Source organism: Agelaius tricolor, unplaced genomic scaffold, assembly GCF_023055355.1.
Source record: "Agelaius tricolor isolate 1412-34295 unplaced genomic scaffold, bAgeTri1.0.p SCAF_6, whole genome shotgun sequence".
In the NCBI taxonomy this organism is placed as follows: Eukaryota; Metazoa; Chordata; class Aves; order Passeriformes; family Icteridae; genus Agelaius; species Agelaius tricolor.
This window is the reverse complement of record NW_027269266.1, coordinates 26,312,796-26,456,974: the sequence shown is the minus strand read 5'-3', so window position 1 is coordinate 26,456,974 and position 144,179 is coordinate 26,312,796. Positions and strand designations below refer to the sequence as shown.

The window sequence follows — 144,179 nt, the reverse complement described above, 5'->3', positions numbered from 1 at the left end:
AACTGGGTTAGGTAGGCTTGGAATCTCATGCTTTGGCCACTCATGTATTTCCCTAGACATTGAGTTCAGTCATTCTGTGGAAGTTGCTCCATGGACCAGAGAAAAGTACTCCCACCTTAGGCCTCTTCCTGTCCTATTGTCCTGTAGAAAAAAATTGTATTACTTTAAGGGAGTAGACATATATATTTTTTTTTTAAAAGCTGAAATTGCCTTGTAAAGTAGCCATGAATAGGAAGGGGGGGAAAAGAGAGAGTTACAATAAATAAGTGAATTTTTATATCTCATAGGATATTTAATTTTTAATTGCTGTTTTTATAATTCCTATATTCCTCTTTTTGGTGATTGGCTACACAAATAGCGCATAGCAGTAGATAACTTTTGTAAGGATTTTTGACATGGTTTTGTATATTATTTAGGCAAGACATCGTAATTTATTTCATTACTGGAGAACAGTTGTAAAACTGAGTGATAAATACACTGAGAAAATAGTTGTCAGATTTTGTGAAGGTATGTAAAGATTTGGTTCCTCAAAGGTCTGTTTTAGTTACGAATGCATTCAGTGTTTTCATTAATAGCCTGGATAAAGGACCAGAGCATACAGTTGGCCTTTGTTCATGGCACCATGATATGTAGCAGTGAGTTTACTGGGGTACAGGGTTACAAACCAAAGCAACCTTGACAAATGGAGAAGCAGCTTGGAAAAGCAAAACATAAGAAATTAATTAAAACCAACTGCAAAATATTGCCCTTAGGCAAAAATAATCAACTGTGCAAACAGAAGATGAGGAACTTGTTCAGTAACATTTCTGAAAAATATCTGGGAACAACATACTCAGCACTGGTCAACAATATCCTTCTTTTGAAGAAGGAAAAGCACACACCAGGCTGTATGTTGAGTTGTCCCTGGTATGCAGACCATGTGAAGTGAGTTGTCCACCAATTGGAACTGGAACTGACAGAACTTTAGCTTTACCCATGTGCAGTAGGATTCAAATTGATAGGGGGTCCAAGCAAGTCCAAACCAGCTGGTTAGAAGATGAAAAATAAAGGGATGAAAAAATGGAGTTCTTTGGTCTAGGAAAGTCTGAGAAGGAGACCGTGGCAAAAATTTTCACACCGATTCAGGGAAGAAAGGAGTTCATCCTTAGGGAAGAAAATAATTTATCCTTAGGGAGGATTGGACAAGAAGTAAGTTTAAACTTCAACAAGAAATACTTAGTTTAATCAGGTTTTCCAAGTGTCCCGTAAGGATGATAAATCCACACATGTTTCCTGGGGATGTGGTGGTAGTGGGTTAATTGCCACCCTTTGTGAATGTTGAAGGTATGAGTGTTTTCTGTCCAAGGGAGTGAGATGCAGGCTATGATCTCCTGAGATTCACTCAGACCCTGCTTACTGCTGAGTTGTGATTGCTGTCTTGACTCAGCTTGAACATACTAAAATATAACTGAATGTTGCAAAATTTTGTTGAAAGGACTATCTGTATAACAGATATTCAAGTTTGCTCATTTTCATGTTATCTAATTTCAAAGAAAAGCATTGATTAAACAAATTCTCAGGCTTACAGTATATCAGCTGCTCTTTCTGAGAGCTTATTTCCTTGAAGCTATCAAGTTTGTACAAAATTGAAATAAAATATAAATAAATGGTTCTCCATGAAGATGGTGCCATTCTTTATTGAACTGCATCAGTGATAGGTTAAATTTATATTGCTCTGCTGCATGATTTTAATATCATTCTGGTCTGGTTTAGGCATAATCAAGTCTTCTGTTGAAAGAGCTCTTGTAAGGAGCAATTAAACATTAGTACTTTAGCTAAACCCATATTAAATTATGCCTTGGAATTTAAGTATCTGGGAATCATCTTAAATCTCAGCTTGAATTTTAGGTTGTATTGTACCTGCAATTTATATTGAGGTATAAGACAATCTGTTTCCATCTTGATTTAGTATTTATAGCTTAAAATGTTATTTCATTATTAAGTGTTCTATGCAACTGTTAGTAAGACCACTAATAGATTAAGGTACTATTATTTATGATTACAGCTTCTGTTTTTCAACAAGGAAAGAAGCTGAACATCCAGCAAGCAAATTTTAGCATGCTTTTTGAAAGCCTTGTAGTAAATCAAAGCTAGCTGGGTACCCTTCAGCAGCCATGTGTGGCCATTCCAGCCCTTCCAGTGAATACTTATAACACAGTGGAGGCAAAGGACTTTGAAGTGAACTGAAGGGCTCAACAGAACACCTCTGCAGGGCAGGAGCAGGAGAATAGATTTCATTTCACTTATCTCACCTTCCCTTCTCCCTGACAGGACTAGCCCTGAGCATTCTCATGGACAAGATGATATGAGATGCTGAGCCCTTTGGACCAGATTGTGACAGTATGAACCATAACTGGGAGTTCCAGGCACTCCAAAAGAATCCTTGCCATAGCAAGTCAGCAAGGATATACAATTTAGATTGACACTGGAATGGATGAAAAGGTAACAAATGGTACCTTGTGTCTTGATCAAGGTAGATCACCATTAAACATTACATTTGAAATCTTTGGAGCTTAGGAATAGCTTTATGTATGTGACAGTAGGTTTGCTTTTAGGTATATTTTAACATTAAATATTTCCATTTTTTATGTTTTAAATATATGTTCAGTTTATGTCAGTATTTTTATCTGTGATGGTATCTTCCAGTTTAGTTCCCCTGTCAGCACAGAGATGTCTTGAAGCATTAGAGAAATAAATACTTCAAATCCAAAGGACTAAAGAAAAATAATTTTGTTTGCATCAAAGGAAAGATAGGTTCTCTGCATAAATCTCATATTGAATATGTTATCTTTGGGCCAGACTGGATGAGTATGAACTGCACAGTTTCTTTTTCACTTGCCATGTATGACGTAGTGTAATGGCTTGACAAAGGAAAAGCAGAGTTACACTTGCTGTACCATACTTCTGATTTTTTAACATAATCAATGAAGAGAGATTATATATTGGTGGTATTGCCTAAAGATCAGTTCTCTGTTTTTAAGAGCTAATTTCTTTATATTGCCAGTCTGTTCTGAAAACTCTTTTGTGTTTCAAGATGGGAGATTTCCCCTTCTCCCAGTTTTGAGGAAGAACCAGAAATAGGGAAAATAAACTTTTCTCTGTGTTTCTACATTATACAAGCACTGATTTCATAATATCTAGTTACATTTTTGACAATTTTGCAACTAGGCTGCAAGTAAAAACTATTCAGTTCTGCTTTAGCAAGCTGTGTGAGGACTATTGATGGCTTGAAGACTTGCCTAAAGACTGACATATTTCAGCCTATGAAATCTGTCTGACATACCTAAAGTTAGTTTTTAGGAGACTAGATGGAAACCATGGTCTTCATTTTTCTAAGTGCCATATGCTTATTTATAAAGCTCCTTTTTTTTATAATCAATTGACCTAAAGAGCAAGCACAATAGTTATCAGATGACATCCTAATCATATGTATTAAGACTCTCTGATTTGACAGTATTTAATATCATCTTCCCAGTAATTTGAAAGTTTATGCTAGCATCTAATAAAACTTTGGCAGAAGACAGTGTTAACTACCTAATTTTGAGAAGTGCTGCCACCAAGGCTGTGACTAGTACACCAGTCAAGGACAATGCTCAGAAGTCAATTCAACAGAGGCATCAGTATTCAAGTTTGGAGTAGGAAAGACTCTGTTGGTTACAGAGACTGTGTCTTGCCTTAATACAGTCAGTATGTTTTCTAGTATTGGAACTATGTTAAGTCACCAAAGTAACAATTCTTCTAGAGGTTATTCTAATTCTCTTGTTTGTAATTATTCTTCTCCCATCCTATATATACTGCTTTAACTTTTCTTTCTGAGTGTCATCCTAATTCTCTTAAATCTATAAATTCTAACCTTTTATATTTTCAGTTAAGATACCCCAGCATTGTATCTACCTAGGGACATGGGTTTGAGAACAGAGGGGAAGAAAGTAAATCTTCCTGGTGAATTTGCTATTAGAAGAGCAGGACAGAAACATAATTACTACAGTCCCATCCAAGCTTAGCATTGCCACAAAACACCAAGGTTGGCATTTAGCTGAAATGCTCCTCTGTAGAGTTTCTTTGCTTTACTTTAATTCATAGCTGAGAGCTTAGCCTATAGCAACCTGAGCCATAGTAAATGAAAATTGAAAAGCTACATTATATGCTGTCCTTCAGGGTAAAAAAATTAAAACATCAACTTTATCTACAAAGACGGTTTCATTACAGCTGCTGCATTTAGGGAGAGAAATGAACACAAGGCATATACATTATCCAAGTGTCTCTGTCCCCAAAGGATGGATGAAAGAATATTTTCTGGGCATGAATCTCTAGGATTTTTAGAAGTGTTATGATAATTTTTTGTTTATAGTAGACTACACCATGAGGAAGGTTTTACATGCAGTGTACAGACTGAGTGATGATGTCATGCAAAAATCCTACTAGAAAGGCATAGATGGATGGAGTCTATTATTGAAGCATGAACAAAATAGAAAAAGATGTGTAACAGCAAACAATTTCACTCTCTGTGGGAGCCATCCCTGTCTTTTTTCAATAAATAAGTTCCCATGAGTCTGGTTCCTCACTACATCTGATGTAGCAGATGCAGCAGTAAACAGTGGTCCGGGAGTGAACTGCAGTTTTCTGAAACATTTCTGTTTACTGAACAATCCAGCATGGTTGGTCACTGATCAGCTACTCTCTATGCCATAAAGATAAATTCCTACATACTAATGGGGGACAATGTACAGCTGAGCTACTCCATTGTGAGTTTTTCCCTTCTTCCTTTGCTCTTAATGAAAACATTCTGTCCACAGTTTTGTGAATAGAAAGTGGCAGCAGCAGCATTTGTTAGGTACCTCTTGCTTAAGATGTGTGCAAAAGACCCATTATAGTCTGTGTGCAGCTCCTGGGAGTTCTTATACACCAAAGCTCCCCAGTGTCCCACCCATAATTCCTACCAGAAAATCTCAGGCTTAAGTGCACAGTCTCTGGTACACATATGAAGCAATGAGAGGGAGTTAAATGACTTGGAAAATAAAGTACATGAAGTATTTTTATTATTTCTAGTATTATTGTATATCAAAGATAATTTTTTCTTTGCTGTGTGAAATGTAGCATTTATGCCAGGGTTCCAAGGGTTGCTTTGCTGGCACCTCAGCTTAGCAGGAGTGACTGGCCCGTACAGTATAGTAGATTTCCTAAGCCAGATGCTTGCAATATAATATCTATATTACAGTAGCTGTTTTTTAGTCTTTTTTTTTTTTTCTCCAATACACCTTCAAAGAGTAGCAAGCAATTCCCTGGGAACAACCTCTGCTGTGTTTCATGCTCTCCTGGATATCTTGATCAAAGTGCAATTTACCTTGAATAGCAAGTAAACCTGTCTTTATAAATCTGTAAGTCTTTTAGCATGAGCTTCAGAAAACACAGCATTATAAGAAAACAAATATTAAAATGCTCATAGATCAAACCTATATGCATCCCTAAGAATCCCTAAGGCATAAGCTGACCTCAAGATGGGGAGATTTGATGTTCACTTCAGTGGTCTATCTTTTTTTCATTTATTTTGGTGGTACAGCATATCTCCTTCTTCACCTTTCCCTGGGTGCCTTATCCCATATCAGTTATACTTTTGTGAGTTTTATAAATGAGTTTTAGGCTATGTTTACAGATTGCTGTACACTAAGTGAAAATGTAGATTAATTAATATTGAGCCAGGTGTTTGTAGAAGAGATATCCCATTTTTGGTTCACATATACAAATAAGCTGTACATGTTGTATGAAACTGTTCTTGACTGTTTTTCTCTACGTCTTCCATTCTCAAAGACTGTTTTGCCTCTAGGAGAGCAACTCTAAAAAATGTTTCTGCTGGAAGTACAAAAAATAAACTGAATTCCAGATATGCACAGTGAATGCATTTCAAGAAATGGATGATACCTGCTGTATTGCCAGCTTCCTGTAGGAACCCACCATGACACAGTATTAACAAAGATAGGCCTGATTATGAATTATGCTGTATGAATTATGCTGCTGGGGTAAGAGCAATCTTTTCATCTTCTCATTTTTAGGGATTTGCGAGTCCTACCTTGTGTCTGCTATCTTTTCATACTTCAGCCAAGATATCTTCCCATAAAAAATAAGATGCATTTAGGATTTATGCCCTTGCATTCAGATTTCTAAAACAAAACAAAAATCGGCAAATGTGGAGACATAGGACATACTTAATTCCCATTAACATTTATCACATATAGTCAAGGTGGTCTTATGATTAAGGAAATGACCTAGTACTTGAGAGACCTAGATTTAAATTCTATCGATAATTTCCTATTTATTTCTGCTGCAGAAAAACACTTAAACATGTGCTACAAATTAAGGACAAGCTTAAGTGGTTTTTGAGTCCCAGACTACAGACCTTGGGCAAACCACTTTGTCTCTTGAAGTCAGAATGTGAAATCTTTTATTCAGCTTGGTGAGCAGTTTCATGCACAACTACTGTCATTGATTTTAATATGATTAGTCATGATAGTAACCACTTGCCAACCTGAGGTTACTACCTCAGCTCTTATTCTGTAGAAGGGGGTAATTAAATTTACATGTCTCCCAGAAGTATTAGTGTATTACACACTAGATCACTTATGTAAATTTATAAATCCCACTCTTTGGAACTTCTTTTCACCAAGTTTGTGCACATGCAACAAACTTTTGCACAGATACAACATTTCTTTGTCTTTTATTTTATTTTATTGAAAATTGTGTAAAATGTGCATATTAGCATTCTTAAGAAAATTTAATTGTTATGAGAAATTATTATATAAATAATTTCAGAGGAATTTGCTCATTCTGTTTAATATGGCATTTTCAGAGAAAATATTCCCTGCCTGTCATCTTTTAATTCTACCAAGACAATATACTTTATACATAATCTGTATCAGAGCAAAGCTTGGAAGAAGGTTTTTAAATGCAAAAGAAATATCCTGTATCACTATTATATTTGGGGGTTTGCCTTGTATCTCTTTTATGTATTATTATTTTTTAAAATAACTACCAGTAGTGCTGAACCCACTGTGGTTTGCAAGATAAGCTATTCTGAGATCCTTCATGTTCCATAAACCAGGGTATGTTCTTGATTAGGCAATTGCTGAAAGAGGAAACTCACAGGGCAATTGCACTTACACGTCAAAAGAATATTTATTAAGAAAAGAAAAGGAAATGTTGGAATCTGAATCAAAAGAATTTAACATTGTTTGGCCTAGCCTTTCATTTTCCAATAGAAATCATTAGAAAAAGATACTAATTAGCAAAGAGGCATGGATTATATAGAGAGATATAGACATACATACGTATACATACATACATACAGTCACGTACGTATATATCACATTTGAGTTTAATCTTCCACTATTTTAATCTCAAAACCAATGGGGAATGTTTGATTGCAGATTTGCCTTTCAAATCCACCACAAATTCCTTCAGTTCATTAAAAATAAAGGCTTTTTCTCCTCTACTATTTCTTGTGGCCCACAGAAGGCATTTTTTGAATGTTGAAACTGTAGGGATAGTCAGTCTAATAGTAGTCTATCTAATTAGATGCTTTGGTCAAACACAGTAAACACTTGAGTGAACCTGGGCAATTATGTCATAGCAGGGCTGGGACTTTAAAGGACAGAAATACTATGGTTACATATAAAGTGTCAATTGTCATGGATATGTTTTTGTAGTAACCAAATTATTCTTGTGAACTTGACCCATTCCACTAAGCTTTTAGTGGAGGCTTGTAATGAAATTTGTTCCACTGTGTGCAATCATGTGCAGTCCTTCAGGTCGAGTCAGCCAGGCCAGTGGGCTCCTTTGCCAGGCTGAGCTCCTCCTCTCTATTAACTTCCCAAACTAGCTCAACTTTACAGCTCTTAATTATATTTGTTCCATTTTGTGCAATTAGGCTCACTCCATGCACCCAGTCCACTGGCTCTCACATAGGACTCCAGAATGTTGCAAGTCATGGATATTTATTAGAAAGGTATGAAAATCATGGAATCCCAAACTGCCCTGACCAACATGAGACAATTCCAGACCTCAATAACACAGTACAGCATTCAGCAGTGAGCGATTTTGAGTGCAAAGAACAAAATGACCAAGGAGATGTGCGTGTGTAGAGAAGAGGCTGTGAGAGAAGGTAATAGGAGTCACAACTACCCCTGCGTGTCACTATTCGACTTTTGCATTGATTGTGTGGAGAAAGAACAATGTTAACACTTTTTTTTAATGCCAGGCATAAATACCAGCTTCATTAGACTCAGCTGACTTTCACAAACACTTATTATATGCCCTGCCTTCCCTTACTTGAGATAAATAAGAGAGTCTGTGTATTTAGTTCAGTTCAGATATTGCTTGTGGAGATCAAGAAAGAAGTTTATTTTTTAACCATGTTGATATGGGATCAAATCAATGTCCAAGGATATGGTGCTAAGGAAAGATGAGATATGCAGTCACCTTGACTCTGTGTATTGTGCCTGTGGTCTCCCGGTGTCTTTAAAATTAATTAAATTTTAGTACAGTAGTATAGATCTCAACCCTGGTCAAAGTCCTTTTTTCAGGAAAAGAGAGGAGACTAGACTGTAAGATTTGGCTAGGCAAAACCACAGCTGAACTGATCCTGAAAAAAAAAAAAAGAAATTTAAAAAAAAAAAGAAATTTAAAATTAGTCATTGACCTGGTGCTAATAGGAAGCCTCCAGGAAACTGCATTTCCACAGAAAATTTCTCTGCAAATGTAAATGTTATGTCATGAAAACTTTCCAGGCAAAACTCCTGCAGGCTCTCCAGTGTCTTCAGTCTAGTGGTATCTGCTTATACCATGGATGATTTTTCGATATTCTACTATGGAAATTTTGCCTAGTGAAGCACATAAAATATAAAATAGCATGTATTTATCTAAAACACAGGCAATACCTATAAAAATTGTAAGTAAGTTTAGGCACTCAGTATTGTCCTTTCTTCATAGCAGTGATTAAAACATCGATTAAAACTCAGATCCCCTTTCAATTAAAGGAGAATTTAGTTAATTCAGAGGGAATAAGGCACTACTTTTCTACATATAAGTCCTAACCTGCTTCTTTGAGCAACAGGTTGTGAAAGCCAGCATTCTTGTGCCAATAGTTTAAATGGCACAGCAACAGTCAAATCTCTGAGATGACACTCAGTGGTCATTTCTCCTTGTTCATTCTGACAGAAGAGTTTGGCTCTGTCATCTTTATGTCCATCCTTCATACCACCAAAAAAGTTACCACAAAATATCTGTTTTTAAATTGCTTCTGAAAAGTAAGCGTCAACTAGGGAAGAGTTTTTTCCTTAATCAGTGGGAAAACACATGAAGCTCAGACCTTACAAGTCATCATGAAATGCCACTGAACAAAGCATAAAGTATTTACCTCTTATGATCCCACTTTTGTTGTGACAATATTCCCTACAGCAACAAATTAGATTTCAGTACAGCAGCACTGGGAGAAGTAATGACCTGTCACCAAAGCATATACTTTTAGTATTAAAAATAATAATTCTTGTATGGGCTAACTCATAAGCTTCTCTGGTGTACCCTAGGGAATGAACCTCTGTGCATGCATCATCCTTCTGTTGCCAGACAATTTTCAGAGCCAATGACGTGACACCACTGAAGTCTGAGCCAGAAAGAAAGCTTGGAACACTTCTTTTTTTCAGTTTTATCAGGGCTCTCCAATACTTAATGGTGCAGGCTGCAACCACAAAAATCTATTTTCTAAACTAAACTAAACTAAACTAAACCAATAAATCATGAGCTGTGTTAAAAATGCAGAGAGAAATCACGAGCCCATGTTCATGGTAGGATAACAAGAGGAGACACATTACCATGCTTTGTAGATAAGATAATTCATAAACCATTATTTTCTTTGGGTAAAAATCTTGGTTCCATCTTTATCCCTTTAAAGAGCAATTTAAAAGGCAGTAGTTCTCAAAAACTTGTGATGACATTAATTTTTGCAATAAAATCATTTTCTGGATATATTTAAGTCTTTTAGGTAGGGCTAAAAGATAGGACGTATCCAGGAGGCTGAAATGTAAAGCTTCACAGTGACTCTACTGTACTTAGGGGCCTCAGATATATATCTTATCAACTGTAGGAATAATTTAAGTTTGAATCCCTCCCAGAGTCAGAAAATTTTGCTATTCCTGGATTGATTTCTGTGGTGCTAGTGCGATATCTGTGCCTAACTTTTTCTGAGTGTCGTGGGAATCTGTCCCACTCAGCTGAAAGGAAATGTGATGAGTGCAGCCCTTCAGACACCCACTCATGCCTATAGATGAAGCAGTTGGAAGTGGGGTAAATTTTTCCTAGATGAGAACAAAGAAATATAGTCTGAACTGTTGGGAAATAGTCATCATAGTAACAAGATTTTATAACTTCTCACCTGAAAGCCAGTAACTCCCCCTGCATCTGCTCATACTTTGCACTCACCATTGGCAACATGTATTAGGACAGAGGCACTGATGGATGGAAGTCTCTTCTTGATGACTTTTTTATTCTCTCTCAAACAGAGCCTTCCTTGTCATATTCCTTCTTAGTTTCTCTTGTGCGAACTTTAAATTGGGACACAAATTTCTAAATCCCCATTTTTAATGGCACTTCTTTGCCACTTTTGGTGCTTGTGCCCACATCTGTCTGCTGTGCTGTTGACAGCTTTCTTATCAATTTCATTGTTCTTACACCTTAAAACCAGTGTTCTTATCTTATATTCTCTGTGAATTCTCATCTCTATTTACTGCTGTCCTGTTTTTGTATTTGCACTATGTGCAGCCTTGCCTTAAGTATTTTAGGCACAATTTTACCAGATAATTTAGTCATCCAGTATGAAATACAAAATGAGCCAAATTAGATCATAAACATTCCTGTTCTAGTTATTTTAATGATTGCATATCAAGAAGGAGTGTTTGATGGACATGGTCTGGGAAGTAGTGACTTCATGAGAAGAGCTGGAGAACACTATTGCTTGCATTGGTGAATGAGCCTTTTGAAGTGCCTCTGGGGCAAACCATTTTTGGACAGAAAAATTTGGGTAAGAATAATAAAATGTCCCAGTGGCTGAGGATATCTTGCATTCCTTCCTGAAAGTGCCAGTATGAGTGGAAAGAGAAAGGAATGCTGGCAGGCAGAATTAGTGAAAGCTGTATATTGGATTTTTAAATTATTTTTTTTACAGCTGTTACCAGGTGATGCTGTTCATATGTTATTCCATAATGAATAAATAACACATATGCTATTTTCAAATGTGTATATAAATATAGTATAATATTTTGATGTTTAGGAATCAACTGTAATAATAAGTGCAAAGTCTTCAATATGTCTTTCATCTACCATGTTAATAATTTGTGTGGAGTAAACAATAATATTGATTCTCTCTCAAGATTTCAGTCTATGAGAAATTTTCCAGTATTTTAAGTGTCCTTTGGTTCTCTACAACCAATTTTAGCACTGTAGCCCTTAGGCATCAGTATAACCTTAGCTGTATTTGTATAAGTAGTAATGGAGGAAAACAAGCCCTTTCAGAAGCAAATTTCCCTAAATTATTTTAGGCTAAAATTTCAGAAAAAGATTGAAATCACCTAAATGTATCATTATGAGAGGCAGTCCTGCCTTATTTTAATTTTTTAACACCCTTTCTATCATGTTGCTTCACACAACTGTGGATTACATCAGGGAACTGATCCACATAGATATAAGAATATAAGAAATTTCATTCACCAATTCTAGCAAATCATACATTGTGGTAACTGATTATTTTCTGAGAGTTCCTGATACAGTAGTTCTTATCTTTTATTTAAAAATTAAGCATATTTCTAGACCTCATAATTGCACAGAAAAACCTGAAAAAGTGTTCTGAGTTCATTTGAACTTATCAGATTCCTGAAGTTCCTGAAAAGGAAGAAAGCAGACTTTAATTTAAGTTTTCTGCATTTGAAAAGGTTCTTTACAAGTTAAGATTTATTATATTGAAGTAAAATGAATATTACTTTTGGTTTTAACCTTTAGAATATCAGAATCTTAATGCAGTAGTAGCCAATGGCATTTTTTAAGGCTGAAGGAACACAGAAGGAGAATCATAGGATCATCTAAAAATTTAGGTTATAGGGAGATTTTGGAGGCCATCTGGTCCAGCCTTCTGCTTGGATCAGGGTTAATCTCAAACTGGATCATGTCACCCAGAGACCTGTCCAACCAAGTTTTGAAAAATCTCCAAGGACAGTTTCCCACAGTTTTTGAACAACCTGTTCCAGGATTTTTCAATTCCCTTTGTGCATTTTGTCCTTAATTCCTATTGTATTTTCTTTCTATAAATTGTGACTGCGACTACTTTCCTTTTAGTGAGCACCCATGTGAAGCATCTGTTTGCATTTTCTGTGACTCCCCTTGAGGCAAACAGATACCCTCTCAGCCTTCAGACCCTCAGTTTCCTCAGCTTTTACATGCATGTCAAGCACTCCAGCCCCCTCCAAATCATGGCTTCCCTCCTCTGGACTCTGCAGTGTCTCATTTGCATAACTCAGCCCAAAGCTGGACTATGGATAAACCTGCATGAGGACTGAGCAGGGGGATAATCACCTCCCTGGGGCTGCTGACCATGCTCTGGTTCCTGCAGCTGCCTGCCCTGAGCCTTCCTCTCTGCAGGGAGCTCACCTTCCTCGCAGGGTGTTGTCTGCCCCAGCCCACAGGGCTGCTAGGGTTAAACTCACAGACAGACCAGGTGAAACCCGGGAACAACAGGTGAACAGCACTTTTATCTATGCATGATTAAATTAATTTAACTCCAAAATCACTGGACTTTTTTTCTAGCTTTTTAGGACAAATATTACAATCTGATAAAAAGAGATCCCTATTTGTCTTGGCTAAGGTGGTAAAATGTTTCTGATATCAGACCAGCTATGTCAGGTCAGAATCTGACATGATATGCTGAATAATAAAGAGGCAAAAAAAAGATAATACATTATATATTAGAAAACACATACTGGAAACCATTATTCTATGCTTGGAAAGCTTTGGGCATTTTTTAAAACGATGGCTATCTCTGCTGTTTTCAAAGATGATTTAAACCAAAGTTTAGTTGCAAGCTGTAACTTGAGACTGTTGTGAGTTATATCACTGTTTTATTATTCTTAATAGCATCAAGTCCATCCAGAGATATTTCATCCTGCAATTTTCTTCTGATATGAAAATGCATAATGTTAATCTTTGTAATACTTTATAAACTGACCATAAACCAATGTTTATGGTCAGTTAATCATTGTATTACTTTGCTTTAGGTAATTTAGTACATTACCATAATGTAACAATCTACTTAATATAAATTTTAAAGTGAGCCCAGTGCAAGTTGCAGGGCATTAATATGCTTTCTAACCAGAAACTCAGAAACACAGCTAAAGTTTAGATGCAGATCAGATATTTTCTGCTTTGAGTGACTTAGTGTTTTGCCTAAGGAATATTGTGATTTTATGAAAGTCACTACATTATTTTTTTTTATAGTGTGCCTTACAGTTCATTTAGAAGTCCCAGCAGGATTTGCACAACCTCTGCAATAATCACAACACAAGAATATCATATCAGAAAGCCTTCCCGAGCATCAGTCTGCATACATTGTGGGGTGCTGTTTCCACCAACACTGAGGCATGTCAAATCCCACTGAATCCAGGGGAGATTTAAAAGCTGTCATTAGTGGGAGTTCAGATGAAAGGCATTAATGCTAACACATGATGACATTATTGATTATATGAAAAAATAAAACAGTGGGTGGAGAATACAGTGGGTGGAGGATGATGCAAAAGTACTAACAACCAATGGTTTTGGAATTTAATTAACTTAATTAATGATTTTTAAAACATTCTATATATTGTTAGATGGTACATTAAACATAAAGAAAATTGGTGAATCTCACCACTAGTAGTTTCTATACACTTGTAAGAGACAGCTATGGCCCTTAAAGGACAGCTGAAACAAAGGTAGAGACCAGCCAAATCCAAAGAAACCTTCCACAATCTTAAAATGAAAGTCCTCCTACCATCACTTAAGAACTTCAGTAATAGAGACAGTTATTTTTCCTTTGGGATGTCAGGATTAAGGCTCTGCTTACATACAGAGACTCTGTTTCCCTCCCTGAGAGAAGAAAAATATTGTCAGAAGAACACAGGGAACCTGGACATGAGAAAAAGTAAAGTAATAAGATTAAGAACTTTAAGATCTAAATGACCTGGGTCAGATTACTACTGAAAAATCACTTTATCACCATTTTTGACTCTGAGGCACCAAATTTTAGCTAAGTGCTCTGCTTTAAAGAAAGGACTGTATTACATATCTCAAGAATGCTCTTCTTCCTCTATGAAGTAGATTAAAGGTAGTATTTTTTGTTGTTGTTAATTGCTTCTATAATTTGTTGTATACATAATCTGATATATAGTGTGCTCACAACTCCGCACTTTAGCTTGTGGTATCTTCATCACATTTCACAGTGATGGAAGTAATTTGTTCCTCTGCAAAGATAAGACTGCTGAAGCTTGAACTGTTTGCAATAAAAGACATGGCAGGAAATGGATCCAATCTCTGACTGCTGCATGGAAGGGAATGAGATATATGTATTTGGCTTAATTGTTGAAGTCATGACACAACCAAAAGAATCATACTTAGTTATGAAGGATAACACAATCCTATTAACTTAGTTGTTCAAAGAAGCACCGATACTACACCGAAATCAACCACTTTTCACAGAAATAATTACTGCTGGGTCTTTACTCTTTTGCCCTGAACAAGCCAAGTATATTTTTACATTACCTTTAAGTAAACGAAGAGGCAAATTGTGGCTCAAAGAGACAATGAGTCTCCTGGCTTTCCCTTTCAGTGCCTGAGTTCTTACATGCTGGTGCAACTAGGTCATACAGTGCAAGATTCCCTATTGTGGTTATTCTTTTTATTCACCTCTTACAGCTCCCCTGGGTATTAGCAATAAAGGAGAGTTTTACTTCTTTATTCTCCCTCCTATCCTGCATAGCCATGCAAACTGGGTCACAATTTGGACCATAATTCGTAACACATCTGTGGATCCCTGCAACACTTTATAATCTACATATGTTCAACCTGCCCAGAACTTTGCCAGCATTTTTGGGAGTAGGGAGGGAGCAAAGTGAGTAGATAGTCCTTTTGGTTTTTTTCAATCCTGTAAGAGAACAAAAACCATAAATGGTTTTGTTATAATCATATTTACTACATTTGTGTCACTGCATAGCAACATCAACAGGGCTGAGATAATCAGTATGATTTCATATTTTATTGTAATGAGATTACATCAAAGTTTAACCTCTGCTCTGATTTCCCAGATTCATTATATTTTACCCTATGTTATTTACATTATTTTGTAATACATTTTGCTGTGAGTTACTATGTCTCCAGAATTTTGAGTGTAGTTTTTCTTCAAAAGTTTCCCTGATTTGATTTTATTAATATGAAATAATATAGTTTTCTTGACTGTTTACAATGACAGTTTTGTCAGACATTTAACTGTATGTATATCATAGTCTCTAAAACAGTTATTTAAATTAGATTAATGAAAAGAAAAAGTATGTTAAAAAAATTGAACACCTACATGGAAAATGTTTATTGTAGGCTAGGCACTATTTTACATTTCTTATTTTTTCTTTACAATGATCCATTTCTTCCCCCTCTGGCTCTGATTATACATATTACTAAATGACATAAAAAGAAAGGTTTTGTGAGACTTCTAAACAGAAGTGGAATTCCAAACAGAATTGGAATTACAGGAATTTAAAGACATAAGCTCTGTAATACAATTTTACATAGAGTCCAGTCATTTAAAGAGTGGTAGTAGAAATATTTCAAATATATCATATAATCCAAGTCAGAGAGGATGGCTTCAAAATCCTGGACAAAAAGACTATGCTAAATGCACTTTATCATTCTTTTACCTCTTCCTCTCACACATTCATATCAACATAACTGAAGACATTGTTAGTCTTTAGCTGACAGCAGTTCTACCAATAGGACTTTTTTTTTCAGGAGGATCTGATTCCCTTCCTAGATTAATTGACCCATTTTACTGCTGCTTCTGAGCTGCTGGGCTTCCCTGTAGTGCCTGCAAAGCCACTGCTTGCTTGTCTTTAACCCCTGCTGTGATGACTTGGGGTCTGCCCACAGCAGAACTTACTGAGAGATAGGAGAGGACTTACCTGATATACTCTGTGAAGACTGAAAATTTATCCCACAGGCTCATGGTAACTTTGCTATTGATCAGGGTCAGATAAAATCTCACATGCCTGTGAAATTACAGAGCATGGAAATGGAATTGGTTGAAAAATATTTTAAAATGAAACATATACTTTTTTTTTTGAAATAGTACAATTCCTCATGGGAGATGGAGATTTCATTTTTGGTTTAAAAAGAAATCCCCAAGTTTTCCAGCAAAAGAATGATTTAGACAGATTGGAGACTAAACACTACAGTGAACCAGGTTTAAGCCAATTCCCTGTGCAAGTATCTGTGGTAAACTACAAAATACTACAAAATATTTGCATTACTCTTGAGAAGGCTGTGAAAGGCATTCTTGCAGACTAAGCACCAGTCTCCATTCTGAGAAAGTAGCCTAATCCTGCCATCTCCAGAACTGAACAAAGGGCAAACGCTGCCCTACATCCTGCACTTGCTGCTGTGCTCTAGAAACAAAGCTTGCCTTAAAAAGTCTGAGTTCAAGACAGTCAGTTGGGACACACATTTTTACATAGAATTGCTGTCAATTAAAAGGAAACACTTCTACTACAAAAGGAAGCTCAAGACAGGTGAGGTGACCTGGTCTGTCTACTACAATGCAGCTCAATAACTGATTATGTACAAAATTTCTCGAGAATTTGGTAGAACGCTTTATATTTGCTTCAGTTACATTATTAAAAAAGAGATTAAATAATCTGGAATCTCTTAAAGTAGAATATACATTAAATAATCAATAAATACAGGTTCCTTTCTATGGAGCATACTGTATTTATGTGATAAGAATTTTTTCATCTCTTTTTGTATATATTTTTACTGACACAGGATTCTCCCCAGTATCCTGCTCCCACAAAAACTCTAGCTAGTTATCTAGCTATCATCTATCTATCTATCTATGTATTTCTGCTCCTTAAACATTTGGTAAAACAAATTGTATTCCTTGTCCAAAACCTACTGGTGGAGCAGCAGCTGATCCCTAGGAAAACCTGCTCAGTGAGAGCGTTGATTGTGGGGAAATTGTCTCTTTTCAGGTTTCTGCTACCTCTCCCACTTAGGCTGTTTTGTATAGCCTGATATTCAACAATGAGCCATGCCACAGGTGCTTTGTGCTTGGTGCTATATGTTTCTTCAGCATTTGTTCCAAGTGTTTCAATTGAGCTTTCTGGTCTTGGTATTCTGTTTGTGGGTAAAAATTTCAGCTGTAGTAGTAATGCCTTTTCCAAAATCAGGGTTTACAGAAACAAAGGTGAATTGTTCAAAACATTCAGATAAAAATGTAAAATCAACCCATCTTGGAAAAGGCACTTAAAATTTCTGAGGAGTTGCAAAGGGCTGAGTTTTTTGCGATCCATAGAGAAATTTTGTCACAACGCATTGAAGTGTGAAGCCAAAAAAAAGGTTTGTAGATGCTCAGTAGCAATTTGCTAGAGTTTGGCAGCAAAATTATCCTAATTTTCCAATCACACCGATCCTTCCAACATCTGTGTGGGATACAGCTTGCACACCATCACAAAGCTGAGGCATTTTGTTACCCTAAAATATATTACCTATTTTAAAACAATATCTCTAGAGACATGTGATATTTTACAAAATGAGGAAATGAGAAAAACAACAGCAGCAAAATTAAGATAATTCTTCTTTTTATCTCCTTTTTCTTCCATCATATCTCTTAATGAAAATGATCAAATCCATGGTACAATCCTACTGTGCTCAACTGTGTAAAGGAATTTGAATGTACAGAACTACATTTTTAGGTCCTGGGAATAGGATGAAGAGAATGAAACCTGCAATGGACTTCTAAATGAAAGCAGCAGCTCTATTGGAAGAATATTTCTCTACTTCACTTGGCAAGGTAAACCCTTCCCACTCTGTATTCAGTGAGGTCTAAGTCCACCTTCTATATAATGCAATGAAAATAGAAACAATTTAGTAAAAAGAGAATTTGTCTTACTGTATTTCATATCTGCTACATATGTGTCTGTGTGTTTGTAAATACAATTTCTCAGTGTCCAGGAATTAAATCCTTGCCTCATAATGCTAGTAATAATAATAATAATAATAGTGGTGTCTTTACATTCTATGGAAAATAAAGATGGTCTATTATTTTCATTAGGCACTGGTAAGGGAGTGTGCACAGGTCACAGTATGCAAGCTATTAAGATTGAAGGCATCTGCACAAACAGCCTTGACTGCTTTTTAAAGGCTAAGCTGCACAATTTGTCTTTCATTAAGAGCTGTTGTGCAGTTTTGTGATTTGTAGCCAGCTCAACTGAGCTTCCAGAGTGTGTACTTCTATTTTGAGATCTTGTCAATAAACAAATAAGACATATGCTTCAGTGAGTCATCTGAGCAGAGCAGACTATCACAAGAATCAGTTGACCTGTACTTCCTTCCTGCTACTGAATCGTTCTCTACCTTTTCTTGTTAGCACAAAGTGTGTCCCTGTACACAGCACAAAACAGAGAAGCCAGGGATGGGAAGACAAGGTCTCTTTCATCCATATGGGTTTATTTGTGTTCTGCTGGCACCGTTATAGTCATACAGTAACCAACATAAATTTTTAGTTTTATTATCACCTCTAAAAAGAGACAGAAATGTGAAAATTGAAGCCAGAAGGTTTGTATCACAGGATTAATTAGGCAGGGCCAAGTGGAGTCACACTCCTCCTGGCAGTGAGTGCCTCAAGAAGGTGCCTGCCTTCAATTATGGAGCACACAAAGCAATTAAAAACCCTGTTTCTTTTTCCTGGGGTGTTACTTGTTGAGAAATCTTTTTTCTTTCTATTTTCTTTTTTTTTTTTTTTTCTTTTTAATTCTCTGGAGATCTGAGCTGGTTTGAGGTGTAATCTGCAAGGGTAGATATTCATGAAAAATTGATTTAGCTGAAACCTAAGTGCAATAGGTTTAAAATAAACCTGAAAGGAATGAACAGTGTGTTTCTTGGCTGAAATTTTATTGGCCATTTTTTAAATACACACATACATGCACAGAGGACCAGATAATTAAGAACCCAGACATTATGGATCTCCAGGAAAGGATTTTGTCACTGGGACACATGAATCAAATCAGCCAGCCACTCTGTGCATTTCCTTAAGCCATACAGCACTCTTGATTAACCTTTTCCTGAGTACTTTACACAGATAGATGAAAGTTTCTGAATGGCAGGGTTGTGTGCACGTGTCAGTTTTAAACATATGTTTCAGGCAGCCATATTCCATGGTCAATTGGAAATTAGTACTCTGTTTCACCTGTACCTGGTTTACAGGATGTGATAGCCTTTCCCTGGATTTATGGCCCTCTTTGCTCTCCTGGTGTTACCAAGAGCTTTACCACCATCACTGACTCTGACTCTTTGTACCAGGACTCGACATCTGATTTTGTGCAGCTGGACCTGCACATTAATTCTTTTGCCACATTCCTTTCAAACACCCAGCTAACTCCTTCCTCTCCTGCTATTTCCCATGACAGATAAATAATTCAAAATATGATATAAAGTATGGTGTATATCTGGTTTGAATAGTGCTCTATCAAGATGTGCTTCAGCTACAGCAATGACCTCATACTTCCTGTTGAGTAGGGAGAAGCAAAAAGATTTAAATCAATAGAATAAGGGAGTCATAGCAGTGGATATTGCAGTGCATGTGAGTTTTCTTCACAGGTATTACGTGACAAAAAAATGTATGATTGGGCATGAAAAGGATGCAAATAATGACCATTGGTTTATTATTTTTTCTAAGATTGGAATGCCTATATTCCCAAGCTTCCTCATTAATGTTGCCTAAGAAGTAATTACAGTTTTGAACAAAAAAGTAGTGGGTAATGGAGATTTTTTTCCCATTGTGCACTTTAATTTTATTATTCCCTAGTTTAAATATAACTCACAGAAGAATGAGAAAAGTCTTTATAAAGGTCATTAAATAAATGCTGCTGGAACAAATCTTTAAACAGGATCATCACTGAAATGGGAAGTTATACATATGGAACACTTTAACTTGTAGTACAGATTAAACAGTTGGCAAAATAAAGCTTTAAATTGCCAGACATTATGTGTCACTAAAAATCAATTCTGACAGATTTTATTGAGGCTTTTACCCATATTATTGCTGCTATTTTTTTTTTCAGTCAAAAAAAAAGAGGAAGAGGATTGACTTTTTCATTGCAGGTCAGCCCATTTGGCAAAGGCTATCCTGTCACATGGCACACTTTGATACCCATTTTGATTTAGTGTGCATAGTGTGTTTATCAGTGGTGAATGTCAAGATGACAATAGCTTCACATTTCTGAGCCATTGCCAGAAGAACTCTGATACATTCTCCTATGATTATTTCAAGATATTTTTAAAAGTTTCAGCAATTCCACCATGCACATAAAACACACAAAGACGTTTTTCTTTCTTTTCCAAGGTTGTTTTATTTGGTTCATGAACCTTAAATAACTATTTCTTAGAATTAGCTGGCAACTAGGGGATAGCAGAGCAATATTCTTTCACTCTGTGTCATGTCTTGTCACAGGTATAAAACTGTAAATTTAGTGCCAATGGATTTTGAATTTAGGCCACCATACTATCGATATGTTGTTTTCTTCAAAAAGTCATATACATTTGTACATTCAAAGTCCAGTATTTTTGTAAAAAGCCTTCAATTTTCACATCATTTAGGGAGTTACTGATGCAATTTATTTAAAGAGATATTTATACATACATATATAAATACACACACAAGGACAGTCACAGGAGAATTATATAAAATAATACATTGTATTTGGATTGCAATTCTGATCCTGGTATTAACTGTCTTTCAAACTGCAAAGAGTTTCAGTTGCAACACTTTTAGAAATAATTAGGAAAGGTTGTTATATTCTTAGTGCAGCTACCTTGGACCCTGCTGCCACATGACGTGTCTGAGGCCAGAAGTTTTGAGGTCTACAGAAAGAGTGAGAGTCACACTGTTAGCAAAAAGACTTATAATAGTCTGAAAAAACACCAAAGAATCAACAGCTCTACAAGTGTTTTAGGATATTCACCAGCAAATAACAAGATGAAAAATAGGCTGTGGTTCCTCTCTCAGTAACTTTATTCACCAATGCAGGTGGATCAAGAGTGAGCTGAAATGGTGTGTTTCAACCACCAACACTGAAATTTGTCTTTATAAAGTATCTCTGTACTGGGAACTGAGGCTTCATTGTGTGTAAAAAATCAGTCCTGCTGGCTTTAAGAAATAAGAAACACAATTTTTAGGCATCCTGCTTACTTTTGATTATCTTTCATCCTCTCTTTAAGTTTTCTTGTCTTCAAGACAAGTTCAAAAGGTTCATTTGGTTAAGATAGCAACCAAGGATAAGGGTAAAATTGTTAAACTTCTGACTTTGCTTTGTGCCTCTGGGCAAAGGGCTGAAGTATCAAGTAAACAAACATATTGTCAAATTTCCTGTGAAGCCTCATACTAAAGAGAGTATAAGAAAAATAATTAGTGACAACAACTTAATAACATAAACCTAACAAAAAGTGAAACATTTTGGAACTTTGTTCCCATTTTGATTGACGGTTCAAGCTTATGCATTGTGATTTTTCCTGGGTATTTAGATTATACAGATGCTCTTCCTAGGCATTGCAGAGCCCACAGGAACCACCAGACTGCAGACTGACAGAGTGGGCCTTTCTGTGCTGGTGCAAAGCATTGACCTGAGCCCTGCTGTGAGCTGAATTCCCTGTGGAAACCTCTGAGAGGAGCAGGAGAGGCATTGCTTGAGCCCCCTTACTGCTCCCCTGAGAGGCCCATGCTCCTCCAATATTACATGTGTGTGTGTCTTTGTTTTATGCTTCATATTGCACTATGCAGCATTGTACATCTACAATATGTGCATTTATCTACCTGAAGGGAAAGGTATTTTTCTTTTGAATAACATTAACAAAATCAGGGTTCATATAGTGCTTTGATTCATTTGAACATAGATGAACTTAATTTAGGTCTGTTGTGGGACAAAATTTATTTTAGAAACTTTTTTGTAGGTAGTGACAACAATGGTATCAGATTTAGCAGCTGTTATGTTTCAAGCAGGAACTTTACATGTGGTTACTGAGGAAAAAGGGAAAGAGTAGAAGTTTGAAGTGTGAGACTGTTCAACAGGAGATTCTCCCATGTTCCTTTATTACAAATATTGATGAACACTAATTGAAATCCTTAATATCAAAAGAAAGATGCAATATTGAGAACAGAGACGTTGAACTGGAAATTTGTAGAGATGTAAGGCAGGCAAAACTGTAAGTCATTTCACCCAAAGCAATTTTTTAAAGAAGTAATCAATGTGCCCCTTGTCATTTGGAAGGGATATTTTAGAGTAAAAGTGATTGTACTTGTATTTTTCCTATTCTTTCTTAATTTCAGTTTATAATGTTTAACATATTTTTTGGGGATAAAACTCAGTCTTGACTTGGGGTATCTGTTACATGAATTAAAGGTCATTATGAACTAGGAATTCTTCTGTTTGCCTGTTAATAACATCCAAAGTTGTGATTGTTTCCAGAATTATTTTTCAGGACTTCACTTGCATAGTAACCTTTTTGTCTGCCCTTTTTTTTTAATCCAGAAAAGAAAAACAGCGCTGTGAGCACATAAAAAGCAGATTTTATAAGAGCATACACTGATATACACAGAGTCATCTAAGAAGGTATTTAATAAATAATAGATTAGAAAATTTATTTCTAAAATAAGAGCAATTTTAGTAAATACTATCCTATTTCAGAAATGTTTGTATTGAGAAAGTAAGATATGACATCTCTGCCCATCAGAGAAGTGGGGAGACTCATCCTTAGTCACTCAGTATCAGCAAAGGAAAATACAAGGATTATTCAATTCTTTGATGAGAAGGCAAGATATTTTTCAGTGTTTCTTGCTTTTGGTTTGTAAAATAGAGTAAAATCATATCATTTTTCAATCAACCACTTGTAGGACTGCCTTATTATTTTAAACTAAATGTAGAACGTTGCCATATCTTTGTATCTGTGGAGTCCAATCCGAGTATGTGTTTCTTCCATCACCTACTCCAAGGATCATTTAGCACTCAGAGGTGTTCACCTACTTCAGCCATAGCTCATGATGTCAAGTGGTGACTAACACCACATTTTAACTGTCCATTATCTGTTACCACCAATTTAAATTCTGGGAAAAGTCGCCTTATAAATGAACATCCTCCTTTGGCTTTTATATAAAATACTCCTACTCTAACAATAATGCAAGTCCATCATCTTTAATAAATTAAACAGGACTTTCATTCTCCTTTAATAGAAATACAGGAAGTCTAAAACTTGTTCTTAGGCCCTTAAATTTAGGGGAACACTAAAGTAGATGCAAATTCTCAAACATCATAGTATTTCTGGTCAGCTACATAGAAAATTTCACTAAATGGCCAAGGTAGGAGACCACAGTTTCTAACTAGATCCAAATAGGTCAACACTAGCTAATAAATTTTGATCGACTGGTTGTTCTTTGGTGAGGAATGAACAAAATGAAGGGCCATGAAAAAGAGATATACAATAAACTAAAACTGCAGCATTGATTTATTCTCATATAGTGTCTGTGTGATGGATTAAAAAATAATAACAATTTTTTCCAAGGTTCTCATCAGAAAAATCAATTTGACTGAGACACAAGGGTTTGTTATTACTATTTTTAAGCAAAAGCCTTATTGACAGGAATTTGTTTTATAAGAAAATATCCTATAAAATTATACTCCACAAATAAATATCACAAAGTGAAGATAAGTATTGTATTACATATACTTCTCAAAAGGCAATTGTGAAACCCAGTCATGACACACAGAAAATGTCCATATTTTCTGGTTTCCACCAATCAATTTTTAACAGAAAATTTTTAATTCATTTACTCAATGAATAAAAAATAATACAAACTCCCAAGAGACACAAACACTTACAACTCATCAGATACTTAGATTTCTATTTTTCTATTTCTATTTTTTAAAAAAGCAAAACACACCTACAAAAAAATCTCACCCCAAAGCACAAGTTTTTTATATCTAATAGGACAGAGCCACAATTTCCAGTGAGCAGAAAATGAGTTTTTTATTAAAGACAAATGCATAGTCTTTAATGACTATGAAACTTATATATTTTTTTGCAACTGTGAAAGTATAGTTATTATGAAACCACTCCTAAAATAATTAAAGGGGCAAGAGAAGCAATCTTAGAATTTATTTCCACCAGCTGATTTGGAGAAATGTAGAATGATTATATTTTTGATTGTAAAATAATTACTTTATTGAAATAAAGTATTAAATAAAAGTATTGATACTGATTTGAAAAGGACAGAACTTTGAAATATTTTTCTATGGATTAAAACACATGTACATTTTTAGATATCAAAGAAAATTGAGAGAGATATTGGAAATGTATTTAAATGCGTGAGTTTCATATGCAAATGAGTTTCAAATACAAAAAACACTTCAAAGGCACAGTAAGGGTTTCCATCACCTATGCATTGAGATTTATGATTTCTGAGGCTGATACCTTGGGAATCCATGTAAACAGAACATTTACAGCACATATTTACCTACAACCTAAATGTATAAGAAGAAACCTGTTTTCCCTTCTTGTTACATGGGTCACCTGCAATTGCAATAGTGTGCTATAAAGATTGTAAACTGTGTTCATGAAGCCTTGGATGTTGCTGTTTGATGCCATTGTTTTATAATGGTCAGTTTGTAAGTATTACAGATTTGTATCTCACTTGGTAGGATGCAGAGAGATTTTGTCAGGGAGTTTTGTTTCTTATTCTTCAGCTGACTCTTGACTGGGCTGAGCAATCTGCCTGGAGACGTGTCAGCTTCAACCAGGTTTTCCCCACAGTGGCAATATTTGCATTTTCCTTGGAGCACACTTAAAGCCTGGCTGCCCTTTCTATGCCACTGCCTGGAAAGGTACTGGTTGTGCTGCAGGAAAAGATCACAGGGCAGGGGACAGAAGCCAGCTCTAGCCCTTTCTCTTTTGACACTTACACCCTTACTTGCAGTGTGAATTGGGCGGTTCTGGAGGTTTCTGCTCTGCAAATTCCTCTCCCATCTTGTGGCAATTGTGCTGATTTGAGGCAGACAAAAGAGTCAGGATCCCTTTTACAAGGCTGCATAGTGGAGGAATTACAGGAATTACAGGGTAAGGAGCAACAGGTGTCCACACTGCTGCAATAGTGACATGCTTGACTTTAAGCACAGCCATAATGTCAGTTATTTATAAATAAGTGAATAATAGGAATGGACATTAGTGTTGTTTACGAGTTACAGAGGAGTTATTTTATTTGTGTTGTGTAATAGTTCTGCTTTATTTCAGAGGTTTGTTTTCTTTTCATGACATTTCATCACTTCTCATTTCCCCCAAATTAGATTATAAACCAAAGTGTTCATTCTTTATTCCAGTCTCACAGAACAAAAAAAGAACACCAAAACCCCTGTAAAATAAACATTGCTAGTATCTACATAATGCATAGATTTCAATATACATTTTATGCTTTTTAGTACATAGTTGTGATGGGTTAGTAGAAATAAGCTCAGTAATGTTGACAACAGAACAAGAATAGTTTTGTATATAAACAGTTAAAGCTGGATGTAATGTGTTTGAAAATAATTATAACTTGTTTCAAATAAATCTCAATCCCTTAATTTTTATTCACAATAGGGAAAACTAAGGAAATACAAAGTAGCAGAAGATGGAACGATCTTTTGAAGTGCTGGCATGTTTTCATCATTGGTTGTTAAGACTAACTCAGAACATGTTTCTAGTTTAGCTAAAGAGCCACTGTACACCTTAATCCATGTCACATAAGATTATTCTGCTGTGTGACACAGCTATCACTGAAGGCTTCCAGAATATGTGAGATTACTTTTGTTCTCTAGAAAATTAACAAGCTTTCTGTCTTACCCTATGCGACAGTTACATAAGTACTGAACTTATCAGAGACAGAATAACATAAACCTTCATTTTATGTGAGCATGTGTAATCATTTTATCATGATGCTCTCAAGCAGAAACATTTTTCCCTTCTTTTCAATTGAACAATTTCTCTTAGAATAGTATAATGTCAATGCTTACATCAAGCAGACCAGAATAAATACCAGCATTCAACAGTAAAACAGAGAAATAAAACAAATGAACAAATAAAAATAAAACAAACCTAAAAAAGTTAAAGTTGGCAATAAATGGAAACACATATTTCAGAATACTTCCTATTTTGAAGGCCACTGACACCTGGAATATAATTTAGATGCCTCAGTCTGCCATAATACAATTTAAAATTTCAGAAAAAAAACTTGGTGAAAGTGACAGCAAAGGCACAGGAATACTAAGGTACAAAATTATTAATATATATATAACTTTTATAAAAAAACCCCAATATAGTCCACATAAATTGTAGTCTGAACCACTTGTGGTATTCACTGAACTAATTAACACACTGTAAGTACAGTGATACTGTAGGAATGTTGGGTTCAAAGTTATAATTCAGGAACTTAAAACATGGATGTTTAAAGAGAAATAGTAACTACATTTAGCTGAGGAAACTCTCTTCTGAAGCACTCTGCTGATTAACAAAGCTGTCTGTGAAATTCATGATGCCACCAGAAGATCAGAAGAGTAGAGGATAAATTGTCCATTTGGAGATCAGAAAATTGATTTTTCTGGCTAAAAAAAGTCTTTTCTTCACTGAATAAATGTATTATGAAATTCATTAGAACGGAGTTATATTCTGCAAGCACAGTCTTTTTGATTTAAATAGCAATTAGTATTTCATTTTAATTCCACACAAGTATAACTCCTTAAGAATGTGTATAAGCAGGCTTATGGAAAGCTGAGAGAGACATTAAAGATCATAACTTCTCTAAGAGATAGTGCTGTTGTTATTCATGGGGTTTTCTGAGTTCTATACAAAGTCCTCAAAAACTTGGAGAATATTAGATGCATCTGTCCTCTATCCTCCTTTTAAACTACTGTGGCTGAGACAGTGATTAGAGATAGACAAAAATGATCTTTTGCTTGTAATATGAAGCGCTTGCTTTTTCCTTGGCTCATTTGTTCTCCATAATGGATTGGCATCTTGTCAGTAGGTGCTACAAGTATGTCTGTTGGAAAAGATCAAAAGGCTACTCAGTGATGAAATCCAGCAAAAGTATGGTATAATTTCTTTTCTTCCTTGCAAACCCTTTCTGTTGAAATCAACTCTTTAAGTTCTAGGTAAAGTTTAGGAGACATTCAAAGATAATTCTTAAAAATAAAAATAAAATACAGTAAAAGCAGAACAGCCTAATATCAGCAATATTGATAAGAATTGCACCTGAAATTATAACTTGTTTTCTTAGGCCCTAACTCATATACACCATTTTTGCTTGAGATCTGAATTACATTTTTTTATTTAGCAGACTTATGTCTTGTAACAGACCTTGAAGTAGTGCTGGAAAGTCTAGAAACACCACAGTGGAGACAACATTATGTGCACATGTGTGTTACTCATTCTGACACCATTTCCCATTATGCTTTCCAATCCAGCCTACCATGAGCAGGGCTCTGTATCCAGGAGGACCATCTGTATCCTGTTATACCAAGACATCCCTTGTCCCAGTCATCACATGGGTGGCACTTGTATTTTGCTCCTTCCCAATTAAACACCTGAGAAACAACTCACTGCTGACAGAAATCCAGTGGCAGGGCACTGATTTCCAATGCTGAGAGGAGCCTAGGCAGACCAACAGCTCTGAAAATTAATAGACCTGGGGTTTTTTTTGTAACAAATGTTATTTCAGAACTGCAGCCAAACTACAAAGTCCTCTAAGTCTACAACTCTCCTGGCACTGCACTGCCCTGTGTGCTTGTTTGTTTTTGGAGCCAATTGTTTGTCATGCTCTCCTAGTGACATCTACAAAATCTGGGTTTGCAGGTTTTTTTTCTGTGAGGTGGAAGTTATAGAAGGGTCTCAATCCTTAAATGTGTCCTCCTATAAACTAGGTATACTCTTGTTCCAATATAAGTCTAAAGAGAAGCTACTTTCAAACCATACAAAATAACTTCAATTTAAAGTACTACAGAACTTTAAGAGCTCTATGTATATGAAAATGGTGAAAGGACTTTGGCTGAATAACTTAATAAATGCAAACATTGCTGCATTTGCTGCTTTTAGTGCATAAAAACCCAGTTCAGAGACTAATTAAAATATCCTCACCAAGCTTAGGATAGGATAAATTATTCCACCTAGCAGGATCATAAGAAGGTCCAGGTGACCCAGAACCCCTAAAGTTTGTTTGGAGTCCTTTTTTTTCTGAGTTAGGGGTGCAACACCATGTAGTTTTTCAGAAAATGGGCGAAGAAATGAATGCAAGCTTGGCAATATTCTGTAAGGTTCAAGATGTGTCCTAAATGCAAAATAAAAATAAGGCATTGTTATTGTAAAAGAAATAAAGGTATTGATCTGTAGGGATCTTCAAGAACTTTGCATAATAAAATGGTAGTAAAATGAGCTAACTCTTGAGCACAATGGCTCATTCTTGGTTACAAACATGCTGAGTTTTATGTAAATAAATCTGCAAGAATTTTAATGACAGTGTCTGTTCTGGAGAGTAGGATTTTTTAATTTTATTTGATCAATGTCGGAGAGTATAAAACATCAGAGCTATTATTTTCTATTAACTGTATCTGGCATTGGCATAAGCAGTCTACTTTGCCAATGGGTTGAGTGGGTAAAGAAGTAAGAAGAGAAAAAAGTTAGTGAAACTTAGTAAAAACTTCATAATCTATGTATAAAAGGCCTCACTTACTTGTTCCCTTTTGTTTGAAAATATTTTATAAAACCAAAATTCTGTTGATATTTTTCAGTTTAAAAAAATAATAAAATCTCACACATGTAAGACTTTGAATGTCTGGCTCATCACGATTTTAATTGTAAATCCCAGGAAATGCAGAATATGAAAATTAAATTAGGAAGTGCTCAATGGATTGCAGAGTAGTAAATTTTATTAAATTTCTTTACAAAATAACATTTAGAAAATAATTTAATAAAAAGCTGTATGTGCCTTACTAAGAAACAATGAAAAAGGTTCAAGCAGTTTTTAGTATAACTAGAATATTTTTTTGCAATGCCTGTGGTCTTAGGCAAGCTGTGGCTCAAGCAAACGTGAACAGATCAAAACATATGTACCTTTAATCTAATACGTAATTTATGTATAGATTACTAAAATATCATTTATGGCAAACAACAGCATGATTCTTTAAAGCTATTTTATATGTACACCCTTTATGAAAATATAGAGAATTGTTAACTAGTCTTGGGGAGTTGCAATCTAATGTTTGTCCCAAACACATTTAATTTCAAGTTTAAAAAAAAATGTAGAATTCACAATCTGTATATACATGTGTAGTATTCTTAGCAGAAGTCATAACCTGCTGTCCATATTTTGCTGTAAAAATCCCCATTTTACAACACAAGTAAAACATTAAGTTTATATGTGCTTTTTTTCATATCCATGTACATGGCTCTCCACACCAAAACCATCTATTTTTCAGTAGGTTTGTTCTTGGAGAGACAAATCAGAAATCTTCTCATATTTTGGCTTCTGTAGCAGTATTATGAATGAGGTATGAAAAGAAAAAGACTAGAAAAACACATATTTCCCATGTACTTTGGAACAACTGTGCAATGTTAGATCTTATTGCTGAAATATAAAGAACTTGTGCTACTTGGACTGATAGGATGAAGATTTCTGGTTCGACATGAAGACAATATTAAACCTGAATTTAATCATGCTGGTCCAATCACTATTGCAGTGTCATTTTTCCTATTGCAGTTTAATGAAAGACAATGATACCTATATATCAATATTCCTCTCAGGACAGTTATCATTCTATAGGGCTGTTGCAATGTCCTCAGAGCAAAACCTCCAGATCCTCCTAACCCAAAATCTCCTCCACTACCAATCTGTGGCAGTGTTTTTCTGAGTCACCTTGTCATGCAAGCCTACTGAGTGAACAGCATAACTAATTCAGACAAGAGTTTTTCACCAGGTGAAAAGAAAATTCCAGTGTTAAGTAGCAAAATCACACTTTTTTCTACAGGACACTGCTCAGTACAAGCCATTCAGAGCCCTCCAGATTTGTTCATGAAACAGCTGGAACACTGCTCAGATTGATTCACTTGATTAACTTAATTAGTTTGACTAATAATATTAATAGCAGAAAGCTGCTCAACACTACATTATTCGTAACACTCTCAGTGGGTACAACCAGTTCATAAAATGTCTAAAAAAAAAGTGAATAATGTAAAATGTTGTTTTTAAGTCCCCTGACATTGCCAAGAACAAGAATAACATGTGAGACATCTTGCAGATCTCATAATCATGAACTTGGAGCAATAGTTCTGAGGACATTGATGTCATCAGCTGAAGCAAGTGTCTCACACAGGACTCACTCCTCACTGTCCTAGTGCCTTACTTAATAGCCTGGATGCTTCTCTTTAATACAGCAGGTTGCCTTACATTCCTGAGGATCAGCAGATAGTGCAGGAAGGCTTTTATTTCATGCCTCATTTCTTCCAATATCCTTGGAATGACTTACCTCACTCACATTCTCCTGGCAGTTGTGGAAAAAGAAGAGAGTTGCAAATGAATTGTTATTTCCTGTATGTGTGTACACAGGTGTAAACATCACAGCACAAGGGACAGAGAAAGAATTTTTAACAACAAATATTTCAGTGATGAAAATGTTTACCTGAGCAGCTCTTAGTCCATACAGGTGGGGTGGCCAATTGCCTGTTAATTAGCTGAGGGGGACTTTTAGTCAGTAATAATGTTATTCAAAGAAAAATATTGCTTTAATTAGGGTTAATTGGTGGCTCATCAAGGAAGAAGGTTGCCTGCCTTCTATGCCCCAGAAAGGTGAACATGCAGCTCCTGTCTGAGGCACAGCTGAATTGCCTACATGTCACTCAATCAAAATCTATATGGCATTTGACATCTAAGCACCAATTGTTTTGAATAAAAGGTCCTCTTGTTCAGATGGGGACATATGCACTAATCACATTTCTACTGTCAAGTCACAAAATTTTTGTGAAAACTACAGGAGTTTTACAAGGAAATCAGTTGCCTGCCAGTGAAATATGCTTTGCCTTACTAGAGTCGCGTGGTAAATTGTAAACGTTTGGAATTGAATTTTGTTCAGTTTTCACATTTTACTTCAAGAATATTACCTGGAAACCAGGTAGAAGATACAGCCAGCCAGTAAAAAAATTATTAAAGTAAATTAATCTATAAATTTCTGTAATATAAAATGTAATATTGATCAGTAAATAAATATAAATAACATCGGCACTGAAGAATTTCACAATTAATTTGAATTTAGAAGCTCACATCTCTTTGAAATAACTTTGAATCACATTCTGTTCTCCCCTCCAGCAGTTCTTCCCAGCTTTCCATTATGAACAGTGCAGCTGGTACCTGAAACCACATCTTTTGCACAGCAAATATTGCTTCATTGCCAAGACTCCTCTGCTGCTAAAGGGGCAGAGGTTCCTTGGAAGGTGGCACTCCAGACAAGAGTTTTTTGGTCAACTCAGCTCATTCAAAGAAGTGACAAGCATGATAAAAGGGCCAAAAGATGTTATGCCTACTGGATCTGACATCCCTAGAGCTGCTGAGAGCTTGGATATGGTAACTGACAGTTGCCTTTTTTTATCAGGCAGATGTAAGTTCACTAAATAGACACAAAGGAGAGCAGATGTGAGCCAGTTGTGTACATAAAACTGGAAAGCTGCAATTCATAGGAGGTTGCTTTTAATAATACATGTTAGACTTGAACAGTAATATTCCACTAATGTTTAATCCACAAGAATGGCAGGGCAATAGACAAAGGAGGTAGAGTAAAACTCATTTTCCTACAGCAGCATTGTGTGATACATCCGAAGTTAACTACAATGTGGATCTTCAGCCTTTTGGCTTTGACTACAAATTCATAACTACACTTAGAGAAAAACCTGTAAGAAAAGAAGTTTCAGAAGCAAGCAAGGGAAAAAAAAAGGCAGACAAAATGTAAAACAAAGCAAGCCCTGTTTTTTCTTTGTCTCTTCTTCAGTCTTCCACATCCTTTTGTATTCTGTGTTGAAGCCAGAATCAAATATGCAGTATTTATAGTGATGTTACTCTCCTGATAAAGTATTGCACAGGCTGTGGCAACAATCTAGGGCTCAGCAGGGAAGCTGTGAGACAGCTATTTTTGTAATGTTTAAAATTATACTAAATTAATAAAAATAAAATCTCCTGCTGGGCTTCCAGTTTTAAATAGCACATTGTGGTGTAAATTATCAGAGCATCAGGGTTCTGCTAATTTAGTACATATTATAACACTGAAGACATTAAAAGATCATAGCATTTTTCATTTTAAAAACAATACTGTGAACTGGCTGAAAAATTTCAATAGTTTATACTAAGAATGACTAATATATGCTCAATGGGATAGAGGGAAATGGGAAAACTGCACGTCATAACTTTTAAGGGTTTGAAGGTATAATTGTTTAGAACTCTGTCAGAGAGGATTCTGCCTGTTCCCTAGATTATGACAGTCTAACATACTAAATTATCACCTTCTAAAATTAGAATGGTACTTAAAAATAATAACTACACTTAATTTTATAGTAAAGCAAAATGAAATCTTTCCTAACTGTAAAAAAAAAGATTGCTTTGAAATAAGAGATCTTATATTGTCTCATACCTGTACAGAAAATTTCTGCAAAGTAGTGCTGAAAATCCTACCACAAGCATATATTAGGTTAGATAATCATCAAGCAAACATCTTTTGAAATCATCCAGAAAGTTCCCACTAACTTAACTTACAGAGGAGGCATGAGCTGAAAGCACTTAGTCAGATGTTGGGGAGTATGAAGTGCTAATGTGTGCAAGACCAAGACCTAAGCAGAGTGAAAGAGAAAGGTGATGACACATGTTTCCAGAGAAACTATGTTAAAAATACGAATGTCCACTTGACAGTAAGCTCACATATTGGCTCCTTAGATATTTTCTGCCTGCTCCTAGAAACCTCTTGTGGCCATTCATCCCTGGTAGAAAAAGATCAGAGTAATGGCAAGAAAAATGTGCCACTGCGAACCAAACTGTCTGATACACTTTGACAAGGTTAGGTAGGTTGATAACAGCATTAGTGCTTTGCAAGTACTTATTGCTGCCACCCGTGGGTGGAGCAATGCCCGGAATAATGGCAACAGGACATTTGTGGGGAAAGTTCAAGCAAGATGACGGGCTGAAACACCTCTTCCTCACACCATGTTTTTCTCAGTCTGCTTTTAAAATGCTAGAAGCTGTGTTTGAAAGCATGGAAGACTTATGACTACTGCTAGCATTTGTGTTTGCTCATGGTAGACTATTTATTTTGAAAAGTACTGCTTGTTAAGTAAATAAAAGACAATATAATTTTGGCAATTACTATGTTTACAGGGAGCTGGAACAAGGTGAAAGTCACTGGCATTCTTGTTGAGCTAGCTGATAAAATGTGACCTGAAATAATGTGTTCCTAGTGAAGTCATGCAAAAAATCCCTAGACCCAGTACAGTGAGACCATGTCCTCATTGTGAAGAGAGCAATATTCATACTGTGCTGTGGCAGTCTAATATGTGTGTATCATAAAAAACTGAACAAGCAAATAAAAACAAGATAACTGCAACTTCTTGGGATGACTTTTGGACAGCAGTTTATCAAAATTTACATGCAAAACAGCTCACTCCTTTTAGAAACCTTGAGTCTGAAAAAAACCCCCACTTTTCAAGCCCCATCAGGTACTACTTTGCTGGCTCACTTGGATTTTCATAAAGGGTGAGTTGATTTAGAACACCATTGAATTCAATAGAAAATCATAAAACTGAAATAAGTGTTGCTGTTATAACGCAGCAAAGAGAATGACCAAGATTAGAATAATTTTTTTTAAATCAGAAACTGATAATTTTTAATACAAATTGTATGATTGAATAAAAGCTTATATAATGGGGACTGATTGATTAGCAACATCTCCCTTACCACCAATCTTGTGGCATTTCAGAGGTCCACTTGGCACTTAGGAGAGCACTAATTGAATTTTCAGTTTTCAAAATTATTCTAAATTATTTGAATCTGGGTCTTCAACATTATATGTCAGTATAAAGATCATTGTCTACACTGGATTCAGAAGTATGAATTTTAATCATGAGTATATAAAAGTGCTAAGCCTGATTATCATTTCTTACTAGGCTTCCAAATCAAACTTTTCTTTGTGATGTGAAATTCTGATTTACTAGCCAACATCAATGACAGAGTCAGAAAATCATATGAATGTTCCCAGTGAAGTTTTGAAGCTTCACCACTGTGAAGAGATTTCTTTTGCTACCACTCAGGAGTTCTGTGCTTCCCTCCTCTCTGCTGGAGTGGGAATAACATGTTTTCCCCCTCCCCCAGAGGACTTCAGAGAGGGTGAAGAGTTTCAATCCATGAGATATGTCAGGAATGGAGGCTATAAAGGTTACCTCTGTAGCAGTATGAACACTGGCCATGACTGAGGCCAGCTTTCTTGCTCTCTGAAGCAGGGAGGTTGTGCTCAGCCTGTCTGCTGAGGGCAGACTCCTCAGGTGGGAACTCACTCTGCAAACCATACCATGCCAATATTGTGCCAGTGAGCATGCTAATTATTAATTCATATGATAAATGCAGGGCCCACGTTGAGCTATACCCTGCCTTTGTGTAATTTGTTAGTACAGTAAACTTAGAAAAGAGAAGCAGGCAAAAAAGCCACAGGGAAGAGGACACATAGATCCATAAAGCTCTAAAGTTAGAGATATATCCTTTTGACTCGTATGTTATTTTTCTTGGGTTTCTGTTGAGCCTCTGTGAAGCCATATTTTACTGATCCTCTTTCAGAAAAATCCATGTCTAAATAAGTGGCCATGCAAATTTAACTGGCTTTATTATTAAGAAAGTAGTGTTCAGTACTAACACATAAGTGATATTTAGACAGTGCTTGTTATATTTTGCCTACAGGTGAAATATAAATTTTGCCCCAATGAACACACTGTAGAACAAGTTTTTGTATTTTTTTTCAACCACAAATGTTCGAACACTCACAATCTTGGTGGGGAAAATGCACACATACATGGAGGAAGCATCTTGCACGTTACCTGACACACTGGAATAACCTGTGTGATGATGTATTTTTTATCTCTATGGAATCCAACATGGTTCTAAAAAGGCCTTTAGCTGAGATGTGTTCCACAAAGCTTAGTGTTGGAGGCTTCTCTTCACCCCACAGACTGGTTGTCTGAGTTTTCACCATTATTCTGAAGCACTTGTTATTCTCATTTCCAACCCCTTTTTTTCTCCCTGTTTCATTCCTTGTGCTAGTATTCATATGGATTTTTTAAAAACTGTTATTAATTACAGATGATGTTTCTTCTTCACACTTGACCGCAAAACCAGACTGAAAGGGACATTTATTGAATGGAGATGTAATGTAGTGTGCTACCAGTTCATGTGCTGCTCAGGCAGGTTTTGAGACCTTCCTTCCCCCTCTACTGATCCATAATTTATTAAGTTCAGGAGCTCTGTCAAAAAACTGAAACTATAGCTCAGCAGCACTAATTGCCATTTCCATCATCAAAACTGATTCATTTTCCCTTGATGCAAGAAATAACATAAGAAGAATGACCTCTCTAATCAAGACATAACATGACAAACAAAGAAATCTTACCCTCCATAAGACAGACAATTAATTACCACTCCTTACAAGAGAACTCTTTCAAAAACTAAGTAAATACAAAATTATGAACAACAGCAGAGAGTATTAGTATATCCCAGAGTTGTGAGTATGCCTGCTTATTTAAATGATGATGAAAATATTGAGAAGAATAAGAAGGTAGCCCAAATTTATCATATAGAGAATTTTTTCCAAGACACCAGCTTTGTTGCAAGGGGTTTGAGATCAGATGAATGGTGCTAAGAAAACACACAAGATTCTGGACAGCCCATTGTGCTGGAGAAAAGGAAGAATGAGGTTTCAAAATGCATTTCCAGATGCTATGTTGAATCACAATCTCCATGGAGATAGACTCACATGAGACATTTTTGTGTCTGAAATGAAGGACAGCAAAACACAGCTCATTTCTTTTGTCAAGTGAATGAGAGGCTGCTCATTTGTCAGGAATGAGCACAAGGCTCACAGGATTATTGCTACTGTGATGCTAGAGGCAAGAGCAAAACATTGAGATAGAGCACAGGTAGTAAAATGTTGTGGAAATTTGAGCCCATGCAAGTGCTCTAGAACCTGTCGGCAAAAGAGAGATATTTGTAAAGCTCTGGCCAAGCCTCAGATGAGCCAAAATTTTTGAGACATGGTGATAAAAATGAATACTTGCTTTCCATATAGGCATATACAGGAGGGAAAATGTCTACTTTTCACTGAACTTTCAAAAGTAGGGAAGAGATGAAACAAATTGTAAAAATTAAAAATTAAATCAGAATTCAGTGCAAATAACAAAACATGAGTGATGTGACATCATATTTTTGTCTTCTGTCCATGGGAGTTCAAACCCACTAAAACAAAAGTAGGAAGAACAAGTACTGCAGAAACAGAAATAATATTTGACTGGGTTATTAAATAATATTTTACAATACTCTGCTGATAGCATATATTAACAAAATAAATGCTTTTACCATTTGTTAGAGATGCATATACATGCACTCAAAGAAAAATCTGTCTGTCATACAGATAAGAAAGAACTCGTAGAATATCTTGATTATCACAGTCACAACCAATTCTATATTCAGCATAAAAGAAGGAACAATATTCCATGAGTAAAAAGGTCTTAGGTAAACTAATAAAGTTATCTTAAGAATAAATCTCAAGTTATATATATCGTAGTTTAAATCTCAAAATACTAGTGTGGAGATGTACACTTCTATTATGATTATCTTGCATGACTCCTAATATGACTACAATCTTCTTCGACGATTTCTTAGGCTTCTTCTCATTTTTTTTCTTAGCAGTTTAAAGAAATCTTGAAATAAAGTCAATAAATTTAAACATTTTTCTGTGTTTCTTTATATTACTGTCTTTGGCCAGAACACTGAAAGCCTTCATTGCTCCAACTGTTTACTCCTGTCCAATTTTCAGTCCTTCACGATCATTCCCATGAACAAGGGTATGTTTCTCTTCTTTCCTTAGGGTTCATATCCGTAGCCAGCACCTACTGTTTACCAATTACCCATCTCTACTTCCAACCTATTTTATTTGATAAAGCAAATTACTTTGAATAAATAATGTATTCAAGTTCAGCCTTCCTCTTGTTTATTATCCATAAGGAAGACAATTACAGCTTTGTCAAATTTATTTGGATTTGAAAGTATTTACTAATTTTGTATCAGAAATTTTCACCCTATGGCCCAGTCAGGAACTTTGTTGATATTTTGAATTAAGTCTAGTATTGATGGCCTAAAGCCAAATGTAGGAGAGCGAAACAAAAGTAAAGTAAAACACTGTTTCATTTAAGCTATTGAGAAGACCAGATTTTGGAGACCAAATTTGTATTTTTTGTCCTCTCCATAAAGAGTGAAGAATCCATATAACTTTGTTAGGGTATGTAAGTTGATCATAACAGCATGGTAATTAAATAAAGTGGAGCACCCATTTCAATTCTTCTATAACACTGAACAAAAAGAGAAAAAAGGCATATAAATTTTAAAAATTATTAAAAATAATTACTGGATTCAAATTTTATTTCCTTACCTCGTGTGGCCTCATTAAGAAATGGTATTAGCTCTGGAGTTAGGACTCTTTGAGTTGGAGTTTAGGACTTTTCTCTTATGGTGAGATACCTAGAGAAGAACAAAAAACATCAAATATCAACTTCAAATATCTATATTTTCTGTTAATGTAAAGGACAACTCTTTGGGGTTGTTTCTTTTTTTTTCCTGTCTTTCTCTTTTTTTTTCTTCTCTTTTTTAAGTAGTTGAATACTTGGGACTTCTAGGAAAGGCAGAAATAGCAAAAGCTTAATAAAGAAATCTCTGCCAAAATCTCTTCTTGATTACTTTGTCCCTGAATGAAAAGTCTTTTGTAGCTTTGTTTCCATCAACTTGGTGGCCTTTTGAATTTGCCACAAAGTGCACAGTAGCCTCTGATCCCCAGGAACTTTTTGTTTGTGCCATCTCTGAAGCCAGAGCTGTTTCACTGTTGATCTTTTCAGTAGTTTCCAACCCTCTTCTTGAGCTGCGAACCCTGTCTCTGTGCTGAGACTCTGTCCTGCCTGCCACATCCTCTAATCCAGAAATTTCCATCCTGAGCAGACCCAGCTCCTCCCAGGGACAGGAGGACTGTCTCCACCCAGCACATTGTCTTTTCACTCCTCCCCATGGCTTCGACTCAGGTTGCTTTACTTTTCCCAGAAGCCACTCTCTGGTGGTGCCCTGGATCAGCCTCAGCTATTTCATAGCTTCCTGCTAAGTTTTTCTGAGAGGTTTTCTGGAGCTATAAACTTAGCTGCCTAAAGCACACAGAAGCTTCCAGGCACTGAAGGAGGTGAAATTGCTGTCATTCTGCTTTCAGAACACAAATATGGGGACAAGGTAGATAAATGTCTAGAAAAGGGAAAAGGCAAGCCAAAATCACAGTCCTTTCACAGGAAAGACTATTGAATACCCAAACAAGCATAGTTTCAATAATTTTGAATTGTAGACAGGAAAATGAAGGCAATCAGATACTGAAATGTGAGACTTGGCTTTAAATAGCTCACAGTCCAGAGCAGTTTTCTCCTGTAAGGGATTGCTCTCACAAAACAAGGAAGAAGCTTTCTATGCTCCTACTAAAACTTTCACAGAGAGCCCTTGGTATAGTTACTAGCATTCAAATGAAGTTACTAGCATATTGGAATACACCCAGACCAAATAAGACATAGTTAGTTAACAGATGCATATCCACAAAGTCCAAAATACTCTTAGTCACATGTCGTTTGAGACCAAACAAAATATCCTGCAGGTTATCCTTTCCTAAAAGCAGATTTCATACTGAGGTTTGCATTCCTGCTCTGTGTGCCAGACTTGATGACCTCTGAGGGAATGCAAATATATAAAGATGAGCCATATTTGCACCAAAAGAGATAATTAAAGAGAGGAAGGAAATTAAAAAAGAGAAAAATACACTGCAAATTTCAGAAAATCTACCTAATAGTGGAATAAGTGGATTGAGGCATAAATGGTCTCCCAAGAGATAGAACAGAAAGGCTATCTGCTTGGATTAGTACTAAATGGAATGAACAAAACACTAGAAATTACATTGCAAGGAATAATATTGCACTGCCAGGGGAATGGTTGGGATAATCTAATTGTACTGTTTATCTCCAACCCCCCAAAATTTCAGGAGACAGTATCATGAACAACAAACACCTTTTTATGCTCTTGCTTTGGCACTCCTCTACTCTCAAACTCTTTTATCCTCCCAAGAACTGCTTTTGACATGATATGAGGATGTGTCCAACCTGAAAGGAAGTGAAAAGAAAAGTCCATGAAATATTTTGTGAGAAGCACACGCTCACTATCCTCAGGGCTTACAGCAGCTCTAGTATTTCAGCAGGTATGACTTTTCCAGCAGGTGTGACTGTTCTAGTGGGGTGTCTGTATTTTCTTCCTTTGCCATTCAAATACCTTGAAGAGATATAGGAGAGGGTTACAGAAGCCTTTGTTGCTTTGATGCACCTGTTCTGATTGCTCATCAAACGGCAGTGATATTCCTAGAAAAGCTGCTGACAAAGAGAATGTAGGAGACTCACACTTGTGGGTTTTGTTTCTGTTTTTCAAGGGAGCAGTCCCCTTTGGAAACAGCCTTATGACAGCAGGCCAGAGGGGTGACATACGTGTGAACATATGTCAGTGCCCCCCGTGGTAATGTACATGCAAACATATGGCATTGCCCTCCTGGTGCATATTAGCTGTCAACAGACACAGGAAGGACCTTGCCCTGGTTATGTTTCTTATCATCCATATGGTTTTCTATTGCTCCTGATAGCAGATAAATTACAACTACTTCCAAAATCTCTGTCTAATAATAGTTTGTGTTTATTCCAAATATAGATGCTTACTCTTTCCCTTTGGTACTTCCACAGAATTCATTGAGAACCAAGCAACATTTTTTCATTGCATTGCAGGACTGGTGATTTGAAAACAGAGAGAAAAAAAAGAGAAGAGTCAGCATGCACACAGCCAACGAGATGAATATCTGGAAGTAAACATGCAGCTTGACCCCTGTAACTTGGAAGGGACTCAGCCTCATGGGAAGGAAAAGCCTCCCTGCCACATTGCACACACACCACTGTGGTCAGCAGAGAAAATCAGGACAGTGGCTCAATATGAGGAGAAAATGCTTCCATCGAGAGTTTTACAAAATTACATGATTCTATGAAAAACTGAGCTGGCAGGTCACAAAGTTAACTCAGTTAGCATATGGACTGATATTTTTCTAAAGAGAGAGTAATCTGCTAGACATTTTATAGTGAAAACTCAACTGGCAAAAGTACAGAGCATGTCTAGATGATGCTGAAGTTAATACTTTCAAAGACTAGTTACATGAACTGTGAAGAGAAAGAACCCAAAGAGCAGCTAGCAGTGCTTCTGCATTAGTTTACTACCGTGTTGTCTACTCCAGACATAATCCCAAACCTCTAGGCAGCCACTTCAATTGGTTCAATCATCAGCCCCTAAAGTGGTGTAAACCACAAAGGGTACAAAATGAGTGTTTGTTTGAAAGCACTACTGTGAGTGACAACCCAAAGTCTGAGACACAGGCAAATCACACATTTGTCCTGCCCCCATAAAGTCAATCTCCTTGTCTGTTCCCTTTCACACCCCAATATCTTAGTCACACTGCACGTGTGGCAGCTGTCATTTGTTTGCTGTGCATCCAAGGACATGCTGCTTGGTTTAGTGCTTCTGTTGACAAAGAGGAAGACATATGCATTGCACTAAGACAAGCAACATTAGTCTTGAAACTCAGGTCTTAGTATGTTGAAACTCCGGTCTAAATATGTCAGGGACATGTCCCTGTTGGACGTCTGATCTCTCCTTTCCTGTTTGACTGGCAGAAAAACATCTGATCCATAAGACTGGTAGTGGAACAGAACAAGTTTGAAGAAGTACAAAAGAACAAGGACAATAAATCACAATACTTCTTTATATTAAAAAAAATGTTGTGGGTTTGTGGTACTTCAATTCAGTTTAGATGATCTTGTGGCACTGAGAAAAGTCTTCCAACATTACATGTCAGTAAAATACATTTGAATAGATTTATGCAGAAGCTCTCAAAACAGTTTTGGATGGAGTGTACATAATACGATTGGCATGAAAAACTCAGCCTAGCAAAGTACTCTGTGCTATCAAGAATCATAACATTAGTTCTTAGGATGATTTCAAAGCATTTTAGTAGATCAGAACTAGTGTTTTTATTTTTAGCTGGATTTAGTATAGTAATTGCAAAGAATCAAAAGCTGAGAGTTGTGTACAACAGCAAATGCTACATGAACATAAATATTTCTCACTTTCAGTAGTTACTGGAATGATTTGGTAGAGTCATGCTCAATGACTGTTCCAAACTAACAACATTTGTAATAGTCTAGGAATACTATAAAAATTCACAAAGAACAAAAATTTAGGGTGCATTAATGGGGCTGTCTTTATCTTTCAGGTGGAGAGAACTTTATGACAGGAAACAACAATAGGTTAAGGTAAACAGCTTATTTTGCCTACCTTCATATTTCAATACAGTAGTTCAATATAACCACATTTCTCCAAAGACTCGTATTCTGTTATTGAAAGGTAATGGTGGGAACCAACTTAAGAACATGTAAAATGCAAGATTTTTTAATCAATGAGAAGCTATTAATTTAACCAAGCCTTCCTGTAATAATATTGAGACAGACTGTCTGCCTGTTTTTACATTATAGCTAGCTTTGCAATCTTTACAGACTATAATGAGGTGTGTACTTTTTGTGAATATATTGATTGAGAGTGGTCCTTAGGAATCTAATGCTGCCAAAAACTTGGTATCGCTCCACGATTCTTGAGAGGTTGCTTGCTTTCTGGAGCAACCAAGTTGTTATTTTAGTAGGAGTTGTTGACTCTTGCCACTCACTACACATAGGACTCATTAAGTTTACCTTCACTAGATCACATTAAGCTCAGACCTAAGATCAGACTTAATGTGATCCAATGGATCACTGATCTGACAGACTACCATGTTAAAGTACACTGATGCATCACTTGACAGGTTCATTAAAGTCATTGTGCACATGTGGTTCTGCAGCAGCAGGATTCCGCAAGTTCCCAAACCACCTCATCCACTAATCTAAGCAAATCTTGACCTGACATATTTGGAGTTGACCAAAAATTCAAGGCAAAAATTTGAGCTGGACAATGTAATTTTTAAGACTTAGAGAAACCAAATGGATCTCCTTAATCTAAAAACATGCCTTAGTTTAAGCATCTTTATCCCACTTTCATGATGTATCACAGCTGATTTCAGCAGAATCACCCACAGCTGAAATCCAACAAAGAAATATGTTTTTATCAACTGTGGCTTTATCATAGATTTTATTAAAAATTGTTATTAGCTTAGAAGACATGTAAAAGAGAATTTATAGCTAAATATACTCAAATCATTGAAAAAATAAGAAGCATTTTGCTTGCTCAGATACTACACCAAAAGGTACTGACTTTTGGGTGTAGTATCTGAGCATCTTCCATTAGCGCATTAAGCAATATAAGTAATATCTGAAACATGATACATAATCTGGAAAAATTTCACTTTGTGTATGGAAAAACAAAACAAATGTACTGGATTGTGGAAAAAGTAGAATCAGTGTTCCTTCAGTGTTAAACACAACTGGCTGGAAAAAACAGGTATTGTGGGTTTTTTGGAAATGCCAAGGTTTTACAACTTGTGCTTATCCCACATTAGGAAGAAGCTGGGGAAAAGAGAGTAAAAACACTTTGTGAGTAAGACAGTTTTGCACATTCTCTTAGAAGTGGGAGACAAGAATGAAATTATATCCCCTGATCATTAGGGGGGCTTGAACTAGATGACCTTTGAAAGTCCCTTTCAACCCAAACCGTTCTTTGTCCGTGAATGACTCCATGACTGAGATTCCATGAATATTCTGTATAATAGCTACCCAAGCCACTGGAGGTTCTGCTCTGCAGTGTGCATGCATCATCCCCAACACTTTGCTGCTTTTTACATTCTAGTCTGAGAAATGGGCTCTGGGAAACCATGATGGAAGTGGAGCAACCTGGCCTGTGGTCACTCTGCTCCAAAGGAGTTCATCTCCCTTCCCACATGCCACCAACACAGAAAAAAACCAGGAAAAAGCTCAGTGTATATTTAGAAAGGTCATGTATGATACAGTCTAAAGCTGGATCACATATTAAATACTGGAACATAATGATTAGTAGGGGCACACTGTTCTCTTGGTTGTCTGGGGCATTTCAATAACTTTTACCCCACTCACCAGCTAGCTAGATGAACTATAACACAGAATAACTGTAGTCTGATGCTTACATTTTCTAATGAAAATTTTAGCTATAAAGTAGTGTCTAGTCTTGGAATATTTTTATTTATTTTTGACAGAAATAAAAGGAAAGCTTGGAGTTTCTAGTGAAAAGAAACTTAAAAATACATAAAATATATAAAAGAAATTTTAAAAATACTAAAATTATGTCATTCCACATCCAAAGTGGAGCTAATGTTCATATAGATAATATATAATATTTAGAACAATTCATTAATCAAAAATGTTTGACAGATTTGGTGTAGTGCAATCTTTTACTGTATCCTTTTAGTTAAGGTGAAAAACAAAATGCAAACTAAAACAGGATTACTGAAGAGTAATCACAATAGAAATAAATACCAAATAAAAATACAGAAACCATAACCTAGGATAGTGTTTCATGGGGAAAGGAGACCTAAGGTGACTGGATATGGATATGTACCCACTAGCTAACAGTTTATGACAAATGAAACATATTTAAGTATCCTAATTGTCTTTCTGATTTAATAGGATCCAATAAATGGAAACTGTATGGCCAGAATAATGAAAAGAGCACAAAATTTATCTCATTCTGTTGCGTCCTCTCTGTGTTCTTTTGTCCTTTGATTGCACTGGTGGATAATATTATTTTGTTCCCAAGGAAATATGTCCCTTTGATTAGGTTGCAGATATTCTCTCATTTGTCACTGTTCTATCAAGCTATGCCATGTAACAGCAGGAACCCTTGATTATTTAATTGCTTGTAAGAACTCATTAAATCTTACTATCAATCATTGGACATATGGCAAATATCACCCAATGGCATGAGAGGTTTTAACAGTGATCTGTCACTGGGGCATACCCTTTCTTCGGTAGCATAGGCCCTTTGTTTAGTTCTCTGATCATAATAATTTTTAATTAATATTGATTTGTAAAAGAGTGTTCATGCAGTGGCCTTAATCTATGGGTACAAGGATAATCTTCTAACAGGAGCATTTGTAATTCCATATAAATATCCAGGAACCCCATCTAAGAGAGTTTAACCTTTTTACAATGTTTTGTAGATCATGTTAGTCTGATGATAACCTAATTTAGTCTTCAAAGTGGATATGGCTCATTAAGAAAAACGTATAAGAACCAGTCACACAATAGGTTTTGCATCAACACCTTGATGGTATCCTGTGAGCTATCTCTGATGACATAAATACAAAAGACATTTTTCACAATGCAGAATATTTGATATAGCTACTAGAGGTAGTGACCTGTGCTACTACTTGTAGCTATCTGTGCAGATACTTGTTTTGTCTATAACAAAAATCAAGTCAAAGGTGTGGGAAGTTATCTCACCAAATACTGATTTATTTAATCACAGATCCTTAAGGTTTATATATATTTACGTAGATGGATGATAAAGTAATGAAATAATTTGATTATTGGAAAAAAGTCCTGCCTGGAAAAAATCCCTTCATATCCTGGGATATGAAGATTTTAGCATAAGAAAAATTTAGATTCAGCATTCTTTGCAATCAGAACATTAGCAACGGCTAATTTTACCTGAGAAGGCTCAAAGTTAGTAATGCTCAAAAACAAAATAAACTCTCAAAGATGAAAGTTCACAGCAGCTGGCAATGGAACTACTCCATTTTTGAAATCATAAAAAGAGTGATATTTGGCTGTTTTCTTGTGATGACTACCCTTTTACTCTACTGGACTCACTTTTACATTGTTATTAGAATTACTTGGAAGTTGCAGGAAGCAAAAGAGAAAAGCCCAACCACAAAACACTTCTTTGATGATTATATTTAACAAAAAACTTGCTTCCATCTTTCTTATTCTTGATATACCGCTATTTGGAGATAAAATCAGGATATTTAAGCTACTACTTTGTAATAACTTTGTCAAAAATCCTATTATTTTTTAAAATTTTGTGTTAAAAATCTAATAATTGATAAAGAGACAAAAGTGGAAACTAGAAGATTTCCATCTGTGAGTCAGACTTCTATTCACACATGCTACCTGTGACACACGAGACTCTTTATCTGAGGTGTGGCTGCCTTTGTAAGATAACACGTAGGACTTGCCATAGCAACAGTTTAGGTTTGGGAAGGGTGGGTTGAATTCCAAAATTTGTATGTTCTTGGAACAAATTTTTGAATATGGATCACAGCTGGTGTCAATGTAAATTTGTTTTGTGATTTTGTGTCAATGTAAATTTGTTTTGTGTTTTTATAGAGCTCATTGGGTTAGCTCTATAAAAGAAGTAAAGATTTGAGTGTGTAGAAATAGTAAAGATCCAGACGCCTTGCTTTAATACAGAGTGAAAGGACAGCTGTGAGAAGCAAGAAAGAGAATTAGAATCTTAATACCTGAGATATGTTTTTGCACTTTTAGGTATGGAAATTATTAAGAAAAGAGGCAGAAAACGAAAAAGAATTTTGAAGCTGGATTTTTCTGCATGTTAGCATTTCAGGTTACATTTTGTTTGATGACATTCTGCCTCTACATATTTCTGTGTATACATCTCTGTTCTTTTAATAACAGGCATCTGTAATTTGTCTTCTTATGTTGTCTAATGATCATATATAGTTTTTCCAAAAAAAACCGTATCTGCTTTATGTTTTCATGAGGACTTACGTTGACTCCCACATTTTGAAACACATTTTGATACATTGATTTAAAAATCTATAGCGATTATTTTTACACTGGTTCTTTTCTAAAGAGGATTCACCTATGTCTAAATAGCTGTATGCCTACATACAGCCTTGAAGAGAGATTATTCAGGTGTTTTGTATTCTCTGATAAAGTGAAGTCTAATTCATTCCTGTAGAGGCAGAACTCAGTCCTATAACAAGGGGAAAACCTTCATGACAGATATTCAGCTACAACTATTATGTACTTAACATTATTAGAGCAGTATAAGGGATCAGGAGTCATTTTCCTTTATATAAATATAAAAGAATCATTTTCCTTTCCTGGAAAACGCTATAAGACTGTCTTGAGATTCCTCTAAACAGTGCTGCCTATGAAAAACTATCCCAAGGAGCAAATCAGATATCATGGCTCATGAGAAAGTTGTTTGGGAAATATTTCAATAAATGCATACAATTTAATTATTATTTTGCTTTGTAGGTTACATAAACTTGACAAAACATTACAGGTAGACAAATCACAAATTTCAGTGGTTTTATAAACATTTTGTTACTGGTTTGGTCCTGATTCCTCATTTTTTTCCATGTTGCAATATTGTTGGAACCCTTTTGTGCTTTTTAGTTTTCTTTTCCTGAAGTTTAATAATTGCAAAATGAGAATAATAAGGTGAGACAATAAACAAATTTTTGTATTCTGTTTGAAATTTTGACTTACATCTCTAAGAGATAAAGATCTCTGTTACCAACTGTCTTGAGACTATGCAAGTGTTCATTAACCATTCAGAAATACTGGAAACATCTTATTTTCCCAATAAAGAGTTTAAACTTAAGGACTTCACAGACAGCCAGTTAACAAGAACTACAATACATTACAGTAACTTCATTACTTCAAGGTAGGCTAGAGTGCCATTTCAGGAGTAATGAATGATGCTTTAAGGTTTAAGGCAGATACCCTATAGACACTGAGATTATGCCACAAAATAGAGAAAGTCTTCCAGGAAGCAAATGAATAAGCTTTGCTAAGGGAGCATAGAATAAAACCCATTAAAATCCATTAAAGGAACCCAAACTATAGGCAGAAGGTAAGGAAGGATTGATTTTTTTTGTAGCTGTAAAGGCAATAGAATGTCTATTTATTAATTAAAAATACATTTTATGTATTGGGATGTGATAAATTGTTGACTGTTTAGGTGAATTACCTCAGAAATGCACCTAAGGCTATTTACACTGATAAATTATGCACTACTACTTTTTTAATTTCTGAAACAGTTTCACAAGTATGCTCAACTTTATTTTCAGTTTTCAGCAGCAGTTTTGAGTAATCATATTCGACATTTAACTACTGCCACTAAAAGCTTCCTAGCCAGAAAAAAACCCAACCTTTCACAAACAGCTTTAACTCTCTTATTTTCCCCTGTTTTCCTGTTAAATATACATACATATGAAACACAAAGTTTTCCATTTTGACAGAATCTGGTGAAAAAAGTGACATACTCTTTACTATATATTCCCTTGGCTTTATATTTCCTTAACTTGGGAGTGCTAAAACAAGTAACCTCCACCTGAAAGAAATGTCTGAAATATGAAAATGACGTTTTTTGGGTATAAATAAACACAAAGCGAAAACTGAAGGTGTATCTGTATAAATTCTCACGCACCAAAGTTCTGTGAAAATATATTCATCTCTGGGATTTTTTTCTTCTAGGATACTCACTAAATCAGCTACATGTGAAAAAAATGAAATATTTTTCATAGACGTAGTATGTCTTTGGACATATAATGTTTTAAGTTCAATATCTATATTTTGTACATATATATATTTGTAGTGTCTGTTTTCTGATATAGACATGTATTCTGTGTACTTACAAAAGAGTTTATATCTGAAAATCAGGCATCCATCCAATACCAAATTAGAAAATTCAAAATTATATTTGTCATCTTCTATAAATTTGAATGTGTGAAGATGGCTATATGGGAGTGAGTGTGCATTGTGTGTGTGTCTGTCTTGAAAAACAGGCCTTTTTTGTCACTCTCTGACAGCGGTGATGGAGGGAGAACAATACCTTTATCTCACTATAATTTCTAAAGGCATTTAAAGGGTTCATTGTTTCAAATCAAAGAGCTATTCATAAGTTCCAATAAAATGCAATCCATCACAATTTTACATGAGCAGAAGCTTTCAGCTTGTGCATATTTTGTCAGGAAGGCAATTTGAAGCTTATAAACACAAATCACTTCTTTGGTTTTTAACCACAAAACATTTACACAGTACTGTCATACCACCTACACTATCTCAGTACAAAGCCAAGAAGGAGAGCAGGCAGGACCAGGAAGCAAGGACCTGGAGACAGCATTTTCTGTTACAGTAGACCAGATGCTGGGGCATTAATTCAGGAATTCTCAAAAGATTGAGAGAGAAAAGGATGTTCCCCTATGCTTATATCCCTTATCAGAGTGTATATGACATAATTATTAAAATACTTGTTTGGATGACAGACATATCTGAAGCAGGTTTCTGTATCCAGGAAGAAGGACTCTGGAATAATTTATTTGATCTTTTTTTTCCCCATGATTATGGTTGTGAACAAATGTGTACATTGACCAGATGCACAATGGCTGTGGTACCATAGCATCTCTGATCAGCAACTGATTTGGCTCAGTCTGTTAAAAAACCTTTGATGCATAAGGGTGAATCACTCTTAGAAAAAAATGTGAAGAAATATTATGCATTCTATTTCACTGGAGGAGAATTGAAGCCACAGATGCTCTACTGTTTCCCAACCCTACAATCATTTAAGTGGCTTACTCAAAGAGCTGGAAGCAAACAGTTCTGTCCCAGTCTGTCTTAATGTGCAAACTTTACTCTATTTTTATTTAGTATTTCCTATTCTGGGAATCTTGAAAGTACAGTGCAGATTCATCTTCCTAGGGAACCGGTATTCATAGACTCATGAATCATAAGATAATCTTTGTTGGATGGGAGATCTGCAGGTCATCTTGTTCAACCATCTGCCCAAATCAAGACTTACTCAGAAGCTAGACCAGATTAAATAAGGCAAAGTCCAGTCAAATTTTGAAAACTTTGTTGAAAGTCCACAACCTTTCTTGACAGCCTGTTCACCATTCTCATTGTGAAGACTTTTTCCCTTAAGTCTCCTTGCAAGGTCTCATGATGCAACTTTTTGTCATTGTCCTTTGTCATTTCATTCTGAATCTTGGAGAAGAGACTACCTGTGTTTCTCCATAATCACCTGTTATGTACTTAAAGACAGAAAATTAATCACCTTTTAGCTTTCTTTTTGAAGCTTTAAATAATTACATTCCTTCAGGGTGTTGTGTGCTCCAGCTCCTGTCTATGCCAGCAGCCTTCTCTGGCTTTGCTCCAATTTGTCAGCACCTCTCTTACAGAGGGGAGCCCAACACTGTGGCACTACAGATAGAAGTGGGCATAAACACTTCCCATGACCTGCTGGCCATGCTCTTGCAGCCCAGTATGGACTTTACCTTTGGCTGTGCACACTTGGCTCCTTCAACATGCAGTGCAGCAGAACTCTGGTGTCCTTCTCTGCAGAGCTGCTTTCCAGACAGCTGGACCCCAACTAACACAGATGCAAAAACAGCACTTCCCCCTAAAAAAAAAAAAAATACAATCATTTGTATTTTAAGAGAAAGAAGCTCTTCAATACCACCACAACATAGGAATGCAGTCTGACAATTGCTAAATATACTGTTTCCCACTAAGATTTAAGGAGGATTTCAGGCCCCAAACCTTTAGCTCTGAAAAAGAAATAAAGTGATTTATAGTAAACAAAAATCACTTTGTAAAATAAAAGTGGAGTACTTGCTACTCATTGTAATGCACACTGATATATTGTTTAGCAGCACCATTGTTTCATTCCAAATAATCACAGGTCAGCAACTGACAAATTTACTGTTATCTATCAATTGATTCTGTTACAATGTCCTGAGATTTAAAACTCCCACACTGAATGTTTACCCTTTCCCTAGTGTTAAACTATTATCCTCTCTCCCCCTTTTTCTTCTTTGATTTTAAAAATTAAAAAAAAATATATATTTTTTTTATTTTAGGCCCATGTACTTTCAGCATTTCAAAAGGCTATTTGCATATTTATTTTGGAACTGTTAGCTGTTACTGAGTTGTTTGCATGATAGGATCATGGTCCAACATGAATATTTTGTGTTATAAAGTATATTAAGGAGCCAACCAAAATCAACAGGAATGGTTATTCTAAAATCTTTTTCTCATTTGACGCTAACAGATTGTTTCAAAATTTCACATCTTCTTTTCTGTGCACAAACTGCCTAAAAAATTTGTGGTGGCAGTTGGATTGTTTTCAAAGCACATAAAACTCTAACCTTTCTTAATCTAATTTACATTTTAAAATATTTGCTGTTTCAATTCAATTTATGCTGCTCCTGCCATGGATAAGTGGGAGGACAATGTTTAAAATAATAGTAGTTCTTTCCTCTTTCAGACAGCCAAGCACAGAAAAGAATAGTTCAGAGTAGATTGGGAGAAGAAAGAAAACAGGCCTGGATTCACTTTGGTAAAGTAGCATCACATACAGAATCAGTATATTCACAGCAGAAGTTTTGGAACAAGCACACATGGCTTTGTTGCTTGTTCAAGCACACATGGCTTTGTTGCTTGTTTCTGTCACTACTTTTCTTTCCTTTATTTATCAGGATAAATAAAGGAAAGAAAAGTAGTGACAGAAAATCAAGCTACTTCTAAGTTGCAGAACATAGATGCAGAGGGAGGAGATGAAGAGACAGAGCCACTACTGCTGGAACAGAGACTCGTTGCCATGGGAGCAGGATAAGGAGAGCTGGTACCCTGGAGGCAGTGACTGGGGACAAGAACAAAAAGGAGAGGGATAAGAACCTGGAACACTGCACATCCAGGGAACAGACTGATGTACACATCCCCCTGTATTTTAGGAAGCCCAAGCTGCCTTATTTCCAACCCACATAATCACATGCATGATGGGGCCAAGGCCAGAAAGGCAAAATTTGGCAAAGAGAATATTAACTACCTGTTACTGAAGTAGTTTGCTTTTTTCTGACCAGTCTGGTAGTTCTCTCTTCCCTTTGAGCTCATTTTAAAATACTCATGCTATTGACATACAAGGTGAATATCCATGCTCACAGTCTCATATCTTCTGGATCACTAAGGAAAAGACAAAGACATTTATCCATGGAAACAGAAGATTCACAGTTTCTTCCCCTAGCAAGTAATACATTTTCTCATAGGAGTGCCATGACAATTCTAATACTGTGAGGTTTTGGCTTACACAGAAAGATAATTTTTTAAAAATTTGGCTAAATATTTCTACTGACATTTTTCAGTAAAAATATAGCACAAAAATTCAAGCAATATTCTCATGTCATGGGACATTACCATGCTCCAACGGGGCTAAAAGTGCTATAGAATTTGACTGTGGTATTTTTAGCTTTGAAGTAAGTTACTTTAAATTAGGTTGTCATTTCCTGTCTAAAAATCATGTATTTCAATTTCCATTTTCCCAAATAGCAGTCGTTTTATATGGAAAAGATCAGCAAAGAAACTTTTCTCCTTTGCCTTTTCCAGGCACAGAGGGTAAAAATGGCTACTTCTTTTTTTCACATGCTTACATATCAAACTTTAAACCCACTGTTTATCTGCATGATTTTATTCCCCTTCCTCCCAAGTCTGCCTTGTATTCATGTTCTTTTATTCTACAGTATGAGCTGATTGTTCAAGCTCTATGACCAAACCCCTCACTTTGTAACCTTTTTTGAAAGTGTACAGTAATAAAAACAAGCAGGAGTTGTCAGTGCAGCAAAAAAATAGAACTGCCTGTTATATGCAAAGTACATCTTTAATGATGTTTAAAAAGAAGCTAAACATCTCTATGGGAATTCTTAAAACACTTATCTCTTAGGCTCTTATTTAGTTTTGCAAGTCTTTGTTGTTTAACAAGCACGAGAAATGGGTCATCTAATGTTATATTAATCAGTAAATTAATATTTTAATTTGATTTTCTTTATAGTTGAGATGCTTGCGGCATCTCCAGTGTTTTCTCTCTCTGTACACTGATGTTAAGCAGTATCATTATCATACTGTACCTTGGGGTTGTGAGATAACAGGGTCCAGTGACAGCTCTATTCTTAGGAGAGTGGGAGGTTTATGATGACACGTATACATTTTAAATGGCACATGGAGGCTCTCGTGCAATGAAATGTCTTACAGCTGAGTCATAGGCTTTTCTACATTGGGCTTTTCGGTTCATATACTTGAAATCACACACTTTCATGTCTGAGCAGGTGATACATTTTGCCAATTTTTTGATAAGATCTTTACAGTGTGGTGGAGTAAAAATCTCAATGATTCAGGTTTTTGCAACTAGTCCTATTTTGAAATTTTTTGATAAGTTGCAAGAGATATGACTATCAATGGATGAAAAGGGGAGAAAATGACAATTAACTCTTATTATTTAAAGATTAAGTTCCAGTCAAATCTATTTTTTTCAAATATTCAGTTAGTCAAATACAGCAGGCTTGTTGACACAGGAAGAGACACAAACTTTTATTTAACATTATCAGCTCAAATTATCCTTTTGAAATGTGCTTGGAAGTTCAGAATTTTGATTAGATCAGGCAAGACTGTCCCTGTCCCTTGCACATCTTTACAAGAGCTGACAAAGAAAGCTTTCTCCTTTTTGCTCTCTTATGCATGACCTTTAAACAGGTCAAAATAGCGCTAAGATGGAAATGGTTCACAGGTTACTGTTAGGTGAGTACAAAGGAAGAAACAGTCTTTGTTCCTTTTACCTCCTTAGTCACAATCTGACCTTCTCACCTTCTCCTTTCCCTCCAGACTCTGTAATTGAGGATATTTACTACATCAAAGTTCCCATGTTTAGTTCAGGCCCCCTCCCTCTGTTACAAATACACAAATCACACATCCTAGTGCATGCTCGCTCTGGTCCAATGGTAAGCTACATGTCTGAGTGAAAATATATGCTTGGTGATACCCTCACATACCAAGGTCAAAGCAAATCACATTCACACATTCCATATCACACTTGGTTTGCTGGCCATACCTCAGCAGATGCACCATAACCATATATGACTGTAAAACAGCCAATACTTTATTGTTTCTTGAGCTTCACTGGCTTTGTAACATAGTCATTCACAAAAATGCATCCAAATGCAGGTTCCACTTATGCTTGCAATTGGGCAAGTGCAAAATTGGCTCAGGAGGAATGTAGGCATGGTGCCAGTTTCCTTCTCTTCCTCTCTTTTTTTTTTTTTTTTCTTTTTATATTTTCTTTTATTTTTCAAATAACTTATTAATGTGAAATGACATTTTAAACACTGCATAGCACAGGATTCTGGGTTTGGGGACTGAGTCATGTCTGGCAACCCTTACTCTCAGTCAGAAGCTTTTTTTTCTTCTCTCAGAATAGTGGTACCAGCTTTTCAAAAGATAAATCTGCCTGGATTGAGTCAGCCTTGAGGCCAGAAATGTTGTGTGGGCCGTTGGCTGGATGACTGCACCAGAATGTTTTGAAGTTAAAATAAATGGAAGACTCTAAATGAACGTGCTTATTATTTTAGCATAATAATAGAGTTAATGCATAATCTTACATTATGAGATCCATGAAAATTTTTGTGATAGATCATTGAAAACTTGCAGGAATATTCACATTGCTTTTGATTGGTACAGGCTTTCTTTGAGGAAAGTACTCACTCATTTTTTACAAAAGCCTATAAATAGAATAACAAATGCCTGATTTAGCTTGAATTAGAATGAAGCTCGGAGTCTTATTCAATGTCAGAACTCTTTTGAATTCAAGAGTAGGCTTACCTCAGTTTTCATATGAAGGACTTTTCTAAAAGCATGAAACTGCAGAGGTGTTTGGCTTCATTGTGAACGTTTCACACATCTCTAGCTATCATGTTGTTAAAGTCAGCAATTGCCAGTGTCAACAGGATGAGTTTGTTACACATCACTGAATGTTCAGGGACAGGTTTGACGCCCTGTATGATTTTGAAGTCTCATTTTTTGGAGCCTTCACACAAAACAAATAACATCTATCTTCAAAAGGAGTTTTTTCAGCTCCAGTAGCAGGAAGGCAATGGACTACATAAGCAGGAGCAGCAGAGGTGTCTTAAAAAGGTGTGTGCTCCAGAAGTGAGTATGCATTGAAAAAAGACACAGTCTGCTTAAATTAAATCAAGTAACCTAAGGGATCTGGCTACTCTCCCATTTTTACAACACATGCAAAAATAAGTTAGGAAGAAGTTTCTTCCTTTAGCAACTTAAAAAATAGATTGAAGTTCCAATTCTTCTGTCCCAAAAGCACAGCAATATTTTCTCTCTCTATTGATTATCAGTCCACTTCAGTTGAAAACAGTCCTGACTAAGATCAAAATTGCTTTGAAAAGATGACTTTAAACCTGATAAAGTACCAACACCACTACACTATGCTATCAGATGGGTATTTTTGGAAAATGAAAGTAAATCAATATTAATAATATAAACCAGAAATTGATTGATTTTGCCATTAAAATATGTAATGGTGAAAGAGCCCATATCTAATTATTTCTGTTAAAGTCTATAAGTAACGTATTAATTAAACTGGATACATGAAAATATCTGAAGACATTTGTAAGACTTACTTGGGTCAACCAATTTTTAAAAGCAAAAGTTCTGCCATTAATAAACTGCAGAAAGATCAGAGCTGTTAAGCAATGAGGATGAAAGTCACATGAAAGGATGACTATGAGAAATCTGAAAAAAAAGAATTTGCAGTCTCCATCATTCTCTGTCTTTTACAGTCTAATAAGTTAACTTGTACTGACTGGTAAGAGAGGCAATAAAAACTGATAATTCTTTAAATGACACTAATTCCAGGATGTATGCAAAGCCTTACCAATGCCTTAGCATCTATCAAGGACATATTAAATAACTCAAGATAGTGGATTAATATTGTGGAACCATCTTCAGAAATACTAAACCATCCATTCCAACATCCTTACTAGCATTGATCATGAACCATTGAATCAGTACTTTATGTTCATTTCCTTTCATTTGCTTTATTTTACACTGGGGAATATTTGCATTTGTACTACATTCCTGTTTCACATCAAACACACCCGAAAGTTCTTACCTGCCTTAATGCAATAGTAACTTTGGTAGCCAGTTATTGTCCTTGATAGCTATGCTCATATCCCACTGCACCCAACAGAGAGACTGAAATAGCAAAAAAAATGGGAAAAAATGAAAAGGAACATAAAGACCCAAAAGGCCAGTGATCTGATAAGAAAACCAACACAGGATTGAGAAATTGGTAAATTTGTAAATTAACATCTAATGTATGTCAATAAAGCTCTAGTAATGACTTAAAAAAAAAGTTAACAAAAGCACCACCAACAAAATGAGGAATTAGAAAGCACATTAGAGCAATCAGTAAATCATTAAATCATTTTGAAAAATAATCAAAATCACTATACAGAACTGAAAACCACTAAGTCAATCCTTATTGTCAAGCCTAATGTGATCCAATGTACTGTAGTGAGGGAATAGGAAGGAAGTGTCTACACCACATGTTGAATTAAAGGGAATCAACCAGCCATTTACTTTCATTTATTTAGTAACCTTTGTGATGAGATCATCAAATATATTGTCTCCTCAGGAATCATAGAAGGCTGGTATCTTGTTCTTTTTCTTCTATCCCCCTCTTTCCAACCTGATTTTTCCATCAGACTACTTGACCACTTAAATGCACAGGAATTTTGAGGGAAAGATGTTTTTGTTTCTTACCAGAAGGAAAACATACTGAGATATTATGCTGACAGATTAATTTTAAGTCACTCTGAAGGATTCACTAATGGAATTCTGAAGATTACAGTATCATATTCTCATGGAGCAGTGCTCACAACAGGCTATGCTAACTGAGACCAATAAGAAATAATTTGACGGCAAATGGTTAGTAGAAGGAAAAATGTTTCCTGTTCCACAAAAGCAAAATCAAACAAGAAAAACATATTGATGGCAACAAATTACCTATAAATCTAGAGATCACTTTATTAAACAGAGAGGACTTCCCTTGTCTCTTGTTTTAGTAGGGAAGCATTCTGCTGTTGGAGTAATTTGTTGTCAAAAGTGGTTGACATGAACTGTGCTCCTGTTTCTTCTGTCTCACTTCCATGATGGGAACCTGAAACAGCCCTACCTGTAGATATTTATTCTGTAGAACACCCAAAGGAAGGTGAAAAGGATCACACAATGGGTAAGACTCATGTTTCCAAAGGCAGTCAGTATAACCAAAATCCATCTGAGTGACTCGATGGCTCACTGTTCACTGGCTTACACGATCCCTTATCCACACTGTCTATAAATGACTTGGTAAGCTTGCAAGAGCTTGCAGAAATCCTTTCTTTGGTCACTGTAGTCCCTTAGTACAATTGTCTCTCTAGGCAACACTGCCTCATTCTGGCTAGTTACAGATTAATTTGAATATTGCTATAGAGCTTTGTAATGTGTCATATTTATATTTTGAAAGCAGCAAATGAAGTAAGTGCCTTTAGATTTGGAGTTCCCTTCACCTACTTCAAATCTGCTGGAGTTCATATGTATTTAAAAGCCTACATATATTTTTTTTCCTGTAGAAGCTGGTCCAGTAGTAGATACTACCATACTTTGCAAATCCTGACTCAACTATATCAGTACATTGTGGTAGGAATATTACTACTGAGACAGCTTCCCTGCTTGGGTGTACTTCCCTTTAATTACTCCAGCAGTGTAAATGTAAATTTGCACTTCATGTTACTTCTAATACTCAAGCTCCCACATAGTTTGAGATTATATATTCATAAAAAGATGAAAGAGATATCCCAAACAAGGGATTTTCTTTGAAGAAGTATGGTTACACTGTCTCTTTTCATAGGGTTAAACTGGTTCACTACCTGCTTCCATGATAACAGTAATAAAGTCTCAAATGAAAGTTATAGATTATAAAAAGATAATGAATATACTACTGGATATAATAATAATTATTATAATAATAATACCAATTATTATAATAATAATACCACCACTAAAAATGCACCATAAAATTATTGAAAGGTTGTACCAAACAATCTGAAAAGGAAGGAAGCCACAGGTTTGATTCTTTGTTGTTTCTTGGGATAATTCTAGTAGTTTATTTTTCACTCTTGAATAGCTTCTGCACAATTTATTGTCATTTTACTCAGTAGTAGTGCTGGTTATGTATCTCCACAGAGTCAAAGTTGGAAAAATAAGCTGTTTATAATTTCAATCTTTTATCAAAGAAAGTAAGTCAAAATATTATTAAGTGCAAAATTTCCAATTAGTGATAGCTGAGGCATACATTATCAATAGCACTATATTACTTTTTTCTGCTCCAATTTGTCTGGTAAAGATTTTGTGTACCTATGAATTTATTTCTTGTTTTCATTGTATATGGAAACAGTGTATGTACCAAATTTCAGTACATGGGGAGATCTGCTGACAATTTACTTTGACAATTCACAATTTGTAGAGCATAACTGTTTGCTAAATCATGTGGGTTTGCTCTTGCTCTAATCGATTCATATTTTTTTTAAATGTGGAAAGAACAGATAATGTTTAGCCAGTAAAAATTAAAAAAACTTAATACTCTGTAGATGATTTGTGATTCCCTTCTTCCTCTCATATTCATGCAAGAAAAGCTGTTTGAGTAAACAGTCACAAATACTAAAATGGAAGGGCATAGGCAGACAGGAAGAATGGCTTTTCAATTGGTTACTTAAAAGTCTTCCATTAGGTGTCAGCTGCTTACATTTCCAAACATTATATCCCACAATAATGAATAAAAGACTTCCTAATAAAAGGAAGGCTTTTTAGTATGAACATTATGAGTGCCTACTCAAGACTAAGGTTAATTTTGTGCCTTGCACAAGCACTTTGGCTTGCAGATAAAGAGCTTGATTTAGGAATGGGTCACACTCCACAGACGTGAAATATCCATCTGTTGTGTGAACAGTCATACTCTGGAGTGAATGGAATTTCTCAAATCAGAAGAAAGTAACTGAGTATTTTGTGATATCTGATCTCTCCCCCACCTGTGGAAACCTATTGAAGCAGCTCTACTTATAAGGCATTTGTCAGAATGTTAATTGGAAAAATGACTTCATTGTGTGAGTCATACAGTCACCTCTGTGGACCTCATTAGGTTTAAATGAGCAGACTGAAGGCCAGAGCAATCATTCTGAACACAGCCATATGTTGGTGAAGAAACTCTCTCAGAAATAGGCTTGTGGCCAACTCTGGGGACTTACAAATGACTAGATGGAAGATGGAGGCCTTCATGGCAGGAAACACATTGGAAACGCTGACATATGTAGCATGTTCCCTATCGCAACAAAGGACAATAAAAAAAAAAATCTTTTAAAATAGCAGATTCACTACCTGGTAGGTTTTCAAATAGCTGGCAGCTTTTGAGTTGGGACAATGATATTTTTAGGTGGCTGTAGAACATGCTTATGTGTAGCTGTGGGCTTCTTTGCAGGACACTCCATAGCTCTGGTTTGAAGACCTTTGGAACACAAAACATTTTGGTGAGAAACGAAGTCACTCCAGCCTGACTTCAAAAATTAACAAGGACAATCAAAATGAACAACTGGTTGTGTCTGTGACTTTCTGTGAGAATATAAGCTATATTTATGGAACTGCTTTTTACCTACATTTGAGAATTAGGTAAATCTGGATGAGAGTTTAGTAGAAAATGAAAACAACTCTGTCCCTCTCAGCAGCTAAGAAGTAATCTCCAGTAGATGTAGTACAAAGAGAGTGACATATTCTACCATTAATTTAATTTTTTTTAACCTGAAAGTTTCTGCTATTAGGATATCCAGACTCAGAAGTGCCGACAAAAACATTATTGGAGGATATCTCATAGTAAGAAATCTTATCAGAACAAGTAAATGGAAGGAGCATGGGATACCTATCATCTTCTTATGTCATCTAAATATAATATAAATTTGCAATGAGGCTTAAAGTCATTTACAAAGCTTGATTAGCAGACAGGGAATTAAAGTCCTTATACTTTTCCAGAGGATAACAGTAATTAATATAGTCACTAATATCTACTGCATAGCCTCCCCCAAAACAAAACTATTGAAATACAAGACTTCTGTGATTACAGATATGTCTTAGCTTAAATATATCTATTCTGAAGCTATAGATTAAAGTACTTCTGGGGGTGTGAAACTCTTGATAGTCTGACCTTTATAAAATTTATGTCAACTACTCATATATGTCTGAACTTCTGAGAAGTGCAAATATTGCTTCCTTTTCTCAGTTGTGCACAGTCCTTTTTCTATCTAACCTCAAAATAAACAAGAATGAAGAAAATATTTTTTAAAACTGACGGCTTACTACAACTAAGCAGAAATAAAACAAGAAGCTTTTAAAAACCAGCGAACTATCAAAAAGAAGAGTGAAAATCTGGACATTGTCATCACTGCTTGAGAAATTGTATCTACTCAACTCCACCTTCTCACATGATGAAAGACAAATCTAAGATATGGCCTTGAGGTATCAGGCTCTCCAAAACTCTGCCCATGCAAGTTATGTTCTTCCAAAAGGTATAATTTTATTACACTTAGTGTCATAATTGGAAACACAGAGATGAACAGCATTTCACAAAAAAATGGCCATAAAATCGTATGCTCCCATAAATAAAGCAACGAAGTAACAACTTGTTTGTAGCACAACAAGAGGATAAAAACTAGGAATTAAAACCCACTGACCCTTGTAAAAGCTCTCACATCCAAGAAACACATGGTCCTTTGCCCATGTACTCACCCAAGAGACAAAAAATATGGCCCTAAAGCACAGAACTTCATTTGTAACACAGGCAGTAAGCTGGGTATCTGCACCAAAACACCTGACATTTAGAGGTTCCTACTCTGGATTCATTAATAGATTTGGGATTCATAAGGCTCACCTAGTCTTTATTTCATTAAAGTTCTAGTCAGAAATTTTAAGCATCTATGAAGTTACATATCACTTTTAAGGATATTTCCTATTCCTGTGGATGGATGTAAATGTAGATACTGCTATGTCACCAATATGACTAATCATTATTACCCAGCCAAGTACATCTGTCTAGTCATATTCATCTTTAAAGAAGTATCACAACCAAATCTTCAAAGCAAAAATTTGTCATGTGAAAATTCTTTCTTCTTTCTTTGAAGTCCCTTTGCAGTTAGAGGTGCTGTCTATGGAATATAATCTGGCATGCACAGCTGCTTTCACGCTGAATGTTTCAAATTCAGAGCTTTTTCTAGAAAACCAACCAAGGAACAAACAGCACTGAAGTTTATGTGAACCAATTATTCTCTGTGCTCAGCATTGAAATGTTACGATGGTATAATTCACTTAACCACAGCCTATGCAATCCCTGTGGATAAACAAACTCTTTGTCCTTGGTGTACCCATAAATTCCTTGTTCCTCCTCCCAGTGCCTAACTTCATGTCCATCCTTAAATTATTAACTCCCAGAGCAATGTCTTCCTCTTTGAAAATAATAAAACTATCCGCCAATTGTTGTTACCATGTAAAAAATTAATTTTTCATAATCACATTAAAGAAAAATGTAAACATCTACATGGTAAAATTCTGCTATTATTAATTAAAGACTTTGATTCAAAACCAGCACTGTCTCCTCTAGAAATGAATATCCATATTTAATTTTAATATTTAACAATTCTTTTCAGTAATCAGCAGAATTCATGGAAAAAAGCTTGCTTGATTGTCTACACACAATTGATTACTGGTATAGATTGTAGTTTAGTTCCATAAAGTGGAACTGTGGTTTGAGCATTTTAAAACACAGGTTCATGTATGTTCAATATTTTGTTCAGTTACACTATTTGCCAATATTTCCTCCAATTACAACAATACATTCCAACTGCCTTTTCATAAAGCCATCTTTCTCATTTATCTTTTTTGTCCGCTTGGCAAGAAATATCCATAATGATGACTCTTTTCCTAACCTTGTATTATCAGACAGGATAAAAAGCAACATCAAACACCTGCTTCTCTGAGGTACGGCTTAAAGTTATTTGTTCCTCAGCCTGTGTCACAGATGACAATGCAGAAGGTACTTTTCAGTTTATTGATTAGACTACTGGGAAGTTTGCATTTTTCTGAATCAGCCTCTGCTCAGTGCCCTGCCTCTGTGCTTCCAGCTGTCTACACTTCCAACGCTCCATTCCAGTTTGAACACTCTGTTGTTCAAAACTCGTGAACTAAATGAAAGCTTCCATTCCATGGAGCAATAAGGCTTCCCACAAAGTGGCTCAACTGTTAGACACCAGCCTTTACAAATATTTAGGCAAGTCTTGCTCTGCATCAGATACAGAGAACAATATACATACGCAAGAGTGAACTCTTGCCTCTGATTGGAGGTTTTTTCCAGCCTGATCACCGTTTCTAACAAATTTAAAGAAATAAGGAAATGGAATGTAAGAAACTAGAAAGACACACCATGGAGAAAATTAAACAGTTCTTCCTGAATTGCTATTTTTTTTTCATTTAACATGAGCTATTTTCATTTATTATTAGTTACACTGTTAAATTAACTGGAAATATATAATTATACTTTAATAACTCTATTGTAAGTGCAAAGTACATCCTTAACTGGGAACTTACAAAAATGCTTACATGATGCAATACTGACATAGGTTATAGATTTCTTGTGTATTTCAAGGGTTTGTAACATTTATAAATATCTGCAAATTAAGAATTGATAAAATAAGAGTATGATAAATAAAATGCAATTATTTTTCTATGTTTCACAGATCATACTATATGCCAAATAAGGTTCTTCTGTGCAACCTTGGCCACCTGCTTTCAAGCTTAATAGAGTTAATATTCCCCACTCAATAACTATTTTGAGTCTGGTAGTGCAACCTACTTCACTAATGGTGAATCTCTTCCTGGCACACAAATACTACTACTAGTACTGATGTATATTTTTTCTTCTTCTCTGTCTGCTGCCTACAGAAGAGCCATACAGCATACATGCAAATTAATCTGTGGGAGATAATCCCAGTCCCTCAGTTCACCTATTTTAACATCAGGAAATAAGGAAGTTCAGTACTGAAAGCTCTGTAGCTCTAGGGCTTACAGACCATTGCCACAAAACATATTTTTCTGCATGTATTGCTTAACTGTTATTTTGGACTAATTTGTTAGTTAAGTTTAATTACATAACAGTTGCGCTTACATATCAATACAGATTTCAAAACTCCTGGAAAACACTTGCTGCACTTACTAAAAAGTGCTTTGCAGCATTCCCTTTCTCTATTTTATTGTTTCCACACTACAGAAGTGCACCAAATTCCCATCCATTTCCTTTGCTAGTGTCAGCTGGTGCACATCCAGGCCTGTGGTGGAGCGGTTTGGTCTCGTTCCCCAACTGGCTGCTAAAACTTGCTCCTTGCATCTCCTCTCCCCACAGCTCACTGCTTCTCCTGGCTGCTCTGCTCTTCCTGAGGGCTGCAGTGGCAATTCCCAGCCCTGGGCATATCTTCTCATCCAAGCCAAGCCAGCACCCAAGCCTGGCCCTGGTGCAGTGCGTTCGCCCCCCATCCTCACCCCCAAAGGAAGCTGTCAGTGTTTCCTTGGCAGAGCAAGGCTTGGCGAGCTCTGTGCTCTGGAGCTGCGGCACGGGGCTGTGGCTGGCCTTATCAGCCTGTGAAATTCCACTGAAACCAAGGGGATTTCTGCTGTCAGGAGGAAAGCATGCAGAAGGGCTGTCAGGACTGGGATCTTACATACTACTCATGAGTGGAAGAAGGAAAATGGAAATCTTTTCAATGAGCCTCTTTGCTTTGTAATATAAAACCATGTAATGAAAGAACATTCACATCATTGTAATTTTCTCGTGTTTTATACTTCAGTCATATTTTTCATAGCAGTTCCTCAGATTTATTCATTTCAATTTTTTATGTTATTTCTTTTTTTTTTTGTCGTTGTTGTTGCCTGTTTATTATTGGCATATATTTTTAGTATTTTTCCTTTGGATTTTTTTTTAATTGACAGGATTTCATCTCTGTTTGTTAAAGAGAACCAGCTGTTTTCTTCAAAGATAATTTTCTGAAGCTGTTGTGTGCCATAATTACACTGCAATTACACAGCAATATCCATAAAAGCAGATGAGGATTCTATGTGTCCTTCTGACTCATTAGAAGTTGCAAAAATGATGGATGCAGTCTTTCCTAGCTTGACTATTGCCCTCTGTTGGCAAACCCAAGTCCTGTCCTATCAAGAAAGAACTAAGGCAAGGAATAACACAACCTTTGAAAGATCAATTTCAGTTTTGGTAACAGAAACACTGAGATGATGCTGAAGCTGGGAAGTATTTTCTAGGTGCTTTTTATGGAGAACACTTTGAGTGATTTTTTTTAATGTTTGCAATAAATCAGTGTTATGTAAATTTTGCACATTTTCTGATAAATTATTTCATTTCTCATATAGTTAAATTACTTGAGCAATGATTCTCTTTGCAGTTCAGTCTCACATTCATGTAATTTCCTTGCAAATTCCTTCAAAAATTTCTTACTTTTAAAAATATGGTCAAATTCTATTCAGTTTTGTTTCTTCAGATGTTCTGACATGAATAAGTTGAAAGAAGTCAAAATATGCTCTTATGGCTTTAGAATACCTTAGATCTTCATGTTCTGACTGCGGAGAAGAAAAAAAATCAGAGAGCTGCTATTTTAACTCAAACCAAAGCAGACCAAACCTGATTCCTTCTGAATCAACAGACGAAAAACATTTTCATTCTGGAATAAGTTCTGAAATAATTAAGATGACAAAAGAGAACAATTAAGATGGGAAAGGTGAGATTTGGATGGTGAGATTTTGGGAGGTGTGGAAGGAGAATGGGGTTACTTGGTTATTTTTGCGTTAAATATTGAATCAGGTTAGCTGTTTAGTTTTGTTCATTAATTTCTGGTTAAGATTTAGCACGGTCACTTCTAAAGATCCTTCATGATGAGCCTAAGCTAAGCTAAAGGGTCAGTGGGCTGCTGGCACTGATTTTCAATGGGCTCTTGTGCACTCCTGTCAGAGCAGCCACTGAAGGTTGATTTTGCAAAAGACTGGGGCTAGGGCAGAACTTCAGAAAACAAATTCATTTCATTAAAATCCTGCAAAGTTTAATGAGACCTGAAAATCAGAAGAGACCTATCAGCACATGGATTTCTCCTGATGCAGTTTCAAAACATTTACTTTGGTATGGGCAATAGGGAGTATTCTGGTTCTGAAGTCAACTGCCCCACTAAAGCATACAAGGTGATTATTAGTCCTCTAGTGACTTTCAGCAAACAGACCATGTTTAAACAGCAGAGTTAAACAAAACTCAGTTTAGAGAGTCTATTCTGGAGAAAAATTGCAGTGGAAAATGAACAGGCTTTAATTTAATTTTATTTTATGTCTTTCTAGCTGTCATATCATCTATAATTTATATCTCAGCTTGCAGACTTTTTAGATGCTCAGAATTTGAGTGTTTCCTTTAATGCCAAACAAGGATGAGATTTTAAGGCTAACACAAAGACAGGAATAAATTTTCTAATGTTCACATTTTTTCAGTACTGACAGCTAAGGCAACTTGAGTGAAGCTTCATAGTCAGTGACTTCTTGTTTAGCATTGCTGACTTGACTGAAAGTTATTTTATATTGTCTTTTTCCTCTCTTTTCAGTAACAATTCATTAGTATGTCCAAGATTTTTTTCTCCATGAAATTAGACTTGCACACCAAGACCCTGTAAATGTAGTAAAAACCTACACCAGAGAAAATGGAAATATGCAAAGGCACCCTTTGTAAAATGAGGAACTAGCTGTCCGTCCACTGCAAATTCACTATCAATTTTGAGTTTCTGTGTAGGACAGCAGTTCTTTCAATAAATAAGACAATTGCATAATTGCAAGACTTCCAGCTTTCTCTCCATCCAGTGATTGCTGACTGAACTGTGTTGATTAGCTTTCAGTACAAGGCTTGACAGTGGCTCTGCAATCATTCTGCACAGCTCATACCAAGCAGTATTTTAATTTGTTACAAGAAATACCTGCTGAAGTGTGTTGTTGAAGTCACAGCTTTCATTCTGCTGGTCTTGTAGAAGACACCACTTTTGATGCCAAGCATATATTTTTCACAGCTCCTTTGTATTTTTCTTCCACTATCACTCTTCATTCAAGATTTAGAGAATTTTTTTTAAACTCAATTATTTACAGCAATAAGATAAAAATCCCCACCACAATTACCCCTATTTTGTTAAATTGTGAAACAGTTTATTTATCAATTCTGTCAAATATCTAGTAGTGAAAGTCAGCTCTTTCCCAGCTCAGTTTATACATTTTGCTACTATATATACTTAAAATATCAATAGATAGGAAATTAGAATTCAGCTAGCAAAAAATATTTTTTAAATATTGCAGAGACCACAAGCACAAAACCACAAAAAAGTAGTATTTTTGCATGTATAACTAAGACAAAATATGCAGCAGTTAAAGCTCATACTTTTCACTTTTCTCCACATGTACAGATCCTTTACATTTTTTGGAGCATAAAATTCTGATGTTGAGATTGTGACTGCATGAACTGCATAGAATTAAAATATTATTTTTATCTATCTAGATTCATTAAAACGTAGAGAGGAAGAGGTAGAGCCTAAAGTTCAATTAATCATCAGTGTCTGAAAATTATGGTGTTATAGTTCAATACACTCAAAAAAAAATCTGAATTGTGTTTACTGGCTTCTAAATTTTCCTAAATGCTCACTTTATTTGTGTTGTCAAATCAAAGATTGCATATGTCTCACTGCAGGAAATATAAGAAAAATTGACTGGGAGGTAAATACTCTGGTTACTGCATGCAGGAATTGCAAAGATGTTTGCTTTAGGCATATCAGGACATACTGTCCTGCTGTAAATATAATGGTTATTAGGGAGTGAAAATTTAGGCTCAGTGCCACTGTAGGAGACAGCTTTTTTTTTTTCCTCCTTTGGTGGTTCTTCTGAGATTAGTATTCAAGCAGTGCAATATTTCTGAAAAAAAGATGTTCTTTAGCCCCTCTTAGAAGATTGTTTTAGTGAACTTGGCAATGGCACTTTCAGAGGTGCAACAATCTGATGATTGCCATTCAACAGTTCAAGCTAGTCTGTTTTAAATATTTCACATTTCTCTTTGAAAGCATATAACTCATATCATATCTTTTATTAAACTCTGCTGTCAGGTAATTTTTGGTTTATTTTTGAACTTTCATGCTGGTGTTATGTACTCAATGATGTGATATGTATGTACAGTACATTTCTCACAAACACTATTAGCTTCATTATTTGTGATTTAGGATTAAGATTTGTCTTTCAAATCCACAGTTTCTGTCAACTGCAATCATTTTCTGCTTGCCTTTACACATAAGATCAATGCTCTTAGAGTTCAGGTTTCTATGACTGTCACCCTGAAGCTGATGGTATTTCTGGTTCTTTATTGCCTTCTGACATATCAGTACACTTAACTACAATTTTTCTCCAGTGCCTGAGGCTGAGTTGAATGAAGTGGTCCTTCAGTCGCATTCTGTCATCTGTGTGTTGACCACGACCTTCATGGTTTATTTATGATTAGGAGGTTATGTCTTTCCTTACTCTAGCAATGGTATTTTAGCAAAGTTCTTCATCAATTTCTTAGTTCTGCAAATACCTTGCAATTTTGCAGGCTTGCTCTCTGCAATATTCTTCAATAAATAATAGGAAGCTAGCCTGCACTTTTAGAGAAACTTTCCTATATATATTTCCAGTGCCAGCTTAGATTGTCTCTTACATTGTCAGTTGTCCTGCAGAGCTGGACAAATAATGAATGACCTTTGCCATCTCTGGATTGTACCACTGTGAGTTGTTAGATGACATTTTACTGTGAACTAATGATCTGCTAAGGAATCTGCTCGATTATGTATCATCTACCTGGGAGTGAATGTGTCTGGCAGACACTGAAAAGGATTAAACATGAACAGTTTACAGCAGGATGAGACCTTTTGGAGCTTTGAATATCAACAGTTGATAAAATATGAACTAGGCATCATTAGTGTTTCAGACTATGTATAGTGTTAATTTCAGTTGGGATTATTGCTACTGTTTAAACTTACACTATAAATTGAGGAACTTTGCACTTCCTTGTGCAAAGCCCCTTAGTGAAATTAATGACATTATGCATGTGAGTAAACACCAGAAGATGACCTTAATTTCTAGCTTATTAATCAGAACAGTTCTACAATACCAGAGAAAAAAGGATGTAAGTCTTGCATCAATAAAGTTTAGGTAGATTTACCAAAGCTACCATCTAGCTGAAAATTATTTGTTTGCACAAATAAATGAGTATCTTCTCACACATATATATTCACAAGAGACATATGGATTAGGAAGAAAATCAATTAAAAATTCCATGTTGCTGTACTAGAAAGAGTGATTTCCTCCTACACAATGTTTATATTGTGTTATAAATCTAGTGGATCATATCTCTCTTAAAATCACCTGAAATTTCTTAAATTTCACTGCCCTTAGGCAGTTAACACTAGTGCCAAATCTTCACCTAGGCACTTTTCACATGCAGGGGTTTGTTGTCCTGGTATCCTTTATGCCATACTTCTTGTGAATACTCTGGATTTCCTCCAGATCCTTCACCATCCTTGCTGCCCTTCTCTGGCCATGTTTGAGCACCTCAACATCCTTCGTAAACTGAGGAGCCCAGAAGTGGATGCAATACTCAAGGTGCAGCCTAACCAGGGCTGAGTATGTGCTGTAGAGGTGCTGCTGATAGTTTCAAACACTTTGCTGCAGATTTTAGCACACCTTTTGGTGTTATGTAAGAAGTAGCATTCATAGTCATAAAGCCAACACTTCTGAGCAATTTTCAGAAGAGAAGGCTTCTTTAAGGCAAGGGTACACATCGGGACCCTTGTCTAGCCTCTAACTTATAAAAGCATATAAATCCATCATTTTACTTTAATACAGAAAGTACTATTAAATGACATTAAGCACTTTGTTAAAGAAAAAAGATGTATGGTCACATTTTTTAATTAAGCCAGAAAAATGAAAATTGCAAATGAAAATGCCATGTAGAAGAAACACACCATCGCCCCCACTGTCAATTTTGGAAAGAATATTTGCACTCTTTTTTTGTTGTATATTGTCTTATCATCACCTCTTTTTCTTCCTTCTTCCTCTTCTACACCTCACCAGTAAGCAGAAGAATCACTTCCACTTTATATATGTGAATACAGTTTTCTGAGCATGAAGACCATGACTTTTTTTGAGAATCAACTTCCTCACAACATAGGTGCTCTTACAAGAATCTCAGACACACAAATATTTACTCATAGGTTTTACACTACATCTGAATAAACTCATCATTGGTCAAGTGTCTGGAATCAGTACTAAGAAAGATCTGATCTATTTGATGGATGTGATTAGTAATTCTGAGTTAACCTCTTGGATTGTACACACTGAAGATAGAAAAAAAACAAAAACCCAAACAACCCAACAAAAGTGCAGAATCAGTTGATCTTGACACATTAGTCACAGACAAATGGAAATGGCAGGACACAATTCCAGTAATGAGTGTCATAGTCCAAAGAACAAAATCACAGCTAATTTGTAAAACTGTTAACACACATAACATTTACCCTTCTATTTAAAAATCTGCATTATTCAAAAGGCTTAAGGGTAAAGAAGCCAATAATACTTGATGATTCATTAGTTTGAAAGGCATACATGCTCTTGTTAAGACAATTAAGGCTTTGGTCACAAATCCTTTGGTTTTATTGATTTGGCAGAAATCATAACCCTGGCTCGTTTTATACTTAACACTGAAGAGCTCTGAACAAGGGGAAGATAGGTTAAGCAATTATTCTGTGATATTTGCATTGAACTGATCCTGCAGTTTAAAAACACCAATCATTGACCAAATGCTGTATTATGATGTAATGTGGCTACAGCAAGTGCCATTCATCCTGCACAAAAGGCAAATAGAAGGCTTCTGTATTAGTATACTGAAAATTTGATTGGATAAAATGTCAAATAAGTTTTTGCAAGCTACTCAGAAAAAAGCCTTATATTATCTATCTAAATAGTACCTTTTCATAGCTGGAACTACTACTTACAGAGGGTGCAGCTTTACTTTCTTTCTAAACACCCTTTCAAATATACTGTTGAAATCCGCCTTGCAATCAGTAGAGTTTCCTTATAAAAGAGTTCTATATTTTAACTTTAAGCCCTCTGTTCTGTTTTGGATACATGAAAACCTTTTATTGGAGATGTTCCACTCAGAAGAGAGAGATTTCAGAGCCATCATGGACAGTTCTCTATAAGCATCAGCTCAAAGTCCAACAGATGCCAAAAAGAAAAACCAACAATAAAATGCTGGGCATTATCAAGAATATAGCTGAGGATGAAGATAAAATATAATGCTGTCACTGTCAACTGCATGCAGCACTCTCCATATCTGCAGGACATAGCAGAGTCAGAAAAAACAAGAAAAGAACAAATAAAATTACTAAGGGCATGGTGCAGCTATCTTGAAAGAGACTACCTAGACACAGGGTTACCTGCTGAAATTCATTTCAACTTGGATTAAAACAAGAAAATTCTTCTTTATGCAAAGGGCATGGATTGTGTAACTTCCTGCCAAAGACAGAGTTGGAGGAAACAATATGTTCAAGAAGAGATTAAACAAAACCATGGACAACCATATCCAAAAGCAGATACCGAGGGAGACAGGTGGGGATGCACCCTCTATTGTCCTTCATCTGTTAATTGTGGATGTTAGGGCAGGAAACCACAGTTAGTGATCAGGCTTGAGGCCTTCTATTGCAAGTGCTAGATAGGGAGCAAGATGGACTTACAGATGAGATCTGTTCAAAAAACAAGATTCTTTAAGCTGTTTTACAAGTAAGGGAGTGAACATGTTACTGCCAAGAATAGTCTTTCTAATGATAGAAATTTTATATATATATACGTGTGTGTGTGTATGTGTATATATATATTTGTGTTTTCTGTTCAAAAATCATACATACACTTCAGGAGTAAAGAGGTGTTTAAGCAGACTTTGAAGATGTTTTGGGGTTTTTTCTGCCATTAAAATGACAAATAAATTAATGAATAGTGAAATATAAATAAAAATATATTGCAAAAAATCCAATGTATCATCTTTTTCAACCTATATTGTCCTTTAATATTGATTTTCCATCTTTTATATTCACAATATGTTAAATATTACTGTCAATCTAAAATGTTTAAAAAAACCATCATGGAATATTTCAGGAAGTTTATCTGAAATTCATAATTTCAATATTTTCTCTAGAAGCCTACTTTTAGAGGTTATCTTCAGAGTATAGTGTTGTCAAATCAAGAAAATCTGAATGTCTTAAATTCATTTGAAATGTTTTTAAACAATCCCAATTCTTATTATTTGTAGAAAATATTTGGATAAAAGCAGAAAACAATAGCCAGTACAAAGATGTTGTTCAAAACCAGTAAACATTATCACTGTATCTGCCAATTTAGTTGTCATGGATTATGAAACTAGTTCTAAACTTCTTATATTAAAAGAGTTCTGAATAAAAGAAACTGGCACTGTTCAAAATGTTTATCATTAGAGGTAGGACCTTCCTAATTTTACTTCACAACTAAAAATACTCCTCATGCAAGTTAGGATCTTTATTGACTGAAGAACTAAACTTCCATTTTACCTAAATCTTCCTATGCTAGTCAGCTCCAACATCTTAAAACAGTAACATATGGCCAGCAGCTTGTCAGAAAAAGGGGGATACTGAAAAATTTAAAACATAAAATTTAAAGAAAAAGGCTTCTCTTGCCTACTTTTCTGTAATGTCACTGTAAATCTATCTCAATTTGAGCTTATTTAATTCTTGCTGCAGGATGGACAAATAATTTGATGCCCTCAAATAATTCTAGTTTTTGAGACTAGCTGGAACCCTTACAGAAATGTCCATAGAAAGAGTCTTGACTTAGTAATTAGCCTGATGTTTGATGTGTTGGCATCTCATGAGATGTCACAGTGATGAGTAATAAATTCACATGAACCCACAGCTTCATTCACGTTCTGCAGGAAAATACAAAACTGTGTGCTTGTAAGGATCACAAAAAACAATAATTTGTGAAGACTGGATCATGCTCACTACCACAGGAATTATATCAAGTTTAGATACCTTTTAGATAAGTATTTAAAAACAAAGTATTAGAGAGACTGGCAGTATTTTGATCATAGCACTAATCAAGTGGAGTATTGTGTTAGAGTTTCACTCGTGATCAAATTTTCTTCTAAACACACATCTTGCAGAAGCAGTTTCACAGGCATCAGATGATGTGTGACAAACTGGGGAGCAATTGGGAAATGTGTCTGCAGCTGAAAGTATTAGTCTTCATGTCTAGTGGTACTTTGGGGTTTATTTTTCCTATGCTGCAGAAGGACGAAGCCGCAACCATTGTGAACTTTCCCATACATACATAAAGCATTTACAAACAGCCTGAAATCCCAGCTTTCCACTCTGTCACTCTCCCAGCAGGACTAAATCACTGAGACCAGTTAGAATCAAGAGCCTCTCCATCCTCTGATAGAGATCTGCAAGGTTTTCTGGTGATGGTAGTCAGGCCACTACTGGTCTTTCAAATGTTACATGAAACATGAAATCACTTGGCTGGAGAACAGGTTATCCTCTAGGCCTCAAATACATAACAACAGGTGCAACTGAGAGAGTCTCAGAATAGCTATCTGTCAAGATGCTTTGCTTTAGGAATTCACAAACACAGGTTCATAAGTTAGACTTGGTCAGTGCAAGAACTTGTTATATTTATGTACATGTTGTTCCACAATACAGCTAATTATAGCTGTCAGAAAGACAGAAACCTCTAATATCAGCAAAATTTTCCAGATCACAATTTTTTAAAACTGTCTGGCTTTTGAAACCAGCTCTAAACACCCTACTATAGGAAGAGATATGTAAAATGCAAAATGCCCATGTCTGGTATAATTTACAGCAAGAATAATGCAGAATTATTTGGCAAAATCAGGAAAAAGTATTATAGAAATAATGTAATAATAATAAAAGTAATATAGAAATAAAAGTATTATAGAAAAGTGAATAGAAATAATACATCAAGGTAAGCAGGTAGCATGCACACAAAAGGCATTTGAGGAGTTACTTTTAATAAGGGGGGTTGTGTGCACTTTGGAGGAAGCAGTACCACTCATTAAAATGTACACTTTAGGTTAGTCTTCTCTTAGGAGTTAATAGGGAATTAATCATCTGTACACCAGGGAAGAATGGTTTGATCAATACTGAAACTATAACCTTCACTGAGGCAACATATCTAATAAGTACATCTTGAATAAAATTCCTTCATGCACTGACTCATTTTTCTTAAAACATGAAACCAAGAAGCATTAGACTGTGTTTGGAGTGAGGGTGATCTCAGCAACACTTCTGACTGGTCTAACCAAAGTGTACCCATCTATACACCCACAGATAGGCAATAAGCACATCTAATACATTATTAACACTGAGTAAAAATAATAATGGATCAAGAATTAAACTTTCATGAGCAATATGAAGGTCTGGTGTTGTGGCTATAAAAGAAAAAACAAGCTAAACCCCATATTTATCTAAATTAACAGAGAAAGTTAGATTTCCTTCTCAAGCAAATAACTAAGGTGAAAAAATTCTCTATACAAATTGAAGCTTTTCACTGTGATAGTAGATGCAGTAAAGAGTGCTGAATAGCTTTGATTTTTACATAATTATATTAATCAAAGCATTCTAAGAGAAGTATTAGATCTAAAAAGTACAATATAAGCTCTAAGTTCTATTTTGATTCATTCTACCTTTTGCATTTTTTCTTTGATTTTTAATGGCTGCACTGGGTGCCAAGTTGGACTAAAAGACTGGCAGAAAAAAACCATGGTATATTTAGTATATCCAGATAAACTTTACTAATGAATAGGTAAATTATTCCCTGAGTTATCTATCCAGTAGTCAGAGGATCTAATCTATTGATTTACTTACTATGGGGCCTGCAACTTACTCTAATAAACCTTCTGATGCAGCTCTTATATTATGTAATGAGCAGGGAAAAAGAGAGAAGTTTTAAGGTTGAAAGTTAGTTATTTGCAAACCAGATACACAATAAAGCTGTGAGATTTTTAAGCAATTCCCCAACTTTCACACCTTTGCAAAACTGTTTTAGCTAATGCATATTTCTTGGGTGGGACTGATGTAGTGCAGGCAGCTGATTTGCCCTGTATTTTTTAAAGGAATAAGTAAAGGAACAGAGATAACCAAGAAGTAATGCTTATCCCAATTCAAGAGAAGCATTTGATATCTACTTGTTTTATTGTGCCAATGATGCAGTGTAGAAATACTGCTTTTGGTACATTTAATTAAAAAGCTCACTATTTTTGTCAGACCTCTGGCACCAACCACCAGCTAACTATTTCCAAGTGCTTACCAAGAAAACCACTGCTGGGAATAATGACTTTGGCACAACTGTGCTTCTTGCTTCTGTCTGATCACCCTGTGTCTTGTGCAAGGACAGCTGAAATGCTCTTTTGACAGCAAAACAGCAGAAATTGAGGCCTGTGTCTTAAATCAATGAACATGTTAGTTGAACTGAATTGTAAATAGTGGTGATTTATCTGCTTCTATATTAACAGATAAAACAAGGCAGGAAAATAGTGTAGAGTGGACAATCAATGAAAGGAATCACTCTGACTTTCTGAAAAAGAAAGCTGTTCATAGTCATAGCGCTTTTAGGGAATGGAGACAAAGACTTTGCCCTCACAACACCTCTCGGGCAACTCAGATTTACTATAAAAACCAAAAGCTTTATGTCAGAGAAAAGAATATCTGGAGAATGTGTGAGGAAAGGAGAAAAAAAAGTACTATTGTGGTCTAAAGAAGATATACTTTTACCAAAGTATAATGGGTAAAAGTGGACTTGAAACCCAAATTGCTGACTCACAGTTTACCATTTCAGAGAAGTGCATGCATCAGAACCATCTTACTTCCATGTCTTATTTTACTGACATTTTTATTACATGATTTTTAAAAGATGTCTGTGGTAGTGCTGTTTGGGAAAGGGTTGAACAGCAATTTACAAAAGACACAGTATATGTAAAAACTAAGATGACTACTGCAAGCATCTAAACAGAACTCCTTGGGTGGGGAATTTGTTCTCATGAGACCAATGTCACTAGGCAATATTGGCTCCAGTTCTTCAAACATTTATATTCATCCTTCTGCAGTCATTCTTAAATTAAATTTGGGTCCAGTTAACCCAAAGTGGTTTCTTTAATATAGTCTTGAGAAGGAGCAGGGCTCAGTGCACAGGTGGGAGATGCTCAGACAGCAAGACAATTCAGCTGCAACTCATGAGCAATTCAGATCAGTTTTAATCATAGAATGGTTTGGGACTAGCAGGGAAATCTTCAGCTACATCAAGTTCCTCAGACTCCTGTCCAACCTGACCTTGGAAGTTTCCAGGCATGGGGCATCTAACCTGGGAAATATGTTCCAGTATTTTGCTTCCCTCATATTAAAAAAAAATAATCAAAATCCTTATAACTAATCCAAGTCCTGTGGCTATGTTACAGGATTGGCAAAGGGGTCGTGCTGCAATTGCAGATGCTGCCTAAACTGATCAGCCAGGAAGAAAGGGGCACTCTCACTGGCTCTTTCAGGTAAGCAGACATATTCCAGGGCTCACAGGCCTGGGAAAAGGAGAGTTTCCTACAAGGAAGACAGCTGAACTGAGCCATGTTAATCTATTATGTAAGTAAGAATAGTAGAAAGTAAAAAATTAAATGGAGGGGAAAAAAATAAATGGTGGCCAAAATTAATTTATTTTTAAATATTTGAGCTGAAACTAGTAATAAAGTAGAAAACTAAATGTCAAAAGATTATTATCCTGACAGTGCCTCATCTAGTAGGGTTTTCAAGCCCATGATTAGCTTTGGTACCTTGTGTTGTGAAGAGCTTGGCTTGCAAGCTGCAAGGTTAATAAGTGCAGGAAGAGATACAATGCCCTAACTGCTCCCGTTTTCTCAGCAAACAGATGATGTAGAGTAATTATCATTCACTGATAACTGAGTGTCTCTCTTTTTAGATCTTGTATTCTCCATAAACTGATTTTGTACTTAGAATAGAATTTTCAAGAAATCAGTCTGCCAACATAATATGGTCTTGTTATTGCAATACTTTAGCTTGTAAACAACTTCTCTACTTTTTCCCTATTTTAGATTGACTGAATTCTGTACATAATGACACATTTATGATTAACAGTGAGCTATTTACCCTGGGACTTAACCTCTGTTGGAAAGCTACAGACACTCAAAATTCAAAATCACTTTTAGAAAGCTACAGAAACTCCTATGTCTTCGAAAAGTGGCACTGAAGTAATTTATCAACCGTAATACAATGAAAGCAAGAAAAAAAAATTAAAAATCACCTGTAAATCATTATTTCAGTATTAACTGAATAGGTTCAATTTAGTATTTAAAAATAGAAAATCCTGATATCTGGGGATTGAATTTCATTTTGGCCTTATCAAGGGCAAATCAGAAGTCAGAAGTCACTCAGAAGTTGGAAGAAAGCAACAGAGGAGAGGATGAAGATTTTCAATAACTGCCAGCAGCATGTGCACTACAGGAGAGATCAGGGTCCTGACCAAGTGTTCACTGTATATTCAATTCTCAGCAGTTTTGAGAATACTTAGACCATGTTTCTCTCCTCCACTTGAGGAATGAACTAAATACCCTCTACTCCTTAGAAGAGTAAGAGTGTGGAAAAATGTATTCATTTGCACTCAAAAAGTGTACTTTTTCTTTCTTTTTCTTATCTACACGTTCAAAAACTTCTCTTTCTTTCAACTGCTTTTTTAAACCTTTGAAGCTTGGCAAAGAGGTCTATGCACTTAAGAAAAACACTAAAATGTTGAATCTGCTGTTTCAAAGAGGTTCATTTTGATTCTGATTAGAATTTCTTTAAATGCAAGTCCAAAACCTGTGGAAAATTAGTCAACATTATACACTGGCAGAAAGCAGTTGGAGACCCCTCATTGCCAGCATCACAATCTCCTTAATTTATTTCAATCACGATATTTAATAAGACATCTCAAGAACATCTGTTTGAAACTTGCCCTCCTCATTTTTCAAAATCTCTATGCCTGAACACATGGAAGCCATGCATTAAACACAATCAAAAGCCCATTCCAAAGATGTATGCTTTCAGCAAGAAAATATTAGGGTGGAATAAAAGTACATCCCCCATCCCCTTCAAATCTCCCCTTAATAAAGGGCTAGCATTTAATCTCAGTTTACACTTGGATCTGAACATTCCTAAACAGTGCAGTTCCACACAACTTAGAAGAGTTACTTAGAACACACTCTGGTTACAGACCTTGAAGTAAAACAGCCTCCTTTGCTCACAGATATTTAACCCTTTGTGTGCCAGCTATTCCACTGTCTGAAAGCCTATGAGCCAGCTTGTTCACCTTGCAGGTGTTCACCATCCTTCCTTCCTTCACTGTGCTACTGTGAAGAATGAAAGGAGCAGTGATACCCAACACTGATTTATGGGGGATAACTTTTGTGCCTTTTATCTGATGACAAGGTGATTTGAAAGACTAAAATATAATTTTGGCAATGGGCTCAATGCTTCTTTAAGCCAAATTCTCTGACTACTGGGTTATGGAGCCACATATATTTTTATTCCATTCCTGTGGCCTAATAGATCATTGATTACCTTCTGCAGAGAATGGATTTGAGCATATGATCTAATCCCTAGGATTTTCTCTAAAAAAAGAATGGCATCAATGTGTTACCAACGTCTGATTAAAAGAAAGGTATGAGCTTTACTTCATTACTTTATTTTCAAGAGCAAAGCACAGATAGTCCCTTTCAAGGAAAGGTTTCTGATGCTTTTGGTCCTTAGTTACCATTGCCTTAGAAAGGCAGAATTTGACATACAATACTGTCAAATTGCCATACAACTTTAATCTTAATAACCCCCTACCTATCCCTCTACTGCACCCCCCTTCCTCCCACAAATACAGGGGGCCCCAGACAGCAAATTCCTTATTCTTAGGGCCAGGTGGCATTGCAGTAGCTGGTGCAGCTCATGTCTCATTCACAGGGTAGGGTGACATGGCAATAACAGCCAGGTATAAACTGACACATGTATGCATAAGACTTCCAAAAAAGTTTCACTAGCTCACCTTTGTTCAGGTCACCCATCTTGAGTCAGCTCTGTCCAGGCTTACAGGTGATCCTTCCAGAACCATGTTAATCCTGAGATTAAGAAGCAGCAGTTTCTGTCTTTGTCCATTATTACTGCATTATTTTACAGTATAAAAATCAGAGCCTGGCTTTATTAGATTCTATCCTTTGCCTCTCATCTCTCTTTCAGAGTGGGAGTGAGAAAGAGAAAGACAGTAATTAAAAAAAACAAACCCTAGAAATCAAAAGTGTAAGATTTACCACTGTTAACTTCATGAATTTAGATTTTGCCAAGCAGAAAAATACATTTTGAAACACAGCCAACATCTATAATCTTAACTCTTGTTCTAACTTAATTTTGCTTTAAGGTTCTAACTGCAGGTGTTTGGGGTTTTTTCCCCTCAGCAGTTTAAGACTACATGCTTGTTGCATCAGACCAAGTTTGCTGAGCTACTGAGTTCCATTACACACCCACACAAAAGTACAGTATCACCTCATAAAACACTTCCAGGCTTCATCATCTGAGTAAAGATATGACAAGGCTGTTTATCAGTAGGTAATAAGACAGATAATTTAACTGTACAAGCTCTAATTGGTCTAATTCACTAACTGACCTCTCACCACTTGATTCACTAGTACAATTGAGCTCTGATAAAGCCTTTAATTGTAAATTGCACACAGCTGTGAGCTGCTTCTCACGCTGGCACAAAAACACTATCATCGACTGTTTCATCTCTGCGACCTGCTAATTTGGAGCATATGTAACTGTTTTTAATGCTGAAGGCTTGACATACCACAAACAGCAGATGTTGCAGCTGCCCCTGAGACGCTTTATTTAATTCAATTACGTCTTTTGGAGATATGTAAAAAAGCTAGGCGAGATGAGAGAGGGCAGGAGAATGTTAAAAATGGAGCCCCTGGTTGAGGCCCAGGTGGCTCGATAGGCAAATGATTGGGTGAATGTCTAAATGATCTTTTTAATTGAGTAGACTGACGGCTAATCAGGGTCATGAAGTGTTATCACACTGATGAGCTGAGTGGAGCCCTGGGCTGCTCTGCAATTAATGCTGCTTTTGTGAAAGGAGAAAAAAGGAAGATAATGTATACCATCTGGCAATTGTTTATGATAAAAGCAGCAGTTTGCTACAAATTCAAGTTAAATGCTATTCATAACATTATTTCTTCTGCTGCTGTGGAGGGCAAGGACATAGAGCCCAGGCCTTTGTCTGACTTTCTCATTCTCTTTCAACAAGCAAAACATTCATTTGCTTCCACGTGTGTTATTATTAATTACTTGCCTGCTTGCTAATGTATGGCCCAAATGATGCTCTCTTTGAAATGCCATGAATAAGTCCAGCAATCTAGATTTTGGATGCTTCATGCCAAAGCATCCAAAGAGATAAAAAAGAAGCTAAGGTCTTAACTTGTAGCTAAAAGCCAGAGAAAACAAGTTAGTTGTTTTTTCAGTGTTGGGTAGTCATACCCCTGCCCCCTTCTCCTGCCCTGTTTCATTTTGAGGAGATTGAATCTTTAAAGGACACACTTAAATGTTCAGAAAAAAAGCATGGTTTTGATAAGGAGGGGAAAACATAGGCTGATGAATTTCTATGTGAAGGTGTTTCACTAGGCCTAAGAAGGTTTGGATTTACAAAAGCAAAAAACAGTTCACCAGCAGGTCAGGGGTGTTCTGGGCATGTGGCTTTCTAGCAAGGTAAGGAGAAGTAGACAGGTACTGGTGACAGCATAACACTGAGCTAAAAGCTCATCCCTGTAAGTAGAATATTATTCTACTACTAGGTAGAAGGACATGATAAGTGGGAAAAAAATAATCCTGCCAATTCTTCTCAGGTTTTAAACCAGCTGGGAGCTGAAAATAACACTGCTGGGGCCCTCCTTAAAGAGGACAAGCAGCAGTCAAGTTGGGGAAAATTTAACAATATATAGTGTCATTTCTGACAAGAAGATGAAGCCTTGGCTTAAAGCTTAGATATTAAGAGCTTATTTATTGCTTACAGATTAGTTCTAAAAATCAGGTTGTTCCAATTCCTGGCTGTGTCACAAGTATATTGCATATCCTAAAGAGAGTCACTTCACTTGTATGTGCTTTGTCTGACAGAGAATCTAACCCAGTATTTTTTTAAACCAACACTCAAGTCAAAGTTGATCAAAATTAACAAATATCTGTTTTAACGCCTCCTTAAAACTTAAAAGGCTAGAAACAGAGACTGTCCCTCTGCCAGAAAAGTTGGAAAGAACTGGACTTTGTAAAGTTTCTTTAATTCTTGGGGTGCTGGAAGCACATTTTTTGCATCAGTTCTTTTATTGTGTTTTATATCTTTTTACCTTATGACTGGATTTAAGCATCACGTATATCTTCAAAGCAAGATATTGCTGAACAGTACTCTAGTAAAAGGAGCAAAAGGCTCAAAAGCAAAGCACCAGCCTCAAGTTTAGATCTTACTGGTTTTTGTCTTAACCCCTTGTTAGTTTCAGTTCTGTGGACTACAGATGAATACATCAGTTATTACTTGTGATCACTTGTTATTTCTGTCCCTACTAACCACTGTGTACTGAAGATGAAATATCAGTAATGTTTACAGAGACCATCTGCTTGCAACCTGGAGAAGAGAAGGATATGCTGCTTTAAGGATTTCACTCAGCAATTCTCATGCTTAAACCATGCTTTGAGTCAAATTTCTAGCTATGATTAACAAACCCATTCTACCAATATACACTGCAGACTCCTTAGCAATTTCCTACCTTCTCCCTATTCTTCCAGGTACTGCAACATTCAGAAGTGCCTGGGAGACTGTTTTCTCTTCCAAGGGAAGTTTTACAAGATTCTTTAAGTTTTCTTGCTCTAAATCAGGAGAAAAGCAACAACAAACAAAATGCAACCAACCAAACAAAAAAACCCCAGTAAGAATTCAAAAGAGGAGAGAAGGGAAGGGAAAGGGAAAGGGAAAGGAATGCATAGTCTGAAGGAGGACTTTGTCTGAAGAAGCTGGGAGCTGCTCAGCTCCAGCTGACCTGGCAGATGTGGTGCACAGCACAGGGACACAACCCCTGAGCAGTGTAGGCAGGAAGGAGCAGCACTGCTGGTATCACAGGACAGTCCCCAGCACAGGTGAACCACGTTGGTCCAGCAGCAGGCTGACACAGCCACACTGCTCTGAGACCCTGCTTAGCCCATGCTGCTTTCTAGGCTGGCAGTGCTTTGCTCCACTTTACATGTAAATATGCAAAAGACCTCCCTGAGCCGTCCATTTAACTCTGATTTCTGAACACAAGTTGAAATGGTTCTACAATACCTCATGAAATAAAGGCACATCAAATGTTGATCCGTCCCCAGACTCAGCTCTTGGATTTAATACTCTAAATGAGCCAGATGAATAGTGGGTCAGTTCTATTGCTGATCAGAAATCCTTGCCTTATTAAAACAGGTACACACCATCTTGGAAAAAAAGTTTCCATTTCAAGGAACAAGTGTATTCCGAGAAAAACATTCTTAAGAAATTTCCCAGCTGTATCTCATCAACAACAGCTGTTCACTAGGCTACTGTTTCATCATGGTAGTGAGAGATTCAAAAGGATTTTTTTACTGAACAATTGAGGTAGAATATTACCCTACTTTATGTTTTAATAAGGGCAGAAAAACAAAATACTAGAGAAGAATGCTGTGATAAGAGTACCTTGTGAGTAGTGTTGGGAAGAAGTGCCTGCTGAGGGTGTTTTAGGAGTGCAGGAAGTTACCAGATATTGTAGCAGGCAGCAGCTCTTGGTAAGACTATGGAGTTAGACAGAAATGTTGCTACTAACACCATGCTTAAGAAGACAGCTTAAAATAATACTCAAGATAGTCTTTGTGGCATTTTGAAATCATGGCATTAAGCTCTGAATTATGGATGAATGCTGCTTTATTTCAGTTTAATAAAGGTATCCTGCTTTTTCTCTCAGACTAGTATTAGACACAATAAAAAAGAAACATTCTTTCCAAGATTTAATATGCTATTTGAGTTCTCTTCTGTGATCAGAGTTTCCTATTCTCTTTCTGATTTTTTAGCTACAAATTAATGTAAAATCTTCACACATAAAAAAGAATTTGCAGTGGCATTTCTACTTATTTCAGGAAGAGTTTAGGACTCCTATATTTTATGTACTTATAATGAGACAGCATATGAATTCTATTGTTTTAATTTCATTATGGTGTGACAGAATTTCTTTCAGGATGACTGGGACTACATGAACAGCTGAACTTTCATTTTGATGCCAAAAACAGTGTCCTTTTTAGTGAACTAGGTAATTTGTTTCAGCTCAAAAAAAGAAAGAAAACATAAAGTAACTCTGTTGGCAGTCTGAGAAGTCCTTTGGAAGAGTAAACCTGAATTAAAGGCCTGAATCCAGGAATATTTGAATACTTTGTAGGACTATTCCAACAGAAGAGTTTAAAGGAGAACTATCTAAAAATATACTCTCCCAAATATTTGGTTCACAGTCCTATCTCCATGCAAATAAAGAGAAGGAAGAAATCCTCCTTCCTTCATCTCAGCTCTGTGACAAATATTTGGACTGTTGGACCCTAAAAAAAAAGTACTTCCTCTTACTAGGAACAATATGACATTATTATCTTAAAAGTGAGCTGAAGATGTTGTTCTGCAATATAGACTCACCTTTACCACACTATAAGTATGGCTGTTGGAGAGGAGTGCAGAAATCTCTGGGCAATTAAATCATTACGCATTTTAGCAGCAAATTATGAATACAGATTTAGCACTTCATTGAAACATCAATAACCATTCAAGTACCTCCTAATGTCCTTTCTTTGAAGTACCTTAAACTTTTATAAAAATCACAGGTTGGCACAATGACTTACAGAATCTTTGAAGTAAAATGGATCTGAAAAGTAATGCTGATTTGCCTTCAGTTCAGAATTCAATGTAGAGTCCATTCTGCTCCTTCCACAGAACTCCCATACTTTTTACATGGCTAGGGAAGAGACCAGGATATAATTTAAGACTCACAGAACTGTCCATGTGTTCATAAAAGCCACTGTTGCTGCCCAAGGACAGGAGAAAAAAAAATCTTTTGGGAATGATTGTTCTTTCAGTACCAGTGTTACCAACAACCACATGATCTTCCTGAGCAGTGGTTTAGCCAGAATTTGAATCCTAAAGCTACTCCTGCATCAGGCCATAGGCAGTGCCAGAGCATTACAGGAGCAAGGCATTTCAGCTCCATCATAATTTTACCCAGGGGACTGAATTCCAGAGGCACAGCAATACATGTGCAAAAACCTGCCAAATACAATATCTTAGCTAAAACCACAGGCAGAGAAACATAAGGTAGGCTTACACTGCTACCCCTCTGAACATAATAAGATTTTTGCTATGTTTTCTTCCAAATTTACCTTGAAATAAGAGCATTCAAAGTGAATAGTTATGCTAAATGGTGAGGAAATCTTTATGTAAAGTGTTTTCATTCATCTAACTTCCATGAACAATATTCTGGAAATGCCTCTGTCCCTCTGTTTAGTGTAAACACCTAACTTTAGCCTACCTTAGGTTTCTAACAAGGATGTTATTCAGAACAACTACATTAGAGTACATGAATATCTCCCATGGGGTCAAAATCCAAAAGACAACTTTAAAAAACATTGGTTGCTAAGACTGTATATTCATCAAATTAATTTTAATTAGGTAGAGTAAGGCAAATTATGTTTTGCAATACAGTGTACAATCCTAAAATAAATCAGTGAATGAAAATATCCAAATGCAAACACAGGTTGATATAACTCAGAACATCCTAATTGCTCTTGGAAACAGGAGTCTCATAAAGTACATATAAACTGTGTCATCTTGACAAAGAGCACCCCGCATCCTGGAGTTTTCTACTGAGTTTGTTTTAAGTTTATGCTAAAATAAAAAGGAACTATTTTTAAGGGCACAACAGACAGTCAGATGTCTAACTCCAGGCAAATTCAACACCTGAGACAGTATATTACACTAAAATCTTGGGAAGATTTCCAAAGCCTCTAAAAAGAGATAGGCAGAATTCAACCACTGATAGCTAAGCACAGTTTTGTAACCCATGTAAGACAATTCAAGATGGTTCTTCTGCCATTCCTGAATTCCCACCACCTCATGACCTTATATTTTATTGTATCTTTCTTGAACTGGAATGAAGAAAAGCACAAAGTTTTTACTTGTTTTTTTGTAGGATTATTTTTCCCTTTGTCTGAGATAAAGAAAAGAATGAGTATGTGGAGGAAGGCAGGGGCATTGTAACATTAAATTACTTGTAAAGCTGAAGAGAAAAAACAGAAGGTGCAAATTGTAGTGACAGCTTACATTTAGAAATCAAAATTCATGTGCCTCTTCAGCCTAGTTCTCGCTTCAGAGCTACTATTAAGTATATGTTAGATATAAAAATTAGATACTAAACAAACATAGTATCTATTAGATATACTTGAAGCTCTCTAGCTATTTTAAGACAATACAGACACAGCTATGTAAATACTTGGAATTTGATCCTTAGAAATCCATGTTCTCAACACTGACATATGGCATTTGCTAAAATTCAAAGCAAATGTGTATCCAAATCACTTAGACCCAAAGCAATGGAGAAAAACAAAAAAACTCACCCCACAGTTGTCAAAAATTTTCCTTTTGATTTTTTACCCTATTCTGCAAGGCATGACAATACTCAGATGTACTACCTTACAAGACATCTCTCTCATAATAATATAAATTTAGTTGAAATGTATGTCCTCATTATTTTCAAAACAAGCATATTAATTTTCAGTTCAAACTGTCCTAATTTTTTTTCTTTCCATAATAATTTTAAAGGCATATTTCAAAGGAAAAAAAAAAAACAAACCAAAGAAATATAAAAAATAGTGGTTTTTTAACTCCAAACAACATTTTTGCTCCCCTATACTTTTCATTCAGAACTGCATGCTCACCAGACCAAAAGAGCAACTTTTTTTTTCCACAGAAATGCAGCCTAAGGATATTTGCATAGAATACAGTATTTCAAACAATGAACCACAGTTCAGACAGTTCAGTGACAGACTGAGAAAATTAGGATTGTTCAGCCTGGAGAACAGAAGGTTGCACAGAGACCTCACAGCAACCTCCCAGTATCTGAAGGGGAAGCCAGAAGAGGACTCTTCTCCAGGAACCGTAGTTGTAGGACAAGGAGTAATGGGTACAAACTGAAAGAAGGAAAATTTAGGTATTTAGGAATATTTTACAGACATTTATATGAATAATTTAGCTATTAGGAAGAAATTCTTTGTTTCTGAGGCACTAGAAAAGGTTGCCCAAAGAGGTTGTGGATGCTCCAAGCCTGGCACTGTTCAAAGCCAGCCTGGATAAGGCCATGAGCAGCCTGGTCTAGTGGGAGGTGTCCCTGCCCATGGCAGGGGGACATTTGGAGTGGATGATCTTTAAGGTGCCTTAACATTCTATGAATCTACAATTCCATGATTTTAAAAAGGCAACCAAATTTTATGGAATTTTCTTAATAAAATATATGGTCACAAGTCTTCCTTCCCTGAAGAAAAATATGTATGTTGAAAGTGACTGCTGTTTCAAGTACCTCTGTTCTGCCTAATTTTAAAACTAAAATTCCATTTCACATACCTTAGATGAAGCTCAGTTAAAGATAACTTTCTTATAATTTACTAGACAGCCTAGGAAATTTTTTATTAATAATGACTAGGAATTAAATTTTAATTCTAAAACCATTACGGTGTATAAATAGAGTGTATTCACTGCTAAGAAAATTGCAATGTAGCTCTTATAAGCAACTTATATTTTCAGAAAGAAGTGGAAGAAAGTAAAAAAAGGCTTGTTTCTAGTTTATCATGGTGTAACAGATCCCCAGTGATATCTGCTCTCTTTCCAGAAAGGCAGACATCGGATTACAGCAACAGAGCAGAATCAACCCAATCTGATGCTCCTTGAAAAATGAGTATAATAAGGATCTCTGGGAATACAGTTTTCATGAGTCACTTCCAGAAGGGACACAGCTGAAGTAGAGGTTCAGCAGCATCCACTGTGCATACACCAATATTTGTAGGGGGGGAATCAATCCCAGAGCCTCTTCTTGTACTGTGGTATTTCTTGGCCAGAAGAAACCACAAAATACCCACACTCACATATGGTTTTGTTTCCAGACCACAGAAGTTTAAATAACATTTTTAAAATACTTTGAAGGAAAACAAGTGAACTTCTAATGATAAACAACTTCTGTGAGACTCCCTATATTTATACTGCTCAGTTCCATGTGGAGCTAACAACAAAGGGCTTGAACAGTCTGCAGTGTTCCACAGTCTACCACCCTGCAAAGGTCACAGTGGGAACCCAGCTCTGCTCTGTGCCTCCACCAACACCTTAGCAAGGTTTTGGCTGGCCTCCCTCCCTCTGCCCTTAGTCACCCTGCAGTCTGGGGATGCATGATCTGGATGGAGAGAGATTGAGCTCATGCTAATGAACCCTCCTTATCATGCAGCCCTTATGCCTAATTCATCAGGCACTTTGGAGAGCCAGCAACTCATCAGCAGCTACACGGTGAACGTTTTAGCTCAAGGCTGGGCTATGCTCTCTTTTGCTGCACCACCGTGGTTAAAGAGACTGAGTAGAGAAGTATGTGTTGATAGATGGAATGTTACCAACACCTTTCCTTACTTACTCAATGCTTACTGGACTCTTTCTGCAATATTAACAAAATTAAAGCAAAACAAAGTTAAAACAACAACAAAAAAAATCAAACAAAAACAACAAAGAGGAGATTTGAAGTCATTCCATGCCCTGAGTAGAATATATTAGAAAAAAATATTATCATCTATCTATCTATCTATCTATCTATCTATCTATCTATCTATCTATATGCATTTAGACAATGAGAGATATCCTGAACCCTTTCTTACTTTTCTGAAAGGTTTTGAGTCCACTATCATTGTGACTGCATATGCAGATACCCAATGCCTTCTACCTAGCCTATTGTTCTTTCTACCCAATATCTGACAGTCTGCTGTCTGCTATGCCTTCCTCTGGATTTCTTTGTAAAGAGACTCTCTCCATCAGCAGCAGGCTGGGGTGCTGCCAAACACAGGTACACATGTGCAAATAGACACAGAAAGAGAACAAATCTTCCTGCACTTCTCCTTCACTTACTGGTTTTAGACCTTGTACAGCACTATAGTATAGTAGCTCTTGAATCTTCACATTCAAATTTGTAGGTTTAAACTCCTCATTTGGTGATGCAGTCTCTTTCCTCTCAGGAGTAGAAAACTTTAGTAAGTGTTCATTGGAAGAATAAAAGATGTTAAAGCACAAATGGGCAATCTAATCTGACTGGTAGTGAAAACAACCTCTGCCTAGAGAGAGAAATTAAAATTGTACCAGTTGTATGTCTTCCAGATTCTCCAATGACTCTTTGAATTGCTACTTTGAACTACTACTCTTTGCAGTAGGAAACTTTGGATTTACATTTGGATTTTGCAGTTCACCAAAGTCTTATTAAAAAAAAACTGAATAAAACCAGGCAAAAGTCTGTAAAATAATATCCCAGTCCTGCAAGAAAAAGAACTATCACACTGCAACATGAACTTTACCTGTATGAATTGCACTAGATGTTTGATTCTTTACTTTTTCTTGAAATGGTCATATTCCTTAGCAGACTGATATATCCTTTGTTTCTGTAGTGACTTTCTAGCACAGTATGACCACAGCTTTCCTGGGGAGAAACTTAGGGATGCACATTTCTGTCAGGGTGCAGAGCAACCTCTGATGTTCATACTTTAGCTGTTTAGCACTGATGGACAAGGGAAGACTCAAGGTCAAAAACACTCCTAGCTTGCTGTCCCTCTTCAGTAGGAAAAAGGATTCTTAAAGTGCTTATCCTCAGATGGACAGGATTTTTTGAACCTGCCAGTCCTGTTTAGGTATATAAGGTAGTTACACATAACCATGTATATGTATGATTTATGATTTCCTATGTAAAAATATTTTAACACCTTTCTGGCCATGCAAAAATGTCAAGATTTTAGTTTGCCAAAGCACCCAAAAACCAACCTTCCAGAGAAACTGATCCCACTGCTGAGCCATGATCTAACTTGGGTTTCTAAAGACGGATGACACGAACAGGGATGTTGACTGTCCTTATAGAACTTCACTCAGGCTACTCTGGGATCTTGGTATCCAACCAGACCAGACTATTTTTTCCACTTATTGAGCAGTGCCTGACCTTTCGCTGTGTCTGAAATCTACTGGAGAGGCATGCAGGTTTAATTGATAGCTTTGCAAAGTTTCCCTGAAGTCAAAGGAACAAGACCCTTTGGTTAGCTCTAGATGTCTGAAATAAAAACCAAAAATACATACTCATAGTCCTTTAAAAATGGAAGATTCATAGCCCAGTTTTCATTTTGGGGGTTTGGATTTAGGGCACTAAAAACCCAAGTGATTCTCAAACCACTATGTGTGCAAAATTAAATAACTGTTTTCTGACAGATTTTAATTGGAATCCTTTTTATTGTTCAGCAAGACCTAGTAACTACTGATGCATAAGAATTTTCTTTGTTGTCTTTGTTTGTTTCACTCCAAAGTTTACATTATACTGTTTTGTCTGTAGTTTAAAAACCTTGATCATAACTATAAATACAGGAATCTTCAGGAAGATGTTTCTGAAGAAGTACAAGAATATAAGGGCCTAAAAGGAAAATCTTTTACTAGGTTTATATCTCATAGGCTTCTCTCAATATGGTCTTTAAAACCTGAAATAACTTCATATAAATTTGTCTGCAGAACATCCAAGCAGAAGCACAACTGTTTGCAAAAGTTGAGGAAAAATCATTTAAGTCTACTTGGCATCATTTCAGTTCTTTACAAATCTATTACATGAAAAAATCTTAGCTCCAGGGAGCTACACTATTGTACCTGAACTGGAAGGTCTGACCCAGATATGGATTGTACCTATTATGTAGAGACCATCAATTGACAAACATTTGAAAGTGTTCAGAGTACTAACACAAATAATATAAAAAAGAAATCCATCGGCAAGAAAACATATCATGAAACACCTGAGATACAACAAAGAAGGTAGTGCTTGTTCATTGTGAACAGACATTTTCAAGTGGTTTATAGTTTTTACTTTGTTTTATAACAAGTTTAAAAAGAATTTAAAAAACCTCAAAAAAACACCTGGCTTTCAGAAAAATGCTTCTTTTAAATAAAATCTGAAAAGTTATGCAATGATTCCGGGCATGTGATCTGGGAATTCAAGTACCCATAGCACTCACCAGAATGTGGGAGAGAGGAACAGGGTTTCTTTATTCTTTTTGAGTTGTAAGTGATTCAGCTTCAGTGGGTTTCAGACAATGATGCCCAGTGAAAACCAGATCTACAAGAAAATTGGACAGAGTGTCAGGGAGGTCTTGGAGTTGTGGGCTAAGGAGGAAGAACCAATGTTTTCTTCTTTGACAATCAGATTTGGAAAATGAAATTCAACTTGCAAGTGAAGTTGATTGATTTTTTTTTTTTTTTACATGTGTAAACAAGAAATTCACATCATTACCAGAATCCACATGCCCAGATCCCCATTCCAAAATAAACCAGGTGATCTGCTTCATACATGGACCTATTGTTAGTGCTGCAGTCCTTGTGCCTACTTTGAACTTTGTGCATCAGCCAGGGTCATACTCAAATGAAACATTCTTCTTCATTTCTTCAATTCAGGATGGAGTTAAATGAATCAAGAGTTTTTCCATTGATTTCTATAAGTTTGTGTTTAACACCTAAAACACCCCAGATCTTTTGTTGTGGTGTATAAAGCAACTCAAGGTAAAAAAAAAAACCTTTTTGATGATACTAGAGCCATTCTTAAGAATAATAGAAGAAAATTAAATTTCAGGAACAAAATATCTCTGAATTTCCCCCCGTGTAGCATCCTTGGCTGCAGTCTGGAGCAGAGCAAGAGCTGTGTGCTTTCTATGAGTGCAATATCAAGCACTACAAATGTTCAGCTTAGAACTGTCAAGCCACACATAAAATATTGATACCTCACATTGGCAGGGTTAATACAGTGTTATTTTAATTGCAAACACACTGTGGGTGATTAGTCAAACTTGGTGTGTCTTGAATTCTAAGATAAAAATGCCTTCTGGCTGGACCTCCTATGCAATTAGCACTATGACCCTCATGTGCTCTTCTCTGTTATTAATATGATTGGTCTAATATGAGTATTAGACATCATTCATTAACCTGTTGTGAACCATCTTAAAAACCATCTCTGAATAATAGACTACATTCCTTTTTCTAAATCCATTTACAAGTAAGGAAAGTGAAAAGGATGAAGACTAGCTTTCCCCATTACATTGACTGGTGCAGTGTTAAGCAATATATACACTATGAAATTATGAAAGAGCAAATTAAATAACAGGGCATATCTGGCTTATTAGTAATGGATGATCAGGTGCTCATTCTGTTGAATTTGCACCCTGTTCAGAAGATGAATGCACATGCCAGAAGAGAAATATTTTAACTGACCCTGTCTGAATATAAACTAAATCACATCTGGAAGTTCACTGTTCTGCCAGCTTACTTTATGTTGGGTTTATTTATTTTTTTTTCTTTTCTTCTATTTTTTTTCCTATTTCCCTTTCCTTTCCTTTCCTTTCCTTTCCTTTCCTTTCCTTTCCTTTCCTTTCCTTTCCTTTCCTTTCCTTTCCTTTCCTTTCCTTTCCTTTCCTTTCCTTTCCTTTCCTTTCCTTTCCTTTCCTGCTATTTGTAAAAAAATTGAAGACTATTATTAGCAGTAAATTAAAGAAAAAGAAAGGAAAGTATTTTTGAACTTAAGTGCTCTCTTCTGTGTGGACAGGTATTCAGTTAAGAGAAATCAAGTACTCCACTGGCTTCAGTGCAGTTATATACTTTACATTAGCTGAGAAAAAAAACCCAGTAAAAGAACATTATCTACAATAAGCAAGATTGGATTGTTAACAGGAAATGATGATACATTAGAAAGGTTTCCTGGATCACTATTTTACCTAATAACACTCTGAACTGAGTATTGCTGTTTTGTTCCTGTGTGAAAGCTTGGCCATTTCCGATTTTTTACACATCTCATATGCTTGCTTCCATCAGTGTTCCTGACTTCTGATGTGTGAGGCACCCCTTCTCTGGTCTGCAGAAAAGGTCAGACCTGTGGCAAGATATCTGCCTAAGAAGGGTGTTGAGATTTACTTTATCTGATGGGCAAGGCAAGCCCCATCTGAGAGGAAAAGATTTAAAGCACTGCAAGAAGCAGAGGGTAAGATGAGGGATCTTGCCTGGTCTCCACACTTCTCTAGGAAGCACACCTGGTTTTGTAAAACTCTACGTGCTCCCTTCTACTTAATGGGCAAGGGCTCAGCTCTGCTCTCTCAGCTGGTGTGGTCACTACTAGGGCCTGGGACCTGGGATAATGTCTTGCAAATGTGTGAGGTGTAGGAAGGACAGAAGCAGAAGGATTCTCTTAGAGGTCCAGCTCATAATGCCTGAGACTTGGCAGGATGTACAAGTGAAATAATCTTCCTTTAAAGAAGTCAGTGTCCATGTTTCATACCCTTAATTTGTTTGGAGTTGAATTCTGAGGAGAGGAGTCCTCACTAGCATAGGACTGAATTTTATATGTTTATAATAGGATTAAACCTCCCTCAGCAAGCACATAATTATTCTAGATATTCCTATTGGAATAATATTCCTATAAGAGGCATAAGATTACTGATTTTTCTCTCTGATATCTAGCATGCTATTTCATTAAGGTATCATCTTTTAAATCAAACTCCTGAATTACTTGAAGAGTAGTTCAGAGATTGCTTTTGACAAGTGGGCATGAAATACTTGATAAAGAACTGTGAGTTGTTATTAAATGAGTATTGGGCTGTTTTCACTGAGATTTCCAGGGCCTCTTAGAAAGCCATACCTAATGCTTAAATTAAACATTGAATCATATGACTTCAGCAGAAGTCAGCTACTAATAACATAATTCTTACTGATCTGCCTACAACCTGGAGATCAGTTCAATTGTTAGGAATTCTAGCACTACCAAAATTACCACTGTGTTGAATTATTAATGGTTTGTATCAAAGAATGAGCTTAAATTGCTTTGGTCTTGTGTAAAAATTCCTCTGATCTTTGGCAATCATTATTTATTTACAGCTCCCATACGTTCTCCCTCCTTCACAAAGAAATAGGGTTTCTTAAGTATGGCCAGGAGGCACTGAATTTTCATATGTAGTACTGTCTCTCAGTTAGAAAGACAGGGAAGAACTGCTGGCTTGAAGGTTCAGCAGGCAGCTTTTCCATGTGAAAGGCAGGTTATCTAAACATTTTTTTCCCCTGAGAGAGATATTCATAATATTTATTCTAAAATACAAATATTAGGGCTCTTTGCTACATGTGAATTATCCTTAGGTATAGTAAATACAGTTCAGGTTAAAATAAAATCAGGGCATAGCAACAGCTAGTGTTTACATTTATAAAAAGTACATGTGGAGATTATTGCAGGAAAGTGTTCCTGAATTTATTAAAAGGCCCCCTTTTAGTTGGATGCAGAACATTTTAACATTTAAACTTGAACTCAAGTTGGCTGTAACTGTAAATGTGGCTTCTATAGAGGATCTCTCTGTTTAATGTGGACATCTTCCCCTAAGTTGGTTCATTTTGCAGAAGGCAGATTAATACCAAATGTCCTGATTTATAAATTACACAACCCTGGATATTTAACTTTTTTTCTTTAAATTCAGCTTAGATCTATCAACTAACGTCTTGACAATCCTTTAGAGTCAAAGAGAGATAAGATCACCCATTTGTCACTATTACTTGTCTGTGTCAGACATATAATTACTTGAAGCATCTGGTCAGATACAATGAAAATGGAACAGAGAAATAAAGGACATATTTGAGATACCATTGCAGTTTGTATTTAAAACTTAAAACTGCAACAAAATTTCAAATGGTGCATGAAATTTCTTTAAAGAGAAAGTTATACAGAATAAATTCCTAAATTTTGGCTTATGAAAATAATTGATGCCATTTGTTGCTTTGAACTGATGCTCTTCTGTTGATAATCTGTTAACTTTCACAACATATACATAGAATTGATTTTCTTCAGAAACAGGATATAGCAAATGTTCCAAACAAAATGCCTTTCAAATTTTCATACAGCAGTTCTCATTTCTGTCAGCTTTTATTTAAAACTGCTTGTACTTGAGGAATATGGTTTTTAATTGCTATTCCTTTTGCTTCTACTAGAGGAATATGGTTTTTTAATTGCTATTCCTTTTAGTCTCTAGAAATCAAACTGCAAGTGGACTACAAATTCTCAAATTGTGTTTACTAGTTTTATAAGGTTTAACTGAAGATGCACTCAGATTGTTAACAGGGTTTGATAGGTCCAGCACCATGAAAGGGAGAAGCATTAGGATGCTCACCAGCTATTTAGTTAGTGTATGCCACTATCAGACCTGAGCAATATAAAACAGCACCAGACTCATCCTTTTTCTAAAATGCTTGTTCCTGTATTAAAGTTCTACTTTCCCTCTATGGTAGATATTCCTACTGAGTTCCACACTCATAGAGGAGGGCTGGTTTTAATTACAACCTCTATAGCAATGTCCCTGGCCTGCTAATTCTTACTCTATAGAACTCTTTGGGAATAGATATCAAATATAAACACACTGTTTGCTCTCTCTCTGAAGCAATCTTGCCTATGATAAGTCAGCCCTGAAAGGGTTCACCTGCTTCTTGGAGCAGAAATCCACTTCTCCAAATATATGTTCCACTGAATCACCAAATCCTGGCACAGACATACAGGAAAGGCACATCATTAACAGCAAAAGGCACTGCCTGCTGATAACTCCAGATAACCCATAGCATACATCTCTATATCCTACTCTAACAGTGAAGTTCTTTCCAAAATACTCAGTGCTAACCCAGTGTTATTACAACTGAAATAGCAGCAATTAAATTTCCATTGCAAAGAAAATATGAACAAAGCTGAACACTCTTGTAAAAAACCACACCGTTCAGATGGGGAAAGCAGCTTTGAATAGCTGAGAACTCTGTCAAATCAACATCAGTTCTCATCAGAACACTCCAAGGTACTTCTCTTTGCAATAACATAATGCATTTCAATTTCTGTCACTATCACTTTTCCATGCTTAGACAAACAATGCTACATGATTACTTTATATCTCTAAAGACAGTGATTTTTCCCTCAAACTGCCCCAAATTAAATCTAGCAACACTAAATGTATATAATAGCAAAATTAAAACAAAGTATTAAACAGAAAGTAAAGAGCAAAGATGTGGAGAGATTGCATCCAAAAATGTCTCTAAGTTAAAGACTTCAGAATGTTAAGAGTGAAAACTCAAGGTTAGAATGGAAGCACCTTTGAAATGTTATCTGCAATGGTTATTGCACTGGTTCTACCACTCTCAATTGCAAACTCTCATACAATTCCCTATATTCAAGTTGCTATATATATATATATATATATTTAAATCCATTTGTTCATATATGCAATAGGTAAAAAGGTTTTGTTTTTGTTAAGTATTTACAGGACTATGACCTTCATAAAGGTAGCTTCCTCAGATGCTGAAGGAAAATAGAACACCTCTATTTATTAAAATATGCAGATATGTTCAGAGGTTTTTTCTTTGTTCCCAAGAAATACAATTTTTAATATATGATGTTATATGATTCCATGCAAAGAAGCATATTTTATTTTACAATATGCAAATATGCTGCATTTATCAAAAGCAATCCTCATCAAGTTTTCTTTCTTTTGGGAAAATTAAAACATATTTTGCAGCTAACTGTGCAATATTATTGCATCTAATATGATTTTAGGTGAGGGAAACCAACGAATACAAGTTTAGGTGAAATATTTTGAAAAATGCCTCTGCTCATATTTAGGACAACACTTTGTTTAGCAATTGAGGAAAGTACTCCTTTTAACTGAGAATAAAATCAAATCTTCTCTGTCTCTTCAATTAGGATTATCCTGCTCACAGTTTTTATTTAAATAGCCCATATATTTGAGGTATTGGATTAATTTCATACATGATGAAATATTAGATGTCTGGAAATCACTACAACACACACAACCCCCTCTAACTGGCATTATGGGAAAAGTAATCATGATGCAACTCACCACTCACCCAAAAAATGTTATGATCTTTTACAGTTTCTCAGACTTCACTTGTACGATCAATCTCTTGTAGAATGCTTTTGCACTTGGATGGTGGTGAATTGTAGTGGACTGACATTTCTATCTGAAGTAAAAATTGTCATTCTTTCTGAAACTCAGAGATAAATTTTTGTGGTTTTTTATATGCATACACCAATATTTGACTATAAAATAACATATTCACATTGGCATACAGGAGACTATGTGAAGTTAATCAAGCATCCATGATAGCAAAGGAACTGGCAAGCAGATTATGGTGAGGAAATACTTTTAATCTTAAATCTCAGTTCTGTGAGCCAGCCATCTTAATTTCTGCCAGTCTGAGAACAAATATTTCAAAATTGGTTCACAATATGTGCTTTAGTCTGACCTCAATTATGACCAGTTTATACCAGGCTAGTGGGAAAACTTGGCACCACATCTCTTTTAACCTTACCCTTTGAGGATATCCTTCAAGGTTATCTTTGCATCATGGTGCATTTGCCAACACTGTATTACTGTCATCCCATTTGGCTGAAACGAGATTAGTTATCTGATGAGGTATCAATAAGTACAGTCTTGTATTCTTAGACTCTTTCCCTGGAGTACAGGAACTGAGAGCAGTTTCATTATTTTTCCTTAAACTGGCCTAAGCAGAGTACAACAGCATTAAAATCTTATCACTTAGGAAAATTAGCAAATAAAATTTCCAATTTTTTAATGAATAGATTAACAACACAGCAAGATGAGTCCTGGAAGCTCACCAAACACAAAGAAGTCTTATTTTTCCCCTGGATGTCTTTCTCCAGTGAATTTTTTTGTGCTTTAGTTCATAAGTGCACAGGAGTGCACTTGGATGCCATCAAACAGAGATTCAGTAGTCACTGGTTATTTCTGATATGTAATAATCTCAACACAGAATCAGAGTGTCAAATGGCTTCTGCATTAGAAGACTCACAGCTGTCAGAATTTATCAAAGACCGATTGTAGGAATGGATGTTGTCAAAGTCTGCTGCATATGGTCTTACAAACTTTTCCTGCTATTGTAATTTCAATGGAAAAGTTTTATTCATCCATTAAATTAAATAAGCAGGAAGGAAGTTCAAAAAAGACAGTCTATAACAGGACTTGTAAAATTAATAAGAAATTCCAGGAACCAAAACAAAATGATAAAAACAACCTAAGTAAAAAAAAAAATTAATCCAAGCTTTTGATCATTCTTCAGACATCCCTCTTGGGACTTGGCTTTACCAACACATCTCTCCAGAAGTTATACTGCAAGGCAATATAGAATTACATTTATGATGACAAAGTAAATTATTCAATAAAGAAATTCAGGTTTCAGTAATGCCTTTTTTCCTCCTAAATTTATGTAGCAGCATAAATTTGCACGTTGCTATTTATCAGTCTAGTGAGTTTTTTTAGTATATGAGTGCCTCCTAATGAAAAAATAACCAATATCACACTAAGTTGATGGTATATCTTTCCTTCTACTTAACAGTTGATTTTAGCCTTCTCTTCCCTCATTCTGCATCTACCCAACAATTCTTTTTTGCCACTCTCTTTCTAAATGAATTCACTTATACATCCTTCTTACCCCCTTATTCTTAATTTTAGTTACTTTCCAGAGAACTGTAAAAAAGAAACCAGAAATAGCATTTTTCTTTCATTTTAAAAACAGTCATTTTCATGATGGTAAAAATTTTGTATGCCAACAGGCTTCTTGGACTGTTGCTGCTGTCCTCACAGCTTAGACTTTACATTTCACTGAAATAGATGAATATTCAGCTGTTCAAATGGAAACCAGAATCTAATGATCACAGAACCCAAAAATGGAGAAGAACCAGTCTAAAACTAATGACTTGTCTCTTTTTTGGCGAGGTTTAAAACAATAATGCAAAGATCTGTAAATTTAATTGAGAAAAACAACAATAAAAATTTTCTTTATTTTGTTATAATTTTATTTCAAAAACCCCAAATCTTTCTTTTACCCCTCCTTAAATTTCAAGCTCTGGTCCTTGTTTTTATTAACCCCCAGGAGAAAGGGAGTGATGAAATCTCCTTTTTCTTACCTGTTTCTCATTAGTATATAGAGATCCTAAAGCAAAAATGTAAAGGAAATAAAATTTCTTTTAATCAGAAATGTTTTACTTAAAATATGACATAAATTTTATTTGGAAATCAAAGAATGACTAATCTTATTTCTTGTGATTTATTTTTAATAAAAGTTCAGCTTTTTCCCCCAGTTGTTCTACTGAATAAAGAAACATTACATTGAAGGAAAGTGCCTTAAAAGTCTTTTGGGTTCAGAAATGGCTTATTGCTAAGACTTACAGTGCAAGATAATAAACCTTTTTTTTTTAAATTTCACTTCTTACCAGGTTGTAAAGCAGACAGATATATTCTTATTGAGACAGGTGATAACTAGAAATACTTTGGTTTCTTGACTCAGTATATAAGCTGAAGTCACAAAAGCATTATTTTAAAAATCACTTGTTTTTCAGTGGTGTTGTCATTGGAGATAGAATGGTGGTAATCCAGGTTGAAGGTCATCCCCAAAAAAATTGATTAGTTGAAGTAATGAGTCCTAAAGTTACGCAATTTCATTTGCTATAATTACCATGCAGAATTGTAACTCACCCTTGTTCTCTGCGGAAGACATGAAAGAATGCTCTGCCTTTTTGGGTGTCAAGAGATAATATGTAATCTATGCATTCAACTACGGAGTTTTTTTCTAATCACCTCTTGTTTCCTAAAATTAGATGTTCTTTTTATGACCTTAAGATCTTGAGGACATATTGAGGAAAGCAACTCCCTTCTTTCTCTTGTTTTTCTGTTTCAATATTTTAGAAAAAAATCAAAACACAGTCATACTGTTACTGTTAAGTAATTTCTTAACCTGCAAAGAGACAAGAAATCCACTGTCTGAAAATAGTCAGAGTCTCAACAAAAACCAGCTGGAACCATTAGAAGACCCAATCAGTTGAGAAGCTTAGGCTTCTCAATTGTAAGAAAATCTTTGTATATTAATTATTTGTTCTGTATTATATATTATCTAAAAAAAATTAATTCCATCTATCACGTTATTCTAAACTATGAAGTCAAAAGGTTTACAGCCCAAGAAACACACCTTTAATTCTGAAACTTCTATTGTTGTAATCTTCCATTTTGTATGAATTCACATCCCAAAATGAATTATTGGCTTAAAAGGAATGCTCACAATGTTAAATGGCAGATAAGAAAAAAATGAATGTGAGAGTGTGGAGAGATGAGAGATATTTATTTGTGTTTGTAGTGCTATGTGTGAATGCTCAGTTCTGTCTCGCTTCTTCTAAAGAAGCAAAAGGAACATTTACAATGTGAAAAACATTATTGACAATAACACTAAATAATCATACATGTGCTTTTGGATAATTTTTACAGCAGCACCATACTACATTCTTATCAGGGAATGGTCTAGGTGGCTGTTAATTTTTTTTTAATTTCCTGAGATTTATTTTTCTAGTCTTAATTTTATTCTGATAAGAGCTTTTGAACATCACCTTAGTTTAAAATTCAAGTATATGCTGTTGAGTGACAAAGAAATAAGACATAAATGCACAGGATAAGTCCCAGTGTAAAATAGTTTTTCAGCTTATCCAAAAGACTTCCTCACTGACATGTTCTCTGCACTGTGGGGAAGCAGATACCTGACAGAGTTTGGGCTTTTTAAACATTTTATTATGATGTTGCCATTAATTTAGACACTTTCCTTATTGATTGGCAGCATTGCTTGTGATGGAGAGTGTAATTCCTGCACTGTTAGATTCTGGGAAACTTCCATTTACCTCAGCAGAGCAGTCCGGAACATTGACGCAGCTACGTGGTACCTGGCAGAGTTCATCTAGCAGGTCTGGAGGAAAATCACTACTTGGAATCATATTTTCTTATCTACCAATATGTAGCAAAAGATCAGCATTTCAAACATATGCTCGTGACATAGCTTAGGTAGATAAAAAGGCAAAGACATTTTAGATGGGTTGTTTACTCAGAAAAGATAATTTGCTTACAGGAATTAACTTTGCTAGTAAGAATTTAAGAGTTTCATTTTTTTAATATAAATATTTGGCTAATAGACAGAAAAGGTATTTATTTTCTCTTCAGTTGGCTTTCTTTCCTAGGATTAGTATAGCATGACAGATGGCTGATGTCATCTTTACTTGGAAGAACTCAGCTGGCAATAATAGCACGGTACATTTCTGGGGATTTGCGGTACTGTATGTCATGAAGTCGTTTTCAACCAAAAAGAGTCCAAAAGGGAATTCCCAGAAGTAAATATCTGCCTATGATATCCTACTGTGTCTTGTTGATGCATCACAAGCAGAAGGAATCATAGAGTCTTTATAAAACTCCATAAATATTTACAATAATGTTGAAGATACATTGGAAATGCTACAGATTGCAAATGGTATGGGCCCCCTTGGCACTGTAACTTTGATTTTGCTGTTGAGTGAGAATAACAAAAACTGGTGATTTATATATATCAAAATCTGTTATGTATATATTTGAAGTTCAGTGATTTTTGTCACATTTGACATTCATGTGTAATAGAGTGAAAGCATTAATATTAGTAGAATGTAGATACGCTGGTTGATTGTTTTTCATTTTGCTAATGATTGCTGTGATGAGTAGAATAATGTCAGGGTCGGAGGGTTAAAGTTAATGAGAGCTTTCCATTGCACCATTGATTAATGGTGGATACCACAGTGAGAGATTTTCAGATTCCTGCCATATAAAAACAATAAAGGTAAAAATGATGCCAATTTAAAACTTTTACTTTGACTCCTACCAAAATGTTTCTAAACCTGTCATAATGATATCTAGGCCTGACAAAAACTGTGAGAAATTATATAAAAATATTTAAATTGTATCAGATGCTTGTAATTATATAAATCAAAGCTCGCTTTTTAAATCCACAGTTTCTCTATCTGCACTGTTAAACCATAAGAGATTTTAAATTCCTCTCCTAAATGCATGTTGAAGAGTACACTTTCTAAAGGCAGAATAATAGAATTTATTGCAGCATAATACATGTTTTAATATTATAATATGATTCTTTCAATAGCTGACTTAATAATTAGGATTTAAATATGTTGATTCCAGTTGCTATCTGTTCCCTCCTAATCCAAGAACAGGCTTTACTGACTGGATTTCAAAGACAGGGGGCTACTTCCATAAAGCTCCAACTCTTCTTGGAGAACAGAGATACAAATGCAAGAAAGCAGATCAATATCCATAAGGAACTGAGAAAATTTTTTTGATAATTATTTTCCATTTCAATGCTTTTTACTACTCTGTGTCACAATGAGAAAGAAAAGAGAGACTGCAAGGCAATGGAAAAAAGCATCTTAAAAACCAAAAAGTCCAACTCACCTCAGCCCCAAAATCTAACTTTACTTGCAAAATGTCATCTTGTCAAACAAAATATATTTTTTTTAATTCTGCTAAGAGCTTTCCAAAATATATACTTTTTTAGCAAAGAATATTTAGCAAATAAAATCATATCATATCATATATTGGTAATGTATGAGAGAATTTAATGACTTAAGACAAATGTCTCTGCTTGTCATATTAACGTATCTTTATATTCTTAAGAAATGCACAAATAAAATATGACCATGACATTTATATGAGAATTTTTATTCCTTTTCCATTTTTTATTAGGAAATAAAATTAAATGGCTGCATGTACCACAGTTAAGAGAAGTTAACTCTTGATCCATCACCTGAACATTATGGACAATGAATGCTAATTGACCTACAGTACCTATGAGTACCAATGTAAGCTTTACCCATTATATGAACAAATTTGAAAAAGGCTGGCCTCATAATAATGCAGTATAAATCTGTCATCTTCCACTGTAGCTATGTTGATGGTGCACTGAAGAGACCATCATACGCTGCAACATGGAAAATAGTAGGCTGGTAGGATTTTTAATGCTTTTCTTTTGTAGTACAGTGTACTTCTTTCCTAAGTATGATTAAATAATCATAAGAACTCCTCTAAGGGCTAATCTGCGTTATTTCCCAGATTTTCACCTTGGGGACATATTGTCCCTTGTCACTGAAACCTCGGGGACAGAAGGGTACGCTACAGGGTGGCACAGCAGGAAGCTGAGATACTGATGAAACAGTGTTCAGTTAATGAAGGCATGGCCCATGGCTTCTGCTGGTATGCCATATGTTTGAAGAAATGCTAATGACTACAATTCAAATACCTTTTTCATCTTAACTATATGTAAATGTGTTTATAAATGCTCTCTTATAAATATACTATCACATTTTTAAAAGCTAAGTGCTAATGTTGCTTTCAACATCTATAATACACAATAATTAAAACTTTAGCAATTCTGCTTAATTATACCTTATGGGAAACTGTACAGTAATTTATAGAAATTAAGCAGAAAAACAAAGATCAACAGAAATAAAACAGCGGTCTAAGAACTGAATAATGAATCATTTAGATCATTATTTTGCAAAAAAACAAGATCATTGTGAATAGACAACTTAGGCCCAGTTCTCAAACAGCTGAAATTTGCAAGGGAAAGATGAGTTTATAAACTCATGACATTCTATTAAAAAACTCCTTCAGCAAGTTGAACCAATTGTGACTTTTTTGTGCAGTCAGATAATTTAACAAAACTCAAAAATTAGAACTACCGATTTAAGATCAAAAACCGGGGAGATCTTAATTGGGCCGTGGCTTTTTTCTCTTTGCTTTACCTTTGTGAAAACCCTGTAACACTGCGGGTGATCATTAGCCACAAATGGCATTTTGCAGTGAATCATCTTCTCCCCAAGTGGCCAAAACAACATCTCCATTGCAACAGCAGACGTGGCATTCAGGAAGAGCAGTTGGTGACCAGGTTAGCCTACATGGGACACTACTATTTTTGCTGCAAGACAGGACACCCTGTTGCAGTCATAACTCTTCCAAAGAAACTCCCTCAAGATCCAGGTTAAGGCATGGTGGTATTGCTAATCTGGGAATCCAGTGCTCACCTTTTTTTCCCCCCTCTTAACATAACCGACTCACTCATATAAAAATTTTGCTAATATCTTCTACAGAATTTAATAAACTTAAGATCAAGAAGGGCTAAATATTTTTAAATCTCAGAGAAAGCCTACTGAAATTGCATCTCACACAGGCAAAGCCATGAAACAGCCACCAGTTAACTCAATTTTCATTCAAAAATCCAGTCCAAGCAAGGAAACTAAAATCTAAAATGTGACAGCTGCCTAAGCGTTCTTTAGAACACTATGAGTATTAAGGTAAAACAACTCTACCAAGCTACTTTTACTGATTCCTTTCTTTCATTTGACCCTTAAGAATTAGGACAGAAGTAATTATGTGAATGAGCTTTACTTGTCCAATTTCAGACAGAATTGTCCAAAGTGTTACACTTTCAGTGGAAGACTATTTCTGCTTCACTCTCACCAAAAAGGGTCACAAATCTGACCTTAAGGAATTAAGAGGAGAACTGGAAAACTGTTATATTCAGTGATCTTCTTACTTAAAAATTAGGCAATTGTTAGAGAAAAATAACTTCTGACTAACCATATACTGTGGAGCACTCTGTGGGAACCCAAACCAGGCTTCTGTGTGTAGTTTACATGATGAAACATTGGACTCAATTTTATAGTCAAGGAAATCGAGGTTTTAAATTCCATTAGAGAGGATGTGAAAGTATGCTGCACAGACGAGAATATCTTGAAGGTAAAAATAAAAAAAAATAAAAGAAAATCACAGCTTCTCAATATCTTAATGGAAGGTCTCCAGGCTGGGTAAAAAACCTCTTTATCAACTCTGCCATCTCTTCAAGCAGAATTCATCTTTGCCTGGCTCAGCCAAAAGCAGCTTTTTGCCCTCTGTGCCCCCTTCCGCCAGGCAAGACTGACGGTCAGGGTCAAGAATTTTGCCCTACATATTTGACACATAGGCTCTGAATATCTCATTTTTTAACCATTAACACTGACTGGTCTGTTGAGGTGTCACTCTCTTCTGGAAAGCTGGTGAGACATGGGCCTTTTGTTGGCCTTTCATACAGAAGAAAATTTCACACTCTGACTGAACATTATTTTTTATTGACAAAAATGTAAAATATGGAGGACTATGGAGGTAATGGGTAATGGACTAGAACGCGTGTCCTTCAGTTTAGCAAGTCAGTTCCAGCTTGGAAAGTAGAGAATTATTTTTGCACTTAGCACTTGCTTACTGACCTCTGTGAAGAATATGAGTAAAATGATTTTAGGTACCTTCAATTACCACAGTTAACAAACTTCAGCTAAAAAAAATAATGAAAAGGTGTCATTTTATTCCTATTTTACACATAAAGATGTAAGGTAGAAAATGTAAATTTGCATTTCTGAGAAGTAGAGGTGATCAGCCCAGTGATTTTGACAGGAATCGGGAAACTCAATAGCTGATACCCACAGGTTCAGGCCCAGTAGATATTTAAATATCAAAAATGGGATTTATGTATGGCTGTTTTGATTGTTTTTTTATCAAATGAACATATTATTTATGTAGGCTACAGAAATGCAGAAAGGGAATGGCAGTGACAGAGAAAGACTTCTGGAAGGCAGTTCTCATTAATGGTGTTATCTCACTCCTACAAAACATGGAAACAGTTTTGAGGGAAAAGGCTTGACACCAGATCTCCCACTTTACAAGCTGGTGTTCAGCTACAGAGTTAAAACTCATCTTCTTCTCTTTCTTTCATGCTCAGAAAATCTTCAGTTGTCTTCTACAGAACATTTGAGCGTTAATGAGTAATATTTGAGTAATATTTAAAAGTGCTCTGAAGATCCTGGTTAAGAATATCAACCTAGGACCGGGGTAAGGTGAACTGGGAAGTCTCAGGTAGGTCCACTGTTCACAATTTAATTAACTTTTCACTTGAGAAGTACACCTACATGGGGCAATGCTGCTCTTCCCTCTTGTTGCAGTTTACAGGCATAAGTGAGCACATATCAGGTACCTGAAAATATGCTTTATATTATCTATATGAGGGAATTTTGAGCCTCAGAAGAAGTCAGGAAGCCCTGTAGACTTTGGTGATTTGTCCTGTTCATTCATTAATTCCTCAGCTGCAGGCAGCCTCACACACCTTACACCCTATGGCAGTTTCTGGGGTGTCTCACTCCTGCTGTACCCTGTAGAAGGAACCTGACTGCCCAGCCAAGGATTCTTCCATGGGGAGGCAAATTTGGCTTTGCACTTGCTTTATAGTTATTTGTAGAGAGGGGAAAATTTTGAAAAGCTGTATTCCTTGCTACAACAAAGTGATCCTTGGAATGCCTGTAAGATCCTCAGTCAAGCATCTGGATATTAACAAAAAATTCCTTTCTGTTTTGGAAAGTAGGCTATTAACAAAAAATTCCTTTACTTGTTTTGGAAAAGTAGGCTATTCACCAGAGTATTATGTCTCTCCAGGTAAGAAATTGATTGTGTGTCTCTTCCCTCCTTGACTTACAGTCCATGTTTTCAGTTCCTCTGATGGTATACCTTGAATTTTCATTGCTTTTTGGATATGTCTATATGTCTTCAATTTTTCCTCACTAGACCTTCAGAAAGCCAACAAAGCTCCTTTTGAGCAATGGTGGCCAATAAAGCTAAAGATTGAATCAGATGGGCAATACAATCCCTGGAAAAGATAACTGCATAAAAATCCACCAAACTGGGGGGAGCTTCTCAATTTGATCAATATGGTTAAAGATATGTGCAGGCTTACAGCTTTGTACAATCAGTGTAGCTAGAACAACTGTTTATATTTCAGAAAAAGTATTAAGAGAATTTATTAAAACTAGAAATTCATTTAAAAATTGTCTTTCAGAAAAACATTTCACTACATAGAATCAAAATAAAATTTGACAGTTCTTACAAAACTCTTTTTTGCTGGGGGGGGGAATGCATTTAAATTTCAATAGAAATAAGGTCAAAGTGTTTCAAAAATACTTCAGTTCTTGGGTATAAATTACATCATAGTTACAAGTGAACCTCAAAATGAAAAATAATTTTGAAACAAACATCAATGTTATATTCCAATAAATGCAGAGAAAGCTGTTAGCCTATTGAAATGTTTTGTTTCAAATTAGAAAACACCTTTCAAGCAAATTTAATCAAAATTGATACTTTCCTTTAACAAGTTCAATTTTGTCAAAATCCTGTTTCCTGACAGCTGCAGTTATGACTTATATTTAGAAGCTTCCAAAACATTTTAATTTTGAGGTTATTATACAGATACTTCCAGTGCTAAAAGAGAATATTGTAAACACTGAAGGCTTAGAATAGCCTTTTCAAAGCAGGATCAAAAGCTTTAAAATGTTGCGCATGGATATGGCTGGGGAATTATTTCAAGAGACAAAAAAATTTGGAGAATGTTTGGAAAACATTGCTTTCCATAAATCTATACAAAGAATTGAAGTCTCAAGCTTTTGCTAAGGAAAAATATCATATCACATCCTCCTGATTATTCAGTTGTGATGTATTTTGTCTGTTTACTCACCCCTAGCATAGGAGACATGAACTCTGGGACAGAGGTGAGCAGATTTCAGTGAGGGAGGCTGGTGCCTGCTGAACACCCTTTATTTACACCAGAAGAGCTGCCAAAAAAGGAAAGAATGTAAAAGATAGGGAGCAAAAGCAATCCTGATAGCTAGAAATAAATAAAATAGGAGTTATTTATCTCTCTCATTTTACTTTATTTTTTAATGTAGAAGACACTTAAGCTATTTTTAAAAGCACTTTGATGCCACCCTTCCTTGGAGTAGCAGAACACACAGGACCCACCATTGCTGAGGCAGAGTTCATTTCACTGAAGGTACCCAGAAAGCTAATTATCTCCTGAGAACTTGCTATAGTTTTAAGGTTATGCAAAAGATGTTAACTAATCACACAGCTCCCAGATATTTGTAACATGCAGTGTGACTCTGAGGTTGCATTTAAATGAGAGACAGGCATGACTACTGATGTGTTGTTTGTTAGTGCTGCACAGCAAGCAAAATGCTACATTACACAGTGCCAAATTCACAATACTTCATCGGTTATGCTTCAGAGATAACAGAAAGCATACAACACTTAATCAGTGTTCAGTGTTCCACAGGCTATATTAAATAATGATAATAATAATAAACTGAGAAGTACTCCAGGAAAAAATAGACTACAAAATTAATTACAAATTGCAAATATGGCGCAATGCAAATGAAGGCAAACAAGAAAAGCAAAATGTTCATTTTTTTACCAAACACTGCCCCAGTTTGGAGAACTTGGGCTTCCTGATAAATTAAAAGTCACAGATCAGGCCTTATATTACCTGTATTGGCTAAAAATTACGCAAATTTGAGGATGTTCAAATATAAAGCACAGAGCTCAGAACATATTCTCAATTTATAATTGTTACTTTTTAATATATGCTGAAACCAAAACTACTGCAGACAAGTATCAGACATTCTGCATATTTTCAGAAGTGGATGGGCAAAGAAAATGGAGGTTAATGAATCTGAAAACAATAGTGTTGACTTCTTTGGAAACAATGCTATTTAATGTTTTTCCCCTTTGAATAGCTGTAAATGCAATCAGCTAGTTATTTTATAACAAAACCTCACTTTCAAAAGTTGTAATTTAGTGCAATCAATCAACAGCAAACATGAAAATATATGTAATATATATGTTTATGTCTATTTTATATATATGTACATTTATATTTATAATATATATAAAGACAAAAGCAAACAATTAGAAAATAATATTATACCTCTCCTGCAAGAGTTTATATTTATGCCTTGTCATTCATAATTTGAGCAAAATTACAACAGATAAGAATGATGGATAACTGTTATCTCTAAACATCTGACATGTGAATTATTTAATTAATTGTTCCCATTTTATGCTACAACACTAAGCATATTGGAGTAGGCCCATACATATTTCAAGAGGTGCCTGTTTTAAATTTAGGGCTATGTCTTCATAAGACTAAATTAGAGACTAGATAATTAATATTTAACTTCTATTAAAGCATCTTAAAATGTATGGTCTTAACCACCACCTTTCACTTAAGACAGCCACATGAATATCTATTTGTAAATTTCCTCTTAATTTTCAAGCAAATGAAACACAAATACAACTTCAGAGGGCATACAAATGGCAAAAATCAAAATAATCTAGGGTTTAACAACCCAGAAAAAGAATGTTTCAGAATTTATATCCTTCTGATCAGAGAGTTAAGGGGAAAAAGAGGGAACCTCAGATGAACTAAAAAAAAAATCTACAGAGGTTGTTATACAGGGCATATCTGAAAACTGATGTGGATTTCCAGTTTAAGCTTAGTGGAAAGAAAGAGGGGAAAAAAAGGCAAAAACATTCCTTGAATCTGTGGTATTTGACATAGAAATTGAATCTTGCTTTGAAGCTAGAAGCAGCTGTTACTGAGAAATAGGGAAATAATTTACCATAAGAAAAAAAGATAGAAAATAGATTATAATCTGGTTCATAATATTATTGAATTATTATTTTAAAAGTCAGAAAAACTAAATGAGCAAAACTGCAAGCTATCAGAGGTAAATGCTGACACTACAGGAAATAAACATTAGAAGATCACTTAGTTAATAGAAGGCCAGAGTGCAGAGTCTCAGGTGTTCAGTGAAACCTGCCTTCCAGCTCAGAGGGAGTCTTGTTTAACATAGAGAAGAAAGTCACAGACATGAACAATGAAAAAGCTATTTACACTCAAATATAAAACTATGGATCAGAAATGCTGAAGAGCATTAAAAGTCTGGAACCAAAACTGGAATCCCATAATTAGCTATTCCTATTTAGGAATTGTGCCTACTTTACCCAAATTTCTAATCTGTTTTTGAAAAGTGAACTGGAGAAGCTCAGGTAGCCAAAATAAAAAAAATTAGCTAATCAGTGGCTTTTATTTCATTATGGACAAGAGGTTTATCCCATCCCAGGAAAAGGACTTTAACTTCCAATATCTTAGACAGTAGACCAAAAAGAAAAGAAAATCCACAGAAATAAAGCCTTACTCAATGGCAAAATTTTTGCCAGCACTAGTACTCAGTTGGAAAAAGTCATTTGGGGGAATAATTAACTTTAAACCCGCCTCTCCCCAAAACAGAGATTTCAGTATGTTATTTAAAGTCTACAGGCCAAATTGTCTATCAATTAACTCTGAGTTCAGAGAATCAGCAAAAATGCAGCTGCAAACAGCAGAGCTTTGCTAGGATGAAAATGTCTTTCCAGCTAGTTTTGAAAAAGCCTAGCCTTTCAAGGTCCCATTCTTGAGAAAAGGCAACGATTAACGGCATTTCCGCCACTAACCAGTCTACGCTACTTTGATCCTCAAGTAATTGCTAAAACTAACTTACATCACTGAGATTTAACTACAGTTAAATAATTACATGAATAAGGACCTATATATGCATACAATGGATTTTTACATATTTTTATTCTAATGACTTCATAATCCGGTTTCCTTTACATATGAGCAGCCTTTCAGTTCAAGAGAAAAAAAATACTAAACAAACCCAAACAGCAATACTTGCCTAATATTTCTATTTCTAAGTAATCCTGTATTTTTTTCCTTCCACTCAACTTTTTCCCGACCATTTTCAGAAATTTAATCTAGGTCATCACATCATGACTGAGCCTTCCTGAATCATACATAATTTGCCTGAAAACCTTTGGTTTGTGATGTCTCCAGTTCTGGATTATATCCTTTTATTTCTGTGTTCCTTTTGATATTTCATCTCAGCATGCTGTATATATTAAAATTACAGCCAATGCACATATGAATTTGAATGCCATACTAAAGTGAGTATAGAAGATGTAGTAAAACAGAGATTAAAAATGTATGTGCAAGAGATGAGATTGGAAAGGTTCAGTGGGACAGTTCAGTGCGTGAAAGATGCTCAGAATTTTAGATGACTACCTAAATTTTATTCTAAAAACATTTAGATCTCATTTTCAGAAAGAGCTGAAGCTCAGCAAGAGCCCTAATTGTATTATCACTTCCTAATTCCCTCAAAAAATTTAGAGCTGTGTTAAAATTAAACTGTGGGTGACTATGAACTGTGGGTTCAGATATGTAATTTTCATTTGGGATGTCTACAGAAATTTAATTAGATGATCACACTAGTGATCACTCAAAGGCTTGACTGGTATCTTATGAAGTAAAATTCATGTCCACTAAGAAACTCTGGGCAAGGAAGCTTAAAATGGCCAAAAAACAGAGCAACTGACTAACAAAGATTATCCACATTTGTTAGGTTCCTGAAAAGAATGATAGGGACTAATAAAGAACATCAAGAAAAAAAATATGACAAGGTTGAGTGACATTCCACATTTGGGTGGCTAAAGAACAAAGCTGTAAAGAAAACAAAGTGATTGCCTGGAGTGCAAAGATCCTGTCAACACAAAAACAAGTTAAACAAACAATTTTATTCTTTTAATTCATATTGAAGACTGTGTCACTGTGATGTAACTGAACTCTTTAAAATCAAATCAATCAATCTCTGTAGCACTTTGTGGAAGAGCAAGAAGCAGAAAATAGAAACCTGACAGCCCAATGTACCTTTGCCCTGATGTTAACTTGTCAACACTTATAACCCCAGAAGGAGAAATCAGACAATAGAGAATATATAAATTATTCTTAACAGCAGTGACAGCTGCTGTCCTTTTCCTCTGAATGCGTGCAAAACTCACTGGCTTTGTTTCATTATTTGTTATTATTATTATTATTACTATTATTACTACTACTACTATTATTACTATTATTACCACCACTACTATAACTACTTTTTCCTATCCTAATCTTTGAGAGATGGATAAAACTGCTGTAAATCCAAAACAAAAACAACTACAGTTTTGAATCTTTCATTCCACCACCAGCAGGTAAACAAAAATCTTCTCATTAGGAAAAATGGCTGGGAATGGAAGCAAAATCCCACTCTGCTGGGTCCCAGAGCTTCCCAGAACTGTAATTACAGCTGCACAGAAATTATATCCAGTGCACTGAAATGACACCCCAAGCCTTCTGGACTATGGAAACTTCAGAAGAACCTCAAAAACAAAGATAAACCACTCTGCTATTCAAGGCAGGAGCGATTGCTGCAGGAGCTCTGCTTCAGAAGTGATGTCCTTGCCAGGCACTGCTCATTGGAAGAGACATGAAACAAATTAAACTGTTCTTTGTTCCCTTTTCAGAACTCATCAAACACTGAACAAGAAATGTAAAAAGTTCCCTTATTTTGATAAAACAAAATCTTTCTCTAACCCTTGTTGGATTCTGCTGTGTTGAGAAGTCAGGAGTTTACCAGAAAAGCCCACAAACACTGCTTGGCCCACTGGAGTATGAATGAAGGATGGAGCTGAGAGTCTTACTGTCCCACAGGTCTTCCAGCATTGTTGGATTAGTAGGCTGAAGCCTGAAAAGAAATAAAGTTGATCAATTCCCAGAAGAGACTAGGGCCTTTCAAATCTCCCAGGACCTTACAAGTTCTCTAGGAGCTCAGTAAAACCTGAAATATTTGCTTAACTTCTCTTCCTGAAAGATTGCAGTTGTGGGTGTGAAGGTTTGGGGCACTTCATACTGCCTTTTGGATTTGTTTTCATTTTGGTGAGCTGCTGCTGTGAGAAAAAGATTTACAGTTTGGCCAGTGGTATATGTAAAGAGTTCTTTTTTTGAACCTCAGAAAAAAATTATATTATATTAGACTAATATAGTTTTATGGGTGAAAAGAGCTAAAGCAATTGAAGGAGAGGGAATCCAGGCATGTTAAAAATCAGTATCACTTGGAAGCAGGACCAGCATTTTACAATGTCTAAACAATTTGTTGAGGAGGCTGGTAAATACTATGAAAAGAGACAAATTTGGAAGGATAATTAGGGAGGATCAAGATGAAACACTAGCTGTCAGGAAGCAGAAAGTGTTTTAAACTAGTGCTAGCAGATGCCTCAAGTATTACTCTGCACGGACAAAAGGAAAATGTGTGTGGAGATAACCCCAACTTATGAGACTAAGAAAGGGATGGAGTGATGGGGAATATAAAACACACTGATTATTGATGCAGTTCTTTCCTTCTCTCTTTGCAGAAGACAGAAATGAAAGCTGTATGAGTCTTTGCAGGTAAAAGGTTATGTAATTATCCAAACATACCTGAATTCCTGGTCTAGGAAATGCACTGAATGTCTAATCTAGGAATTGTCATCTGGTTTTCAGTAGGAGGACAATGTATTTCCTTAGTTAGTTAGTTTCTTAGTGACTGTTTCCCCTTCTGCACCCTGTACCTTTCAATTAAATCCCAGGCGGTTTTAAGTAAACGGAGGTAAAATGAAACAGGAGTCATTCAATGGCTAGAAATAGTATGTTTGCCTTTATCTGCACACACTGAATGGGCAAAAATATATCATAAAGGCTCTTGCATCCACATAGGCATCACATTGTTCTCATAGCATGGGACAAACAGAGGGCAGCACAACCTATTTCCCCAGCAGATTTGGGCCAAACCAGGTGGATCTGAGGGCACACACAGCAGAAAGCTTTGCTGTCTGGAACTGCCACTATTTCAGTCGCCTACTCCAACTCACCATTTTCTGTAATGCACGTGTAATGCTCCTGTTTCTTTCATTCTTTCAGAGGTAAGAGGTTATCTGAAAGAATATTTGGGAGAAAATAGCAAACATGAACATCTGCAGTCCAAATGGTCACAATATTCTGAAATATTGGTGAATTCCTTTATCGCTTACTTTCAAACAATAGGAAGCAGTCCGGTAGGAAATATTTGACAGGACAATGAAAAATACAAATACACAAAAATTCTTGATATAGGATCAGACAAATGAAAATATGCAAATACATGTGATTCATTTTCTAGGGCAAAACACTTCTGTATGATATCCGGTATAATTAAGACTGAAAACTTAAAGATCTTTCATATACTTTATACACTTTACACATTTACAGCTAATCAGAACTTCTTTATTGGCTATTTTATGTGAGTGCTGAATAGCAGTCCCTTTTTGTAGCTTTTTTCCCTACAGCAACTACTGAAGTCTTCATTTACACTGCACAAATTATCCTTAGCAGCAGGTAGGAAGCAATCAGCAAGGTGTAGCTGGCAATAGGTCTATTTTCATTACAAGATGGAGAGAGCCAGGGGACATGACATTTGTCCAACATAGTCAGGGAGGACTCTATTAGGAAAATCAGCTCTGGAAAATTGTAGTCTTGCTGAGGAGAAATTGAAAGGGAGAAAGTGGGAAAGAGTCTGGTTGTTTTGTTTGGTTTCTTCTTACTTTTTCTCATTAAGGTAAGAAAAATACAAAAGTAAGAAAAAATTCACAACCTTTAAAAACTTCCTACAATGCCATAAAATGCATATAATTCTCCTGGTCTTGAGTACACTGAGCATTTCAGAGTATGTCTGTGAAATGATTTCACAGTTACTCATTAGTGGAACTGTTAGCAACAAATTTGGAGGAGGAGAGCATGAGGATTTTGGAGATAAAAGAGAGTCACAGCTAATGCTGTTATATCACACTGGATAAATTTTTCAAATAATAGTAGAATAAAACAGAGGTGGGAGGGAAATTGGCAAAATCATAATGGCTTAATTTTACATACCTAATTGAGACGGCCAAATTGAGAAACTGAATATCCCAGAGTGTCCCTTGAAGGTGGTTTCAGTCCCCCAAAGTTCTTAATTATCTTTTGAAGGTGACTATTTTCTCTTGAACTACAATGGCAGGAATTTTCCCCATTATATGTTATTATTTCTGGTTCTCCTTTGAGTAATCTCTCTGTTGCCTCCCTTCAGTAAGCAGGAACATTTTATGCTTTTAAGTATTTACTGGATGTTTTACAAGGAAATATTTTTTCTAGAACTGTAAATACAAAGAACTCCTCTAAGCAAATGAATGCCCAGCAGGCTGTATTTTCTTTCCTTTTTAAATAATACATTTGCTTGCTACTGTCCTTGGAACTGAACTTCCTCCTTTACCATAACATAAGAATAAATGTATCTTGTTAAGTTCCAGGGTAGGTTTTTTTTCATACATAGTCAAGGAAAACTCCTAATATAGTGAAAACTGTAAACTCAGACTTGAATAAAGGCTACAGTCCTTAGATAAAATTATTAAATATAGAGGCATCTTGATAAATTCTTACATAAGTATAGCTTAAATGTAATCTTCTTAAGAACGTGAATATTTGCATTCGTTTACCTGAATAAAATCCCTAGAATACAGATGAAATTATGCCTTTTTCAGAGATGATGAAATGAAATATCACAGTGTTTGCTCCAGAAGTCTGTAGCACAGCAGGACATTGAACCCTTCTCTTGTGAGTCCTAGGTTAGCACATAAACCACAGGTGGAGAAACCCACCTCCATCTTAAGGGGATTATACCTGCAAATGAAAATGAAAACATACTAATCCTCATCTCTTCACTCCTCTTTCACCTCTCAGAACCTGAGGAAAAGGACACTGTCAAGTTTTCTCAAGGAAATTGTCTCTTGTGATTTTTTGGTAGGATTTAGAATCCCAGGTCTTTCCCAGGTACCTAACAGTTAACTCAGGCATATGAAGCAAATCAACATTGGATGGGCAAGTTAAGTGGTAGCAAAAGAATTTTTCTAAGGATTTTAATCTAATTTTAAAGTCTCAAGGTGAGGAAGTATAATGGCTAGATCTTAAACAAATGTATAAAATATGCATTTGAGACACAGTATACCTACATTCTCTATAGAGTAAGAGACTTGGAGAATGTTGTAAAGCTGGCTGGGGGCAGAGGGAAGGAAAAGAGAATAGAGCCAATGCCTGTCTTATATTCATTGAAAATCTCCAAGTTGCTCGGAAGTGTTGGCCTGAAATGATGGTTCGCCCCTGATTTTAGAAAACTATTCTCAGATCAACATTTTTAGCTGTTTGGTATTGGATAGCACACCTTGTAGAGGGTGAATACTCTTTTTACTCTTTTTGGTGTTAGAGGGTGGCCCTCTAACACCAACTGAATATTGCAAAAATTCATGCTCTTCAGTATTGGACAATTAAACATGAAACAGGCCTCAGTCTCACTGTCTCCATGTGAATTCTGAGCAACTGAAAGGACTCAAGTTCTAGTTTCAATTTTTTTTAGTTGCTCATTTATCCATATATTTTACTTTAATTTTCCTGCATTGCAATTAATCTCACTGCCTGAGGCTTTGCATGGTATTCTTAAGAACAACCAAATATCACTCACCTCACTTTGCAAAGATTAAACAAGGATGGTGCACTAGTAACCCTTGATTCTTAGTCTGCTCATATCTACACTCTCTCTTTAACGCTCTATAGAGATACTTCATCAGCACAAAATTGTTACAAAATAAAGCTCCTTGCTATAAATGTACACCCAAACATTCCTTCACATCTTCCCATAAAAATAATTGGTATTTCACAGGCTAAATTTGTCAAATCTAGAAATATCAATCAAAATCCTTGAAAATAAAGATATTAAGCATGGTTGTTTTGAAATTAGGTGTTGCAATATTGCTGCAGCCATAGACAGAGATTATGGTAGGAAACTTCAGCAGTTTCATCCACTGAAGAATGTTTGCTCTGATCTGGAATCTCCAGCCCAGCCTCAAGTACTCATTAATACAGGGTATGTGTTCTCTTCTGTGCTCTCTTTCTCACACAAAGGAGCATGTAAGAAAAAACAAGGAACATGTAAGAAAACAGTGTAAAGAAAAAAACCATATTGAGCTGAACACTGAACTTTCCAGTTAATAATTTTCTTGTAGCACTGTATTAACTTAATTCTATGAAATAAACTAATTGCAGAAAGCATAGCTACAGCTAAACTTCTTAACTTGAATTTCTATTTAATTTCCAGGAGAAAAGAATTTTGTTCTCACTCCTTGTCAACTGACTCAGGTTAAAAGCTTCTTCATACACTTGAGTTGGTGCAGCAAATTCAACTATTTGCTTTCATATTTGTTGTGAGGTACATCTCTGCTGCACTGCAATATGCCCTTTGTTGTGCCAGTTTAAATATCATCCATACATGAAAGGCACTGAAATTCTATCTGCGAGTTTTTTCTGAAAGCAAGCAGTGTTGGAACAAAATCAAAGCAAACAAACCCATCCTGCTCCTCTCCAGCTTTCTAAAACTTTCTCAAGTTGTGGGATATGGGAGAGAGATGCAATTAAAACAATTCTCTAAGTGCTTTATTTGCCACCTGCCATTCATTGAATACCTGCTGATAAAAGTGAGTTTTTTTACTTGCAGATTTGTCCTGATAGACTGGAATTATGAAAGTTCACGAGTGCTCCAGGAGCCACATGAGGATAAATATAGATTCAATCCAATCAAATCAAGTTTGACAATAAAGATGTAAAAAGTGAATTACTTTCAGCTTGCCCCAAGTTGTTTAACAGAACCAGGACAGTTTAGGAAGGCAGTTTTGTTTAAAAAAATTATACAACCTTGTACTGTTTAATTCTTCTGTTACTCTGTTAGCTATGCAATTCCCAAGCTGTTACAATTTTCAAAAGGTATTTTATCCAAAACTTACATTATGTTCAGAGGTGCTTATACCATGTTATTTTAATTAAACCTTTTAACTGTCACTTTTTATGCTACAATATATTTGGGGCTTAACTGTACATTAACTATTCCTATCCTTTGACCAACATACTCACTGGTCATTTTCAATGAAGGTGTGTGTCTATATTAGTGTTTTATGCTAGATCTTCCCTGCACTTCTGAAGTGAATGTCCCAGCTGTTCCTCTTTACACTGCTGTGAGATCTGCTTGTGAAGATCAGCTGGGACAATAGTGAGGGGATGTGAAAGTGCAAACCCAAGGTAGCTGGGAATGCAAGATTTGAACACTGAGTCCAGCTCTAACTGTTAGTGCCAGTAATTAAATTTTGCATCAATATTTTCTTTCTTTTTACATATATCTTTTTCCTCCTTGTTGTTTGCCTCTTAATGTAACTGTAGAGAAAAAAAATTATGTACTCAAAAATGTGAATATTTGTCTTTAAATTAGCCAGCTTTTATGACTAATTCTCAGACTGTTTACTAGAATACATCTCATCCTACTGATTAAAGATGTTGGAAGAGCTGTTATCTACAACATGTCTCTATGTCATAAATCCATATGATCAGAGAGGGTGGACCAGCAATGTCCTGCTAATGCTGAAGTTCGTGTATAACTGACAAAGACTATTCAGCTGACCTTATATGTTAGATCATGGAATTGATTCAAATTCAGGAGTCAAATACATAATGTAAGTTTGAGAATTTAATGTAGTCACAGCCTCAAAGCTTAGTTATATCAATAAAAGGCAATTCAATTTCAGTAGTCAATTTTCATTGCTATTGGAACTGGCTTCTTGCAAATTTGTGAGAGAAAAACTAAAGCTACAGACATTTCCTGTACTAATGCATGAGCAGAAGGTTTGTGTGTACAGTCATGAAACCACAGGGTCCTCTTGGTACACACAGGCCTCCGTTGTCTTTTGAGGATATTAAACACAGGCATCATGTGTAGGCAGTCATACTGACTCTGATTTTATTTTGAAGTTCACCTGAATACCTTTCAATTTTAGGACAACAAAGACCTGATGCTGAAAATAGTGACAAGTCATTGTTAGCATCATTGACAAACTGGGATATTTCACAAAAAAGTCAGAATTTTTTCACTTCAAATGAAGTTTATAAAGGGACTTATATTAGCGTCCTTATGAACCAATTTACTCAGATTATAATGTCAGCATTTACAACATCAATAAAAATAGGACTTTGTACTACAACAATGGGCAGAGTTTCATTTTAGTAAATCAGGGAGGTGTGGCATTGTCTTTTCAGCGAGTTATTCTCAAACCAAGGTCACCATAAAATCATTCTTTGAACAGACACATGGGAGGGAAATATAAAATGACCCCTCAAGGATTTTAACTGGCATGTGGTAAAGACATATTTAGGTTCTCAAGTACAATAATTTTGAGTGAAACTGAAAAGTAGTAATTTTTCTAGTTAAATGCTTCAGGTCTGTGATTGGCTAAGTTTCATAATCTTCCATAATGGATGTTAAAAAAAAAAAAACTAAAATGAAGACAGAATTATTGTTAGTTAATATGATGCTAATTGTTTTTACCAGGACCATGCAAGGATATTTTTATTTTAAAAAAATAAAAAAGAAAAGAATTAATGCTAAAAGTTTATTTTAAACTAAAAAAATCCACCAAACCTATGTAAAAAGTTGGTGTTTTTTTTCCCTCTAATGAAATGAGCTCTTTACATATAAATTATATTGTAATAACAGAGCTCCCTGGTGGAAAAGAGTTCCTTCTCCTGCTGGCAAAAATTAAGATAATCACAGATGGCTAATGATCAAAAATACTGACTGACAGCTCTGAAGTACAAGGCATAGATAATATTCTCAGAGCTACAGTTTATTTATACTCAGAACTGGCTTTAGGCACCCACAAAATGTGCATTTTTGATGTCCTATTATAATGGAGATTTTTTAGCCACCAGTCCCTGTTGCCAACGTTTTTCCTTAAGACTAAACTTATCACCATGATTTTTTCACCAAAATACTTGTGTTTCAGCATACCAGTTATTTGAAATGATCTGTAACTAGCTAAATTTTCTTAAACATGTAGACCATTATTTTTAGCAGCATTATAATTAAAATGTGTATTTTGAGTTCTTATAAATACTCTATTATATACTTCAGGGTTTATATACTGCAGAAGTCAGTGAGGGCAAAGACATGGTACTGAAACTCACTTGTTTCTTGTATTTGAATGAGGGTGTACAAAGGGACTGGTTTCTTTGGTAGTGTTCAAAAACCTATAAGGAGTTTGGTCTTGCTCCCAGTTTTGTTAGATGAAATGTTTACTTGATTCAGACAGGAGGTGGATGACCTTATAGGTAATTCTAGTTTTCTCAAATGTTTCTTAATTTTCATTTTATGTCTCCTTTAAAACTTTGCTAAACATTTTGTGGAGTAGAAACCTACCTTTAATTTCAAAGCACTGACTGTGTTTTAGGCTTGTGATTGTTATAATCTTTCAATATACATCCAACATGCAACATCAAATATTTTTTAATATAATGTCTGTCCTATTGAAATAGAATTTCTAGCTCCTGTAATGTGGATGAAAACCTGGAAAGATATTCCAGATCCATTTAAAAGGTTTGCTAATAAGAATGCCAGTTTTAAGTACCAAAATACTACCAATTTTGTATTAACAACACTTCCCATTAAATATTATGTAGCAATGGATATCTGGAAAAGTTTCCACTCCTTTATCCATTTAACTTTCAGGTACACATTGAGAAGATGGCACAAAAAAAGAGCAAAGTTCATTGAACTTTGCTATTGATTTTTTTTAACTTCAGCAATCAGGAGAGAGGGAGAGAGGGAAACAGAGAGGTGCTACTTATGGAAAAGCTACACAAAATTACACGTCACTGGACATCAGCGAATGTAGAAGGAAATTTTCAAAATCCAAAACCGTAGGAAAACCTACAGTCAGAATTTGCACTTGCTTAGACTCTGCAGTTCATCCTCACAAGCAGCATAAACAAGGCTTCATTAATCACAGAGCTCCCGGAAATACTTGCTTAATAAACCTTTTGATTTTCAGCTAAGTGTGATTTTTGGACATGGGCTAAGGATTCTTGTGCTGACAGCAATAACCTTGCTGATATTGCATAGTCTCAGACTTTAATACAGGTTCACATTCTTTTCATTCAAGTGTCTGACTGGACCCCTGCTACCCGAGCTGGAAGCTCTGGGTGTAAGGAGCACCCATATATCAATGCAGTTCCTGTTATACCAGAACAGTGTAAATTTTACAATGGCAGGCTTGTAGCTGGAGTAATAAGTAATACAAACTTTCCCCATGCAGACTGTATTTTTTTAGCTATGCTGAGCTTCATCCCAACTGAAATGATTTCAGCAAGTTATTTCATCTAAACACATGTGCAATTTATGAGTAAGTCTATGTCTTACTAGCATTCTAGCAGCAACAAATGTATCACAAATTACTTCTTAGGGTAAAACCTGGTATACAGTGTTACATTAACAACTCAGAAGTCATTAATAAAAAAAGAAAGGGAAAGAGAGTGAGAGAGAGAGAGATTGAGAGAATTTATTTTTTTTTAAATAAAAGAGGTGTTAGGAGCTAGAGAGACTTCACAAACCAGCACATTTTAAGAGCGTGTATTCATTCTATCTCTTTTGAAGCCCAGTTACAGCTAAGTGAACTATAATAACTAAACTATTTCACTGAAAGGAACAACAATAAACCAAAACGAGTAGGAGTACTAAAAGCATGCCTGAGGCAACAGAAACTTTTGTGTTAATTTCCATCTCTTTCAAGTGCGTTTGATGAATGATGTGACAAAAGAATCCTAATTAAAGTTGAAATCCTGAATACTAAATAAATTAGAAGTGCCACTACATTCATCTTCTACAATGATAATACTGCTACTTCTACTCCTTCTCTGTGCCCCTTTGCTTACATCTGTGGCAGTAACTCAGCAAAGGGCACTGCCAGTGCAGATGGGGAAATGGATACTCTTCCCCAAATAGAGAGCTAATTGGACGGGCTGCTTTGTTTCCCTTCACTGCCTTCAATTTACACAAAGAAAGCCTACCAGGAGCATTCAAAGTATTTTTAGGTATATATTTTTCCTCACAAATGATTTAAAACTTGACAAGCGACACTACACTATCTGGTCTTTAGTAGCCCTAGAAAAGTTGCTGTGTTTATGGACATTAAATTTTTATTTCTTTTATTACTGGAGAATCATTAAGTATATATACACTTGGAGTAATATATAATCCTAATGGGTTGGAAAGCAACACTGAAGGGATGAAATTCTATGGCTTGTGTCACACAAGCCAGGCAAGACAATCATAAATGACCTTAAAATCTATGAATCTTTCAAGGAGCTGCCCCATTCAATAAGCAGACTGGAACATGAATTATGACTCCCGAGAGACATCCTTTCCTTGCTCCCCTTTTGTTCCAGGGAGCAACTCTGAAGTACTTCAGGAGAAGTTTATATCCCCAGTGTGCCCAAGCACTAGACTTGTCTTTTTCCGTTCCCTTTCTACTCCTCAGAGAAAGAGGGCTGTCAAGGGAGGAGGCCATTCTATTCCCACCACGACTACACTCAAAATCTGCCAATGCAAACAAAAGTGGTGCTTCAGTGTCTCCAAATCCCATTTGTACTGTCTAAGGCCTGTGACAAAAGAAGACCTAAAAGGCTGTAGTCAATCAGGAGCTCGAAGGGGGCCACAGTCCACTCTCTCAACTGTGTCAGTGATGAATAGTGATTGCCTGTCAGAAAAAAATGTTAAAACATAATAAACACTTAATGATACATCTCCAAATTTTTCTCCCATCCCATAGTAATTTATAGCAGATTCTGATTCAGAGTTCATACATTTGTATCAGATGTCTCATGATGTAGTGCACATGCACCGAACACACATATCTTGACCGACATGGTTAAACATTTCATAGGTTACACAACACCAAGTGTCTTCTTTAATCTTCTTGCAGTGATATCACACTTCTTGGCTCCTTTTGAACTATGTAGTTTTCTTTGTATTTTCTGAATTTCAAAAAAAAACCTCTTTAATTTGAGGTTTTACAGAAGTTTTCAGATTTGTTATATGAAATTCTTTTTTTTTTAGAAGAAATGAAAGACAGAATTATCTTAATGAAAAAGATAGATTACTTGCTTGTATCTGAAAGATTTTAAGACCTGATTTTACACCTAATCTAGCTCATGACATGCTAATGGACTACATTTTTTTAAAGTACTGTAAATAGTGATCATTTCAGTGATCAGAGGGATTGTTGGGCTAATTATTCTATATAGGTTTCTATATATAGGTTTAATAAATTGCCTAAATAGGAGAGACATGCTGAGATACATATTATGTGATATTTATGGAAGTGCCTATCTTGCATATGAACAATTGAATATTTACAGCACCAGCTCTTGAATTTTAACTTTGCATTCTGCTACTAGCAGTAAAATATTCTGTTTCCAATATAACTCAAGGTTAAGACAATTTTCAACCCATCTTAAAAAAGCACAGGATAATTAATTATCTTACTAATTCTCTCTCACACAAACACTTTGTTATACAAGTATACAACTTGGATTTTCCTCTATGCTTAGAAACCCCAGTTTGACAGGTAAATATCAGATTTCCATTTCTTACTGGGTTTTTGAATGACTTCATATGTATGTCTTAGGGTGCTGGTCAAGGATAAAGAAGACAAGCAAGAGATATTTGAAAAATAAATGGTTGGAACTTGAGAGCTTAGTAATTGACATGTCTGCCTTGCAACAAAATTGTGAACTGGAGAAGGATGGACTTCTCTACAATAAGGCAAGAAATTAACTTGGAAATTTAACTTGTCTTTTATCACGTGTGTTGCTACAGAGTTTAACAAAGTCACTGCAAGCTTTCCTTTCTTAGGGATAGATTAGGTTGTACTTGGCCTTCACCACCACTTTGACTTCATTATCACTGACCTTGATCCCTTCTGCCACTGTCTGCTGTGATCCTTGGGGATTAACTACTCAAAGGTTATTGACTTACATACGTGTATATGAGTTGGCATCTCTGGATTTTTAATAATTGATTGTCAAAGCACTTTTGCACCATGCACCTTGCTTTTTTGGCAGAACAAGTGCCCTTTCTTAGCTCAATGTTCAGCTACTCTTCTTTGGAGTATGTGAGTGCCAACTGACATGATAAAGCATGAAAATAAAAGCTTGTCAGTAATGACCCAGTTCGTAGCTGTCAAAACACTTGGCTAAAAAGTCAGAGAAAGCTTTTCAAATTCTTGTGCTAGTTTTAAGTGGTGTTTTCTGGATTGTTTTATTTTTCCTTGGATCTATCAAAAAATGCAGCACAAACCACTTTCATTAAGAGAAGTCTAGATTTGACTGAGGTATTCGAAGGAAAGAATCCCTCTCAAGAACTAGAGAAGAAAAAGTTATTCTGTTCAATATTTCCAAACATGCAAACTATCTGAAATGAGTTGTAAAACTACAAATGAGAAAAAAAAATTGAAAAATAAAAATTTATGTCTAGTTGAGATTTATGCTTCCTATGAACATACAAGTTACAGGAGGGTTTTTTTTTTGTATTTTTTGTAAGTTTGTATACTTAAAAATTTTGTTAATTTTGAAGGTTAGAAAGTTTTGTCAGGCTGGCAGGCCTGACAAAGACTCAGCCAAAATTATGGTTAGGTTTGTTGGCTGGGTTTGGGAATCTAGTTTTTTCTTTTTATTTTTTAATTTTTAAACTGCCCTATCTTCAGTGGTTTTACTGAAGGATTGTCCACGCTACTGAAGACCAGTAAAACTGGTGGCCTTGGGTGTTCATTAAGCTTAGAAAACAAGGTTAAGTGAACACAATAATTTGTCATATTTGTTGCACTCATCAAAAAGTAAGAACTGGTTTCTTAACTCAAGTGGTTTTTTTCAAGGGGCTCTGAGACACAGAACATATTTTTGTTACCAGACAATGTTTTCTGGAGCTGTAGTGTGTATTGTGACCCTAAGATAAATCTGTAATGTATTGAACAGAGTAAACTCTTCCTGTTGTATAATGCTTCTCTATCTCTCTAAAGGCTTGGAACATCTTTTATCACAACAGAGGGAAATTTGGATCTTTTATCAACTAGTTCAAAAAAAGCATTCCATTTAAATAATGTGTCTGGAACTGTAGTCTATGGAGATAATCAGTAGCTTATTAACCTTAATCATAACAACACATTATCACTATTGGGTTTCATGTTGACTAATTTGCAGAACAATGTGGAAGAGCACACTCAGCACATAAGACTGTTCCTAGTTCTTGGCACTGCATAAATACAGTGACCCTCACTTGAAATGTCACAGACTTAAGAAAAAGCTGTATCATATGATGAAGGAAGAGAGTCAGGGAAAAGAGGATCATGTAATCAGAGAGTTAGTTAAAAAGTAAACACTTGTTAAACCTCTGGACAAAGTGAGACCATCATCAAACAGATACCCAAGAGCACAGAATAAAGGTCAGTTACCTTTTATCATGTTTGTGTAGCTTCAGTTAAACTAACAAGCAGCAGCATGTGCTTAGGGTCATAGTTAAACACTTTTGCCTTGATAAATGAGCTGTGTATTAGGTGCTTCCCTTTCAAGAGCATGGACATATTGGAACTCTGATCTACAAAAAAAAAGACATCAGAAAACGAAGCAATTTACCTGGGGGCAGAAATCAGTAGTTTCAGTTAGTAGAAGGAAATAAGGAAATAGTAACATGTCAAATAGTAAAATAATAATAAGTCAAACAACTAAAATGAACCAGAGAAACCCCAAAAATAAAACAGATCACTTCAATTTTGGGGAGTTAAATTGCAAATTTTTGTTTCCAGATTTCTCAAAATCACCAAAAATGCTTTGTGTTGAACTATATGAGTGTTAAAGGTACATTTCTTCATAACTGCACATTTCTTGTGAAAATTCTTGATCCCGATGATTTTAGTATTTTGTATGAACCACATATAAACCTACTACTGAGGAAGAAATATAAGCATAAGCCTTACAAGAGATTTAGATGTCTCCATCCTCAGAGGAGAGACACCTTCTAAGATCATGCTATATAATATGGTGTATAGACCATGGTATATAACAGTTTCGCTGAGTTCATTCAAAAAAGGAATTTTTAGGGGTATTAATTTCTTAGGTGCTGTAGGACTACACTATTTTCAGGGGGAAAAAAATGCTAGAACTGCAACGTACATCTTAATAGCATTATAACAAAATAAGTTCAAAAACTTTTAGGTTCTGTATTATGAAAATAACTTCCCTAAAATTTTTTACAAAAAATTAGGTGATAACACCCCAGAATTCATTAGAGCCAGTTCTACTACATTAAACCAGAAGAAACAAGAAAATCTTCTGCCTTTTTTACTGAATTATGCTATGCCACTGTACCTCTTTAAATGTATGCTGCAGCTTAGTAATTACTGTCACAGCATAGCAACAGTGTCCTTTCATGATTTGTACTTCATAGGAATATGTGAATGTACAAACTTCAATTGGCCAGAGCATTCACACAGAGCAGGATTCTATTACAGGCTAAACTTTTTAATGGTCACAGAATGGCTCAGGTTGGAATGGACCTTAAAGATCATGAATTCTGACCTTCCTGCCATGGGCAGCAACATATTCCACTAAACCAGGTTGCTCTAAATCCCATCTAGCCCAGCCTTGAACACTTCCAGGGGTGGCCATCCACCACTTCTCGGGGCAACCTGTTCTGGTGCTTCACCATCCTCATAGTGAAGAATTTGTTCCTGGTGTCTAATCTAAACCTGCCCTTTTTCAATTTAAAGCCATTTCCCCTTGTCCTATAAGTAATGCAATAAATACCTCTCCAGCTTTCTCATAGACCCCCTTTAGGCACTGAAGGTGCCACACCATTCTCTTCACCAGATTGAACACTCCAACTCTCAGCCTGTCTTCATAGAAGAGTTGCTTCAGTCCTCTCACCATCTTCATGGCCCTCCTGTGGGCTCACTTCATCAGATCAGCACCCTTCTTATGTGGGACCTTGTCTCCACACCTGGACAATGCTTGGTTATACCTGTTTCCATGATAGAGAGAATGGTACCAATGTGTTTATGCTTTGATAAGAGTTCAAAAACTGTTTGCTGTAAATCACAGTAGGACATCACAGCGGCAGTGGTGCTGCAGCCATGAATGTTAAAGGGTCATTAAACTTTTTTTTAGTAGATCAGTTTGTAAAGTTGAAAAATAATATAGACCAACTCTTCTTCAGGTGTCATATAGAAACAGGAAGTCATAATATATTGAAAAGTTTCTATCAAAAGGACAAGAAGCACTTCTTCCTTCAGAATAAATTTGTTTTAGTTACCTTCTCTATGCTTCTTATGTTCAACTAGAATAGTAAAACATGAAAATTTCTCAAAATATAGAATAGGTTTGAAAATCTCCAGTCCATGTTCTGATATTAGAAGAGTTGAATTTACAGTGGAGAGTATTTCACCAAGAATTTATTTGGCACAGTGCATAATAATTTTCTAATGGATTTTTTAACAAATAAAGAAGTAAAAGAGGATGAGAGAGGTAAGCATACAGCAAAACTAAGTATAGTGACTAATGCTGATGAAGAAGGTGGAATCTGAGAATGCTTTCAACTATAAAGTTGAAATGAAGCTTCAGCCAGTCATTTTTGACCAAAATCATAATAATGAGGTTTGAGAGAGACTGAGGATGAATTCTGCAAGACTTCACTATTTCAGTGATACAGACTCACAGTGCTGTAAATGAAATTATTGCTTTTTTGTCTCATAAATGGTGCATTTAACAGAGGCTCTAAACCCGAAAACTTCTCCATGTTTTCCTACTAGCTGCATAGCTCTCTGAGCTAACAGGATAACTGTGCTTTTTTCCAACATGCCATTGCCCTAGACCTCAGTTTTGTGGTAAAGTAGCTGATAAAGATCTGCAGTGATTTGGGTTCTAAATCTGCTAGGCACTAGACAGTGAGAAATCCCAGTAATTCACACAGGCCATGGGATAGGATTGAGAGAGAAATGTCTCACATGTACTATACATGAAAGGACAGTGGTTACACAAAAAAATTTGAGCTTATCCTATATAAACAACAGCTTGCAGATTTGGGACACTAGAAGCAACTTCTACATATTTTTATATGTAAAAAACCTATACATGTTTTTATATTCAAAATATTTATATATTTCATTTATATTGCTTATAAATAATCAAAGACATCTAAAAACATATCTTACTTTCACAGCAATGATTAAATTTATAATTTTTTTTATAAAACTGGGGCTTACACATCCTAGAATTGTAATTTTACAGAAAAGAAGTGTTCTGCGAGGAGATTTCACTGTTAATGTAAGTATACCGGTCCGCTCTGAAATAATACAGAAGATGTATCTGATTTTTGCATTACTCTAAGTAAATATTCCCTTTAAATTCAATGACTATTGTGACTCCACCTTAGTGGCAAACAGTAAGTATAAAAACTGGAAATAACTTTCTGTGTGTTATTTGGTATCTTATGATAAACTGTGGAAACACTTTACTGTGAAAACAAAAGCTGATCTCTTATCCTGCTGACTCTTAGTCCTTTATCACACATTTTTCTTCTGTAGCTGAACAATATCAGTTCACAAGATAAGATGCAACTTGTCTTCACTAAAAATGTTTTTATTCAACATTTATGTTGATATTTTAAGTATCATGCACGTTGCTAAGTAGTCACAAGATCAAATGCACTTTGGCTTAGTTTCCATATAAAAATCAGAAGATGTTAATTTTATTACCACTCTAGCAATATATTTGAAAGCATATTAATGAGTATTAATGTCATATGCTTAGCGAAAATAATTCCTGAAGTCAGAGCACTATTTTATCTGCTTTAAAGCTTTAGTAATAAGGAGTTGAATATGTATCTTGATAAGTATTTTATATCTCGTTAGCCAATAGTTGGATACAATTAAAAAATCTCCTACTGTGTACACAGAAATTATGCTGTATTTTGGTAAAACAGTAATGCTGATGAAAAAAGTGACTGAATTCCAATAGAATCTATCAAAAAAGATCCAGACAAACACAGAAATATTATACAGCTGAAGAATTTTCCAGTTGTCAAGACAAACATTCTGGAGTTTTTATTTGGTTTATTTTAAGAAATTCCAGTCAGTTTGGATAATTATTACATGGAAATCCCTATGAAAGTATTTAGGTTTCCTTTAACAAAATATTTCACGCTTTTTCTTTGCAATTTTTTCAGTCCCCTAAGAGACTGAATTCATCAAGGAATTAGATGAGAAATGGAAGTTTCTGTTTTAGAAAACAGAATGGCAGCTAGACAACAGAAAACAGATGCCAATTATTTGCCAGTGTCTGCGGTAGAACAAAACATTTCATGACATTTACTTTGCCTTAGCAAAGCTGCCATTGATGTCAGTCAGCAGGTTCAGAAAAGAGAGTCCATATGATCTAGGATTGAACAAAAATTCGTACACTTTGGTAAAGTTGACAGAATGAAAAATACGTGGTACTTTTTATAGAGTCAGCTATAATAACACAATCTGGAATAATACTCTCTTGCACTGTAAGATCAGAGTTGCTTAATAAATTAACTGAAAACAGAATTTGCACTTCTTGGACTTAAAAGCCACAAAACAGGATTTCTTTTGTCACATATTGAACAGGAAACAGTTCAAGCTGTGCAATAGAAAATAAAATCTTTTGTCAGCACATTAGCTATTTTTATTTGCCCTGAGCATGCATTTGTAAGATGGGCTAGTCTCCATTATATGCCATCCAAGGAATACAGGAATTATTGCCATGTTGCTTACCTGTAACACTTAAAATCATCATGGTATATATTAATGATAACAAGTCAGGCCAGCAGTAAATAATTCCGTTGAGCTAGGATGACAGCCAAAATTTTCAGTTTGGATCTGTAACAGTTTTTATGCAGCAAACTCCCTAATGAGATGGTTACACTGACAAAACATTGTATACTGTTTGCGGTTTACCTTTTATAGCAACATGAACTGTACAGATAAAACGCTGTCTGGAGATAAAAACTGTACTCCTATGAAGAATCTATGTCCACATCTTTCTTCCAGACAGATCTTAAATTAGAGTCTTACATTAAAGGCCAAGAACATCCACCCAAACAAGTGCCTTGAAGAACTATGCTGGCAATGGAAGATAATGCAGCTGGATGGTTACTTTTTGTGTAGGGCTATATATGCAACACTAAAATGCATGAGAATCCACAAGGGGAAAAAAAATGCCACATTTGTTTACATCCGGTCTTTAAAATAATTACAGAACATAATACCATCATTTCATATGGGAACATCTGCTACCTGTAATATCTGTAGTATCTCATGTTCTTCCCTAACTGAAGGGCTCAGTGTAGCAGTGCAACCAGTGGAGGTCCAAGCACGTTTAGTGATGGGGAAGCAGTTACATATGACCTACCAAACAGTATCCTTCCCATCAGTCCTCCTGACCTGACTCAAGAAAGAGATGTCTGTAAAGACCTTCCTAACCACACTGTCTATGTCTTCAGTTCAGCTTGTACTTTTGGACTCTTTCTTTACCGTGGGCCTACCACCACCCTGTCAATCACAGCCTCACTCCATTTGCATCGTCTTTACATTCCCGCCCCTGAAATACCAATAACTTTAAAGTTTAATGACATCAACCAACTCTCTAAGATAGTACCAGATGATAAGAATAAATCACCAAATCTCATTCAAAAAACTGTTAGCACAAAATTTTGGCACTCACATACATAAATACAAAACATAAATACTAACTGGTTTGGTGGCTGTGCTTCTGAGAGATTGAGTGGAGATAATTGCCTGTGAGATTTTAGCAAGGTTTTCTCAGGGTCAATACATATTATCAAATAAGTCTCAACACAGAGAACAAAATAGGTGAACAATGCAGCTCCAGGATGACATCATTGCAGCACAGGGCCCAAATTATGTTTCTAGCCATTTCACACGGTCAGCATATTCTGCAGTTTTAATTCACTGTTTAATTTTTTTACATAACTACGGAAGTCTGCAAAATATACTTACTTTCTGGAGTTTTTACTCTGAATGCACCTGCTTTCCCATAATAAATTTTATTATTGTTATTATTGTTATCATTATTAATACTACTGCTGTTATTATTATTGTTATTATTGTTGTTGTTGTTCTTGTTGTTGTTGTTGTCACAGGCATTCTCATTAATATTTTCTGGAAATTGAATTTATAAACTCAATAATATTGACTTTTCTGGCAAAAAAATTCACCTCAGCATGTGAAGAATGTTGAGCTATGACTTTACTTAGAACAGAACTTTTTGTTTGGGAAAAAAAAAGGTGGCTCTTCTATCAGTCAAGAATTCCTACAATAAAGAATCAACCTTCACTTAGCACATTTCTTTCAAATTAAGCGAGGGCTAAGCAAGACTAACTCATCCTCCCCAGATGATGAGCCAGCATGCTGAGGAAGTGGGGCTGAGAGGTGGTGAAGGACTTAATGATGTCATGGGGAACACACTGCTGTGGCCCAACAGTGCATCTTTTACTGCTGTGAATAGTTCCACTGATTTCAGGTGGACAGTCCTTCAGGATTAAGGCACTGATTCATAAATGTTTCAAAACAAGGCCAAAGCCCCGGTCATATTTTAAGTCTCAAAGACAGGGTAGTTTCTACCTAACCTAATAGATCAGAACCTTCACTTGCTCATTAGCTGAGGACCTCTGCCCTCCTTATTAGGCCCAATTTTCTCAGATGAACTGTCAGATGGAATCTGCTGCAAGTGTACATAGGACAAATTCCATGTCATTAATGGAACAGGTGTTTAATGATTTTGGATGCATCAAGTTTACCCAGCTTCTTAAAAGACCTCTTCTCATGTATAATAGTGGCTGCAACACCAGGGATCACTTTCTGAAAAGGTTGGCACCTCCCAGTCTATCAAACCATCAGCTTTATGTGCTTGCCTGGTGAATTTATATTAAATAATGGTTTTTAAAATCCTAAAGTTGAGGAACTAAACAGTGTTTAGGATTCCTATTGCTAGCACTTCTGAGGCAGTACTTCAGCCTCCTCTGAAATCAGTAGGATCTTCAACAATGTAAGGCCACAAAGAACTTAGGATTCAATAACTGTACTATGAAAATTTCACATAAGAAAGGTTATATCTACTTTAGAAGTTTTATTTTAAACAAAAGTTCATAAGTCAAAAATGCTTTAAATTGTGGGTATCTACAACTAACTTTTTTTTGTCTATACAAGTATGAGCAGATGCAAAATCAAGCTTTTATCACAGTGAAAACCATGCATTTGACTGAAGTTACTTAAGACAGACTGGACAGTGGACTTTAGCATGGTTTATTCCTTGATTTTATCCCAGCCATGGTGGAATGAAAGTGAAAGAGTTTAACAGAATGAGCATGTCAAATGACATGGCACCCTCCCAGAAAGGAACAGGAAGATGAATGAAAGGTTCCTACACCAGGATGGGAAAGACTTATTTTGAAAAAAACTTCTGCATGAGAACCTAGATAAAGAGAATAAGAGATTTTCTAAGCAAAATTAGGTCAACTGCATTTTAAACACTAAATCTCACTCAAGAATGAAGAGTTGTCATGTTTCTGTTACAGCTACTAATCTCTAATTTTATTCAGGTTTTTGTATTAGTGTGAAGGATCTTTGCTGTCAAGAGCAAGTGGATCCGTTTTAAGAATCCCAGCAAACTTAGACCAAAAGAAAAATTTTCTCTTTTTGATGGAGACTTTTTATACTCTAATATTCTGTCAAGTTCAAATTACAGTTCATTCAGAATAATATTAAACAGATGCTTTCTGTGCAAGGAAAATTTTGACTGAGGTGTCCTTTTTAACAGGACACCATGCAGGTACAGATAGAAGTCCTGAAGGAAGCTAATAAGGCTGCATTCCAGCAAAGAGCAATGCACACCCAACTCCCAACAACTTCTTGAAAGCCTTGCTTCTTAACACAAGCTGCTAATGATCTATTAGCCAAGTGACTTTGGCCATGAGCAACTGAGGTGTCCCAGCTGTTTTGTGATGTACCAGATTGCCTGTGGGGGCAGCCAGAGATGGCAAATATTTCAGCCATCGCAGCTGAAGTCTTTGATATTTGCTTGCCAACTATGAATCAGTTAATCTAAGAAAGCACTTTACTGCCTTTCTAATAGAGGTTAGCCTCCACTAAATAAAGAGGCTAAATAACACTTTAGACAATCTAGGACTTTTGATACTTGCCCACTATAATGGCAAGTTCTAACACCAGAGAGAAATAAAATGACACTGTAAACCTATGTTTAAATATCTTAAATCTCTATTTCTGCACCAGACCAGATGACAGAGTAGGTGGGAATCTAGTGGGCTCAGTGGTAGATATATTCTCAGGCACCAAGTTATACCAATGACAGATCTTCTCAGACCTCACAATGCAAGAGTTTAAATAGTAAGACAGCAATCACTCTTGCTCATAATGCATCTCTTTGTTTAATAAACACAACATGACTATATGGCCCCGCTATGTAGGACTGGACAGTCTTCTTTTCTCCTCTCAAAAATGTTTAGTCTGGATACTTGACTTCTGCCTTTGATTTTCTGGTGGAGGGTCTGTATAAAGAACTCTTTCAGATAGCTGGAGTTTGTAGGTGAAATAGTTGATATAGGATAGTATACTGTATAATCATTCTTTTTCTTTGAGCTTCCCAACATCATCAGTGGTGAAGGAATTGGGAATATCTGAGTAAACTAATTAGAAGTCAGTATCATAAAGTGTTTTAAGACCCTTTGCCACCCACAAGCAGTTCTGCATAGCTGCCACCTCCTGCTGCAATCCTAGCTCATCAGAATTGGGAATCCCTTGCAGCAAAAGCAATGCATCTGCAAGAGGCAGCTACACTATGTGGATTCTGAACCTCAGTAGGCATGGGAAGGTCATGATTAATAATCTTCACATTCAGAAGATCCGGCAAAGTGATGGCAACTAGATCCCACATATTCCCACACATCAGCTCCTCTGACACCCTAATTTAATAGAAACTGTGAGACTGTAAATCTAAATTTTCAGTGTGGAAAAATATTGCCCTAGGTTGACCCCAACTGAGTTTGGCAAGGTCTGGGCACAGCAAGACACTTTTGTGGGAGGCAGCCCCAAAGCTGAGCTGACAATGAAGCGGAAGCTGTCAGTTCCCATATGAATTTTGGGTGCTAGTTCTCTCCTCAAAGGTAACATACTGCCTCAAAGAAGCTCCCACAAAGTTCTGAATGCAGATACTGGTCTTTTTACAAAGCCTAGACCCTTGCTACACTGGCATGTTGAATTGTCTGATAGCAGCTGTTTCTTCCCTGCAAATCAAGAACTTGCCTCTGTGAAAGGCAATAGTTTCCAGCCTTCCTCACCCTACCATGAAGGCAGCCCTGAAGTCACAGGGCAACCTGTGACAGGCAGAGGGCCACCTTCTGTATCAACTCAGTGGAATCTCAGAGACCTTTCCTGTTTAAAAACAGTATTCAACTTGCCTCCCCACAGAGCAAAGGGCTGCTTTGAAACCATCCTCTTACTTTGTCATTACTGTTGGGTTTTTTTTTTCTTGCTTATAGAGAAACAGGAGACAGGTTTCTTGTGCTGATACTAATTACATCAGTGGGAAAAGATTCCTACTCACAGCAGAGTACTTCTGAATATGGCAAAAATAAAATATATTTTTGTCGAATACAGATGGTCAGCTCATGTTGTCCTTTTTCACCCTGATCTTTTCCATCCTCACTCAAAGAAGAATATTCTCAGCCCATTTTCCATACAGATCATAGCCATCCTCACTGAAATTTGCCTTTAGAGAACTAAGGATTCTGTTCTTTCCTTTCTTATTTTTCCAGATCTCAAAACTAAACCTTGTTTCACCAAATGTATTGGGCTACAGTTTGGCAGCTGCAATAGTTTTGATTTCAGGACGTTCAGTAAATTTAAAAAAGTTTCTATTTCATCTTTACCTTTCTAGATTAAATTTTCTCCTTCCTTTCTTAGACAAGAACACATTTGCCCTGAATTTTCCTTTGTCAGGTGAAATATCAGTGTTTATAATTGTAGGCCAAACACAGGTTTTCACAAACTGTCTCATGAATAAGGGTAGAAAAGCAACACCTCATATGTTTGTCATGGTGCTTGATCTCTGGTTGAAATATGAAACCTTTTCCAAAATATCTCTTAAAAAGAGGCCAGCATCATCTCTCTGGCATCTTTCATGAGCAGTAAGTTCTATGTGAAGGAGGAGAAGAAGGAAGCCTCAGCTGAAAGGAATAACTCTGAACAATCCTATCTGTAATTTTCCCAGCACTACTGTTAGTGTTTGCCAGTCTGGGGGCTGGAGGGAATGCAGCAGTTGCTTCCTCATCCCTTCTAGTATGGCACCGAACAGACTTTTTTTTTAAGTATGGCACCAATATTAAGAAACAAGTGGAGAGATCCCTTTTGTCATATTCCCTCGACACCAGTGTTTTATTTATAGTTGTCTTCTATGCCAGTGTTTTATTTATGGTATTAAATATATAAAGAGATTATAATGCAGCAAAAAAGACTGTTATGGAAAAACAGATGCTGTTTTGTCCAAGAGCCATGCTTATGAACAAGGCCACCTGGCTTTACACACACTGGCTTTGAACCACATACAGAACAGAGACCTTTTCTTTTTCATTATTCAATCAGCTATTTTATCTGTGTCCTACAATGGTGCATAAAATACAGGACATTTCTTTCTAAGAATTAACATGAATCAAATCTTATCTTTTAGGAGAGAACACTGTTCTGAGTTTTGTTTTGATATCAGGCCTGTGAATATTTTTGCTGCCTGGAAGTACATTAGTATCAAACAAAGCATTTATCCCAGAAGTTATTATGTAACCATTGTAAATAATATATAAATACTTCAACTTTATCTTAGCTTAGCACTACTTTTAGTACTGAACTCATTTTATTAGCGTTTTTTATTGGAATTGTTAGTAAATCAATCCCTACCTTCTCTTCAAGGCAGTCAGCCCCTCCTAGTGGCTACTCCCGACCTGCAGCAGAACACTCCAGGTTTTCCTGCCATTTGTCCTTGGTCTTTGCTGAGCAGAGCAGTGAAGGTGGAGCTGTGAATTACTTTTCCTTCTTAAAATATAGAAGAGAACAGGGAAATCTTTTGTCATTTAAAGTTATTGATGGAAAAAATAAACTGACACAAATGTTTGCATTATTCCTTGCATTTAATCTTGTCCTACTTTTCATAGCCTGAATACTATGAGTCATACAAATGTGAGCTGTAAGAGTCTATATTGCTCGATTACTCATATTCCTCCCTCTGCTACATCAATACTTTTTGAAGTGTTTTGTAAAGCTGAGCAGTAAAAGCCAAACTATTCCATAGACCAAAGGCTGAAAGCCTAAAAAATGCTTGTGGTAATATCCTTCCTTTTTAAATCTTTCCTTCCCTTAATTTCAGCAATGCTGCTCACACAAGTAGTTAAGCACATGTTTGTATGCTTGTTGGAAAGGGTCTCTGTCAGTCAGCCAGGAACACATTTCTGACAATCTGCCTGGTTTTCCTTCCTCAGTTTTACTGCCTGACTGGTTATTTCTGCCATGACGTTTCACCTGTTGAAACTGCCCAGGGATGCTTTTGAACAGCACCCCATGTTGTCACTGGAGCTGTGACTGCCCCTTTCTTACATATGAACATTATCAAAAAACACAGAAAAATAAGGAAAGTGCTTCTTTCTTTCTCTCCTCCTCTCTCCACTTGTATCTTCATTACAGACATGGGGAATGTAAAAAAAGGTTTATCTGCCGACTGTAAGTTATCAGTGCAAGAGAAAAACAGCTCACATAGTGATACCTATGTATTGAATTTATTGCATAGGACCCTGTGCAAAACTTAGTCATCCCTTGATATGTGAATTTTTCTGAAAAAAGTTTAAAACCATTTGAGGAAAAGAATGTAGGAAGTTTCAGTAAAATCCACTGGCAGCATCTATCAGCTGCATGTCAGGGTGTTATCCACCCAGTTTCCAGCAAAGGGCAGAATATCTATTGTCTTTGCTTAAGTTACTACATATCATCAGCAATTTCCAGATTTTAGGTCTTTATGTTAAGGCAGCACTCCCAGTGAACCAGTGCTTCTGGTAGCCATCTAAAAGTTCCAGCAAAAGTCCCAACTTTCAGAAGTAGGTATCTATTGCTTTTTGAGAATAAGGCATCATGCCAGGCACCTACAGAGAGAGCCAGCCCAAATCAATAGCTGGGATCTTAGCAGGAGGTTAAGAACCCATGCACAGCACAGCAAGCAGACAAGACAAGCTTCACTTCTGATATAAATACACAATGCAACCAAGAAAGCCTACAGGCATCGAATCTTTTAGGATCAGTATAATTAGCTTACTCAAGTACTTTGATATTGAAAGATACAGCCTTATGTGCCAAAGCACATAGGCAACAACTAGCAAGAAAATTTCTGTCTCTAGACCCTGTGAGGGGGAAAATTTCAGGTACTGTGTATAATATCAATAAAAGAACATGTAAAGGCTTTTTCAGCAACCTACTTATGATTTTAGGGGGAAAATGGGGAGATATCTTGAGGCCTGAAGCAGGTTGCTGTAGCTCTTAAGTCCACATAGATTCATGGTTTCCTCCACAACAATCTAGAGGTTTACATGGACTGGGGTTTTATTGTTAAACAAATTTCCAAGACTGGGATTTTAGTTTGTGTTGTACATATGAAAGTCATCTGACCAATAAATCTTTCTGTAGCTGACTGCTGAAGATGGCTTCAAGCCAATGCTGAAGAATGTTCACCTGAAAGTAACCCCTTCATGTTTCTGTAACAGCCTACTTTTGCTTTAATTATTATTAGTTATTATATTGGTGCTTTAATCTAAACTGAGATCAGGAACTTGTTACACTAGATGTTACCTATAAAAAAACTAAGGAACAGTCATTAAATGTAACTCATATAGGCAAGATAGATTCAAATAAAATACCTCCCACTTCCTATGAGAAACTGAGGCTCAGAAAACAAGCTGAATGAAAATCTTTATTTTTTTCTTTATCAAAAGATTTTCCATCTATTACAGATTATTGATTCTATCTCTAGAGATACTTGAAACAAGGACATCTTACATTATTCAGTGTTTTAAGATTATAAAATATGAACGAAGGTTATTCAGTGTTTTAGAAAGCATGCCCCATATTTTGAATGAAAATATGAAATTTTGTAGTTTCCCAGAACGTTGACAACCTGCCTGAATTTTCACTCAGCATTATCAAATCAAGCAACTTTAGTGTCATTGAGGAAAAATAATTGAACAAATATTTACGCTTTAAGAAAATACAGAACATATTAAGACCATGCATATGGATAATTCTAGGAACTGGATGCATAGACTTTTAGCTTCTTAAGCTACTGAAATTTTTTTTTAATTCTAGTGTGAGCTCTGAAGCCAGATTTTGATCCCATCCTGCCTAGATTGTTCAGTTTTTATTTGCTGGGAAGCTAAACTAAACTAAAATAAAATAATTGTAAAAAACCCCATCCAATTTAAAAAGACCAAACTAAGAAAAATCAATTCTGTAGCTGTCAGGAAAGCCTATAATATATTCTACTCTATCTTGGAATCAGAACAATTTCTAAAACACCAAAACTACAACTGACTCAGAACCTAAAGCTACCCAAATTCAATAGAAATTCTTTCAGTGAGTCTAATGGGCTTTGGGTCATGGCCTCATGCATTAAACTAATTTATACAGAAAAAAAAAAATCTATTTCCTTTTACTTTCAATTAATCAGGGAACTGGATATGACCTATTGGTGGAATAGTAAATAATAGAGAGAACAGGTCAGTTGTACAGGGTGACTTGGACCGCTTACAGAGGTCAGTTCAGATCTAAACATAGGTTTTATTGCAGCCAAGTGCAAGGACTTCTATCTAGAAACAAGGATTATTTGTAAGATGAGAAAAGCTATTGTAAAGAGCAATGATTCTGTCTCCAGATTGATAACAAATTACTATAATGGTAGATGAGCAGTTGAACCTGATTTTCTTCAGCGAGCTAACATGATCCTTAATTGATTTGCAAGCAAGGGAACATGATAAAAGTGGTAAGGAAGCATTAACGGCACCATTAGTGGAATTCTGTGTCCAGAATTAATATCTGTAATTCTAAAAGTATTCCAAGGAATTGGAAAGGGTTCTGGAAAGATGTAATGGTGCAATCTTCAAAATACACTTCACTGTGTGAAAGACAGAAAAAACACAGCCTATTAGGTTGATTTGACAAATGACCTGGAGACAACATGCTCATTATATGTAAAATAATATTCCTGATAATTAGTTGAAGTTTCATCTAACAGGAAAAGCTATAACATGAACAGAAGTGAATCTAAACAAAATTTGACTAGAAAAAAGGGAGGATTTGAAATACTGAGGAGAACTAAGTTTTGCAAAAAAAGATATTACAATTACAATTGATACAATTGTATCATTCACATGAAATTGTTTTTGTTGCCCTCTTTTACCCCAAAAGAATTGTGGTTGATTTAATAAATTAATAGATGACATTTGTTGATTTGTAGTATGTTGGCCTTGATATGTGAGCCAGAAATACAAAGGAGCAAGTTGTGCTATGAGTTGAGAGGGAATCAATGGTTTGAAGCTAGTGCATATGCGGTCTTACATGCAGTGGTGATTTCCCCTCAGGAGTACAAATCATAGATGACCTGGTATAGATAACCTGCACTGGCAGTAAGTATGTCTAGAAATGAGATGCTGATTTGACCCGAGTCTATTTAGGACATGTGTTTGAGTACTGCAGCGTTTGGCAGAGATTGTGAGGTATTTTATTTCAGTGAAGTGGTTAAGTACAGGTATGGGTTACTCTGTTGGTCATTAAACTGCCAATCCTCAGAAAGTAGGCTGTGGTTAAAAAGAGTATGTCCATCTACATATCAAGGGGTATTGTACATGTTTTGAATGTACTACCTGGGGTAATGTAATGGGGATATGCTAAGGCTGGTGATGATTATAGATAGCTATAATGTCTTTTCACTTAAAAATCTATGACTTTATAACATTAGAAAAATGAATACATGATAGTTTGCTGAACCACATGCAGGATCTTTTCCAGGTTGAGTTTTGTAGATGGTTTATCTGCCTGAGATTGTATTGTTAATTATGTCATTAGGTCTGGAATTCACCATGGATATTACAATCTCTTGTGTGGGGAACTTTGTATATGCAATGTCACTAATGAATTCCAGGCCTTATTCTCCAATTGCAGATGCATCCCACCCTGAGTCCTTCCAGCTTGAGCAGCCACATGGTAAGACACTAATAGAGATGCAGTAGATGCAGAGGACTGAACAACCTCAAACATTTGTGTAAAGAAAGTTGCTCTGCTTTCACAGGAAGCCAAAGGTTTATTAGGTGTGTACTAGAATGACAGAATTAATGATTCGCTCGGGCACCAAGTAGATTAGGATCCCAGGAGGAGCTTGTGTCTAGAGGAACCTCATAAGTTCTATGCCCTGGGACATCAACCAACACAGTACAGAAAAAACCTCACCCCAGGGGACCACTGGATAGGTGTTCACCTGTCCACAACAACTGTGCATCAAAAAACTTCAATAAATCCAGCCCTGAGCACTCAGTGGACATGACGCATGCTGCTCCATGTCCGGCAGATGGTGGAGGAGACCATTCCCCACCACAAGACTTACCACAGTGCAGAGATAGTTGCTGGTGTTTGCCACTGACACTGGAATTTTTTGCTATTAGGATGATGTAGGGGGACCAGCAGCATTTTCATATGCCTAAGATACAGCCACTGTTTTGCTACCAAGTGTACAGACCAAATATCTCAACAGGGGAAGGGTAACAACATGCAGTCACCAGCACTACTAGAACAGTTATACATTTATTTTTACTAGTAGGGATATCAAACCAGCTAGGAAATGAGAGTTGTAGTTATTACAACCATCATCAGACATTTTTGTTCTGCTTTACTGATCTTTTTCATAGTAATCATTATGAATCAGACTGTGATGAGCAAATAAAAAGCTAAAACCACTAAAAACACAAGGAACTCTAAAGGGCACTTAATAAAAGTCCTTGATTTGCTATTTCAACTTTTAATACACTCTATCATAATTAATTTTGATGATCTTAAGCTAAATTAAAAGCAACGGGTAGCACTGCATGGAAGGAAAAGTATAAGGGCACCTTAATGGAGCCACCCAATATAGTGCCCTGTAGGCAACCATAACTTAATTTAAAAGCACACTTGATATGCAGAACTACACCCAAGTAAAATGGCAGGTGATCCTCTAAACAGAATAAGAAGTAGCTGTTGTATCTACCCTCAGCCACAGTAAATTTGTATGAACATGGTGCTTTTCATTAAGCAATCAATAATATATTTTATTAGTTCCAGAACACTGCATACAACCCACTAGAAGCAATCTCACTCCACAGTTTTGAGTGTGAATACCACAATTAAACCAAGAAAAGATAAATTAGTTTTTCTGAAATCTAGAGGTTTTTGAGTTGTAAAAGTCCAATTACAAATTAGCAAGCTGTGAATAATCAGATTTTCAAAAAAACCAACAATAACAACTACAAAAAAACCAGTTTCAAAGCTGCATGAGCTTTACTTGCAAAATCCTCAAAGATTTATGAAGTTAAATAATTGGTGACAAATGAGACCACTGATGATAGCTAATTGGAATAATGGTTTTTCACCTGTAGTTTTGGATGTAATACTGGGCCTTTTGAGAGCACCACAATCTTTCTGCAAAACAGAGGTTTGAAATATACACAAATGAAAGAGGTTTGTGTTATTCCAGGGTTCTAACAAATACACCTGCATTTAAAAACATCTGATCTCCCATTCTCCTTCTAGTATGTAGTGAACTACATTTCCAAATGAGTTCATCCACCTGCCCCATTAAGGAGGGAGGTTATCAACTCTTAAAAATACTATGTCGTTATAACACTAGACAGGAGATAACCATGTCTTGAAAATCATCAAGCCTTAGATGCTGAGGATTTCTGGAAATCTTCTTGGCTTGCTGGCATACTAGTATTAACTAGCACATACATGCTTCATTTGGATGAGATGCATCTCTTCATCGTGTCTGTAATTCAATCTTGACATGGTAATTTTTAAGTTCAAAGAAGATAATTTTGTACTTCACTCTGCTTTTAGCATGTGAGAATGCAAAAATCAAATACAGTCAATTTTTCATTCAGTTGAAAACTCTCAGTAAAGTGAATGACCCTTTAAAAAAATGTTAGGAAGCCAGGACACTCAGAGTATCAGAAGCACATTTCAATCTGGTTGGATCGGAAATACTCGAGAGCCAGAGTGAATAGTGAGGAATGTATTTTCAGGCTTAGGGAGCACCTGTATTCTCAGGGATGAGCTGAAATTGTTAGAAAATCTACCCAATAAATTTAAAGCATAAAAATAAGAAAAAAAAAATGTGTCCCAAGGACTTCACAGGCTATTCATTCAATCCTGTTAAATGCTGTTCAGACAAAATCCTACACATGCATTGACTAAGATATGATTATTCAGAGACTTGATTAATTTCAAAAGTCAATGATAGAAGATTTAGAGCTATAAAAACACAGAAAACCTCCTGTATGGAGCAATCACAAGCATTAGAAAGAATGGCCCACAGATAGGATATTTTTCAAAGATTTAGAAGACTCAGCTTTAAAACCTTATTCATTCATAAGCTCAACAAATTACTTAAGGTACAGAACCTACTGGTTAATAATGTAATACAGCCAAACTCTTTTCTCTTCCACAACTATTATACAAACTGTTTACTAGAGTCTTCAGTCCAGCTATCTCCCAAACCATTCTTGACAATGAAAGTATTAGATAATCTAGTTGAAAGCTGTGCCAAGGAGAATGCTAATAATAGTTAAACTTTCTGGGTATTGCCTAAGCCTGTATCCCATCTCTATTTAATACACTGCTGTACTTAAATCCATTGCAAATCTGTAAAAGTGTAGGAAAAAGCAGTCTCCATTGTGCAATACTCTAGTGTTCTGGGAAAGAATGTTCTGTGAAAACAGTAAATCCTTTCTGTAAAAGAAAAAAAATAATGATGTTGTTATGCACCCCTGAAGTACAAGATCTTCTTCTAGATTCCACTTTTCCATTCAGAAATTCTACCTTTAAATCATATGACATTTATATGACATTTATATGACATTTTCAGTATAGATGACCAGATGTGAACCTGATGTTGATACCTGTGTACTGTACTCCAAAGCATGGAAGTCTGCTTTTCTATAGTGCATACTCATTCCCAGGCCAGTAGAGTTTGTGCTCCTCTAACAAAAACACTGTTCAGACAAATACAATGTCACACCAGATCAGCCAATGCCTTCCTAAGCTTGTCTTCAACCTAGGGTTTGTTTCAAGGATCACAAAGCAAATCTCACTCACTAGGACTGAGAGGAGTTCAATCTCTTGGGAAGTTTACGAGAGAAAGATTTTTGCAATAGCATTTTAGGACCAACTTCTTGAATGAGATTCTTGTGTCATAATTTTTAGCAGAAATTAAAAAGCAGCAAGCAGTCACAAATGAGGTTTCTGAAAAAACCATGTTGGTCACTTGATTTAGGAATTTAACATATAAAATTAGCAAATAAGGGCTATTAGGACTTACACTGGTGTTATGTTTAAGTAAATTGTCACAACTCTAATCCATAGAGATCTACCAGTATAGAATAAAGATATGGTTGGGTGAAATTGTTTGAACATTGCTGTTTTTACCACTAGTTTTCTCTGCAAACTTAGCTGATATTGCAGACAGAATCCATGCAGTGCAAATTATCCTCTATTTCAAAGATACTAGCTTCAAAATGAAGTTCATTTTCTTGCTTAAATAGGATGCAGTATAAACAGCGGTTCTCAGACAACTCAACATCGAGACTGAAAAATACTTTCAATCTGTGCTAGTTAGCAGCAAACAACATTATGTTTCCCCGAATGGCTATACTAAACATTTAACAAAAAAAAAAAGTCTACATTTAGAAGCTGTAATTTGACTGGTTTCAGTTGCAAAGCCTTCTGATTACTACTATTAAAAAACTTACCATGATTCATGCCCATTTCTGAAGAGAAAAGTTGTCTGGGAACAAAAACCCACAACAATATCTTGTATATTTTTCATTAAATTATGTTTTTCCTATGGTTTTGAAGGATTTTAGATGCTTTTAAAATAGATAGTATTTTTAATTTCAATTTCATTCCCACTGTGCAGGCTATTAATTCTATTTAACCAGCAAAATGGAGGGAAAAAGAAGAAAATTAAAATCAGGGTCAAGGCATGAAGAAAAAAAGGCTGGATATTGAAGGATCTTTATTAAATAAATGTATTTTAGGTCTACTTTTCAATAAGAAAATAATTTTAAATGTATGATTCTGCAATTAAAATGAAAATTTTTTGACAAAAAAGTGTAATTGTGTAAAATTCTGGAAAAAACCTACTTTCTTGCTAATTTCTGGGGGGGAAGAAGAAAAAATTAATCAAAAATTCACAAATACCTTCTTTTCTTGCCATGCTCCTACTCCAAACTGAAGCAATACAAAAAGACAACACTGCTTTGCATCTCCAGATGTCAAAATTTATTACCTCTATTTTCCTTGCATGCAAGAGAAAATCTTTGGGCTGAGGGAGTATAATGTCTAATAGGTGAGTACAAAATTTCCAAGAAAACAGCGTGGAAAGGAACCATCTCAATCTTACTGTTTACACAGTACATTTACCTGTCTGAAGCTTGTAAATGATAGGATCTTCATCTGCCATTTTCAAATTAGGTCTAATATGTATAACAGGATATTGTATCAAGGGCTGATTTATTCTCTGTGGACCTGTTAGAGAGACAATGTTGTAATTTTCAAATTTTGGTTACTTCATAAATAGAGATATGGGAAAAAACCAATTAATTTTATGACAATGTTAGACTTAATCAGTCTTATCATATTGTTGTATTTCTGGGATTATCATTTTATGTACGTACATATATGTATATATATATACATATATGTGATATTTTGTTAAACAACTGTTTAACAAAAGATTCATGATGAGAAGTACTGTAGGTATCACTTCTCAGGTAGTTAAGAGGGTATTAACATTAAATTTAATATACCTATTATCAAATTATCAGCCCTTATAAAAAAAGAAAACAAAGCATGGATTATATTTCCTGGCAATATGAAGAGTTCAGGAAATGAAAAGTGTTTCGATCATATAAAATATATGGCATTGTTAGTGCAGAAGCCCTGTATCAACTCCAGTGACCCATTTACAGGTTATTCTTTCATTGTTTTAAAGGTATTATGAATTAGAGCTCTGCAGTTTCAATAGCATCAAACACATGAAATAGAACCCGTGCGCCTCAGTTAACCTTAAACAAGTATCTGAAAGCAAGAGAGACAGATTTAATGGATGTGATGTCATTACACTATATCATACATGCCAGAAAGAAAGAACAGAATATAATAGAATATCAAGGCAACATAGGAAAGCCATTTTTTAGCTATTTAAAGCTTCATAAAAATGAGCCAAACCTGTGAGGAAGAGGCTGAAGTGCATGTAGTAATACATCCTAAAATATCATGACACTTAAGTTTTTCCATCCTCTCTAGCACTCTGTATTCAAAATCTGATGCTGTGCCAAAAATCTACAGAAAAAGTACTTTTAATTCTTGCTGCAACCTGATACTGCTGTAACGTTCACAAAGAAATCTCCATTTATTTCACTACATTGTTCTGCTCCCCTTCCTAACTGGCTTCAATAGAAATAGGCCTTCACTTGCACCAATCTTTGCAATTTTTTTTCCATTGTCAACAGTTCCTTCCTGCCCTTTTGGAAATGTCTATGGCCCTAGGTTTAACTCAAACTGCAAACACAGAAATGACTATATGATTCATTGGACTCTGTACAAGCTCCATGTAGCCAGAGGGATACTTTCATTGATTTCAATGGGAGTTTACTAGACAAAGCTGGGGGTGCATGAACTTTTGACTGGACACTTTTAAATCCAGTGGTGATTTTTCCCTTTTTTGATCTCATTCTTAAGCATACAGATTCAAAATCATTATGTGTCGGAGCCCACCATATGGCATCAGGGACACGCTCTTTGGTAGAGAAATCTACATGTTATCAAGTTTTAATTTATTTACCTTCTTCATGAAAATAAAACAGATTGATAAAGTCCTCTGAGCAGATAAAATAATCAAGTCTAACATCTGAAAAGTCCTGTCAGTGTTTCAGCAGAGCACCCAGTAAAAGGCTGTCTGTCTTTTGAGAACAGGAGCAGAAA

The 144,179-nt window shown here is 35.8% G+C and overlaps 2 long non-coding RNA genes across 3 annotated transcripts; both read right to left on the bottom strand.

The window, feature by feature from the left end:
• Positions 1–24,688: 24,688 nt before the first annotated feature.
• Positions 24,689–40,513, bottom strand: LOC139591022 (uncharacterized). Its single transcript, XR_011679495.1, has 3 exons — positions 39,907–40,513; positions 38,103–38,191; positions 24,689–27,430 (listed from the first exon to the last, which is right to left on the bottom strand). It is a non-coding gene; the product is annotated as an uncharacterized lncRNA (long non-coding RNA).
• A 9,546-nt stretch (positions 40,514–50,059) lies between these two features.
• Positions 50,060–78,159, bottom strand: LOC139591377 (uncharacterized). 2 transcript variants are annotated; one of them, XR_011679628.1, is made up of 4 exons: positions 77,902–78,159; positions 55,715–55,797; positions 51,593–51,726; positions 50,060–50,164 (listed from the first exon to the last, which is right to left on the bottom strand). It is a non-coding gene; the product is annotated as an uncharacterized lncRNA (long non-coding RNA). The 2 variants fall into 2 exon arrangements; XR_011679627.1 differs by lacking the exon at positions 77,902–78,159 and having other exon boundaries at positions 55,715–55,969.
• Positions 78,160–144,179: the final 66,020 nt, after the last annotated feature.